General features: G+C 41.6%; 2 protein-coding genes, 2 non-coding genes and 1 pseudogene across 5 annotated transcripts; all 5 read right to left on the minus strand.

Annotated features, from left to right (window-relative positions):
- Positions 1-9,227: 9,227 nt before the first annotated feature.
- On the minus strand, positions 9,228-9,416 carry LOC119626117 (U2 spliceosomal RNA). Its single transcript, XR_005242298.2, has one exon. It is a non-coding gene; the product is annotated as a U2 spliceosomal RNA (small nuclear RNA).
- Positions 9,417-35,785: 26,369 nt separating this feature from the next.
- On the minus strand, positions 35,786-35,889 carry LOC119623194 (small nucleolar RNA U13). Its single transcript, XR_005239586.1, has one exon. It is a non-coding gene; the product is annotated as a small nucleolar RNA U13 (small nucleolar RNA).
- A 14,720-nt stretch (positions 35,890-50,609) lies between these two features.
- PPP4R2 (protein phosphatase 4 regulatory subunit 2) lies at positions 50,610-121,293 on the minus strand. 2 transcript variants are annotated; one of them, XM_073009926.1, is made up of 9 exons: positions 121,034-121,293; positions 119,944-120,025; positions 70,495-70,665; positions 58,651-58,744; positions 56,728-56,765; positions 54,037-54,111; positions 53,638-53,781; positions 52,672-52,961; positions 50,610-52,416 (listed from the first exon to the last, which is right to left on the minus strand). In XM_073009926.1, the coding sequence occupies exons 1-9, from the start codon at positions 121,065-121,067 to the stop codon at positions 52,091-52,093; spliced, it is 1,254 nt and encodes a 417-aa protein (XP_072866027.1). In that variant the 5' UTR covers positions 121,068-121,293; the 3' UTR covers positions 50,610-52,090. The 2 variants fall into 2 exon arrangements, with proteins under 2 accessions (XP_072866027.1, XP_072866028.1); XM_073009927.1 differs by lacking the exon at positions 70,495-70,665.
- EBLN2 (endogenous Bornavirus like nucleoprotein 2) lies at positions 54,433-56,135 on the minus strand. The gene has a single exon (XM_037995850.2). It carries the CDS (start codon positions 55,694-55,696, stop codon positions 54,881-54,883), a length of 816 nt encoding a protein of 271 aa, XP_037851778.2. The 5' UTR covers positions 55,697-56,135; the 3' UTR covers positions 54,433-54,880.
- Positions 90,594-90,659, minus strand: LOC119626039 (U7 small nuclear RNA; annotated as a pseudogene).
- Positions 121,294-121,896: the final 603 nt, after the last annotated feature.

Consider the following 121,896-nt stretch of genomic DNA (forward strand, 5'->3'; position numbering starts at 1 on the left):
AGGGAATGGGATATTCTGATTGGCCCACCTGGGTAAGAGACCAACCCTTCCAACCATGACTCTGGTTAGAGAGATATGGTTCTGTTATTTAGATCAAATGGCCAGGCCAGGTGCAGTGACTTACGCCTATAATCCCAGGACTTTGGGAGGCCGAGGCAGGCAATCACTTGAGGTCAGGAGTTCCAAACCAGTCTGGTCAACATGGAGAAACCTCATTTCTACTAAAAATACAAAAATTAGCTGAGCGTGGTGGTGTGTGCCTATAATTCCAGCTACGCAAGAGGCTGAGACATGAGAATCCCTTGATCCCAGGGGGCGGAGGTTGCAGTGGGCCGAGATTGCACCACTGCCCTCCTACAGTCCAGCCTGGGTAACAGTGTGAGACTCCGTCTCAAAAAAAACCAACAAAAACCAAACCAAACAAAACAAAAAGGCTAAAGTGTGGCAGGAGGAGGAGAGGAAGACACTGGCATGAGTTGATCACTGAAGGTGTGTAGACATCCCTAGGATGCATTTCTTAATATATAAGAACTATTAGGAATGAATTTTTAAAATGATGGTCAAAGGAAGAATGTGTCTGGCACTTGCATTGTTTCAAATAGCATGCCATTTACTTTTTAATGTTTCTTGTGGTCTTGTAGGGCATTCTTTCCCCTACTTTGCAAGCAAGCAAATTAAATCCAAGATAAATTAGGTAACTTACCCAAAGTTCCCAAATGTTACCCAAAGTTCCCAAATGGACAAGTGGCTTCACTTCTACTCAGGATAATGTTAAACTCTTCAATTGTGCCACCATTCCATGCTGTTTTGTTTTTCCCCTGGAAAGACAAAGGTTTACAAACAGCAGTAGAATTCATCAAGGCCTCTGCTAAGCCCCTCCACCCAGACATCCGGCCCCTCATGTAGAGGAGATCTCCATAGACCTGGATGGCAGTTACCTTGCTAGTCAGCTCTGACTAATTTAAATTGGCCTAAAACAATAAAGAAAGAAGATGCGTGAAGCTGCCTCTGGGTTGAAAGATTTAAAAAAAAAAGATGCTGTGATAAATTGACAATGTCTCTGTCATGGGCAAAAGAAAGATAATTTAATTTTACCCCCAAATTACTAGACAAGAGAGTATCACCCTGATTATTTTGACCTCTAGATGATTTTTTTTTAAATTTTCTATTGCTATCCAACTTTCCTTTCAACATACTTTGGAATAACATTACTTTCTTTCCTAGCATCCTTCTTCCTGTACCCCCGAGTTCCTGAAATGTTGCCATGGTTAAAACATCATTTATTAACATCCCCTGTTACTACACTTTGCTCTTCCATCTCAGGGCCTTGTGGCCACTCTGTTTCTCTTATGCAAGAGGGGATCTTACATTATTCTGTGCACATCTAGCTCCTGCATAGCTCAAAGCATGGATCTGCAGCCTGCAGCCTCTTTCTTATTTATCAAGGCTTTCCAGGAAGAGCAGGGTCTTCACCATCTTCACCAGCACAGCTTCCTCATAACCCATGCAATATATATAATCATACATAAGTAATGCATATACAAAGAGATTCTTTTGCCATTGAAAAATGCACAACTGTGCAGATCCTAGATGCACGCACACACACGGCATGATTTCTCTCTTCCTGAACCCTACAAAGAAGTGCTATAAACTCCAACTTTTTTTAGGATGTGTGTGTATGGAGAGAGAGAGAAAGTTTCCAAAGTTATAAATTCTACTCTAATCCATTAGTGAGAAATGGGTGAAAAAAAACAGTTATACAGCCATATAATGGGATAACTCACAGCCACAGTCATTAAACAAAGCAAGCAGTGGATCTACAAGTCCCAGTATGGAAAAGTCTCCACCATAGGTCATTAAGCAAGCAAAGCAAATCGGCCTGTGGAAAATTTTCAAAAGGTAACAAGGGTGTTCAAAGATAATGGGCAGTCACAGATACCAATATCCACCAACAGGGAGCAAAGTAAAGATGTATGAACAGTCCCATTTCTGATAAGAAAATAATATATTAGCATGTACGTTACAAATAAATGTGAAGGCCAGGTATGGTGGCTCACACCTCTAATCCCAGCACTTTGGGAGGCCAAGGCGAGAGGATGTTTGAACTCAGGAGCTCAAGACCAGCTTGGGTAACATGGTGAAACCCTGTCTCTACAAAAAAATAATAGTAATAATGACAATAATTTTTTTTTTTAGACACGGTCTCACTCTGTCACCCAGGCTGGAGTACAGTGGCACAATCTCAGCTCACTGCAACCTCTGCCTCCCAGGTTCAAGCAATTCTCCTGCCTCAGCCTCCTGAGTAGCTGGGATTACAGGCGACTGCCACCCTGCCCGGCTAATTTTTGCATTTTTAGGAGAGATGGGGTTTCACCTTGTTGGCCAGGCTGGTCTCGAACTCCTAACCTCGTGATCCGCCTGCCTCAGCCTCCCAAAGTGCTGAGATTACAGGCATGAACCACTGCACTCAGCCATTATAATAATTTTTTTTAAATTAGCTGGGCATGGTGGTGCACACCTGTAGTCCCAGATAGGAGTCTGAGGTTGGAGGATTATTGAACCCAGGAAGCAGAGGTTACAGTGAGCCAAGATTGTGCCACTGCAGCCTGGGTGACAGAGTGAGATCCTGTCTCAATCAATCAATCAACCAATCAATCAATCAATATGTGAAAGACTACACGCCACCATAAAAAGTCATAATCCATGGGAAGTGAGATCACGAGAGATGTTTACTTTTAAGGTTACACATTTCTATAATGATTGAATTTTTATTAATAGAAATGGGTTAAACATTTTTTAAATTTACTTCGTAGAAATGTAGGTGTCATTTAGATTTAAAATTCCACCTGAGGCCTCCCTCAGAAAGAAAGAAGGGAAGAAGGGAAAGAAGAGAGGGAAGGAGGGAGGGGTGGGGAAAGGAGACAGGGAGGAAGAGAGAAGGACTAAACTAAGCTCCTCCTTTAATGTAGAATCGTAACCACTTTGAGCCCTAGGATTATTTTCAACTACGTGCATAAACCAAAACTCTCAAAAGCTAACTTTTAAAGTTGGAGATGAAATGCAGCAATGTGCTGAAATATAAAAGGCCCTATATCCAGACACAGCCTCTCTCCCTAAGTGCCTGGGGGAATTAGATTCCTCCTATGGCCTCTCCTTCCCACCTCCCTCCTATGGCCTCTCCTTCCCACCTCTCTGAGGTTCCTGAGCCCCGCCTGTGTGTCAAGACACATTTTTCAGTGTCCCGGCGCAGCCCTGTGGCCTAGCAGAGCCCACACAGCTTCAGTATTTCCATTCCCCACCTCCCCGCCAGGATGACAGCGAATTCTCTCCCTACAGCCCTGATATTTCCAACTGTTGTGTCTTGAAAGAGACACTCAGACTATTTGGCCCAACCATCATGACTCAATGGAAACGGGCTTCTTTGATGTCTTTTCTCTCCAGATTACTTCTCCTCTGATCACTCCTCATGCCACCAGACCCCTTCAGCCCTTGGGCGACAATCAGGCCTCACCTTGAGCCCCTCGGGGAGCCATCCTGGCGCAATCTCCTCATGGCCATTTGTCACATCTTCAGACAGGGCAGAAAGTTGTTCTTCCATCAAGCAGACTCTTCATTCCCCTCCACAAATTAACTCTCCACTCCTCTCATCCAGGTTCCCGCTGTGTTATTGTTGTGACACGCTCCAGCCTTCCAGCCGAGGTGACTTTTCATGGTTTTCCTAGAAACCTTGGTTTGCTACCATGTATGCCTTGATTAAAAATGTTCTGTCAGGTGAAACATACTATTCAGGGGAGGGTTATTTGTTAATTAGTAAAACAAATCAGGTCAAATGTTTCTCATAAAGATTTTGCACATCTGCAACTCTGAAATGGCTTACATTTAGCTTCTTAAGTGATTTTTTTTTATAAACAATAAACACAAAAGGAAATCTACTGTTTTTAGGCAAGTTCTAGAAGTAGTAACAGAGACCTTATTTGTTCCTGTATCAATATTTTTTCACACAATCATGCATCAAAAAAATCATTATTTTTAAACTGTTGCTTTTGTTTTTGTTAGAATTTAAAAGTAGGGGCGGCAGGGCGTAGTGGCTCACACCTGTAATCCTAGCACTTTCAGAGGCCAAAGCGGGTGGATCACTCGAGGTCAGGAGTTCAAGAGCAGCCTGGACAACATGGTGAAACCCCAACTCTACTAAAAATACAAAAAGTAGTCAGGCATGACTCGGAGACAAAGAATTGCTTCAACCCAGGAGGCGGAGCTTGCAGTGAGCTGAGATTGCACCACTGCACTCTAGCCTGGGTGACAGAGCAAGACTCTGTCTCAAAAAAAAAAAAAAAAAGGAGGGTCTACCTAGGTGAGAGAGGCCGTTTGGCCCATCCTATTATTTGGGAAGGTTTTTTGCTTTGGACCATCCACCCAACATTTCATAAAATTCACATGCTTTTTGGATAAAAGGTCTTCAAACACACGGATTACTCCATTTATACAACACCTCTTTACCTGTTCCTAAAATTATATGGGCAAGTTGCTCACCTCTCTCATGGGCCCTGGCTGAGAGCAGGAGCCTCCTGTCTTTATTCACTGTAGCTCTCTTAGCATGGTGCCTGGCAGGCAGGAGCGGCTCAATGTGTGCTGCCTTAGTGAACTGCCATGTGTTATGTTCTATTTTTATTTTATTCTTTTTTAATTTCTTATTTTTAGAGACAGAGTCTCACTTTGTCACCCAGACTGGAGTGCAGTGATGCAATCATGGCTCACTGCAAGCTCGACCTCCTAGGCTCAAATGATTCTTCTGCCTCAGCCTCCTGAGTAGCTAGGACTACAGGGATGAGTTACCACACCTAGCTAATTTTTTTAGTTTTTATGGACACGGGGTCCCACTATGTTGCCCAGGCTGGTCTTGAACCCCTGGACTCAAGTGATCCTCCTTCCTTCGCCTCCCAAAGTACTGGGATTACAGGTATGAGCCACCTCACCCAGCCATATCTTTATTTCTTGATTGGTCTTCAATCAGGCCATGGCTCCCCCCAGCCTTGAGGAACTGGAACGGACAGACTGTGTCTCACTTATCTTTTTATTCCTAGAAACTGGCACAGAAGCCCTTAACACTGTAAAATTTTTCCCAGCCTCCAGCTATATGCCAGGCATTGTGGAAGATACAAGGAGAAGAAAGATAGGATTGCTGCCTGTGATAACCTGCCTTTTATTTATAGGAACACTGATAAAAATTACTCAAATGTGAATGTTTAATATTGAACTGTGTTAATGCCACATATACATTACTCATTTCATTCTCCCAACAGCCCCTTGATAGAGGGTTTCTTCCCCACCCCCACCCTACCCCGCAATTTTACAATCAAGGAAACTGCAGCTCTGAGCAATTAAGGAATTTGCCTTGGTTCTAACTTGCTCTCAGCTAGAGAGGGCAGAGCAAGGATGCGCACCCAACACAATTAGGAATATTGAGCAAGACCGGGCAGTGTGTGGTTTCACACCCAGGATGATGGGAGGGCCAAAAAGGACACACCATAATCAAACAGCAGTGAGGGCCACTGTTCTAACAAAACTCCTGGGGTTGCAAGTGACAGAAATGGAAATTCAACTCAATGTGGCTTTAAAAAGAGAGAAAGGAAATTCATTGGCTCAGTATATGGAAAAGCCCAGGCATCTGAACGTGGCTGGACCCCAGATGCTCAAACAATGTCAGGAAGGCTCATCTCTAAGCCTGGGTTCCGCTTTCCTCTGGGTTCCTTGCCAGGCAGGCGTCTGTTCCGATGATGGCACAGATGTCACCAGCTCCAGGAGCACATCTTGCAACTTAGCATCCCCGGCCAAAAAAGAGGGCACCATTCCCGAGAACTCCAGCAAAGTCCTGATTTTGACTCTTATCCCTAAGCACACTGCTGTGTGTCTGACTGGCCTGGGTCATTTTCCCACCCCAGTAGGTGAGAATGAAGTTGTGGATCAATCTCCCCAAGCGGACATGGGCCTCAAGAGGAAAAGGACGAACCCCAAGGCACTGGCCACCAACAGGCAAAGACAACAGGCTTCAACTCTGGCCACTATATTTGTTTAGCTTCTCTCCCAGCCTGATACAATAAAATAACATTTTAAAATTAAATGTAAAGTTAGTAAAAATAATTGTTATAAATTAAATAGTAAAAATTATTTACATTTAAAATATGTAAACAAAGAATATAAAGGAAAAGTTTAAATAGATGAATGAAATGATTTTTTGAAACTACGAGCAGCTTTATGAAGGCTGGCTGTGAGCTGTAGACTAGAAAGGGAGAAAAAGTTACCTGTAAATTTTTCTTTGTCCACAAAAATAAAGGCAGAAGTCTGAGTGGGCACCAGCAAACGCTACAGAGGCACTTCTTATTCCAGTGGCTGGGAAGTGGTGAATTACTCAAGAATCTGTCCAGATGAGATATAAAAACAAAAATATATATATATACACAATATTTTTGAAAATAAATATTTTATTGTAGAGTGATTTTAGATTTACAGAAAAGTTTCAGTGATAGGACAGAGGGTCTCCTTATACCCCTCACTTGGTTTCCCCCCCTTTTTTTTTTTTCAATTTGATACAGGATCTCCCTCTGCCACCCAGGCTGGAGTACAGTGGTGCAATCATAGCTCACTGCAACCTCAACCTCCTAGGCTCAAGTGATCCTCCCACCTCAGCCTCCTGAGTAACTGGGACTACAGGTGCTCACCACCATCCCGGGCTAATTTTTTTGAATCTTTTTATAGAGATGGGATTTCGCCCATGTTGCCCAGGTTGGTCTCCAACTCTTGAGCTTAAGTGATCCACCCACCTTGGCCTCCCAAAATGCCAGGATTGCAAGTGTGAGCCACTGCCCCAGGCCAGTTTCCCCTTTTATTAACATCTTATCATGATTTGTCAAAACTAAACTGACATTAGTACATTTCACCAGTTTTTTCATTCATATCCTTTTGTTTGTTCCAGGACCCAGTCTAGGCTACCACATTGCATTGAGTTGTCATGTCCCCACAATCTCCCATGTACTGTGAGATTTTCTCAGGGTTTCTTCATTTTTTATGACCCTGACAGTCTTAAGGAGTGCTGGTCAGGTATCCTGTAGAATATCTCCCATTGTGTGTTTGACTGATGCTCTTCTCATCTTATACTGGGGCTACATACATAACATTTTGTTTTAACTTCAAACATATAGATTATCATCACTAGCCAGTATTTTGATGAATGATGAATACCTTTGGGGATGCGTTCCCTAATTGGAGTTGCACATCTTCCTTGCATAAACCACAGCCATAATGCACCATCTCTGAATTCTGGATTCAAGTTTGGATTATAGGCACGCACCACCACACCTGGATAATTTTTTTTTTTTTTTTTTTTTTTTGTATTTTTAGTAGAGATGGAGTTTCACCATGTTGGCCAGGATGGTCTTGAACTCCTGACCCCAAGTGATCTGCCCTCCTCAGCCTCCCAAAGTGTTGGGATTACAGGCGTGAGCCACTGTGCCTAGCCCCAAGAAACATTTTGAGGGGAGTTAGGAAGTGAGATGGGGAAGGAAGGAGTCCGTCTAGATGGCATTATCAGGCCAGCTACCACTGTGGGCACCAGGAGCTTAACCCTGCTGGGCAGCTCTGGGAAGCAGTGCAGAGCACACCCCAGAGCCATCCCACCAAGGGCAAGGGGCTGGGGGCTTATACACTGGTTCCTGCCAGATGTGGGAGGCAGATCTAGGGGTGGAAGGGGGTGGTGCTAATTCTCTAGCATTTTGGGTCAGAGTAAGGTGTGTTGGTTTACCTGAGTCAGAAAGCCCTCAGGTAAAAGGATGCCAGTGCTGGCCGTTGCAGTCAGGCCTGTGTGCACTGCAGTGCAAGGCAGAGAGGATGTGGGCTGGGTATGGGCAGTGTCCACTGTATTCTTTTCACCTGGACAGTCTGTTCTGTCCAGCACTCAGCACTCCTCTCTCCCCACCTTCTTGAATCATTCAGGCCCATCTAAGCTTACTCCCTCCTTTACTCATATCCCTGATGAGCAGGTAGTGCTGTCAGGACAGCGTAGATCTCACTTCTTATCTGTATTTCTCACAGAGCCTAGCATGGTTTGATGGGTAGAAGCTCTCTCTGTTGACCCCTACCTAGCTTACTTCCTGATTAGCTGCTGATGTAGAGTCCCTCAGCGAAGCCCCTGCCTGAGGCTCCTCGCTCACCCAGTGCACAGGCACCTCCTATACTTCCCTGCTGCTGACTCGATGCTCCCCTTGAGTGTCCTGCGTTTGTGCCTAAACCTGCTTATGTCAGCTGTGATATAATTTAGAATAAATCAACTAAATTAAGTGCATTGAATAATAAATGAATTAAATTGAACATTATGTCATCTAATTAGACACAAGTGCAAATATGGTCTCTTTTTTTGACACATGGACACGTATGTTTATTGCAGCACTATTTACAATAACAAAGACTTGGAACCAACTCAAATGTCCATCAGTGATAGGCTGGATAAAGAAAATGTGGAACATATACACCATGGAATTACTATGCAGCCATAAAAAAGAATGAGTTCATGTCCTTTGCAGGAACATGGATGAAACTGGAAGCCATCATTCTCAGCAAACCAACCCAGGAACAGAAAACCAAACACTGCATGTTCTCACTCATAAGTGGGAGTTGAATAATGAGAACACATGCACACAGGAAGGGGAACACCACACGCCGGGGCCTGACAGGGGTGTGGGGAGCAAGGGTAGAGAGAGCATCAGAACAAATACCTAATGCATGTGGGGCTTAAAACCTAGATGACTGCTTGATAGATGCAGCAAACCACCATGGCACATGCATACCTATGTAAGAAACCTGCACGTTCTGCACCTGTGTACAGAACTTAAAAAAAAAAAAAAGAGGAAGAAGTTCAAGTCCAGGCTGGGCAACACTGGTGGACCCCTTTCCTTTAAAAGGTCACCACCACCTGACTACCAAGCTGAGATCTAAGGACCTCCAGGAAACATTGAACACGCTCTCTCTGCCTGCAGATACAGAAACGGGAAGTCTCATCTTGGGTCCTAGTCTTCCCAAAGCGCTATAGTCACAGCGAAAATGGAAGTGCTGAAAAGCCCACCGTGTGTCTGCAGACCAGGAACCTTAAGGTAGCTGAAGGAGAAAACTGGCGTATCACAGATACCAGGTGTGCGAGCTACTCTGCAGTGCTCTTCCCTTACTAATTTTGCAAAGACATATGTATCGCTCAAGCAAGTGCACCGTTTCTGTCAATACGTGGAGTGGACAGAACAAGCTCCTATTTCATCTCCCTACTCCAAAAACCCATCTAACATATTGTCCTCAGATAAAGAATGAATCAGATGTTAAACTGATAAAACCTGATACTACACTTAATCTTAACTAAAACGCCGAAAAGCAATAGTGTTGTTCTCGGCCCCCTCCGTTACCGTCCCACTCCCATCCACATTCAAGGTGCGGTGAGAGCCCCAGCCTCGCTCCTTGCCTCATTCCCTTTGTCTCGTCCACACCACTATTGATGCCATTACACACTCGGGCTGAGTTCTTACTCTTCACGTGTAAAAGGGAAATCTTACACTCGTACTTGTTCCGGTGTTCCCGGGCTTTCATTTCAAATTTGCATGCCCCGCGCTTTCCCAGAGGGCGTGGCCTCCAGGGTTGATTCCGCCCCCGGGGCCGCCACCTGTTGGGGAGCCGGAGCTCCACTGGGGGCGACCTCCTTGTTTGTATGATCCGAGAGAAAAGACAGAACTGAAACAGACTGAGGGCTAAAGCGAGAGGGGTCTGTGGAAGAGACCTGTCGGCGGAGAGCGGTCCACGCAAACATGATCATTTTTAAGAAAACTAAGATAAGTGCTTTGGAAAGATAATTTGCTAACAAAATTTGCTGTTAAATGGCTTTGAAGTGCTTTTAGGTTCATTCTCCTTTGGCAGACACTGTTGCCTGGGTAACTCCACACCTTTTTCCCACCCTTTTCTTCCTGATCTGCTTCTGCTATAGATGCTGGAAAACTAAGTGCATGAATTCCCAAGCTGTCTTCGTTACTGAATATGTCTATGACCCACTTCTGACTAAAGAGTAGCTAAAAATCTGACAGGGAAGAGGGCAGTCTGATAAAAACTGCTTTCCTGATATAGTGGACAGATGTACTTCAGCTTTTTCCTGCCTTGAATATAGATGTAATACCCAGAGGTGCAGCAACCATTTTGTGATCATGAGGCTGCAAGCCAACACTGAAGACTAATAGAATGGAAAGAGCACAATGCTTGGGTCTTTTGTGGAATCACGGAGTCACAGCACTGATGTTGGAATGTCTCCCTTTAGACTATTTGATGTCCTCGGCCGGACGCGGTGGCTCACACCTGTAATGTTCCTAACTCCCCTAAAGATGTTTCTTGGGGCTGGGTGAAGTGGCTCACGCCTGTAATCCCAACACTTTGGGAGGCTGAGGAGGGCAGATCACTTGGGATCAGGAGTTCAAGACCATCCTGGCCAACATGGCGAAACCCCATTTCTACTAAAAATACAAAAATCAGTCGGGTGTCATGGAGGGCGCCTGTAATCCCAGCTACTCGGGAGGCTGAGGCAGGAGAATTGCTTGATACCGGAAGGCGGAGGCTGCAGTGAGCTAAGATCGTGCCTCTGCACTCCAGCCTGCATGACAGAGCACACACTGTTTAAAAAAAAAAGGTTTACTGGGATTACCTCCCAAATAAACTATTTAGAGGCAAATCTGCATCACAGGATCTATTTATGAGAAATACTAAGTTAAGACAAAGCATATTAACAATAGTCACTTCCATTGATTGAGGCTTTAAATATGGGCCTTGAACTTGAACTTGAGAAATGGTGTGCCAGGCAGCTCACATGCATTATCTCACTCACCTTTATAACAATTCCACAAGGGAGCAGCTATGTTATTATCGTCAGGCAAAAAGTTGATGTTGGCTGGGTGCAGTGGCTCATGCCTGTAATTCTAGCACTTTGGGAGGATGAGGCAGATGGATCACTTGAGCTGAGGAGTTTGAGACCAGCCTGGGCAACATGGCAAAAAACCGTCTCTACAAAAAAGTATAAAAACTAGCCAGAAGTGGTGGTATATGTCTATGGTCCCAGCTACTTGGGAGGCTGAAATAGGAAGATCACTTGAATCTGGAAAGCAGAGGTTGTCGTGAGCCATAATCACATTACTGCGCTTCAGCCTGGGTAACAGAACAAGAACAACAACAACGAAGTTGAGGATCAGAGAGGTTAAGTAATTTGTTCAACTACACACAGCTAAAAAATGGCAGACATCAACGGAGGAATGGATAGGATAAACAAATCGTTTATCCACAGACACACACACGCACATTCACACACACACAGGAATATTATTCAAGTCTTAAAGGAATGAAGTACTGATACATGCTACAAAATGGCTGAACCTCAAGAACATCATGCTAAGTGAAAAACCCAACACAAGAGGCCACATGTTGTACAATTACATTTATATGAAATATCAGATGAATCGATGGACACAGAACGGAAACAGGCAGTTGCCAGGGGCTGGGGGAGGGAGGGAATGGGGAGAACGTGCTTGATGAATGAGTTCACTTTGGGGTGATGGAAATGTTTTGGAACTGAGTAGAGGTTGTGCTTACAAACCATTGTGAGTACACTCAACGCCACTGAATTGTTCACTTTAAAACGGTTAATTTTATGATATGTGAACTTCCTGCTCAATCATTTTTTTATGGCAGAGCTGGGAGTTTAAGCTAGGTGACTCTAACCAACAAACTCTGATGTCAGTGATCCCCAAAGTGCAATCCCAGACAGCAGTGCAGCATCACTTGGGAAGCTGCTAGAAATTCTCATTATTAGGTCTCACCTCAGATCTACAGAATCAGCAGCTCTGGAGGTGGGGCTTAGCCATCAGTGTTTTCACAGACCCCCCCCAAGCGACTCAGATGAGCTGAAGTCTGAGGAGAACCGCCCAGAAATCAACATGAGTCTTATTCTCCATCACACTCAGCCAATCTCAACCCATACATTTCATGTGGAAATAAAGTATTTGTGGTTTCCTTGATATTAGGACTTCAAGGGCTCATGTGGGTGTGAGTTTGTGTGTGTTGAACTCATCACACGGCACCCAAGTTTAGCAGCTAAGGTGGGATCAGGATGCCCTTTCTTTCAAGGTGTATGGACGCCCCCCAAAGCACAGTGCAGAGAGCTGGGCTGGATCACCTTGGCAGGCGAGAGGCCTTGGCAGGCCTGATGCATCCATCTTCACCTGACTGTCAGGAGGCTTGGGTGGGGCGGGGCGCCTGTTCACTAGACCAGCTGAGCCCAAACCGGCAAATGTTTCCCCATGATAAAACAGGAGGAGATTCAGGGGCCATGCCAAAAATAAATCTCCTAAATATCCCCAGGCTCCACTGCCTTCCAAATCTGTCCCTTCTTCAGTACCCAGTGAATTTACTAACAAAAGCAGTTAGAGAATTGAAATTATGTTCATTTTTATACTGGGTTTAGAGCTTTAGTTCCATTCCAGGGACAAAACTCTTGAAAGTAGTGGCTCATTTTAAAAACAAATTCCAATGACATAGCCAAAATACCCCAACGTAGCACATGGGATTCCCTTTTCAGTCCCTTTCAGGAACTAATGGAGCATTAGTTCCTGAAGATGTTACTAGGAATGTCTGGAAAAAGGGCCTGGCGGACAATTGAACTTGAGAAATGGTGTTTTCTCAGCCCATCTTTTGGAGAGTCACAGTGCACATTCGCGTATTAAAGGCTCTGAGAGATCCTGCAGCACAAAACCCTGCTTCACTGTGTCCAACTCAGGCTGTCACAAACTCCAAACTTATTTAAGAGGCAGCAGAGCCCAGCAGTTAAATGCAAGCCCTGGAACCAGCATCTGGGTTCATAACCTGACTCAGCCACTGGCTGTGTGACTGCAGGGAAGTTAGTCGCCCTCTCTGTACTTCAGTTTCCTCATTGATAGATGAGATGAAAACTGACCAAGTTCAGAGGGACCGTATGAGGACCAGCTGAGTTAACGCAGATACAGCAAATACAAGGCCTTACACCACTTAGCACATGTTCCATCCATGTTAGATGTGTGTTACATTTTTAAAAATCACTTAATTGGGGTGGGGCGCGGTGGCTCATGCCTGTAATCCCAGCACTTTGGCCTATAATCCCAGCACTCTGGGAGACCGAGGCAGGCGGATCATGAAGTCAGGAGTTCGAGACCAGCCTGGCTAACATAGTGAAACCCCGTCGCTACTAAAAATACAAAAGTTAGCCAGGTGTGGTGGTGGGTGCCTGTAGTCCCAGCTACTCGGGAGGCTGAGGCAGGAGAACCGCTTGAACCCGGGAGGCGGAGGTTGCAGTGAGCCGAGATTGCACCACTGCACTCCAGCTCGGGCGACAGAGTGAGACTTCGCCTCAAAAAAAAAAAAAAAAAAAAAAATTACTTATCGGTTTAATACAACATCTTGCCGAGCCTAGTCCACTGAGCACATTTTTGATAATGTAAGAAATACGACCTTACCTTTGTCTGAAACACAAAGAAAAGAACAATGGGCTGTTCCTATTAAAAGGAAAAAGTTTAGAACCAACTGTTCCTTTTAAAGCCTAACTAGATACTGACTGAGCAGCAAGTGTGGATTCATCATTCTGCTGGGAGCCCTCTACCTATATGCCTGCTCTTCCATTTTTCCCTAGATTTCCCCTGGATATAGATTCCTTTTGGAATGGTCTCCAAATATGTAGACAGAAACAACAGAGATGGGGCCGGGCACAGTGGCTCATGCCTGTAATCCCAGCACTTTAGGAGGCCGAGGCGGGCACATCACTTGAGGTCAGGAGTTCGAGACTAGCTTGGTCAACATGGCAAAATCCCATCTCTACTAAAAATACAAAAATTAGCTGGGTGTGGTGGTGTGCACCTGTAATCCCAGCTATTGGGGAAGCTGAGGCAGCAGAATTGCTTAAACCTGGGAGGCAAAGGTTGCAGTGAGCCAAGATTTCACTACTGCACTCCAGCCTGGGTGACAGACCAAGACTCTGTCTCCAAAAATAAAATAAAATAGGCCAGGCATGGTGGCTCACACCTGTAATCCCAGCACTTTGAAAGGCCAAGGCAGGTGAATCACCTGAGGTTGGGAGTTTAAGACCAGCCTGGCCAACATGGTGAAACCCCATCGCTACTAAAAATACAAAAAAATTAGCTGGGCATAGTGGCGAGGGCCTGTAATCCCAGCTACTCGGGAGGCTGAGGCAGGAGCATCACTTGAACCTGGGAGGTGGAGGTTGCAGTGAGCCAAGATCACACCAGTGCACTTCAGCCTGGGTGACAGAGCAAGACTCCATCTCAAATAAACAAATAAATAATAAAATAAAATAAACAGGGGAAAAGACGTGTCAGTGGTTTTTCCCAATTCTGCCATCTAAGAAAAACGAGTAATTAGCTGGGCGTGGTGGCAGGTGCCTATAGTCCCAGCTACTCAGGAGGCTGAGGCAGGAGAATGGCATAAACCTGGAGGCGGAGCTTTCAGTGAGCTGAGATCCGGCCACTGCACTCCAGCCTGGGCTACAGAGGAAGACTCCGTCTCAAAAAAAAAAAAAAGAAAAGAAAAGAAAGAAAAATGAGTAATGCTGACTAGGATCTTAAGAGATTCATCAATGTCTTTGAATGAATTCAAAACATACTTATTGAACTTTTATTATGTGCTAGGCACCATCCTAGGACTGGGATTATGGTAGGGAGCAAAACAGATGATGCCCCGGCTTACATGGAACTGTCAAAATGATTGACTCTGGGCTCTGCATTAGCCAGACAGAGATAGGCGGATGGTTGTGTGAATATTCATTATTAAATGCTTATTATGCACTGGTCTTGTGTTAAGCATTTTATGGGTATTATCTTATTGAGTCTTCACAATAACCCTAGGCAGGCTTGACTATCTCCACCTGATATGAATTGAGATTCAGAGAGTTAAAGCCTTTTGCCCAAAGTCACACAGCTGGTGGAGAGCAGTGCTGGAACAGGATTGATTGAGATAGTTTGACTCCAGAGCCACATTCCACCACACCACAGCTTTCAAGAAAAAAGAAGATACGGAAATGTCTTGCCTTCACTTCTTTCCTTTTTCTGCTTTAGTGTCTTGATTCCAAAAAAAAAAAAAAAAGATATAATAGGGATAATTTAACATCCTCTGGATTATTTTACATTCTTGCAATGATCCTGCATTGCTGGAAAAAAAAATATTTTTGGTTTTTTCCTCAAAGGAGGAATAAAGCTAGTTGTAAAAATGCAGCCCAGGCCAGGTGCAGTGGCACACGCCTATAATCCCAGCACTTTGGCGGCTGGATCACTTGAGGTCAGGAGTTCAGGACCACCCTGGCCAACATGGTGAAACCCCATCACTCCTACAGTTACAAAAATTAGCCGGGCATGGTGGCAGGCACCTGTAATCCCAGCTACTCGGGAGGCTGAAGTGGGAGGATTTGCTTGAGCTCGGGAGGCTGAGGCTGCAGTGAGCTGAGACTGTGTCATTACACTCCAGCCTGGGCAACAGAGAGTCCATATCACAAAAAAAAACAAAATGCAGGCCATCTAGAACGGCATTCGTGTCATTCACTCAGTAAAGCTCTGGACTGCTGTTTGGTGGCACCTAGAGCAGATACAGAGGAGGCACACTGGCATCGTCCCTGCCTTCTTGGAACTGAGAATTGAGCAGGGGAGAAGGACTGGGCATTTCCTCTCAATGGGGTCAGGGACCTCCAGGAGAGACATTTGGGGCTGGCAGAGTCTGGCCTTGGGGAGTCAGGGCAGGTTCTCTAAAGAAGTGAAGACTGAGCTGATACAAGGAGAGGCAGCCAGGTGCGGTGGCTCACGCCTATAATCCCAGCACTATGGGAGGCTGAGGCAGGCGGATCACAAGGTCAGGAGTTCAGACCAGCCTGGCCAACATGGTGAAACCCTGTCTCTACTAAAAATACAAAAATTTAGCCAAGCATGGTGGCAGATGCCCACAGTCCCAGCTACTCAGGAGGCTGAAGCAGAAGAATCGCTTGAACCTGGGAGGTGGAGGTTGCAGTGAGCCGAGATTGTGCCACTGTACTCCAACCTGGATGATAGAGTGAGACTCTGTCTCAAAAAAAAAAAAAAAAAAAAAGAGAGAGGCAGCAAAGGGAAAGTGGGCTGTCAGGAAAGAGGCTTCCCAGTGGAGGAAAGAGCCTGCAAAGGTCCTGAGACTGCCAGGACCTGGAGGAAGGGAGAGATGGCTTGTGGGCCCAGAGAGAGAGGGAGCAGCTCAGGCTGGCAAGGCAGGCATGGGTCAGACAACATGAGTCCTCATGAGCATATCTTGTGTGGTCCATGAGGCTTCATCCTTAGAACAATGGGCCCCGCTGAAGAGTTACAAGCAAGAGAATGAATCTCTTAGAATCACCCGAATGCCACCATGCAGAATAACTGTACATGCCCTGCTGTGTGTCCTTTGCAACTTGGGTCCAGGCACTCGCATTCACAAGCATAGAGCTATTGCTTTTTTGAATGCAGACTCACACGACACCATCTTTTTTCCAAACTGCTTTTTCCTCTTAGCCATACATGGTGGACATCACTCGCATTCACAAGCATAGAGCTATTGCTTTTTTGAATGCAGACTCACACGACACCATCTTTTTTCCAAACTGCTTTTTCCTCTTAGCCATACATGGTGGACATCACTTCAGGTCAATGAATGTGGCCTGTGTCATTACTTTAATGACTGCTTATTGTTCCATGACATTAAGGGATCAAAATTTGGCTCTCCAGCCTCCGTCAGTGGACATCGGGGTTGTCTTGTTCTCCCTCCCTTTGTGGACACCACGACGGTGCCATCCTCACGCATACACCACTGCAGTTTTTCCTCAACCTCAGTGTGGCTGAATTCCCTTTTCCTCAACAATGTGGTCATCCCAAGGCGTGGCCTGCCCTTGATCTGAAGGTTTAGATCTGAGTGCCAGTGGGGCTAAACAAGACGTATGGCTTTATTTGGCAGGGGTGAAGATAGCAGTTTCTACCCTGGTCCAAAGCAGATGGAGGGACCCGGAGAGAGATTAGAATAAAGAGGGAATTGGCAGCTGGGTCTTCCTTTGGGAGTGAGGGAGGCCAGCGAGGATGAATTAAATGTTTAAAAAAAAAAAAGGTGAAATGAGCTGGAATCCAGCCATGGGCTCGTCTTGCATCTGACAGCAGCACATATGTCCACGGAAGCTGGACTCTGTCACGTACACTTTTCAGGGGAGCCTGTGTTAGAGTGGAGAGGGGCACAGAGTCTATGAGGCCCAGCCCATCTCACCCATCCTCATCCACCGCGCCCCAGCCTCAGCAGCCCTCCAATCTCTTATCCTGCCTTGCCCAGCCTGCCCCACCTTGCTTGGACTGGGCCCTCCACCTGGAATGCTCCTTCCACATCTTTCCATGGATGGCAACTTCTCATCCTCAGATCTCATTCATCTGTCCCATCTCCATGACGCCTTCACCAAATATCCTATTTAAAGCAGTCCTTCTGGCCAGGCATGGTGGCTCACACCTATAATCCCAACACTTTGAGAAGTGGAGGCAGATCATTTGAGGTCAGAGGTTTGAGACCAGCCTGGCAACATGGTGAAACCCCGTCTCTACTAAAAAATACAAAAATTCACCAGGTGTGGTGGCAGGTGCCTGTTATCCCAGCTACTTGGGAGGCTGAGACACAAGAATCACTTGAACCCAGGAGGCGGAGGTTGCAGTGAGCCAAGATGGCTCCTTTGCACTCCAGCCTGGGAGACAGAGCGAGACTCCATCCCCCCCCCCCCCAAAAAAAAAAAAAAGCCGTCCTTCCCAGCAGTACTCCCACACTGTCTGTCAAATCTCCCTCTTTATTCTCCTTAGGGAACCTATCAAAATCATCTTGGTTTTTACTTCACCTGCTCTGAGTCCACCATCCCTTCCTAGGATGAAGACTCTGTGAGGACTGGGGTCTGTCTTTCTTATTTCTTATTCCCCATTGCCCAGCACACTGCCTGGGACAAGGAGCCCACAATGTATGTCTGATTAATGAAAGAATGAAAGGTGTCACACAGACCTGGGTTCACATTCCAGCTCTGCCATTATATGACCTTGGGTAAATATTTAACGACTTTAAGCTAGCTCCTTATTTTTAAAATGAGTATGATCAAAGCTCCCACCTCACTAGATGGTCATGAAGATTAAGCAAGATGACGCCTGTCATGCCCCAATCCCAGTGCCAGCTGCAGGAAGTGTTTTGTGCAGAACAGGGAACAGAGGTCTTTCCAGAGGAAACCTGGCCTTTTCATGCACCAGTGCCACATTCAGTTCTTCCCTGGGCTTCCGAATCCATAATTCTACCCAGAACAGGTACAGCACAGGTCTCTGTATGGCTGCTGTAGACAGTTGAAGATAATTATCAAACAGGTTCTGGGGACCAAAATATTATTGTCACTTCTTTCCAACCCTGCTCAAAGATCAGTTTTTAACAATTAACAGGGCCTCTGAGGCAGGCTCTGACTTACTCATTAAGGTAGGAAGCCAGCCTCTCTCCACTGTCCACTTACAGATTTAAACGCCAATTATTACAGCCAACTAGGGCACACCCATGAGCTGACCAGCAGGATTAATTTTCACAGAATTTAACCATTGTTAGATGTGTCTATCCTCGAATTCTCAAATTCCCTGCGAGAAACCTTTGGATTTCTTTCATTAGCTGCTGCTGCACATGCAGAGAAGACAACTCCTACATGAATGGGGTTGGTATCAAACAGGCTTTCCTCTTCCAGAATAGCCAGGAGCCAGGTTGTTCTCAAAGCATCGTGCTCCCTCTGCTGGACATTGCCTAAACTGCAACTCCAGTATCCACATCAGCTGCCTCTTGAGTGTCTGTTACTAGGAACAATGGGGACACAAGACAGACGACCTTTTACTCCACTGAATGAAAGATAATCCCCTGTCACATATGACTTTTATTAAGTTATACATGGGAGGTGGGAGTGTAGACTCTTAAGATAATGGTAATTAAGGCTTTTGCCAAAATGAGGCCACACCTCGAAATCCTTTGCTGCAGATTTCAAAGCAAACTGGCACCTTGAGGGGACGGGGCGGTGGGGGAGTGTCTGGGCTTGTTTATGCTGAGCAAGAAAGGGCTTCCTGTTGCTAAGAAGGCCGGATCTGAAACTCCCAGAGCCTCCGTGGGCTGCCAACATTTCTTACACAACCCCCTTTGATGGCCTTGGCGCAAATTAATGAAACTGCACAGAGGTGATTTCCCTGGAAATCCACCGGGCTGAGAATTGAGGGAAGTTGAGGCTTGAGGCAGAAAGCTGGGGCTGGGGTGCCGCCAAGCCTGGGACAGAGGGCGGCAGGGGGACGCTTCCCCAGGCTGCAGAAGTGGGTCCCCGGTCACTCGAATACAGGGGTGGGAGGGTAGGCCAATGAGGCCCAAAATCAGACCCCTAGCGAGACCCCATCAAGCTCACTCCTTTCAACCATACCTTTAGTTGTAGACATTTCCTACTAGAAACAGTGTCTTCCCATCATTCTTGATAAAAGCGGATTTTCTGCAGCTAAATTGAAAAGTCCCTGACTTTCCTTCTTGTCCTCTTCTGAACAGCTCTTTCCAACTCCCGTCCCTCCTTCCCTATGGAGATGACCCCTTGTTCACCATAAATGGCCACAACCCAGACACAAGGCTGAAGCCCATCCACGGGAGGCCAGTTGAGAGAGTGACGGCATTCCACACCACGGAGTGGGCCCAGGATGGGAAAGAAGGTGTGTAAGCCTCGACCCTGGGCCTGGAGGGAGGGCCAGGTATACCGAGTGAGAAAAAAAAACACACAGAACAGTTGTACAGTTCCATGCCAGACACCCTGTAAGTGGCCAGCAAGGTTTCTAACTTATCTGTATGAACAAGAGGACACACCCCAAATAGTCAGCACTTGCTACTTCAAGGGAGCCAGGTTGTTTGAGAGGGAGGGGAGACTGGCATGTCCTTTCTACACCTGGGTGTCATGAGTCTGGTAAGAAGAGGATCCAGCTTTTGCCAGGTGGATCCCAGATGTGCCTCCGTGGCGCCTTTCCCCACTCCCACCTTGATTTCCCCTTTGAGCCGTGTTGTCAGCTTTCACTGGAACGTGGCTCATGGCTCACGGCATATTTTTAGCACTCATACATCAGTCCTATTTGCCCTAGGTTTTGAACTTTGTAAGGCACGGACATGTCTTTGTAGCCCCTATATCTAGGCCAGCCTGGCCTACGATAGGTGCTCAATAAATTATTTCAAACTCTCTGGAATGAGAAGAAACATTTAGTAAATGTTTCCTAACAACTGGGAGAAGTGAATGACTTAGAAGCACACCACAAATGGAACTCCAATTGAATTAAAGAACTAAACAGAGAGAACCAAATACTCAGGGCGTCGCTGTGGTTCTTAAATTTCAGCAGGCAGCAGCATCACCAAGAGGGCTTGTTAACTTCTGAATGCATAGGTCTGTGGTGGGATCTGAGGTTTGCTCATTCCAGTAGCTTCTCAGGTGATGTTGATGCTCCTGGGCCAGGGATCATCTGCTGAGAACCGCTGTCCTGTAGTCTTAGGATAAATTACTCCATTTTAAGCAAAGGGAGAAATTACAAACAGAAAAGGGAGATTGGATCAACAGTTCTGGGACTTGGTTGCCCATCAGAATTAGACCCACCCAGCGTGTTGAAATGTAGATTCCAAGGAGGTCACCCTCCAAAGCTGATGGTGGAGCCCAGGAATCTGTGTTTTTAAAACAAATTCCCCCAAGTGAGTCTAAGGCACAGCCAGGTTTGGGAACTACTGATTCACCTACACATATTTCAAACTTCAGAGAACGGAAGATACCACCAGAATGGAAGATAAAGAGAAAAACAAGGGTGGCTTTGCATGGAATCGAGTAGAAGGCTGAGCAGCTCACTCCTTCATATCCTTCCAATCTCTGCTCAAATGTCACCCTTGGAGAGGCCTTCCCGGTCACCTCATATCTAATTGCAGCCCGACCCAGCACTTCCTGTCTTCTCTACCCTGCTCTAGTTTTTGTCTCCATAATAGTAATTGCCACCTAACATTAGGTATTTACCCACTTTGCTGCTTGTCTTCTGTCTCCCTCTAGAATGAAGACGACAGGAGGTGGAGAACTTGATCGCTTAGGCTCATTGCTATTCCTTGGGTGCTTGGACCATACCAAACCTCAAGAACAATTTGTGGAGTGACAGAATGAACTATGATATCAGTAATTTTGGGTTCATTGAGACTTGTTTTATGGCTTGGTAATGGTCCAGTTTTATAACTCTTTTCGGAATATCAATAAGGATGTGTCTTTGCTAACTGTTGAGTACAGAATTCCACAAATGCCCCTGAAGTCAAGCTTATTGCTGATGCTATTGAAACTTTCTACATTCCTATTACATTTTTGTCTACTTGTTTGTAGCAAAATCTCCCACTATAATAGTAGACATTGTGTGACTAATAGTAGACAAATGTGTGACAATTAGGCACATTACCTACATTATCTCTCTTATCATAGTAATCATTCCAGTTACTATCACTATGTAGTAAATGACCCCAAATTTCATGGCCAAAAAAAACCCCACCATTTTCTTATGCTCACAGAGTCTATGAGTCTGGAATTCTTGTCCATCAGAGTAGGGACAGCTCATCTCTGTTCCACAGTACCTGGGGCCTCAGCCTGGCAATGCCAAGGCTGGGGCAACTGAGGGCTAGGGACCAGGATTGCCTGCAGGTGTCTTCATTCACAGGTGTGATGTTGATGCTGCCTGTCAGCTGGGCACTGCAGTGGGGATGTCACTCCCTGAGGTCTCTTGACATGTGCTGACTTGGGCTTCCTCACAACATGGCAGGTGGGGTCCAGAAGTGAGCATCCCAGGAGAAAGCACATGGCCTTTTTATGATCTAGCCTCAGAAGTCACTTAGCATCCCTCTGCCATACCACAGCCAAGACCACATTCAAGGGGAGGGGACGTGAACCCCGCCTCTTGATGGCAGGACTGTCAAGGTCACATTACATAAAGAACATGTGGGAGGGGAGATAGTACTGCAGCCATCACTGGAAAATACAATCTGCCCCAGCACCCCTCTGAAACCGATTTTATTGTTCTCAATTTTAAATGTATTAGAACTAAGACATAGAAAGGTTAAGTAACTTGCCCAAGAGCACTCAGCGAGTTACTGGCAAAGTGAAGACTTAATCCTATGTCTCCCAGACTCTAAATTACATGACTGATTGATAGATAATCTATATGTATATGCTGTGTGTGTGTGTGTGTGTGTGTACAATTCATTTCTACTCAAGCTTATTTTTAAAAACAATTCAAAGTGGCTAAATGCAAAAAAAAAAAATCATAATGTTTCATATTCAGAAAGTAATTCCCATAACTTATTCATCCACTACTAGTATTTTTGGATTCTCAGTAAGGGACATTCTTACTTGACGTTTCCCAAGCATAAGGCCGGTTTTTATTTCTGCATAATGCAGTTATGAGAAACAAGGCGAACTAACAAGCAAGAATCAATCAACTTTCCAGGACCTTGGGAGGACACAGAGCTCCCCTCTGCTGTCTGCCCAGCTGAAAGAGCTTCTCTCAGACTTTCAGCATGGAGACAGCCCAGAGGTCATGGGACTTGGATCCCAGGAGGACAGGATGAGCCTGCCTTCCTCCTTCTCTTCCCCTCCACCTGAAGAGCAGAAATAATTACCTTTACCCTTCCCTACTTCACAGGAACATGCCAACCACGTGAGATCCAAGTCAGTGGAGTCCAAGCACAGAGCATTTTCTTTTTTTTTTTTTTTTTTCGGAGTCTCACTCTGTCGCCCAGGCTGGAGTGCAGTGGCGCGATCTTGGCTCACTGCAACCTCTGCTGCCCAGGTTCAAGCAATTCTCCCGCCTCAGCCTCTTGAGTAGTTGGGATTACAGGTGCCTGTCACTGCACCAGGCTAATTTTTGTAGTTTTTAGTAGAGACAGGGTTTCACCATCTAGGCCAGGCTGGTCTTGAACTCCTGACCTTGTGATCCACCCACCTCGGCCTCCCAAAGTGCTGGGATTACAGGCGTGAGCCACTGCACCCGGCCCTGCACAGAGTATTTTCAAGACTTCCCTGAATTACCGGATAGAAAAGTGAACGGGAACCTAGAGACCTCGGGTTGTTGTGGACATCAGAATCCTGGGAACCCTTTTTTGAAATACAAATTCCCAGGATCCCCAACCAGAGCTTCAGAATCCTCAGGCTGGGGCCTGGCACGTGTTAAAAGCTCCCCACGTGACTCTGTTCACCACCCTGAATGTAAACCAGGAATCCAGTATGACGCCCAATATGCAGCTGGTAAACAGAGAACCAGGGGTGCAAGTGGCCCCCGTATAGTAACCCAGAAGGTCAGTGCCAGGCTGGGACCCCAGCCCCAGCAGCCTCCCTAAGATTTCCTTAAAGTACATTTTCTCTGCTCCAACATGTGCCATGAGCTTGTTGGTTTATCAGGCTGAGCTGCTTATGATAAATAAATGGCAACAACAAATTTCCAGACCAAAGTCACAAAGGCCACCAGACCTTGGTGCAGGACAAGCTGTTCCAATCATACATGTTGCCTATTTTCATCCTCACTACAGGCCAAGAGGCAAAATTACAGTCATGCCCATTTCACAGATTGGGACACAGAGACCTTGAGAAGACATCTGTTTTAGCTGGGCTCAAATAGAACTAAGTCACCACAGCACTGCTGCCTTCACTTCCCTAATAGCTAAGCTCACCTCCCAGGCACCGGTTTAAGCCTTTTACAAAGTCTAGGGTACTTGGGTCAGATCTATGTCGTACTAAATATACCCTTATTATTCCTATTTAACTGATGATCCACTGACACAAACATATATTGAGGTCTATTTTGCAGCAGGTGCTTTGTCAGGTGCTATTCATTCTTTGTGGTATTTAATTATTTCAGCAGAAGGCCCATTGCTCTACTCATTTTAGAGATCAGGAAACCAAGGTTTGGAGAAGTGAGTAATTTGACCCAATTTGCACAGCTGCTAAATGGCACAGGCGCCTATGCTTTGATGCTCTCGTTAAAGTATATGGACAGGCTGGGTGCAGGGTGCAGTGGCTCACACCTGTAATCCCAGAACTTTGGGAGGCTGATGTGGGTGGATCACTTGAGGCCAGGAGTTTGAGATCAGCCTGGCCAACATGGTAAAACCCCATCTCTACTAAAAAGTCCAAAAAAATAATAATAATTAGTTGGTCATGGTGGCTTATGCCTGTAATCCCAGCCACCCGGGAGGCTGAGGCACAAGAATCAATTGAACCCAGGAGGCAGAGGTTGCCATGAGCCAAGATCACGGGCTCTGGCCTGGGTGACAGAGTGAGACTGTGTCCAAAAAAACCCAGTATATGGACAGTGTACTGCCTTCATCTGGAGAATATAAGCTCCCTATGGGCAACTTACATTCTATATGTAACTTACATACTAATAGATAACTTACAAGCTACTTATCATTAGTAACTTATAAATAATATAAGTGTGGTTTTGCACACCATTTTTCCTCAATGCCAGGTACGTGCACAGCGGCGGGCACACGCTGTAGGTCTTCCAATAATCCAGTTCAATGCAATTAAATTCAACTCAACATGACAAAGACTGAAACGTTCAGCCTCTCCTGGAAACAAATAGTACCTGCAATCCACACCTCACCTTTGTAGCTCCCGGCACTGGGCCCGGCACCCAACAGGGACGCGGCAGACTGCACAGAATGGTGAATACCGCTTCCCAGGGGAGCTGTTTCCTCCTAAGCTTCCTTGGAGAGGATCTACAAAGAGGCCTTTTGGTTCGCGGCTGCGCAGCAAGCCGCCAGCAGGCCTTTGGCGAAAGCTGAGCAGAAAGCAGGCAGGTGGTTGTGCAATGGTGGAGGTGGGGGCTGCTCCCCCTGGATCACCCTCCAGCACTACCAGTTCCCTCTCCAGAGCCAGCAACCCCGGGGGCGTCCAGCAGCCCCTCACTCCTGCCAAGCCAAGCAGGAAGCATGGCTTCTGCTTACTCCCAGTCCCGTCCCCTGAAGGGACTTGGTCTAAACCGGTGAGGTGTTTTCCACCGAAACTCTTCAATCAGCTATTGTCATTTGCTGGCCTCTTCCCTGTTTGACAGTGAAGCTTTACCTTTGGAAAGGTTTTGTTCTGTCCCTTGGGGAGACCCAAGCTGGTCCTGAGATAGTGAGCGCAGCGTAGCATTTCCGAGGGTGTGCTCTGCTAAACAGGATATCTACTAAAAACACAAAAATTAGCCGGGCGTGGTGGCACCCGCCTGTAATCCCAGCTTCCTGGGAGGCTGAGGCAGGAGAATCGCTTGAACCTGGGAGGCAGAGGTCATGCCGCATATCTGAATCGACACCCGGCGATGGCAGACAGCCAGCTGCCCTCTATTCCGCTCAGAGCCTGGATGCAGCCTCAGAATCCTTCTCAACACATGTTCCGCTGTTCAGCGCCAGCCACCTGCCATTCCTGCTCTGTGCAGTTACTGAGTCTCATGGATTTAACTCTCTTTTCCAGCAGCTTACTCAAAAGGTATGGTAGGTCCGGGCACAGTGGCTCATGCCTGTAATTCCAGCACTTTGGGAGGCCGAGGCTGGGGGAGCACTTGGGGTCAGGAGTTCAAAACCAGTCTGGCCAACATGGCGAAACCACGTTTCTACTAAAAATACAAAAATTAGCTGGGCATGATGGTGGGTGCTGTAATCCCAGCTACTCGGGGGCTGAGGCAGGAGAATCCCCACAGGCAAGCAGAGGTTGCAGTGAGCCAAGATCTGGGTAACAGAAACACTGTCTCAAAAAAAAAGAAAAGGCAGGCATGGTGGTGGCAGGAAGCACAGGAAATGCCTCATGGGTGTCTGGAAGGAAGCAGTGCACACCTGAGTGGAGAGGAGGGTGACAAGGAGGGGAAGACAGGGAGTGCGCCCCAGCAGCAGGAACCTTGCAGCAGGGAATGAGATTTCACCCTGAGAGAGAATGATTGCCCTGGGTCCTTGTTAATTGAAATACCGAAATTCCCCAGCAGCTGGAAAACAAAGTCTTCTAAGAGACTCACGTGGACCTCATTGGGTCGTATCTGCGAGCACAGCGACAGGTGTGGCCACCATCAGCACACTCTCACCTGATAATTGCACAGCCCATTAATGGTCCACACAAGCACAAACTCAAACTCACATGGTCCATTCAGTCATAGACTAAACATCAAATATGTAAGCCTGGCCGGGCATGGTGGCTCACACCTGTAATCCCAGCACTTTGGGAGTGAGGCAGGCGGATCACTTGAGTCCAGGAGTTCGAGACCAGCTCGGCCAACATGGCAAAACACCGTCTCTACTAAAACTACAAAAATTAGCTGAGCGTGGTGGTGCACGCCTTAATCCCAGCTACTTGGGAGGCTGAGGTAGGAGAATTGCTTAAACCTGGGAGGCGGAGGCAGGAGAATTGCTTGAACCTGGGAAATGGAGGTTGCAGTGAACTGAGATTATGCCACTACACTGCAGCCTGGGCAACCTAGTAGAGACTCTGTCTCAAAAAAAAAAAAAAAACTACAAAAAAACTTAAGCCTATGCTATGGGTTCTCTCTCATCCAGTCTCGATGTCATAAAGTATGGGACAAAAAAATAATATTGTAGCATATTGAAAATTTATCATAAATGTAAACAACAGGAACTGACTAGAACTCTGTCAGAGGAGACAAACACATATTTCCTTGACCAACAAAACAGAAAAGGTTAGCAAAGTTTTGATTAAACCAAATTATTTTCCAAATTCCAGGAATTCTTACAGAAATATAAAACTGTGAGTATAAGAGCATTTTTATTTTATTATTCTTTAATTTTAAGCCCATTAATATTTTAGAGTAGAATTCGGAAAGCACCCCTCAATAACAAGGAAAACTTGTGCAACTGAGTTAATTCAAGTCCTGCTTTTGTGTTCATCACTGAAGAATTCTGTGGCACACTGAAAATTTTGCTTTTATAAGCTTTTTTTATAGGGGGGGGATGGAGTCTCGCTTTGTCGCCCAGGCTGGAGTGCAGTGGCACAATCTCAGCTGACTGCAAACTCCACCTCCCGGGTTCACGCCATTCTCCTGCCTCAGCCTCCTGAGTAGCTAGGACTACAGGCGCCCACCACCATGCCCGGCTAATTTTTTTTGTATTTTTAGTAGAGACGGGGTTTCACCATGTTAGCCAGGATGGTCTCAATCTCCTGACCTCGTGATCCACCTCGTCCTCCCAAAGTGCTGGGATTACAGGTGTGAGCCACCGTGCCCGGCCTATAAGCTTTTTAAAGGAGAGAGAAAGAGAGAGACGGTTGACTCCAGCTCCGTCACCCAGGGTGGAATGCAGTGTCATGATCATGTCTCACTGCAGCCTCCACCTCCTGGACCCAAATGATCCTCCCACCTCGACCTCCTGAATAGCTAGGACCACACACAGGCTTGCACCACCATATCTACCTAATTAAAAACAAAAATTGTAGAGATGGGGGTCTCTTGCTGTGTTGCTCAGGCTAGCCTTGAACTCCTGGCCTCAAGCAATCCTCCCTCCTTGGCCTCCCAAAGTGCTGGGATTCCATCGTGAGCCACCACGCCTGGTCTCAAAACTATGTTTTCTTCTATGTTTTTCATTTTATGATAATATCCTGGCATGTTCCCAATTCACCTAGAGAATGGCTCCCCAAAAAAATTATTAATTACTTATGTTTTGTCTATTTTCTGAAGAAAGTGAGGGGTGAATATCTTTCCTGATATAAACCTTTGGAAACATAACTTTCAGGATCCTGCAGGCCCTTTAAATTATAATCCTGTGTTCAAGGCTTGTCTTCTCCAAAAGCAGATGGAAGGCAGAGGTTGCAGTGAGCCAAGGTTATGCCATTGTACTCCAGCATATATATATATATAAAAATATATATAAAATATATAAATATATATAATATATATAAATATATATAATATAAATATATATAAAATATATATATATTTTTTTAAAAAAGCAAGTAACATATACTCATGGAACCAGGATTCCTATTTCTAGGAACTCATCTTACATACACACTTGTCCACTTGTGAAATGATACATATACAAGATTAAAAGACTCTTTGTATTAGCAAAAAATAAAAATAAAAATTGACAAGAACCTAAAATTTCATCTGGAAGGGATAAATTAATTATGGATTAAATCTGTACTGTTAGGAGTTAAACAGGTACGTGATATGCTGAAGCTGTAAGAAAGAATAAAGAGGGTCCGTATTAACTGTTGTGTAATCATCTTCAAAATACATTGTTAGACGTAAGGGGTAAAAAAAGGGTCTGGGCACAGGGGCTCACACCTGTAATCCCAGCACTTTGGGAGGCCGAGGCGGGCAGATCACTTGAGGTCAGGAGTTCAAGACCAGTCCAGCCAACCTGGTGAAACCTCGTCTCTACCAAAAATACAAAAATTAGCTGGGCATGGTGGCACAAGCCTGTAATCCCAGCTACTCGAGAGGCTGAGGCAGGAGAGTTGCCTGAACCCGGGAAGTGGAGGTTGCAGCGAGCGGAGATCGCGCCACTGCTCTCCAGCCTGAGTGACAGAGCAAGAGCCCATCTCAAAAAAAAAAAAAAAAAGACACAGCTCAGAATAATGCTATTGGATGCTTCCGCTGTGTAAACAAGAAGGAGATAAGAGGTAGGTCCAAGTATTTGATTACATTTGCATACAATATATCTAGAAGGACCTGTATGAGCTGGGAACCCTGGACACCCTCACAGAGGAGAACTGGGTGGGCAAGGGATGGGATCTTTTTGGTGTCTTTAACATTTTGAATCATATGATTGCATTCGCCTTTCAATATAAACATTAAGGTCAATTTTTTTTTTTTTCTTTTTTCTTTTTGGACAGAGTCTCACTCTGTTGCCCAGGCTGGAGTGCAGTGGCGCGATCTCGGCTCACTGCAAGCTCCACCTCCTGGGTTCATGCCATTCTCCTGCCTCAGCCTCCCGACTAACTGGGACTACAGGCACCTGCCACCACACCCGGCTAATTTTTTGTATTTTTAGTAAAGACGGGGTTTCACCATGTTAGCCAGGGCAGTCTCGATCTCCTGACCTTGTGATCCACCCACCTCAGCCTCCTAAAGTGCCGGGATTACAGGCGTGAGCCACCGCGCCCTGCCAAGGTCAATTTTTTTAATTGAATAGGCAAAAGAAATCCAGGATCACTCCGTGTCCGGGATTGGCCAATATTTTCCCAAGGGACCAGAGAGTAAATATTTAGGCTTTTCAGACTAGTAAGAGCTCAATCACCACACCCTCAGCAATGTCTTTGAAATTCAAAAGCAGCCATGGACAGTAAATAAAGCAATGGGTGTGACCACGTGCCAACAAAACTTTACTGAAGATGCTGAAACTTTAATTTCATGTAAATTTCACATGTCATGAAGCATTCTTCACTTGATTTTTCCCCCAGTGGTTTAAAAATGCATACCCATTCTTAGCTCACAGGGTTGTAATCGGTGAACTCCTGGTCTACAGTGATGGCCTCCACATTTCTGCAGTGATCTCACTATAGCTTAGGGGTATGTCCAGCTCGGGGCACCTGTGTTAAGAGGACTATTAACCAGCGAACTGGGATGCCATCAGTCTGTTGGCAGGATGGGAGGAATGTTGAAAAACTTGGGGCCATAGATCCTGAGGAAAGAAGATTTGGGATTAGAGGGCAAGAGGAAAGTGGAATGAAAGCTGTCATCAAATAGGTGATGGGCTGCAGGAGGGGGATCCGGGTCTCAGATGCAGTGTGACCGGGTAGGACAAGGTAGCTTTGGGGCTTCACTCATAGGAGAAATATTAACCATGCCTAGAGCTTCCTTGGAGAAGGAAGCCCTGGAGCAGCAGCCGAACTGCACTTAGGGCACCAGTGGATCAGTGGACGGGATGCCTTCGGTGTCCCCGCTCCATCCCTGTCCTCACCACCTCAGGGTACACGTACCCTCCACAGCCAGAACCTGCATTTGAGACTCTGTCTCAAAAAATAATAAAATAAAATAAAATAATATAATATAATAATTTATTTTGTGTGTGTGTGTGTGTGTGTGTGTGTGTGAATACAGAGATGGGGTCTCACTATGTTGCCCACGCTGGTCTGAAACTCCTGGGCTCAAGCAATTCTCCCGTCTTGGCCTCCCAAAGTCCTGGGATTATAGGCATGAGCAACTGCACCTGGCCAATAGTGTATTATATATCTCAAAATAGCTGGAAGAAATTTGGAATGTTCCCAACACAGAGAAATGACAAATGTTCAAGGTGACTGATATGCTAATTACCCTGATTTGATCATTACACATTGTGTACATGTATCAAAATATCACACTTACACCATAAGTATGTGCAAACATGTAGACATAAAAATTAAAATTACTTGGGTGCATCTGTAGTCCCAGGTACTTGGGAGGCTGAGTCTGTAGTCCCAGGTAGAGACTGAGGCAGGAGGACTACTTGAGCCCAGGAGTTCAAGAGCAGCGGAACAACATAGACTCTGCCTCAATTTCCAAAAAAGAAAAATTGCCAGGCACGGTAACTCATGCCTGTAATCCTAGCACTTTGCAAGGCCAAGGCGGGTAGATCATTTGAGGTCAGGAGTTCGAGACCAGCCTGACCAAGATGGCAAAACCCCATCTCTACTAAAAATACAACAACAAAAAAAAAATTAGCTAGAAGTAGTTGCACACACCTGTAGTCCCAGCTGCTCTGGAGGGTGAGGCAAGAGAATCACTCGAATCCAAGAGGCAGAGGTTTCAGGTTCTGAGAATGCACCACTGCACTCCAGCCTGAGCAACAGAGAGCAATTCTGTCCCAAAATAAATAAATAAATAAATGTTAGAAATAATTTCTTTTAATGTAGCCATAATTGAACCACTTCTTTCATTGAGACCTTCTCTCTTTTCTCTCCCTCTCCTCTTCCTCCTCATGGCTCTTAATTTCTATCTATCGCCATCTCAGGACATTGTTTGATTTTCTCCACGGTGCATTTTGCTTTCTGAAAGTATCTTGTTTGTTCAATTCCTTGTGTGTTGATTTTCTATCTCCCCTTCCTCTAAAATGTAAGCTCCCTGAAGACAGGGACATTGTCTGGTTCACACCTGCCTAGATGAATACAAGTGAAGGCATTGCAGAGCTTGCCTTCTTCAAACATGGGCAGCTAACAGCTTCCAGCACCATAAATTTCCATTTTCTTTCTTTTGCCTTTTCTTTAATGCTCTGCCTCCATGTCTAAGCTGATTTTCTTCTGGGTCTCTGTTCTGATTCTCACACACCTGAGTGTGACTTACCCTGCTTCCCTTGCAGATGTCATTGTTCGTCCCTCAAAATGTTTGTGGCACATTTCACGGTAAGGCTCTGAGACAGCGCTCCAAATTGTGTCTACATATCTTCTGTTGTGGTTACTTTGAAGTTTGTTGAATTATATTGTTTTGACAGAACTGTCACGTCTCAAAACGTGTTGCTGACTAAAAACATATGCAGGACCTTTTTTCCTTCTTTTTCTTTCTCTCCTTTTTTTTTAAAAAAAAAGAAAAACTCTACCATCATCTTGCAACTAAACGTATGGCCACAGGAGGGCACCATGAGGCCGCACTTCTGCTCTATGCAAAGTGGGTGGAAAATTGAGAGACCTGATGGGGACAGTACAAAACTCTGGGACTTTTATTCTTAATCTCTTTCTTCATTCCAAGATCTACCGCCCAGTGGTAACACACCCTTTGGGGAGCAGGCTGAGAAAATCAAATACTGGTACAACATTAACAAATAATAATAATTAATAATAAGCTGTGAATGTCTTCCAGTTCGTAGAAACTGTAAAAGCACATTTACTCAGATATACTTTGTTCTAAGTTATTTTTATCAGGGTTGAGTAAAAGCATATGGATCAACAGTTGTGAGCAAAAATGTAAGAAATCTGAAACTCCTGTAATGTCAGGAAAATGTCCTCTATTGAAGTAAAAAAAAAAAAAAAAAATTCGCAAAATGACAGGATTGGGATGCAAACCTGACTGTGTATACCGTGTCTGTGTTCTGCTATTACACTCCATGTTCAGCACAGCCCAATATGGGAGTCACTAGTCACATGTGCACATATTTAAATTTTAAATTAATTAAAATTAAATAAAATTAGGCCAGGCAGGGTTGCTCACCCCTGTAATCACAGCACTTTGGGATGCCAAGGCAGGTGGATCGCCTGAGGTCAGGAGTTCAAGACCAGCCTGATCAACCTGGTGAAACCCTGTCTCTACTAAATACAAAAAATTAGTTGGGCTTGGTGGCGTATGCCTGTAATCCCAGCTACTTGGGAGGCTGAGGCAGGAGGATCACTTGAACCTGGGAGGCGGAGGCTACAGTGAGCCGAGATTGCGCCATTGCACTCCAGCCTGGGCAACAAGATCGGAACTCCATCTCAAATAAATTAATTAATAAAATTACAAATTCAGTTCTTCAGTTGCACTAGTCACAGGTTCAAGAGGTCAACAGCCAAATGATGCCTGTGGCTTCTATTGTACAGTACAGATATAAAACATTTCCATCATCATGGAGAATTCTACTGAACGACGGTGGCACAGATAAAGCCTTGCAGTTTGTGGTCCTAACTGTGACACTTTACTGCCTCATGGATTCTAGCAGTCTATCTACTTCGCCAATCTATTGTCATAGTTTCCCTTGAATTCAGAACAAAGTTTAAAAATACTTCATTCTTCTACTAAACCAGAAGTGTACTTAGTACCTACATTTTACCCACCTATTCAGTATAACATACCAAAGGTAGCAAAGCAAATAGAAAATATTCTCCCTGCTATTAAACATTTAAAATCTAGGCTGGGCACGGTAGCCCATATCTGTAATCCCAGCACTTTAGGAGGCCGAGGTGGGTGGGTCATTTGAGGTCAGGAGTTCGAGACCAACCTGGCCAAAATGGTGAAACCCTATCTCTACTAAAAATACAACATTAGCTGGGCATGGTGGTGCACACCTATAATCCCAGCTACTCGGGAGACTGAGGCAGGAGAATCCCTTGAACCCGGGAGGCAGAGGTTGCAGTGATCCGAGATAGCGCCACTGTACTCCAGCCTGGGTGACAGAGCGAGACACCATCTCAAAAGGAAAAAAAAAAAAAAAAATAGAATCTACTTAAATAATGTGAGTGAATTATCTGATGCCTACCACAATTGGGCAATACTGTATTCCAGTGGAACAAATGCACAAGATCCTGGAAAGGTATTACATTATAGGCAAATTTAACTAATAAAACATTATTTTCCAAATATTTTCTTGCACTCTTGTGGCTTACAACATTACATTTCTTCCACAGACTCACTGACTCACATAGTGGTTCAATCTACTTCATCTGATCAAAGCCTGTGTAAGTCATCTGCAATTCACCTGAAGCAGTGTATTGTTTGCTATATTACAGGACCTTTTCACTTGATGTGAAATGAAATCAGAGAACCCAAAGACATCTTGACTCTGACATGCTCTGTAACAGTGGCCCTTCTGGGACAACGATTTTGCATCAGAGTAAGCCCAAAATTAAACTTAGGTAGGCATCATGGTAGAGCAATATGCACAGGTGTGAGGCAGAGGGCAGAGAACTTGAGTGTGAGCAAGTCAGACCTTGAAAAAAAAGTCATTCACCGCTGTCAATTTATTTTTTTATTTTATTTTATTTTATTTATTTTTTGAGACAGAGTCTCATTCTGTTGCCCAGGCTGGAGTGCAATGGCACGATCTCGGCTCACTGCAACCTCCACCTCCCAGGTTCAAGTGATTCTCCTGCCTCAGCATCCCAAGTAGCTGGGACTACAGGCATGTGCCACCACGTCCAGCTAATTTTTGTCTTTTTAGTAGAGATGGGGTTTCGCCAGGTTGCCCAGGATGGTCTAGAACTCCTGGTCTCAAGTGATCCGGTCACCTCGGCCTCCCAAAGTGCTGAGATTACAGGCGTGAGCCACCACCCCCAGGCTCTCCATCCATTTTATCAATGACAACCTCAAAGAGAACACTTGACCTTCAGTAATACTGTAAATAAGATGGTTTGATGGATTTGGAAGAAGTGGGGAGAGGAGAATAGAAAACGGCTTTCAAGACCAGGTACAGTGGCTCACACCTGTAATCCCAGCACTTTGGGAGGCCAAGGCAGATGGATCACCTGAGGTCAGGAGTTCGAGAACAGTCTGGCCAACATGGTGAAAACCATCTCTACTAAAAATACAAAAAATTAGCCAGGTGTGGTGGCACGCACCTGTAATCCCAGTTACTTGGGAGGCTAAGGCAGGAGAATCGCTTGAACCCAGGAGACAGAGGTTGCAGTGAACCGATATGGCACCATTGCACTCCAGCCTGGGTGACAGAGTGAGACTCTGCTTCAAAAAAAAAAGGAAGAAAAAGGCTTTCAATATGCACATATTGACAGTTTTCACATAAAAGGGGATGAAAAACAGAAAGTTAAATAAATAAGTTGCACATAAACTTTGTAAATTGCCCTTACACAGGGTTGAGGCAAAGGGGAGACTGAGACTTTGGCATCAGATAATTCTACTCAACAGTTAACTGCCTGTGTGTCAGAGAGATTAATTTCCCTCTCTGAGCCACCATCTTGTTTACCTCTACAATGGAGATAATAACAGTCCCTATTTCTGGGAGTGTAAGGATTAGGAAATTAAATCTTTTTTTTTTTTTTTTTGAGACAGGGTCTCACTCTGTCACCCAGGCTGGAGTGCAGTGGTGCCATCTCGGCTCACTGCAGCCTCTGGCTCCTGGTTCAAGCGATTCTCCTGCCTCATCCTCCCAAGTAGCTGGGATTACAGGTGCCTGCCACCACACCTGGCTAATTTTTGTATTTTTACTAAAGATGGGATTTCACCGTGTTAGCAAGGCTGGTCTTGAACTCCTGGCCTCAAGTGATCTGCCTGCCTAGGCCTCCCAAAGTGCTGGGATTACAGGCGTAAGCCACTGTGCCAGGCCAGGAAATTAAATCTAAATCACCTGGTGCATAAAATGCCAAAATCGCTACACCAATGACCATTTATTTCACATCCCCAGCTGTGTGACTTGAGAAGCCCACTCTCTGGTGTCAATTTTAAAAGAAATGTCTCTGTTATTAAGGATTACTAATTGGGTCCCCTTTGAAGTTCCTCAAAAGATACCAGCAAAGCTTTCAATAGCTTTTAACTCAAATAAATTTATGAAAATGATTATAACACCTCCATCATTGCCATTTGCCTCAGACATTGCTACCATAGGGACCAAGATGTCATCAAGGACCTGCTTTTAGACTTTGTTGACATCAATGTCAGATCAATGGCTGAAATAAAAGCATCTTCAAAATACTTCACAAAGCAATTGAATGATATGAGTTGCACAGAACATCCAAGCCTGCTTGGAGTGCCATGTTTAGTCAAGGAGAGGGTGGAAGAGGGAGACTCAAGACCCACCGCCTGCTTTCAAAAAGTCTTTCTCCATAATTAATACAGGAGTTTTAAAAAGATAACAAACAGATACCTCAAGCATTCACTGGAAGAATCACATCCACAAATTCTAATTTTGGGTTTGTATCAACCACAAGAGTCTGTGTCCAACACGTGTAAAAGGCTTTTTGGCAAATTCATCACTTTATATACCAGTTTGATTTGGGATACCTTTTTCGTTTTTTCTTTTTTCACATCAAATGGGAAATGTGCCAACATCGTAACAAAGTCTGAGGAAGGCACATCTCACACATGAGCGTGAAAACCCAATCATCACGCTTATGAACTACCAAAGAATCCCAGGTTTTATTAACGAGCACATTTCTGGGTTTTGCTCTGCCAAGCTTCATGCTTTCATCCTCAGGCTAGTCTCCTCAGAGATAGGAAGCAGCTGTTCACTTCAAGACCGCAGTCTGAGTTCTGTGTAGGAAGAAGAGGTCAGGGAAGGCAAAAGGTAAAGGGGCCAAGGATGCAGAACTTTCTCCCAGGAAGAAAACATCACTCCAGACTTCTGCTTTCATCTCGTCGGCCAGGGCTGTATCACAGGGCTATGCCTAGGAAGCTGGGTGGCCAGCAGGTCGCCTTACCACCCTTTATAGAAAAGGTAGGCAGTGGCCGGGCGTGGTGTCTCACGCCTGTAATCCCAGCACTTTGGGAGGCTGAGGCAGGCGGATCACTTGAGACCAGCCTGGCCAACATGACCAAATTGCATCTTTACCAAAAATACAAAAATTAGCTGGGCTTGGTGGTACACGTCTGTAATCCCAGCTACCAGGAGGCTGGGGTGGGAGAATCATTTGAGCCCAGGAGGCGGAGGTTGCAGTGAGTCAAGATGGCACTGCTGCACTCCAGCCTGGGCAACAGAGTGACACCCTGTTAGAAAGAAAAAAAAAACTAGGCAAGCGGAGAGTGACAGATAATGGCTTTGGGATATCAATCAATGGTCTATCAAGGGACCCAGCCAAGAGTTTTCAGTGTTATCTTTTGCCAATTCAAGACACTAAAACACTACCAGCAACTCTCACCTACTACCCCTATCACTTCCTAAAAGAAAGGGTATTTGAACACTGCCAAGGCCGGGCAGAGATGCCATAATCACAACACTTCGGGAGGCCGAGGCAGGCAGATCTCTTGAGGCTAGGAGTTCAAGATCAGTCTGGCCAACATAGCAAAACCCCGTCTCTACTAAAAAAAAAAAAAAAAAAGAAAAAAAAAATTTGCCAGATGTGGTGGTGGGTGCCTGTGGTCCCAGCTACTCAGGAGGCTGAGGTGGGAGGATCACTTGAACCTGGGAGAAGGAGGTTGCAGTGAGCCGATATTGCACCACTGCATTCCATCCTGGGCAACAGAGGGACCTTGTTTCAAAAAAAAAAAAAAAAAAAAAAACCTGCCAAAAGAGGAAAGACAATCTCAGAATAATGATCTGCCCATACACTGCACCATCACTTTCGTTTTGTGCAAAATTCCCCCCATTGCTCCTAGTTTCTGAGACGTTTTCAGTGAAACGTCAGTCCTGGGAGTGGTGCTGAGGGATGGTGGTCCTGCATTCACAGCGAGATGCGTAAACCACAACACTGAAGGGCCTACGGCTTTCGGAGACAGAAACTGGAAAAATAATGTTTTTCGGATCTCTTCATACAAACGACCGTGGAAGTAAGTCTTATTACAAACTTAGATGAGTTGTCATAAATGGAATGAGAAGTAGAAGGTGGAGGGGAGGGGAAATGTCTTCAGGAAGGATACGTGAGGAGCAGCTGTCAGCCACAGGAAGGCCTTCACAACGGCAGCAGCAGGTTGGGCAGGTCTTGACAGAAAGTGCAGACAGCTGCCACTCAAGGCATCTGGTTCATGCAAACTCCGACACAAACTGTGGTGGGATGGTAGCTTCAAGGGGACGTAATGTCATTTCTCCTCAGTGAGTGTCACATGGCTAGGGAGTTTGACTCTTTCCCTCCTTTTCCCAAAGAAGATTTTGTACCTCTCACAGACAAACCGGCCCATTTAAAGGAAGAATGCAAATTTTGCCTGGAAGAGCAGACTTGAAATTGGTCATTAATGGTTTAAAGGTTATTTCTCCACTGAGAACATTCTAGGCATTTTGATTATTGGCAGCAGCCCTTCAAGACAGTTTTTCTGCTAATTTTCCCTCAACCTCTTCAGTTGCGTTCTGAATTTTCAAAAGTAGGACCAAGCTAGTTATGAGTGACTGTAAATTTGGAGGACGGAAATACACATGAAAATAACCACTACTGGTCAGGCACACTGGCTCACACACACCTGTAATCCCAGCACTTTGGGAGGCTGAGGTGGGCAGATCACGAGGTCAGGAGATCGAGACCATCCTGGCCAACATGGTGAAACCCCATCTTTACTAAAAATACAAAAATTATCTGGGCATGGTGGCGCCTGTAATCCCAGCTACTCAGGAGGCTGAGGCAGAAGAATCGCTTGAACCAGGGAGTCAGAGGTTGCAGTGAGCCGAAATCGCGCCACTACACTCCAGCTTGGTGACAGAGCAAGACTCCGTCTCAAAAATAATCAAACAAACAAACAAATCCACTACTTAGAACAGAGGTCACCGGGTGCGGTGGCTCACACCTGTAATCCCAGCACTTTGGAAGGCCGAGGTGGGCAGATCCCTTGAGCCTAGGAGTTCAAGACCAGTCTGGGCAACATGGCGAAACCCCATCTCTACTAAAAATATAAAAAATTAGCCAGGAGTGGTGGTGCATGCCTGTAGTCTCAGCTACTCGTGAGGCTGAGGTGGCAGGATTGCTTGAGTCCAGGAGTGGGAGGTTGTAGTGAGCTGAGATCATACCACTGCACTCCAGCCTGGGCAACAGAGATGCCATCTCAAAAAATAAAAAAGAAAAAAGAACAGAGGTCAGTAAACTTTTCCATCAAGGCACAAATAATAAATATTCCAGGCTCTGTGGGCCACATGGTCGCAGCTCTACTGCAGTCCTAGCAAGAAAGGAGCCACAGACAATACGTAAAGAAATGGCAGTGGCTACGTTCCAGTAAAACTTCATCATGGATACTGACATTTGAATTCCAAGTAATTTTTACACAAGTCACAAAATACTACTTTTCTTTGTGTTTTTTCCAATCATTAAAATATAAAAACTATTCTTACTTCACAGGCCATAAGAAAACAGGCAGTGGTCCCACAGGCTGTAGTTTGCTGATGATCCCTGAACTAGAAAATAAAACAGATAAAGCACTCAGGAACAAATTTAACAAGAAATATGCAAAGCTCCATGAGGAAATTTAAAAGTTTTTGAAGTCACAAAAGTTAACTTGAATAAAAAGATATACCATGTTTTTGGTTAGAGAGATTCAACATCATGAAGATGCAAATTCTTCCACAACTAATTTTAAAATGTTTTACGAGGCCGGAAATGGTGGCTCACGCATGTAATCCCAGCACTTCGGGAGGCCGAGGCAGGTGGATCACCTGAGTTCAGGAGTTTGCGATCAGCCACCAACAGGGCAAAATCCTATCTCTACTAAAAATATAAAAAATTAGCCAGGTATGGTGGCGGGTACCTGTAATCCCAGCTACTCAGGAGGCAGAGGCAGGAGAATTGCTGGAACCTGGGAGGCGGAGGTTGCAGTGAGCCAAGATCGCACCACTGCACTCCAGTACGGGCGACACAGTGAGACTCTGTCATAAATAAATAAATAAATAAATAAATAAATAAATAAATAAATAAAGTATTATGATCCAAATTAAAGTAGCAAGAGATCATTTTTTTCTGGAATCACACAGCTGACTCTGAAGTTGATATGAAAAGATAAATAAACAAGATTAGGTCTGGAAAACTCAGAAAAAGAAGAACAAAAAGGAAACAGTTGTACTAGAATGTAAAACACTATGCACATCAGCAACTAAGCCAGTGTGGTATCGGCGCATGAATGGACAGACAGAACACATCCAGAAATATTAATACATCCAAAATGAACCCAGGACTTACTGTGTGATGAAGGCAGCATATCAAATCAAGGTGCTAAAGATGAGTTTTTAATAAATGGTATTGGGCCATGAAGACAAACAGATCCAAACCTCATACTATGCATCAGGATAAAAAGCACTCCAAGTAAACCAGGTATTAAATGTAAGAAATGAAACCATATAAGTTAAAATGGGAGGAGCCAGATGGTGCACAGTGGCTCATGCCAGTAATCCCAGCACTTTAGGAGGCTGAGGTGGGAGGATCACTTGAGCACCAGAAGTCAAGACTACAGTGAGCTGTGATCACACAATTGTCCTCCAGGCTGGGTGACAGAGTGAGACCCTGTCTCAAAATAAAATAAAACGGGGAAAGCCATTCTAAAAATAATTTAAAATCCAGAACCGTTAAAAAGAAAAAACTCACGAATTCAAATATATAAAAATAATTTGCTTAGGATTTTTTTTTGTTATGCAAAGATCAAAGGAAAAAGACAAACTGGAAAAACAACAGGATTGTAACACATCACAAAGATTAATTTCCATAACCTATAAAAGAAATTCTAAAGAAAATTCTGAAATGTTCTAGAAATTCTAAAGAAAGAAGACCAACAACCCAATTTGGAAAATGGGCAAAGGGCATGAACTGAGAGGTCACGGAAAAATACCAATCGCCCTTCCACCTGGGGAAACCCACACTGATGGTGAGGCCATGAGAAACAGGCACCCCCATACACAGCTGGTGGGAGAACAGAACAGCATAAACCCCAAGGAAGGGGAACTGATGGGAACTACCCAAATTACTGAAGCAGTTACCTTTGACAGGACCCACTTCTGGGAATCCTGATTAGAAACAAGTGGAGTGTACATCCACTCTAGAGACTACAGGAAAGAAAGAACAAGAGTGATCTCTACAGGGAGTATGGTGTGAGCAGCAGGATGTATTAACTGGAAAAAGGCTGGGTGTGGTGGCTTAGGCCTGTAATCCCAGCGCTTTGGGAGGCTGAGGTGGGTGGATCACCTGAGGTCAGGAGTTCGAGACTAGCCTGGCCAACATGGTACCCTGTCTCTACTAAAAATACAAAAAAAATGAGCCAGGCATAGTGGCACGCACCTGTAATCCCAGCTACTCGGGAGGCTGAGGCACAAGGATCGCTTGAACCCAGGAGGCGGAGGTTGCAGTGAGCTGAGATCACGCCACTGCACTCCAGCCTGGGTGACAGAGTGAGACAATGTCTCACGGAAAAAAAAAAAAGTGAAAAAAGCAAGGTGTATGCTACTTTTGTGTAAGGAAAAGAAATAAGACAGATAGCCAGACAGATAGATAGATGATAGATAGATAGATAGATAGATAGATAGATAGATAGATAGATAGACAGACAGACAGACTAGACATTTTCGTTTTACTGTTTTGGGTGTTTTAGAGACCAGGATTTTTGCTGTGTCACCCAGGCTGGAGTGCAGTGGCTAGTCACAGGCAAGATTGTCACACATCACAGCTTCCAACTCCTGGGCTCCAGTGATCCTCCCACCTCAGTTTCCCGAGTAGCTGGGACTACAGGTGCACACCACCATGCCCAGGTCATTTTTATTTTTTGCAGAGATGGGGTCTTGCTATGTTGCCCAGGCTGGCCCTCAAGTGATCCTCCTGCCCCAGCCTCCCAAAGTGCTAGGATTACAGGTATGAGCCACAAAACTCAGCTCTAAGATAATATGTTTTCATTCTTTTTTTTTTTTTGAGACAGGATCTTGCCCAGCCACCCAATGGCACGATCATGGCTCACTGCAACCTCAATCTCCTGGGCTCAAGCGATTCTCCTACCTTGGCCTCCCAAAGTGCTGGAATTACAGGCATGAGCCACAGCACCCAGCCACTATATATTTTAATTTGCTTACATTTGCATCAGGAAATACTAAAAGAAAAAGCAAGAAACTAATAAAAATGGTTACCTATAGATTGGGAGTAAGGGGCATAAGGACGAGGGTGAGAAGGAGAATTTTGTGTCATTTTGACATTTTAACCATTTAAAATTGTCTAATTTTCTTTTAATGACTTCACTTATTTAACAAACTTTAATTGAGCTATGCCCCAGGCTTTCATGAATACCTGGTTGTGGATGAGGAGTGGAGGCAGGCAGATAATGTAGGCCGGGTGCAGTGGCTCACACCCATATTCCCAGCATGTTGGGAGGCCGAGACGGGCGGATTATTTGAGGGCAGGAGCTTGAAACCAGCCTGGCCAACATGGTGAAACCCCATCTCTACTAATAATACAAAAAAAAAAAAAAATTAGCCGGGCCTGGTGGTGGGTGCCTGTAATCCCAGCTACTTGGAGGCTGAGGCAGAAGAATTGCTTGAGCCCAGGAGGCAGAGGTTGAAGTGAGCAGAGCTCGCACCATTGCACTCCAGCCTGGGCAACAGCAAGACTCTGTCTCCAAAAAAAAAAAAGAAAAGAGAATGTGACAGTATGCTCATAAATATGTATACTTCTACATATTAAAAATATATCTCTGAATATCTGCTTTGGTGCAATGGAAAATAATTCAGTTACATGACTAAGAAACCAAATCTAGTTAGTAATTGAAAGTGCATGCGTATGAGAAAGAGAGATGGAAGAATTAGAGACCCTATTCGAGGTGCAAGTGAGTTCTCAGAGATGGCAGTCGCTGCCTTCAAGGGAACCGAGCCCCTCTGTAGGGGACAACCACTGCAGTCAACATAAAGTGTTATTTCAGAGACCCCATGTTTGAAATAGAACTACCTTCTCCCACAACCCTTCCTTCTTCCTTGCTTTATTTAGAATCATTGAACTTATCACCATCTTACATATATTTTTACTTAGCTTGTTTATCTGTCTTCTTTAACTACCCCAGGGCCATACTCGTAAGAAGTCCCTTAATAAACATCTGTGGATGAACAAATGAGCAGATCGCTGCCTGGATTGATTGATGGCTCTTTCCGAGATGTTTGACTCCAGAACGCTGGTTTTGTTGTCTCAGAAATCTCGATGCGTGAATCCCTGTGGCTGCTGCCGTTGCAAGAACGTATGCGAAGTTGGTCATCGCTGTTGATCCAATCGAGCTTATGTGCGTTGCTGACATAGCATACATATTGAAATTAACCACCACTGGAAATGTCTTTAGGAGGACTATACTGACTCCACAGTTAGACAAAAAGTTAGCATGTCCTTCCAAAAGTCAAGGAAACAGAGCTGCAAGGAGTAACTTTGACATTAGGAGAGCATGTATTTGTCATTGTGAGGATGACTGAAATTCCGTATTTTCTTGCCAAGCCAAAACCAAGAGCTTTGCAGAGCTTAAGAGGGGAAAATGCCCACAAATTTCCTTGGAAGAAATGAAAATGTCAAGCCAGGAGAGGCCGTTGTCACCGGACCATGCATTGTGCAGGCACGTGTCCTGTTTCAGTGGGCGGCTTATTTCCTTACTTTACATAAAATAATGGTGTATGTTACCATCTTAGATGACTGGGAATATAGCATGTGGTTTGCCTGACAGATAAGGTTCCATTCTCACCTCCAACCACATCCCTAGGTGCAAGGCTGTCTATTTCACATTACCTAATAACTCGACAAAGAACACTTAAAAGTTTAATGACTTGTTCAATTGTTTTTTTCTTTTGAGAGGGTGCTGATTTCAAATGTCTCCATCTCAAACTGCTTGAACCGAGCCAGTAATAGTCACAAGTCAAAATACTATGAGATCACTTAGAGGGGGACTGTATACTAGTCTGGAGTTGGCAGACTAGTATACAGGGAATTGCTGGCATTTTGGAATATTCATTACTTTTAGTTATGGGAAGAAAAACTGAAAATTTTGGTTTATCTATACACTGAAAGACTATGAAGCTGTTAAGGTGACTAGGGCACTTTCTAGGTAGTGATTTGGAATATCACAAAACTCTAGTAAATGGGGAAGGAAAAAAAAGACCAGGCGCATCTACCTCAATGGGTTCAGTGTGCACTCACTATGAAAAGGGGAGTGGGGTAGGCTGTGCACGTTGGCTCACACCTGTAATCTCAGCACTTTGGGAGGCCACGGTGGGTGGATTACCTGAGGTCAGGAGTTCGAGACCAGCCTGACCAACATGGTGAAACCTGTCTCTACTAAAAAGACAAAAATTAGCCAGGTGTGGTAGTGGGCGTCTGTAGTCACAGCTACTTGGGAGGCTGAGCAGGAGAATCGCTTGGACCTGGGAGGTGGAGGTTGTGATGAGCCAAGATCGTGCACTCTGGCCTGGGCAACAAGAACGAAACTCCATCTCAAAAAAAAAAAGAAAAGAAAAAGAAAAAGAAAAGAAAAGGGGAGTGGGGGAGAGGTAGTGATGGCAACCTTGTGTTTGCCAGGGTACACAGTTATTTCTGGAAAGATACAGCACATTTTTTTTTTCTTTCTTTTTTTGGTGAGACGAGTCTTGCTGTCACCCAGGTTGGAGGATACAGGACATTTCTGCAAAATGTTTTTTTTTTTCTTTTGAGACAGGGTCTCACTCTGTCAGCCAGACTGAAGTACAGGGGCATGATCTCAGCTCACTGCAACCTCTGCCTCCTGGGTTCAAGCGATTCTTTGTGCCTCAGCCTCCTGAGTAGCTGGGATTACAGGCACACACCACCATTCCTGGTTCATTTTCTTTGTATTTTTAGTAGAGACAGGGTTTCACCATGTTGGCCAGGCTGGTCTCAAACTCCTGACCTCAAATGATCCACCCACTTTGGTCTCTCAAAGTGCTGTGATTACAGGAATTAGCCACCACTCCCAGCCTGCAAAATGCTGTTTTTTGAACTCATTTGTAGGTAGGGCTTACTATCCACCAGTTAGTAATTGAAAGTGCATAAGTATGTTTCTTTCTAGTAGTTAATGGTTAATCCTTTTCTAATGGTTAATCCTCTTAACAGCCCTGTGAGGTAAGGGCCTCATCGCCCTTATTCTACAGATGCACAGAGATCACACAGCCAGAAAATGGCAGAGCTGGGATTAAAAGCCAAGGAATCTAGCTCCTTGTCCTGGAGCATTCTGCTCCGCTGTTAAGACTGGCCTGGGACATAGGGGAGAGGGGTGTAACCAAGGGATCTGGAAGCAAGGGTAGGAGGATGGAAATAGTATATACTATTTTGTTCTATTTGAATTTTTGTCAGGTGTAAACATTACCTTTTTTAAAAATAATTTTTAAATTAATGGAAAAACATCGGTGATCCATTTAGAAGGATCAGGTGAAAACAGATGGTGAAATACATGGAGCGTGAAACTAAGAGCTTGGGTTTGTTGTGAACGATGAGGAAGCTTTTTGGTGTTCTGAATGTGGGCAACTGGAAGCTGGAACTGGAAGTGGCTCTGAGAATCTTCAGCCACCAGGAATGGCTTCCTCTCTGCTGTCCACCTCCTCAGGGTCACCCTCCCCCTAATTCTACAAGCCCTCCAAGACTAGCCAGCACCTAAGCATAATGGATAACAACCATTGGGCTTTGGGGTCAGAGCCACTGATTCTCATTCTGACCCTCCACTTTTAAAGGGTCCCTGGGCAAGTTGCCTTTCTTCACCTTAAATATCTCATCCATAAAATGGGCATAAGATTAAGCACCTCACAGGTTGATAGTATGGTTAAATTAGGTAATACATGATATGTGCTAAGGATAAAGTCATGCATAAAGTAAGTGGTCAGTTAGTGCTCGCTATTATTATCCTAGCATTGACCAGGATTGAAATCTCAACTTTGATTCCAAAAAAACTGCTGTCTTCCCCAGGGACAGCCAGTGTCTTCCTTCCTCCCTTCATGTTTCTCCTTTCTCCCTTAAAAGAAACATCAGGTGCTGGACCAGATCTAGTTTATACCCATAGTCACTTAATGTTTCCAACAATCCTACCAGGTAGATTTAATTATACCCATTTTCCAGATGAGAAAACTAAGGGTCAAAGAAATATTGTAACTTACACAAGATGCCTCAGCTAGGAATGGTGAAGTTGTGACTTAACCCATATCATGCAACTCCCATGCCACTCTCCTTTGCCCATTACACCATGCTACCTGATGGTCCTGCTCACCTAAGGCCAAGCAGAACCTGCCTCAGCTGAGAAGCCTTCCCAGACTGCCACAGCTGCACTAATACGACTCTTCTGCGCATCTATGCAAGTCACACACCAATTTTAGTTAAAATCTGGCATTATTTTCTTCAGGGTGACTGAATTCCTCAAATATGAAATTGAACTAAATCTACTCTTTAGCCCCTGAATACACAACTCATAGAAGTTGCTACCTAACAAGATGCTTTTCTGCATCTGTATGTTGTGTGTACCACTTCTTACCTCCCTTTGTTGGGATTAAGTGAAAGCTGATAGTCATCATTTCATGAAATTCCAACTGAATACTCAAACACCTGGAATTCTTTCTGTGCTCTGTTGTTTTTTAGAGGGAACTTATGAAATATACTGGAAAATTTTCCCTACCTCCTATACCTGGATACACTTCTAATATTCAATACAAAACCATCATGATAATGATCCCAAGACACTGCAAATTCTATTGCATTTTGAATCACCCAATATTGAGATACATTTATTTATGCTAAATCCCTGACTTTAAAATAACTGACATATTTGGCAAGCTGCTCGATCTTAACACACTTCCACCTTCAGAGTCTTTACGTGCACTGCCAGAGCTGTGGGACAGGCATTTTTTGACAAACCCACAGTGGAAACTAACCCACATATTTCAATAGAAATGTTACAATTGTTACATTTAACCATAGTAATACACTCACATGAAGGACTAAACAGCTTCTTATATAATAGCCTGAAAGTTAGCCACATTTTAAATAATTTAGATGAGAAACTGTATTCTGAGTTCCAATCAAGTAGCAATGTTTTCAGGTTGAAAGTGGGAAATTGCATGCATTCCTAAATACACATGGGAATTGTTAGTCACCAACTAAGCTTACCCTTCCATTCTGTAGCATTGCATGCAATGCAAAAAAAAAAAAAGAAAAAAGAAAAAAGAAACCAGTATGATCCAAAATGCAGAATACTGAACCCATATTTCTCTCTCAAATTCTCAGCGACTATAGGCAGCATCAAAAGCCTCACAAGCCTATTCAACTGCAAACATTTCTTGCTGCAAGTATTACTGAATATCAAGTTCCATTACACCATGTCTAAAGCAGGACTTGGGTAATTTAATGATACGTCCCCCTGTGGCAGCACCTATCCCCTATTAATATGTGGGTGTATTGTGCTTTCTATAGGTAAGGGGTAGCTGGTCTCATTCACAGAAATTTCCTTTGTTAAGATGCTCACTTTCTGGTGATACCATCCAACTACCCACTGATTTCCTGGCAAGGGCATTCAACAGAATGTACTGCTCCCAATCCCACAAACCTAGTAGCAAAGTTGCACGGGTGACCTTAGCACCCTTGAAGTGGGCAAAGTAGACACAGGATCGGTAAAACATAGGAATCTAAAGTGGGCTGTGGACTTACCACTTGCTTTCGATTTTGTTATCACTTGTCAAGCATGGGGCTAGCCTGTGAGGTTACAAAGATGAGTAAAACAGTCGGGTTGGCAGACTAGTATACAGGGAATTGGCTGGCATTTTGGAATATTCATTACTTTTAGTTATGGTAAGAAAAACTCTGCAAATGTACAAATAAAACCTAGACCACAAACTCTACTGCTAAATTTTAAACTTAAAACGTTCTGAAGAATAAAAGGGAATTGCATACTTTTCATTTTAAACAGGGAAGAGTTCACACAGCTTATTCCTAGCCAGTGGAAAAATCAGTCTTCCCATCATTAGCCCTGAACTATGTACTAGTTATACTATTCAGTAAATAAAATTGAGTTGGGGTAAGAGATCAAATATGAGAAGCTGAAAACTAAAAAATTCTTAAGGTTAGAAACACACTGACAAGTACTCTCCTTAGTTCAGAGCCACATATCTTACCCTCTACTGTAGCTACTGCGCGATAATATGCCTAAGAGGGCCGGCCGTGGTGGCTCACGCCTGTAATCCCCGCACTGTGGGAGGCTGAGGCGGGCAGATCACCTGAGGTCAGGAGTTCAAGACCACCCTGGCCAACATGGTGAAACCTCATCTCTACAGAAAAAAAAAAAATTATATATATATACACACACACACACACACACAAATGAGGCGGGCATGGTGGTGCACGCCTGTAGTCCTAGCTACTCAGGAGGCTGAGACAGAATTGTCTGAACCCGGGAGGCGGTGGTTCCAGTGAGCTGAGACCGAGACTGTGCCACTGCACTCTAGCCTGGGCAACAGAGGAAGATTCCATTCCCCCCATCCCCCCCCCCAAAAAAAAACAAAAACCAGAAAAGGAGACCCAGAGTTGAAAACAGAACCCTCCTCTCCACTTCAGGTAATTCTACACTTCTTGCCATGTAGTTGCCTGAAGGTGGGATTTCGAAAATGATTTTTTTTTTTTTTCGATTTGTTGCCCAGGATGGAGTGCAGTGGTGCGATCTCAGCTCACTGCAACCTCTGCCTCCCAGGTTCAAGCAATTCTCCTGCCTCAGCCTCCTGAGTAGCTGGGATTACAGGTGCCCACCACCACACGCAGCTAATTTTTGTATTTTTAGTAGAGACAGGGTTTCATCATGTTGGCCTGGCTGGTCTCGAACTTCTGGCCTCAAGAGATCTACCTGCCTTGGCCTAAAGTGCTGGGATTACAGGCGTGAGCCACTGCTCCCAGCCTTTAAAATGCTTAGCACAAATATTGTAAATATATACGTGCAAGCTAGTGCCAAATTACGGCAATGGAGAAACTTTATTATAAAGTCTGGATTTTGTTGACAATTAGCATGACTTGCCTGGCAAAGAGCCACAACTGTCAAGTCAGATGCACCCTCTGCTGTAACACCTTGTCACCACATAAGAAACAGGGTTGTAACAAAGTCATGCATTAAGTTTCCTCAGTTGAGGATCTGAGGTGGGTGGTGGCACAGGGTAGGGTGGGGTGGGGTGCAGTGAGGTGGGTGGGGGCGGCAGCAGGGTAAATAAACCATTACGGCACATAAAATAATTACACACATAAAAATATTCTAATTTATATTTTATTGCATTATGAAAATACATTTGGCAAAGTAATCTAGGCTCCAAGTTGAAATAAAAGAAAATTCTGAAGAGTGTACTGATTTTTAAAATGTGAAATAGATGTATTCTAACCAATACATACTAGCACTCTTATTAGGCCAAAACCCAGTAAACCTAATTTTTATAATTCCATATGAAATTACAAGGCGTTTTGCATTCATTCATTTTATGATTAGCACAAATCTTGAGAACTGACCCTCATTTTATCAAAACCAATGTTAAATTCCTGTTCAGAAGACAATTTGAAACACTACCGAAAATTTTCAATTCCTTTGGTTTTATAAGTTGCATTTTCATCCTTACCATGTTACATTTTTTCATAATCAAACATTGTAGCAGCTTTAGATTCTGCCCAAGTACCTTTAAGTAAACTAGTATATTACATTTACATTATTTGAAAAATCGCTGATTTTACAAATGCAAAAATGCATAAATACATGCCTATCTACACCGGCAAAACAAAATACTCTGAATCTCAATGCTTTAACAGGCCACACTTTCTGGCCGAGGATTTCTGGGATGCCTTTCCAAGCCACAAGGCCTGGCTGGCAATTCCACTGCTCCAAAACACACTTCTGAAAGGTGTAGTTACAATAAACCCTAAGCAGGTTAAATTTATCTAATAATCAACATTTAAAATATGACATTTTCACTACTTTTGCTACATTTTTCAGAACTGAAAATATATATTTTTCAAAAATGTACAAGGATATTTTCACTTTTTAAAAGGGAAAAGTGCTAAAAACATAATACATCTCTCTCTCTCTCTCTCTTTCCTCATCAAAATCTTCAAATTTTTTTTACATGTTGGGTTATAGTCTAGAGAACAGGTAAGTAATCTGCTCAAGGTCAGAAACAAAGTATCTTTAATCACTGAGGTCTCCATTCTTCATTTAGATCTTTTAACAGGACTTTGCTTGATGTATGTTAAGAAACATGCGTAAAATCAGACTTTTAAAAATTCATAAGTGAATCAGTTATTATTAGAATTGACATTTTCATTAAGCAAAGTCTGTGTTAAGTGCACCTATAAATACTTGTGGAAATTTACTTCCAAATGGCCATCATTATCTAAAACCAGCTGAACAAGCTTTCCCAATTTAACTACAGAAGTATTCCACCTACCCTAAAGATATTCCATGAGCATTCTACAATTATCTGTATAAACAGCAACAAGTTTGATCTATGATCAACATATGAATATCTAATAAATATTAAAACTATTAAACTATAGATTAAAATGCAGATCTCTCATAGAGTTAAGTGATGTCATTTTGGTACATTCACCATTATTGTACTTTATTTAATAAAGAAATACATTTGCCCTTGCAAATACAGCAATTGCAAGTTTACAAATAAAACCACAGACCTCAAAGTCATAATGCTAAATCTTCAACTTGTAACCAACAAAAGTAAATCAATTTGTTTACAAATGGTCCATGGCACTACAATTAAAATAAAAAATATCAAAGGTCACAGGATCTTAGGTAGGCTTACTGACAATTTCATAAATATTCAAAAGAAAATCTCAAAATTTCTAAACTTAAATTTGCTTCATTTCAACATTTTTGAAAAATTTCTTAAAAATTTACAATGTTTAATTTTTCTCCCCTCTTGGATATAGTAAATCAATATTCAGATTTTAACTATTAGACATAGTCATAAATATATCATCTAGCTGTTGTGAACTTGACAGTCAAGTCAGTCAGTAGTATACTATCCTACAAACATAAATGGATCCAAATAGTTTTGGTATTTATAGTCATGACGATTTAAGTAGTCAAAACGCAAAACTTGTGGTTGCCCCCCAAATCACCCAAAAGCATATGATACAGTGTCAGAAACTGTTTGCATCAGTTTTAGAAGCCCATCTGTGTATTTCAGGTATCTGAAACTTAAAAAAAAGGGATTCTTCCATATTTTGATAAAAATGTACTCGAATATTTCATAACATTAATATTTATTGCTTTATATGAATACTGTATTGAAAGCCCAAGCATTCAGTTTACACACAGAAATTATACAATTATATACCGCTTCACAAAGGCAGTGAACACATTACATTCTACAAAATCTACTTTACAGAAATTTAAAAACTCTAAATATCAAAAGGTACAGTTGAAGAAACAGGTATAAATTTGGCAGCCAGTAATTTTGACAGGGAAGTTGCAGTTTGCATGACTTTAAATATGTAAATTTGAAAATATTGAATTTAGAGTAATCATTGTGCTTTGTGTTGATCTGAAAAATATAACACTGGCTGTCGAAGAAGCATGTTCAAAAATATTTAATTCACTCCAAAATGTCATACAAATTACGGTGGTTTCTATGCACCCCTAAAGCTTCAGTCATTTAGCTCAGGTACATACTAAAGTAATATATTAATTCTTCCAGTACAGTGGTGTTTCATACCATTGACATTTGCATACTCTAGAATAATTTAGAAAGACACGTGTAATATTCACAATGTTCAGAAAAGCAAGCAAAAGGTCAAGGAACCTGCTTGGTTCTTCTGAGATGGTCTCATATCAGCTTCATAAACATTCATTCTACAAAATAGTAAGCTAACATTTGAACACAATTTCCAAGATAAAGCATATTTTCTCATAAATAATGAAGTCTTTTTCTCAGGCACCTCAGAAGTATACAAAAGAATTTGAGTTTGAACAGATCTCTTGGAATGTGTTTAACCTGGTATTTCAACAGACTTAAGATTTCCAGGGTTTCACAAGGGCCAGATTTTATTTCAATTACTCAGAAGAGAAAGAAATTGTCTTCTGAAAGAGGTGAACTCAATCATTACCAATAGAAAAAGTATCCACTGTATTCATCTCTTATAGAAACAGAAAAATATAACATTTCCCCCCTTAGAATAATATATATATATATGTATGTATATATGACTTAAAGTTCCATAGTACGTAGCCAAACAATAAAATCTGGAAACCAGCATGAAACCCTATAATTCACATGTTAAAATGTTGAAACTATGACCAAAATATGAAAACTGCTAGAGCTATCAGAAAGAGACAAGACAAAAAGCTTCTTGCATATGTATAAACTAAAAGTGATAATCTCAAAAAAACTTTTCAAAATTATAATTACCTTCCAGTTTAAAAACTTTAATCCTAAATTAAAAAAAAAAAAAAAAAAATTCTATACACAAACCACTGATTTGCCCAGACCAAAAAAAAGAAAGAAAAAAGAAAGAAAGAAAAGTCAGCGGTAAGGTAAGCAGGACCCAGAGGAGCTGATATTCACAGTTCTTACATGTACAACTCTTTCAGGAATTATCCATAAAGTACTTTATTTTACAACCTGCTTCTCTTGTAAAACTAAAGGTCCACTTTATTACATAAAAGTTTTATACAGTGTTAAAACCAGAACTGTATGTAAAATACTGCATCTAAATGTTTCTAAATAGTTAGTCTTGTTCCATTGGTTCATCAGTGACTTCTGTGGCTTCATCATCATTTTCCATGGATGATTCTGAAAGAATCTCTCCAGTTTTACTGGAATTGGATCCTACTAATTCTTCTGTTTCACGGCAGTCAGAAGAACCACTACTTACAGGGACTTCGTTTTCACCACCTTCAGAATGTAGTAAATCTTTCTCAGCTTGAGACACATCAGATTCCTCCATTTGATTATTTTCCTCAGAAGTCTCTTCATTCACAGTTAAGGCATCATCAGATTCTTTTTCTTGATTTTTTCTTTCTGGGATCATTTCTCTTGATGTCATAAAAGACTCTAAAAATAAGCAAATGTTGTTGTAGTTAAATTTTATTTTCAAAATACCTCCACAGTTAAGTTTCATGAATTCTGATATTCTATTGTTCAAATCACATCCCCTGAAATTCAGCAGCAACTACATACAGGTGGGAGAAAAGCCCAACATCAGCATTATAAGGAGTTCCATTATGTAAAATTCTTTCACGAAAAAAATGAAGTACAAGAATTTGAGGATCTCCTTACTCCACCCTTTTACAGATGGTCTCTAAATACCTTCTTCTTCCTCTTCATCCTCTTCTTCATCCTCTTCTGTACAGTGCTGCCGAGTACAACGGCTTTCTTTGTCTTTATCCTGAGATGAAGATGATGCTTCTGTTTCTTCTACCATAACTGAAGAAATTTCACTGGAAGTTGTCTGACTGGCTGTTTCTCTGACTTCACTTTCTTTGTCAAACCTGAGTCTTTTTACCTCATGCCCCTCAGCTTCCACAGCATCTTCATCTGGATGTTTATTTTTCAAAGGGCTCACTGAGGAAACTTCTGATTCAGATGTCGAAGAGTCACTGTAAATGTTTTTTTAAAGTGTCATTAGTAAGATTATTTTCCCCATCTTCTACATCCCCATTTTTAAGGTTAAATAATGTTTTAAATTGTATTTTAGTGTCAAAGTTAAATTATAACACCTGAGCAAAGAAAAACACAAGAGAATAATTTCAAGGTAACCTAAACTGTTTGATGAATAATTCCCAAGAGGACTCAGAAAAGCTGTATGACCTTTCTGTGCAATTCTCCAGTAAGTTAAATATTCTCCTACAATAAACCCACAAGTCTTCCATACAGACATACTCTCTAAGTCTTCTCCCTCAATTAGTCTTCCTTCCCTTAAAATGATACAGAAAATTTGAAGATAAAAATAAAAGGTGTCCTTTTATGAACTACAGTGAGAAACGATTCACAAAACCAACTTATTTATAAAGATCTTTTCTCTTTTCAAGTAACTTTCAGAAATAACAAAATGGATCATATCTACTTTACTTTTAGACCCTACATAAACAGTCTCCACAAAGTAGCAATTTTAAAGTCTTGTCTGTGTCCACCTTCAACATTTGCTACACCTGCAAACAGAAGCCAGTGCTCCTATAAACTGCACGAAAACCTTGTTCTGTCCCTCAGAACTTATAAATAGTGATAAGTCCTGATGAAATGTTAACTTTTAATAAATATAAAACACATACAAACCTGTGATTTTTCTCTTCATTTTGCTGCAAATTTGCCTCTTTGCTGTCTGTGCTCTCAGGCAACCCATTTGTTGTCATGGGGGCTGACAAAGAAACCTTTGGTCGATTAAGTGGCCTAGGTGTCCCAGGCCCATTTATATTAGACCTATAATAAGATAAATGAACATCATTTCTTATTTTTATAAAAAGTCATCCCTCTTAAGGTATGCTGATGTGAATATATCACAGAAGTATTTGCTGCAACTTTGTTTTCAGGCCCATGCCTTACCAAATTAACTAATTCTATGTAGTTCATCCTATAGTATCCATAAAATGCCCAATTTTTAGAAAGTACACTAAGCCTGCTACTCAAAATCAGGACAATGCAAACTCTGTAGGTATCAAAAATCTAGAATCTCACCTCTCAGTATAGCTTGGTGAATTTCCAGGAAACATAACACCATTCATTCGATTTAAACTATTGGAATTGTTTTTCCTATAAGAAAAGAAAATATACTTGTGGATGACTTGATTTTTTTTTATTTTATTTTAGATGGAGTCTGGCTTTGTCACCCAAGCTGGAGTGCAGTGGTGCAATCTCAGCTCACTGCAACCTCCACTTCCCAGATTCAAGCGTTTCTTGTGCCTCAGCCTCCCAAGCAGCTGGGATTATAGGCGTGCGCTGCCACACCCGGCTAATTTTTGTATGTTCAGCAGAGACGGGGTTTTTTGCCATGTTGGCCAGGCTAGCCTCGAACTCATGACCTCAAGTGATCAGCCCACCTCGGTCTTCCAAAGTTTTGGGATTACAGGCATAAACAACCACACCCCCTTTTTTTTTTTTTTTTTAAATAACGAGAATTAGTTCATGTTAAGAGTGCAAGGATCCATGATTCCACCCAATGCTCCCCGCTCAAGATCTTACGGGGTAGACGCCATTTGAAGCAAAGGGAGTGTGATGGTTGATCCTGGTATAACATCAGGAGCTTTAAATCCCGAAAATGTGGGGTTGCTCCTCTTGGGCCAGCAGTTTGCCGTTGCTGCTAAGTTTGGAAACATTTGTGGTGATAGCTGCCTAATAATGGGGTGGCAAAGTACACCCCCAAACTCAAAATATTTCCCCAATGTCTTTTTAACCATTGTTTTTTTCTCCTCAAAGACTGGGATCTCAGACACAATGGCAGGTAGAGCAATGGAGCCATCCATGCACTGATCTAGAAACATTCTCACAGCATAATAGGTTGTCATCTGTGCTTTCTTGGCAACTAACTTGACTTGCGTAGCTTGCGCAGAGGGGATTCAAACTCTCCAAAAAGGAATGTGAACATTAATTCTCCGACCCACGGTCTTGAGCTGATCCAGTCTATGGCTGATTCTGCATTGTAGCTTAGCAGATCAGCACTCTCACCATGTGAAAGTCTTCCAATAGATGCCATCATTGCCTTGAATCGTCTCTGAACTTGGAGACTGCTGGCGCAAATCTTATCACTTGATCCAGCGGCAACACCTATCAAAAGGTCACAGCAGTGGCGGAGAACTGATGACTTCTCAAGGGCAATAAAGTTAGGCATATCTCTGAATCCGCTAGCACAAGGAGTATCCATTTCCTTGTTCTTGTTCTCAACCACAATATTAGACCTCTTGCTCACACCAACACTCAGTAATGTCTCGTGTAACCCATCAAATATAAAACACAAGAATACTAAACTGGGGGTCACGGGGTGGAAATGAGATTTATGTGCCGGGTCTAGCATAGACTTGGCTGCTTTTTTAATGTCCTTAACATCCCCAATGCTGGGTTGGGGTTCCAATGCATCCAGTGGATACTGTCTGTTTTTCCCGGATAGCTCAAAACTTCCTTGAAGGTCAGGGAGCCCACTCCTGTCCACTGCGTCATCTGTTGGGCTGCTGGTCTGAGAGTCCTTTCTTAGATGAGACATTGTGGGTGATTGATTCCGACTTAATTCTTTAATTTTGGTAAGAATCATGGGTCTAAAAGATCTTTCGTAAGATCTGTCACAGACCCAAACAAAAAGACTGTGAGAATTAACACAGGCATACAATTTAAGAAAAGAATCCATTCATTATTAGTCACTATGACTTGACTCTGCACTTCTTTACCATTTTTCCAAAATACCTCACACTCATTAGCAAAACAAAACATATTCTGGTTCATAAAGGAAATTTTTATCTCATATATATATATTTTTTAATAGTTTTTCTGTCAAGAAATATAGTATGGGATTATTTTAGTATCTTATTTAGCACCGTAAGTATATTCTTGAGAACATTCTAAAAACAAATTGGGCTGGGTGTGGTGGTTCACACCGGTAATCTCAGCACTTTGGGAGGCTAAGGTGGGAGGATCATGTAAGCCCCCAAGAGTTTAAGGCTGCAGTGAGCTATGATCACTCATCACTGCACTCCAGCCTGGGTAACTCAGTAGTCTATGAAAGCAGAGTCAGATTAACCTTAAACCAATGGTTCTCAGCAGGGGACAACCCCCCCTCTCTGCCTTTCACATCTCCAGGGGACATTTGGCAATGTCTAAAGATATTTGGAGGGGATCACTACTGGCATAAATGGGTAGAGGTCAAGGACACTGCTAAACCTCTTATAATCCCCAGGACACCCACTCACAATAGAATTATCTGGCACAAAATGTCCATAGTTCCAAGGTTGAGAAATTGTGTCCAAATTTAATTCTTACTTTGCCATACATAAATCTTGACAACTGGAAATATTTTCCATCATAAAGAGAAAAGCCATCAAGTAACTATTCCAAACATGGGAATTATGCCCTAGAGATACCCTGGAAAGGCATCTAGAATGGCATCTCAGGGACATGGGTGCCACCACAGTATGTAAATCCGACAATATTAAAATTACAGTAAATCACCAATCATTTTAATCCAAATCTCTTTACCAGAAAAAACATACAGATGATGTTATCAGTAAGATTCTACTTTGGGGACTGAATGGTAGGTTCACAAGTATGTTATCACACTTAATTACATATAAAATTCAGTCTGTTTTAAGAATAATGTATTAGAAGCAATAAAATGATTAAATATAGTAAATAATATACTAGAAATAGAAAAAATATACTTACTCTGAAGAAGGATAAACACAGCTAACAACCATCACATTCTGCAATAACAAAAATCAGTGATTTAGTATGAAGAAAAGTACTACAACATAAAGTTTAATCATTTGTTTCTAAAATCACTCTGGTGGGTTAAATTTCCATTGATTCTAATTTTGCTAATGAAGGAAAATAAATGGTTAAAAATGAAAACTGATAAAACAAAAACTAAAATAATTACAAAGGAACAAAAGAGAATATCCTACTCAGCCACTGATTTTTTTTCCTACTTATTTTTTGTCCTAGTTATTCTAGACCCCTAACATCATATACTATATGCAGTAGAGGAACTAAGCTCAGATGGAATCAACAAAGATGTTGAGAGATTGAAGTACTTAGGACACATGTAATTGATTTTCCTTACAAAGCAACACCCAATCCACAGCCTGTTATGTTGCATCATATATCCCACAGAAAGACTCAAACCTTTTTTGTAATATATTTATATGATCTTCCCGGTAAAAATAACTTTACTAATATTCAGTGTTCGCTGCAAGTTTATTATGAGTCACAGTAAGTGTTCTGCATTTAATCCCCTTCATAGCCCTATTATTAACCACATTTTACAGAGGAGAAAACTAACTGGCCCAAGGTCACACAACTATGAAGCACTGCAACCCTGATTTAAAGGCAGGGCACCTGATATGACTACTGTAACATATTGCTTCTTTATCCAAAGATCTCAAAAATGTAATTATTACAACTCCTGGAGCTGAAAAATAAGTACTGATGAGCCATCTCAGTTTCCTGGCCTTTGGGGTATTATTCAATTGAGTGTACAGAGGATCAACAAAATATATTAATCCAGTATGGCCTCAAGAACTATTGTAAATCACTATGTAATGGTTTTTGATTCCTGTTCCCAGGGTAAAATAAAGTGAATTTGAACCAGATCCTTAAATGAACACTGAAGTGTTTTTGGACCAATCATCAACTGAATATTAGAACCCATTAGTCCAATCTTGGTTCTCATAGGGCTCCTTCATTTTTCACTCAAGACAAGTCAACATCTTACTTTTCATTCCCTTAAATACCTTGAGTCTTTGTTCTTCACACCATTTCCTTTTTTTTTTTTTTCTGAGACAAGAGTCTCGCTTTGTTGCCCAGGCTGGAGTGCAATGGTGCCATCTCAGCTCACTGCAACCTGTGTCTCCTAGGTTCAAGCAATTCTCCTACCTCAGCCTCCTGAGTAGCTAGGTTTACAAGTGTGCACCACCACGCCCGGTTAGTTTTTGTATTTTTTGCAGAGACAGGGTTTCACCATGTTGGCCAGGCTGGTCTCGAACTCCTGACCTCGTGATTCACCCACCTCAGCCTCCCAAAATGCTGGGATTACAGGCATGAGCCACTGTACCGGGCCCACACCATTTCTTTTATTCAGAATACCCTTCCCCTTATTCTAACACTCCCTCAACCCCCTCCACACACAAACACTAATGTTTAGCTCTAAATCTGACCTGCATGTTTCTACTCAATACCTCATTTACATGCTTGGCACCAATAAGTTTCCCAAGTTATGTACCTCTGAACTCCAGAACTGGGAAAATGAATTCCACGGGTAAGTTTATAAAACGCTCTATAAAGTTAAAATAGCAATTATAACTTCTCAGAACCTTTAATAAGTTGATGTACACTATGAATTTCCAAGAAATAATAAGCTGCTTTCCCCCAAACTTCAATGATCAACACACAAACCCTCCTCTACCCGCTCCTATTAAATTTCTCCGTAAAACATAGAATGCAATTTGGAAAACAATTTGGGAAACTCAAGGTAGGCTAGAAAACATATTTCAAGAAGTGGTACCTGAAACAGATCTTACTCAATGTTCTTTTCTGAAATAAAAGCTATTACACCACAGCATAATATAATTCCAATAATAAAATAAATACCTTTTCTACTCCTCTGAGAAATTTGTCTGTTCCTGTATAGTTTCTCCTTGGATCCGTTAACAATTCACATAGTCGCTGAATAGTAAAAGGGATACTGCAAAAAAAATATAATTTTACAGTGTGAGATCACTGATAATCAAGAGAACTAGGAACATTATTTCTTTTGCTAGGTAAAGCTGTATCTAGTCACCCATGTGTTAAGCTACAAAAGAAAATGCTGTAATAGGGAAATAAACGGATGAGTCTTTTAAAAGTCGACAATAAAATAAGCATACCTTTCTATTTAACAAAAAACCAACTCTCCCTTCCTTTAAAAAGCAATAAAGGCAGGTGGGGAGAGGTGAATGGTTAATGGGTACAAAAATATAGTTAGGCCGGGCGCGGTGGCTCAAGCCTGTAATCCCAGCACTTTGGGAGGCCGAGACGGGCGGATCATGAGGTCAGGAGATCGAGACCATCCTGGCTAACACGGTGAAACCCGTCTCTACTAAAAAATACAAAAAACTAGCCGGGCGAGGTGGCGGGCGTCTGTAGTCCCAGCTACTTGGGAGGCTGAGGCAGGAGAATGGCGTGAACCCGGGAGGTGGAGCTTGCAGTGAGCTGAGATCCGGCCACTGCACTCCAGCCTGGGCGACAGAGCGAGACTCCATCTCCAAAAAATAAATAAATAAATAAATAAATATATACAGTTAGAATGAATAAGATCTAGTATTTAATAGTACAACAGGTTGACAACAATAATTTATTGTACATTTTAAAATAACTAAGAGTATAAGTGAACTGTTTGTAACACAAAGCACACATAAATCCTTGAGGTGATGGACACCCCATTTACCCTGATGTGATTATTATGCATTGTATGCCTGTATCCAAATATCTCATGTACCCCATAAACATATAAACCTACTATTTACCCACAGAATTTTTTTTTAAAGCAACTTAGAACACCCAAAATTAACAGAAAGCTTCAAAAGTGAGGAAAAAACTTTTATGTAATATTCTAAATCCTGATAATTTGATTTTTAAGTTTACAACAGAAGTAACACAAATAATAATCAAGCTGGGGTTTATTTAATATAGAAATTTTTCCTCAAGTATTCTTCTGCACTGAAAGGTTTCTTTAAAATGTTCACACAAAACCACAAATAAAGTATTTTAAATGCGGTTCTGCTCCATTATTACAGTTTCATATATAATCTACACGTTTAATCCAACTTAAAATATACACAACAATATTTAACTTTACCGAATACTTTCACTATACTTCAATTTTTGCTTGATCGTAGTAAATACAAAACTGATATAAGTTGGAACTAAAATCATTTTATAAATATTTTTAAGTTTTGAGCTCATGTAGCTATTAGCATTCATAAGTATTACAAACTGAACAGAACAGCAGTTATGAGCACGAGGTACAACAAATGCAGCTAAGAAGTACAAACATAAATCTTCAGACTTCAGAGTCTGCCATACCAATCTATTTATTCTCTTTAATGAAAAGAATTACAAAGCCTCAAATTAATAGTTAACATTCACAAAAGTCTTCACTTTTTATAGGCAGTGTGACACAGAATTTTCTTCCACCACAAGGTATATCAGCTAGTGAGTTATAATTCCAGAACTCAAATCCAGTCTAACTTCAAATCTCATGTCCTTTCCACTGTACCACACATACTTTACAAAATTATAGTTGTTTATTTTCTAACTGGATAAACTACATTTGGTTCTCATATTCTTTGTGTCAATGCTATTCTTACGTTCAAAGTATAATATGTGCAAAAAATTCTGAAGATGCTTAAAGTACATGTTATTGATAGGAGAACAAATGTTTTTAGATAAATTTGAGAGTCCAAGAATCAATCTTTTGTCTCAAACCTAAAATCGAATCCAAACCTAAAAGTGAGAAAACTGTTTTACCAAAAGACAAGGCACAGAATAAAAGATTCAATGTTTGCCTGAAAACACAAACATTCAGAAGCAACTAGAAATTGCTCTGGGTTTCTGAGGAAGAATACTTTTTTGCTTTTGAAAATCTACTCAGAGTGAAGTATAATGTCAAAACGAAGAATCCCTTTAAATGGGGAAGTACAAAGCACACCAACAGCATTATTAATTATGAAACAATAAGCTTACACATCTTCTTTCATTCCTATAAAGACAACACATAATTGGAAATCCATAGCTAATACACAAAACTAACTCCACTTTAAAAATGTTTAAGCATTTTCCGCATGTATAACAAACAGTGTCAGTTTCTCAACTGTCTGTCCATGAAACCCAGTATCATCGTGGACTTCGGAATGTTAGTGGTATAACTCACCTTAGCTCCTCTTCTAGTTCACTGCTCTTCAAACCTTACACACACACCACACCTAAGCTATTTTCCTCATTAATCACCCCATAGTGACACTGTAATTAAAAGTTTATTATTCAAAATATACAAAATCGCACCAACAGTTTGGGTATTCAACAAGTGTTTGGGTATTCAAATAGTACTTAACTAAAAAATACTGTCTAGTCGTTATGCTTTTTCTTCCAACTAAAATTCTTTCCCACATTAAAACCTAATGTTTTCTCACTAATTAAAATTACTTTTAACAGATGAGTATTTTAAAACTTATTGTTTAACAACATTTACACTGAATGTTTTGGCTAATTTTCTTTAGAAATCTAAGGTAAATTGTAGCCAATTATTAGTATTTTATGTGTTGGTTAATATTAATACTGCTTTGGGAGGGGGGTATGTGTTTACATAGCAATGCTAGCAATAACAGTCTATGATAAAACGAGTTTAAGTTCTTAGACAATTTCAGAAACTTTTTTCAAATGACTGTTATTTCAAAAAGTAAAGGAAGCTTTTAAAAGTCATTTTATCAAGTATCCAATAGATGGCACTGAAATGTCACACAACACTTCCTTTTCTCACATGACAGTCTAAAACCCAACCAAACACTTCCTGCAAATCAACGTATCTACTGGAAATATTAGCATGATAAATGAATGTAACAACAGCATTGAAAGGTCTTTTACATACACACTGTACTTTTAAACTTATTCCATAAATATAAGAGCCTATTATAAACTAGAAATACCAACCTTGCTCAACAGCACAGTGGAAAGACATGTAAACAATTACAATTACAGTAATAAATAACAAAGTTGTATAAGAAGTGCCATGGAGACAGAATAAACTGTACGCCAAGCTTAGTAGGCATGACACGGGGAAAACAATTTGAGGTAGGCCTCTAGGCACAAGAATAAACCAGATAAACCAGTACAAAATGAATGCATTTGGTACGAGTATATGAAAGCTCTGCTCTCTGATACTCATCCATTAGACATAGCATACAAAATAGTTTATTCTAACTTCTGAAAATAGCAAGACTTTTTCCACACCTACTAAGAAAAGCAAATATACGGAGAGGAGTGTTAAACACACATGCCACTCATTCTCAATGAAAAGTCTGAACTGAAATCCTTAAATTTGGTGGGGAGTGGTGACCAGATGTTCATTAGCAAAGGTATACTGTAAAACAAAAAGCTTTGGGCCAGGCACAGTGAGGCAGGCGGATCCCCTGAGGTCAGGAGTTCAAAACCAGCCTGGCCTCTAGTCCCAGCTACTCGGGAGGCTGAGGCAAAAGAATTGCTTGAACCCGGGCAGTGGAGGCTGCAGGTTGCAGTGAGCCAAGATCGAGTCACTGCACTCCAGCCTGGGTGATAAGACAGATTGTCTCAAATTGGAAAAAAAAAAAAAAAAAAAAAAAAAGGCAGCATCTGGCTTTACTCTGCAGATATATCATCTGATTTATTCATGGTAAAATGGAAAACTAAGAAGATATAAGGAACTGAAAAAAGGACATGACTAGATAGCAGCTCAAATTTTTAAAAACTGTGCCTACAACATCCAGTAACATTTTTTTAAACCCTCACACACATATTAAGGATCCACCTTTGCTAAATATATACATATTTTAACACACACACCACACACACACACACACACACACACACACACACATATTACCCCACTAGGAGACCTTACTCAAACCGAATTTACCTAAGTCTTCATGGGTCTTATGAGTCTTGTCTGAAAACAAGGGTTCTAAACAAGTACACTTTAAAGATTACCATGACGACTAAATATGACATAATGTACATGGCGTATTAAATCATCTAACAGTGCCTAAAATATTTTAGAAAGTTCAATAAATCTTAGTTCTTATTGTCATCATTCCGTCTACTCTTTGACAGAGATTGTGGGAAGGCACAAATGGTCCAAAGACCAACAAAACCAAAAGTACAGCTCTGCCTTTAAAAATATTCCCCTTAATTCCAAGGAAAACAACTAACCCTAATTAATAGGATCGTACATTTTACCTTATATATCTTAATTTGAATGCAAGCTGTCCCAATTTATTTATTTATTTTTAAGCAGAAGTCTTGTACACCTAAAAGCTACGGAAATTCAAATACCAAGAAAGTTGCTGAATATCAGGGAAAGACATCTGAACATAAAGTAGCAATTCAATGCTATTTTTTTAAAAAAATAAAATTTAAGTCGTAAGGCTAAACACTAAAGAAATAATGTCCTAAGTATGTATTTTAACCTAAATTTCTATAAAAGTACTAAGTTGAAAAGAAGGCACTCAAAAAATAAGTGCACACTTCATTCAGACTCTAAGAAAATCAGTTAACTATCTTAACTTTATATTATATAAGCAATTTTTCAACATGAAAAAGACAAAGGAAGGTAACATGTAGCACAGAGGCTATTGGAGTAAAAAGCTAAAGAAATGACCATAAAAATCCAACATCCCAAAAACAGTCATTCACTTTCGTTTTACCCATGTATATGTAGATTTTACTGTCTTTTCTGACTAAATGACATTAGTGATGTCTTAGTTAACATAAATACTGATTTAAACTTAACCAACTTCATGGAAACTAATAATATCTCTATTATCAAAGACTGAATAAGTTAATAATTTTGTTTACACCTACAAAGTCTTACAAAAGTCAGAAATACCATTAGAATAATGTGATATTAGCTTTACTTGAAGCAATATGCTCTTTCTGTACTCAGGCTTTAATATTTACATAAACATACACATTCATAAATATTTATATTTACGAATTTTGGGTTAACGAGTGCTGCAGACACTAGTTTACTTACATCATTGGGGTTCCTTATCATTATTAAAAGAGGCGAAATTAGCCGGGGGCAGTGGCTCACGCCTGTAATCCCAGCACTCTGGGGGGCCAAGGCGGGTGCATTACCTGAGGTCAGAAGTTTGAGACCAGCCTGGCCAACATGGTGAAACCCTGTCTCTATTAAAAATACAAAAATTAGCCAGGCGTGGCTGACGCACACCTGTAATCCCAGCTATTCAGGTGCCTGCAGCAGGAGAATTGCTTAAACCCAGGCAACAGAGCAACACTCTGTCCCCACCAAAAAAAAATTCATACACATATAATTTTAAGCCTCAAATCAAATGACAGATTTCACTTATTTTTTGAGATGGTGTCTCGCTCTGTCACCCATGCCGGAGTGCAGCGGCACAATCTCGGCTCACTGCAACCTCTGCCTCCTTAGTTTAAGCGATTCTCTTGCCTCAGCCTCCTGAGTAGCTGGGACTACAGGCACTTGCCACCACGCCCGACTAATTTTTTGTATTTTTAGTAGAGATGGGGTTTCACCGTGTTAGCAAGGATGGTCTCGATCTCCTGACCTTGTGATCTGCCTGCCTCAGCCTCCCAAAATGCTGAGATTACAGGCATGAGCCACCACGCCTGGCTAATTTTGCCTCTTTTAATAATAATAAGGAACCCCAATGATGTAAGTAAACTAAAGTCTGCACCACTCCTTAACCAAAAATTCATCTATAGCAATTGTCAAAACTTTTAACAAAGTTAATCATCTCTTGGAGTTCCTATAGTATGAATTGTTATTTTATTTGCATTAAATATAACTAGCAAGAAAATGTTAATTAACTTCTGTTATTTTCAATTTTTAAGTTTATTAAAGAGAGTATCACATCAAGCCATATTACCACTAGACAAGACCAGGTGGGGAACAGTAAGGGGGGTGGTTACAAAATAATGCCAATTCTCAAGTAATTATCCTAAGAGAAAGAAAGGGGGTAAAGAAAAAACAAGTAGGGGTGGGTGGGTGTGGGTTTGTGTGAGAGAGACAGAAATTTGCCACAAATAAGTACATTTTAACTAATATACTCAACACTGACACAAATAATTAACAGCACAAACACCTATTTTCCCCAGTCAATTAGGGAGCACAAAAATCAGGAAGCAATAAAGTGGATCAACAGTGTCAGACAAAAAAGTAATAAATGGCTAAAGAACCATTCTCTCAGTCCCCAAATTATCTGGAGCTAACCGTAAAGCAAACCACACACAAACTGAAAATCAAACGGCAGTTATGTTTTATTCTACAATCCAGATTTTGGAGTACAAAAGTCTCATATATAACTTTAAAAGATCACGAGCAATACTCTCAGCTGTGACTGACTGTACTTGCCTAACAGATGATATAAAGGTTATTAGGTATCAAAAAGGTTTCCACTTTCCAGACCTCCTCATAAATATATAAGAACGCTATTTTAGTCTACTATTCACAGAGTGAGGAGGTTGCCTACTTCAGAGAGGTCTTAGAGATAACAGCATTGACAAGAAAGGGTCAAGACTTGAGAGATTAATTTACTTTTATATTCATTATTCTTTCATTTTGAAAAATTCAGAGAACATAAAATGGTATCTTTTAAAACTTCCAGGAATGTAACTTACACGCTCTCTATTCCTCAAAATGCCTCTTCGTGTATATGCCATTATAGGAATAAACCATTACCTATTAGCAATTCCTAAATTATATTCATGGTCTCTGTAATAGGAAGAGGATTTTCATAAATGGCCCTGGTTTGAGTAAACCCATATACTGTTTTTTATTATAATCCCAATCAGAGGGCATAAAATGGTCTTTTAATTGACCATTTCATTAAAATTTTTACTTTCGTTCATTTTAATTTTTGGTGTTTCTCAAACTGTAACTTCAGTTTTGGAGAGTAGCTATAATCCATCTTTTATGAAATTTTAAAGTTCCAAAGTAATTTTAAAAGACAAGAAAATGACCAAAAAAAGAAAAAAAGAAAAAAAGAAATTAAGCATTCCACTGTGATTCTTCTATGCCTCAATACACAAAATATAGATATAAATACACTTTTATTCTTTTTTTTTTTCTGGTGCCCAGTTATTCAATATTTATTCTTTTCTTTACTCATTCATTCATCCATCCATCCATGCATCTAGTCAATCCATACTTGTCTGTTTGAGAACCTACTATATTCAGGCACTCACTCACAAGGCCTAGAAGAGCTGTTACCCCAGCTCTCCAGAAGCTTATAGTTCAGGATATCAAGTAAACAAATGCATGGACAATTTCCACTTCAAAGAGGGAAAAACTTGTACTCTGGCCGGACGCAATGGCTCACGGCACGCCTGTAATCCCAGCACTTTGGGAGGCCAAGGCAGGCGGATCTCAAGGTCAGGAGATCCAGACCATCCTGGCTAACACGGTGAAACCCTGTCTCTACTAAAAATACAAACAAATCAGCCGGGCGTGGTGGCAAGCGCCTATAGTCCCAGCCACTCTGGAGGCTGAGGCAGGAGAATGGCATGAACCTGGGAGGCAGAAGTTGCAGAGAGCTGAGATTGTGCCACTGCACTCCAGCCTGGGTGACAGAGGCAAAAAACAAACAAAAACAAACAAACAAAAAAAAACCCCACTTGTACTGTGATAATACACTAAAATAATTTAGAAAATGGATAATCTTTCTTATAGCAAAATACTAGGAAGCATTTAATATAAAACTTTCACAAATTAAAAGCAAAAATAACAAAAACTTACCAATAAGAAAATTAGCAAAAGAAAGCCAAAAGAGGATATAAAGGGCAATTCACAGAAAGACTGTAAGTACATAAAAAGATGTTCCATTTCACTTGCAACCAAAGAAACACAAATACAGACACATATACAGTACTGAAGAATTACAGTATCTGCACTTACTACAAATGAAAGCATCAACAACCACATTTTGCTAAGTCAATTTTGCAGTATTGATAAACTGAAAATTAAGTGTTCATAAGCTAAACTAGCAATTACATGTCTACAAATTTAAAAAACCAACAATGTGGCCGGGTGTGGTGGCTCACGCTTGTAATCCCAGCACTTTGGGAGGCCAAGGTGGGAGGATCACCTGAGGTCAGGAATTCGAGATCAGCCGGACCAACATGGAGAAACTCACCTGAGGTCAGGAATTCGAGATCAGCCGCACCAACATGGAGAAACCCCATCTCTACTAAAAACACAAAAATTAGCTGGGCGTGGTGGCACATGCCTGTAATCCCAGCTACTCGGGAGGCTGAGACAGAAGAATTTCTTGAATCCGGGAGGGGGAGGTTGCGGTGAGCCAAGATCGCTCCATTGCAGCCTGGGCAACAAAAGCGAAACTCCACCTCAAAAAAAAGAGGCAACAATCTATACATATATTCAAAACATGACATTCATCAACAAAACATATGTGGAAGGATGCTCACTACAAGCACTGCTCGTTAACAGCCAAAAAAATAAATGCCTACCATCAATCAGGACAGGCAAATAAAAACTTATAATCCACTCACATAATAGAAAGCAATGCAGCCATTTCAAATAAATAAAAAGATAGCTTTAAATGTACTAATATAGACACGTTGAAGCTTCTCTGAAAGGAAAATACAACTAGCATATAGCATGATTCTACTTTCATTCTTTATGTACTTCTGTAACAGTGGGGATCTTTTTAAAAGTATGAACATACACCACTTTTGTAATTTAAAGATAATCTATTACAAATGGGGGGGAGGAATGTATAAGAATGGACAAACCCTCAAACTGCTGGAAAACCAACAAAATGTTACTTCTTAGTAAATATTTTTAAAAACTTTATATATATAAAACACAAAAATTGAAAATTTTAGACATGTTTCAACATACCCATATATTAAAATACAGACAAAAAAAGTAAATTAAAAATAGAAAAATCTTAATGTATCACTGATTAAATAAGACTTAGATTCTGCCTGCTCAGAAAAAGTGATTCATAAACTGCCATTCTGAAAAATCAGATTTAAAAAATAGAAGTTCAGGCCAGGTGCAGTGGCTCATGCTTGTAATCCCAGCACTTTGGGACATTGAGGCAGGTAGATCACTTGAGGTCAGGAGTTCCAGACCAGCCTGGCCAACATGGTAAAACCCTGTCTCTACTAAAAATAAATAAATAAATAAATAAATAAATAAATAAATAAAATTAAAATTAAAAAATGGCTGGGTAATGCCAGCTACTTGACAGGCTGAGGCTGGAGAATAGCTTGAACTTGGGAGGTGGAAGTTGCGGTGAGCCCAGATGGCGCCAGTGCATTCCAGCCTGGGTGACAAAGACTCCATCTCTAACATAACATAACATAACATAACATAACATAACATAACATAACACATAAACATAACATAAAAAAATAAAATAAAATAAAAAATAAAATAAAAACGGTTCAAAAATAAAAAGTTTTAAAAGAAGAATGCTCAAGCATTTAATGACTGTTCAAATCATTTTCTGAAGCAGGTGAATTACCTCTTTTACAGATTAAGAAATTCAAATATTTAGATTTATGTAATAAATACGTAATACACAATTACATTTATATTTTTATTATAATATGTATACATAATTATATAATACATGTATTTGTTTCTAGCCCAACTTAATGTGAAAGAACTGAAAATGGTATTTGCTATTACTAAGTCAGAATCACAAGTAAATCTGCTTACTAAGCAGCGGCATAATTTGACCTGTTTCACCTTAACTTTCATTTTTGAATGACGGCCATAATTTATTGAAATAAAAGATGAGTCACTATATCTAAGTACTATTTATATATATGTACAATTTATAAATAACCCCGAGAAGTATTCTTATCTTGAATATGTATTCATTTAGTTCAACAGTAAATCTTATGCAACATGCTTCTAAAACGTATCATGTGGCTATTTCTTGGATAAGTGCCTCTGAAATGTTTTTTTTTTTCCTTTTTCTGAAAAATTTTAAAATTAAGATCGATATGGAAATATACACATATGGTTAAATACTTTCAACAGTCCAACAGGGTGCACAGTGAAAACAGGTCTCTCCTTCCCATCCCAGGCCCCCAGGGGTAACTATAACTGATGAACCTCAAAGCCAAAAGCTGTGATTTCTTCCCCCAAAATATTTTTGTAACAGACCCAAAGTCAAGGTATAAGAGTTTGACATTTCAAGCAAAATTCTTAAACCTAAAAACAGTGGAATATGATGTAAAGCAAACCATTAACTGGATTACACTATCTTATTTTGAAATCCCATGCAATTAAATACCTAAAGAATCAAGCCATTTATGCCATCTAAAAATACAATTGAAATCCTTCAAATAATATCTAATTCTAACTAAGAATTCATGGTTAGAAAAACTACAATTCATTATATTTAGCATTGTTGTTGTTCCACAGCCCAAATTAACGCCAAACTGAATATTGAACAATTCAACTTCACAAACACTTCTTCCCTTCAATAGAAGGGAAACCTTAAAAATACAAAGTCCTGACTGGGCGCGGAGGCTCACACCTATAATCCCAACACTTTGGAAGGCTGAGGTGGGCGGATCACGAAGTTAGGAGTTCGAGACCAGCCTGGCCAGCATAGTGAAACCCCATCTCTACTAAAAATTAAAAAAATTAGCCGGGCTTGGTAGTGCGTGCCTGTAGTCCTAGCCTAGCTACTCGGGGGGGCTGAGGTAGAACTGCCTGAATCCAGTAGGTGGAGGTTGCAGTGGGCTGAGATCACGCCACTGCACTCCACCCGGGGCGACAGCGAGACTCCGTCTCCAAACAAAACAAAACAAAAAACAAAACCAAAAAAAAGTCCTAAAAACAAAGAATTTAAAATGACAGAATATGAGACACAGTAACATTTCTTTAAAAATGAGTACTGCTGGGCTCGGTGGCTCACGCCTGTAAACCCAGCACTTTGGGAGGCCGAGGTGGGCGGAACATGAGGTCAGGAAATCGAGACCATCCTGGCTAACATGGTGAAACCCCATTTCTACTAAAAATACAAAAAATTAGCCGGGTGTGGTGGCAGTTACTCGGAAAGCTGAGGCAGGAAAACTGCTTGAACCCAGGAGACAGAGGTTGCAGTGAGGCAACATCACGCCACTGCATTCCAGTCTAGGCAACAGAGCGAGACATTGTCTCAAAAACAAAACAAAACAAAGGGAGTTTTACTTTTGTACAGAATATCTTTTTGGTGTTTTTAATGTTTTACAAGGGCCCAAAAATGGTTACTTGTAACTAACAAGCAAGAGGTTACTTGGGAGAGAAATGAGGATCCAAAAGTCTAAACAAAAACTCACTAAAATACTTTCATAAATTAGTACTTCATTTTAAAAGAAATGTGATTTCTCAATGATACAAAGGTTCTGTATAAAGTATGACAACATAACACCAAATATAAAACAGGAAAGGAAAACCATTAAAATGTTTCCTGATAAATGAATGTTTCCATTGATACCTATAAAAAGGTGGTTCAAGTTTTTTAAAAGGCTGTATTTTAAATAGTTGTAAGCTAAAACTCATCAAGTACATGTCACTAGAAACAAATAATTTATTCTAATGGATAATCAATCATCAACCAGACACATCAAAACTAAAAGAAAAATCTATAATCTTCTGCTAAAAATTAAATCTTTAAAACAGTATTAAGTGCATACCCATTAAATCCAGTGACAATTTTCAGTATTCTTTCCTTCATTTCATCAAAGGGAATATATTCGACATTAGGGTTGGGAGGACCTCTTGGCTCAGGAGCTGAAGTTCTGAAATCATCCATCACTTTCTCCAGTTTGAAAATAAAATAGCCTTTAAATTGGGACCACTGAATCCTATAAGCAAAAAATTAAAAAATATATAATACCATGTAGCTTTACAATTCTTGAACACAAAACACAAATACAGAATATACTATGACACTAACACTAACAGAATATGTGAATAATTAGTAATGAGAATACCGTCATTCAGGAGCATGCATCATCATGCCTCATTTATCTCACAAGCTCCATCCTGATGCTACCCAACTCCCAACCCAAACAAAACCCAGATCTCTGATTTAAATCTTTTAAATGAACTACCTCTGCCTCAAAGTCTATGGTGTGTTAGGTCGTATTCTTAGTATGTTTAAAATAGTATTTTGACTCTTTCCCTCATAACAAACCTAACCAGGGGGGCATTAGTTACTATCCTATTAAGTCAGAATGAATCCATGCCTTAATCATACAAGTTACAATGTTTGCATGGATTAATGAAATTTGTCTATTATCTGCTAAATAACAAAATAAACTTTACTTTCTCCTTTTTCTTTCCCTTTCAGTTAGTATCTTCAGGCTCTTCTGTCACTTAAGAGACAAAAGTCATGTACCTATGATTAAGGCACATAATCACAGGTTCCATCCAACCAGTGACTTGTACAATAAAAATACACACTTTGCTTATGTACTTTTCATATCTATTAATTTATCAAATTAACACAAACACATTTTTATCCCTCTTTCCTCACATTTTACCACTAATATAGAAGGAAATTTTGTGAGGATACCTGCCTAAATACTGTAAATTCCAGGAGACACAGGAGTCAGGAATGTTAACCATTTCCTCAGGCAGACAGTACTACCATTAGTGACAGCAGATCAATCTCTTTACATAAGTTGACTACTTAAAACAAATTTACACAAATTAACGGGAGCCAATCTGTAACCACCTTCCATCCCATCCAGCAACCCTATAAACTAGGGTAGCAGCTTTAAACTGTGGTCCAAGAGGTCAAAGCTATTGTCAAAAGAATAAGGGCTGACTAGTTCACTGTTAATATTTGCACTGATGGTATAAAAGCAAGGTGGATAAAACTGATATCCATGTAGCAAGAGTTCAAGACAGTAGCACCAAACTGTATTACTAGCTGTAGTAGAAGCCATCATTTTCACAAACTCATAATTTAAAAAATCTGTTTCACTTAAAGTGTAAAAGATATAAAAATTACTAATTTCATTAAATCCCAACCCCTGAATACATCTTTTAAATATTCTGTGTAACAAAAATGAGAAATATACATTAAAAAATTATGCTGCATATCAAAGAGGTATGGCATTCTCAAAGAACAATACCTTTAGACTGTTGCCAGCTGAACTAGCTATTTTTCATAAAACAGCATTTTTACCTGAAAGGTCTGCCACACAAATAAAGCTTATTTAGATTAGCAGACTGGGTGTGATGGCTGACACCTGTAATCTCAGCAGGCGGATCACTTGAGGTCAGGAGTTCGAGATCAGCCTGGCCAACAGGGTGAAACCCTGTCTTTACTAAAAATACAAAAATCAGCCAGGTATGGTGGTGCATGCCTGTAATCCCAGCTACACAGGAGGCTGAGGCAAGGAGAATCGCTTGAACTGAGGAGGTGGAGGTTGTAGTGAGCTGAGGATCGCACTACTGCACTCCAGCCTGGGCAATGAGCAAGACTCCATTTCAAAAAAAAAAAAAAATTAGGAGAATGTGGTAGGCATTTTCTCAAAAATAAAGTGAACCTGTCACTGCAAGATAAATAACTGATAATATTTGTTACTAATGACAAAAATTTGAACTTCTAAGCAAAAAACTGAAAGTCTGGAAAATTTTTATTCTTCACTGAGAGCTCGAAAACTTCCTGATATATTCCCAAAATATTCTGAAGGCAACCAGTGTCCACGTAAAAATATTATATGGGGCCAGGTGTGGTGGCTCATGCCTGTCACCCCAGCACTTTAGGAAGCTGAGACAGAAAGATCACTTGGGCCCAGGAACTGGAAGCCAGCCTGGGCAAACAGCAATATCCTATCTCTACAAAACAATTAATTACTAATTAATTTAAATTAGGCATGGTGATATGTACCTCTAGTCCCAGCTACTCAGGAGGCTGAGGCAACAGGATTGCTTGAGCCCAGGAGGTGAAGGCTGCAGTAAGCCAAGATCACACCACTGCACTCCAGCCTGAGCGACAGACCAAGACCCTGTCTCTTAAATAAAGATACTGTGTGATACCAAAAGCACAAGCAACAAAATAAACTGAATTACATCTGTGCATCAGCCAGGCGCAGTGGCTCACGCTTGTAATCCCAGCACTTTGGGAGGCCGAGGCGGGTGGATCACGAGGTCAGGAGATCGAGACCACCCTGGCTAACATGGTGAAACCCTGTCTCTACTAAATATACCAAAAATTAGCCAGGCGTGGTGGCGGGCACCTGTAGTCCCAGCTACTCAGGAGGCTGAGGCAGAAGAATGGCGTGAACCCGGGAGGCGGAGCTTGCAGTGAGCTGAGATCACGCAACTGCACTCCAGACTGGGTGACAGAACGAGACTCTGTCTCAAAAAAAAAAAAATAATAATAATAATTGTGCATCAAAGGATACTATCGACAGAGTAAAAAGTCAAATCGTGAAATGGGAGAAAATATTTGCAAATGTTTTATCTCACAAGGGGTTAATATCCAGAATATATAAAGAACTCCTACAACTCAACAAAAAAGAAAACCCAATTTAAAAATGGGCAAAGTACTTAAATACGTACTTCTCCAAAGAAGATATACAAATGGTCAGCAAACACACAAGATGCTGCTTAACACCATTAATCTTGGGGAAATGTAAATCCAAATCACAATGAGATACCACTTTATACCCATTAGGGTTGGCTATTATCCAAAAAACAAGTGAACAAGTATTGGCTGGCCAAGGATGTAGAGAAACTGAAACTTTTTTTTTTTTTTTGAGACAAGAGTCTCACTCTGTTGCCAGGGCTGGAGTGTAGTGGTGCAATCTCAGCTCACTGCAACCTCTGCCTCCGGGGTTCAAGTAATTCTCCTGCTTTAGCCTCCCAAATAGCTAGGAATACAAGCGCCTGCCACTACATCCAGCTAATTTTTTTTTTTTTTTTTTTTTTTGAGACGGAGTCTCGCTCTGTCGCCCAGGCTGGAGTCCAGTGGCCCAGGCTGGAGTCCAGTGGCGCAATCTCAGCTCACTGCAAGCTCCGCCTCCCGGGTTTACGCCATTCTCCTGCCGCAGCCTCCCGAGTAGCTGGGACCACAGGCGCCCACCACCTCGCCCGGCTAGTTGTTTTTTTTTGGGGTTTTTTTTTTTGTATTTTTTAGTAGAGACGGGGTTTCACTGTGTTAGCCGGGATGGTCTCAATCTTCTGATCTCGTGATCCGCCCGTCTCGGCCTCCCAAAGTGCTGGGATTACAGGCTTGAGCCACCACGCCCGGCCATTTTTTTGTATTTTTAGTAGAGACAAGGTTTCACCGTGTTGGCCACACTGGTCTCGAACTCCTGACCTCGTGATCAGCCCGCCTCGGCCTCCCGAAGGGAGGCCTGGCCAAGAAACTGAAACTCTTGTGCATGGCTGGTGGGAACGAGGCAGTCACTGTGGAAAGCAGTTTGGTTCCTCAAAAAAAAAAAAAAAAAAAAAAAAAGAAACCACCCTATGATTCAGGAATCCCATTTCTCAGTAGATCCCCAAAACCCAACAACCCAAATGTGCTATCAGCACATGAATGGATAAGCAAAATGTGAGATACACACACACACACACACACACACACACACACACACACACAGAGTCTTTAATCTGAAATAAATTCCAACGTGGTACGACATGGATGAAGCTTGATGGCATTATGCAAAGTGAAATAAGCCAGACACAAAAAGAACGACTATTGTATGATTCTACTTATATGAGGTATCAAGAAGAGTCAAATTTAGAGACAGTCGTCTGACACTGTGGGGAGGAAGGTGCAGGGATTTACTCTTTAATGTGTACAATGTTTCAGTTTGGGTAGATGAAAAGTTCTGCAGATGGATGATCTTGATGGTAATGTAACATTGTGAGTGTACTTAATGCCAATAAACTGTACACTTAAAATTGTTAAAACGGTAAGGTTTACATTACATATATTTCAATAGGTATTTCACCACAAAGAAGATACACAAATGGCCAATAAGCATATGAAAAGATGCTCAGCATTATTATCTATTACAGAAATGCAAATCAAAACCACAAGGAGACACCCATTTCACACCCACTAGGGTGGCTATAATCAAAAAGATGAATAATAAACAAGTGCTGGGTTGATGTGGGGAAACTGGTAATGTCATACATTACTGGTGGCAATGTAAAATGGTGTAGCTGCTTTGGAAAGTACTTGGCAGTTCCTCAGGAAGGTAAATGCAGACTTGTAATCCAACAATTCCATTCTATTAAATGAGTCAATAATGTATTTTACCGCTACTACTATTTAAAATGGTGAGGATGAAAAGCTATTTGCATGATTACTTTTTTCCTTTCCCTATCCTATTTTAGAAAGGGGAATTTGAGGTTTAACAAGCAGGATCTGCACATCACAGAATTTTTGACATGCCTAATAAGAATCCTTCTTAATGTACAATTGCTTTTGGATCCTAAAATTTATCTTTAAACTTTATAAGACTCTCCACATGCACTTCATAAACATACCAGGGAAAGTTATACTAAAATACGATTATACTTTTCATTTCTTTAATAATTTTTTGTACTTTTAATAATCACCCACTAATTCATAGTATTTTATGAGTTCAGATTTACATATGCATAGGGTCTTGTGGTGTGTTTTAATCTCATCCTTCCATTAACCATCTGACATGACATCTTTGAGGTCCAAAAAAAGCACATTAATGGTAACAGCCAGACAAGAGGTATGGGACCCCAGGTAATGGAAATTCTGAAGACATTAAAAAACTCTTGGATACTAACTCATGAGACAGAAATTAAGCCCCATAAATTGACATGAATTAGGAACACACTGTAGTCTTAACTTTCAAATAAATCAAGCAGTTACTCTAAATTAGATCAATACGATGCAATTCAAGTGATACTATTCCATATATATATGGGGAGGGCATTCATAAAATGTGAAAGATACAGCTTTTTGATGGAGGACAGCTATTTGATAAAACAAAAACAGAAAATGCTTCCCTAAAAGTTATATAATTCAGGGGCCAGGCGCGGTGGCTCAAGCATGTAATCCCAGCACTTTGGGAGGCTGAGGCGGGCTTACCATGAGGTCAAGAGATCCAGACCATCCTGGGCAACATGGTGAAACCCGTCTCTACTAAAACTACAAAAATTAGCTGGGCATGGTAGCGCACACCTGTAGTCCGAGCTACTCGGGAGGCTGAGGCAGGAGAATTGCTTGAACCCGGGAGGCAGAGGTTGCAGTGAGCCAAGATTGTGCCACTGCACTCCAGCCTGGGCGACAGCGAGACTCCATCTCCAAAAACAAGAAGTTATATTCAGGCACAAAAAATAGGCCATGAGCAAATCAACTAAAAACTTGGCAACAATAACAATCTCTTAGGAACATACATTCACTGGATGAGTAGAAATGAGAACAACAACAAAAAAACCCTTAGTTTTCAATACGAAAATCAAATTATTCTAAAAAGATGCTCATGAAACACAAACACATTTTCAACTTCAGAACAAATTTCTCCACATAAAATCCCCTCCAATACATACTCAAAATTTAAATCTACTTTGCTGAAATTAACTCAATAATTTACTGAAATTAATCACCCATTAACTTTAAGTAGCTTCATCTCCCTTCACTTTCTTTTTCTGCTCCCCTTCCATTTTCCCATTTTTGCAGTTTGACCTGTAGGAAAGTACAATTCATATCTCTAATAAATACATCCTAGTGCTAGATTCTACACTGACCTTTTCTCTCCATAGGAGCTCGTAAGTTCATATTCAAACATGTTTCTCTCACAATTCTCTAAAGGTTAAACGTATTTTCCAGAGGCTTAAGGACAGAAAGTCCACCTTTTCTTTTCCCAAGTGGTGCTACAACAATTTAGTGGCCAGCGGCCAACCACCTTAAGTACTGCTTCCTACCATTCCCAATTCTATTAAGATTACTCTCTACTCAGCCTATCTGCATTGCACACAAAGTGTGAGGAACACTAAGAACAACAAAGCACAGGAGAGTCCTACTACTATTAGCTACTCCAAAGGATAGCAAATACTGAACCATTTATAAACATCAAACAGGAATTTGAGAACAATGAATAAATAAAATCTAACGGATCTGATCATTCATTCAAGGTGACAGGCTTAAAACACACTTAATATTTAAAAGGGAGATATTTCAATCAGAAGACTTAAAATGTCAGATAACTCAGTCTTAATTATATAACTGAGGCAAACAAAATAAGTGTATTTAATCTGAATACTGAATTAAATAAGTGAAAGATTTTCAAAAGTAAGAAAACACTGAGTTGCTTACACAAAATTATGACTTTTTAAGGACTAATTTAAAAACACAAATTACTACCTCTATAAATGGGGCACGAAACAAGAGATTCTTTTACATTATCATTCAACATCATATTACGTCTTGTTGATTAACTGAACATTAAAACGGATCAGTGGAACAGAAGAGAGCGAAGAAGCAGACCCACACATAAATGAAAATCTGATACATGGTAAAGGACAGATTAGTCAGTCAATTAAAAAATACTGAGACTATTCCAAAAAGTTAATAGGATTTAAAAACTAAATAATGTGTTTTTTCTGATTACATCAATAGTACAGCCGTTGTAAGAAATTATAATACAGAAAGACACAAAAGTAAAATGTATCCATAATCTGCAGTCAACCATCATCACTAAAGTAACATTTGAATATATTTTTCAAATTTGACATTCTAGTTTAATATTCCTTTTTCCGGCCAGGCACGGTGGCTCAAGCCTGTTAACCCCAGCACTTTGGGAGGCCGAGACGGGTGGATCACGAGGTCAGGAGATCGAGACCATCCTGGCGAACATGGTGAAACCCCGTCTCTACTAAAAAATACAAAAAACAAGCCGGGCGGGGTGGCGGGTGCCTGTAGTCCCAGCTACTCGGGAGGCTGAGGCAGGAGAATGGCGTGAACCCGGGAGGCGGAGCTTGCAGTGAGCTGAGATCCGGCCACTGCACTCCAGCCTGGGCGACAGAGCGAGACTCCGTCTCAAAAACAAAAACAAAAACAAAAAAACTCCTTTTTCCCCTCTCCTCACTCACTATGGGTATTTGCATGGGACAAAGAGTCTTTGAAAGCAAGATTTTTAACTGCAACACATATTTGTGCCATAATTTATTAATCACTGTTTAAAAAAAGATTTAGGGCTGGGTGCAGTGGCTCACGCCTGTAAACCAGCACTCTCGGGCGGCTGAAGCAGGCAAATCACCTGAGATCAGGAGTTGGAGACCAGCCTGGCCAACACGGCAAAATCCCATCTCTACTAAAAATACAAAAATTAGCCAGGCGTGGTGGTGAGCGCTTGTAATTCCAGCTACTTGAGAGGTTGAGGCAGAAGAATCGCTTGAACTCATTGCAGAGGTTGCAGTGAGCCAAGGTTATGCCACTGCACTGCACTCCAGCCTGACAGAGCAAGACTGTCTCAAAAAAAAAAAAAAAAAAAAAATTTGGTCACATCTACTTCATTACAATTAATTATGCAGTTATGTGATTAACAGCCTAATAATAAACTTTGTAGGCATCTATTTATCACCTGAGGATAGATTTCTGTAAGTGAAATTATTGAGTCCAAAGTATGAAGTACATATATCAAGACTTTTGATTCGACCTTCAAAAACTCCCGACACAATGTACCACACTTTATAGTGTCATCAGTAATATAAATCAACATGTTTCATTTGAGTATGACAATCTTTCAAAAACTCTGTCAATATGCTAGTAGAGAAACAGTTTAATTAATATTTCCTTCATTGCTAGTGAAACTGAATATTTTTACCTGATTTTGGCCACAAGATGCTTGTTTTTTGTGTTAATAGGTCCTTTGCAATCCCTCCTCCTAGGGCTTCTTCAATTTTGGCACTACCGACATTTTCTTTTCTTTTTTCTCTTTGGAGACAGTGTTTCACTCTTGTCGCCCAGGCTGGAGTACAATGGCGTGATCTCGGCTCACTGCAACCTCCGCCTCCCAGGTTCCAGCAATTCTCCTGCCTCAGCCTCCTGAGTAGCTGGGATTACCCACCACCATGCCTGGCTAATTTTTGTATTTTTAGTAGAGATGGTATTTCGCCATGTCGGCCAGGCTGGTCTCAAACTCCTGACGACTTCAGGTGATCCACAGCCTTGGCCTCCTAAAGTGCTGGGATTATAGGTGTGAGCCACCAGGACCGGCCACTGCTGACATTTTCAAGTTGGATGTAATTCTTTGTCATAGAAGGATGTCCTTTGTATTGTAGGATATGAAGCTACATTCCTGGCCTCTACCTACTAGAAACCTATAGCACACCACCCACTCCAACTGTGACAACCGTAAATGTCTCCCAACATTATCAAATGTTCCCTGGGAGACAAAAATTGTCCCCAGTTAAGAACCATAGGCACCTTCCCCACCTCTCTAAAATTATTTGTCTTTTGCTTATTTTTGTGTTATGGAAAAAGTAAATTATGTGATACAAGTATGAACATAATTTTTGGATTCTCATTTTGCACTGACTGCTTCAAAGATAAAAAGTATTGTTTTTGGCCAGGCACAGTGGCTTACACCTGTAATCCCTGCACTTTGGGAGGCCCAGGCGGGTGGATCACCTGAGGTCAGGAGTGAGACCGGCCTGGCAAACACGGTGAAAACCCATCTCTACTAAAAACACAAAAATGAGCTGGTGTGGTGGTGCATGCCTATAATTCCAGCTACTCAGGAGGCTGAGGCAGGAGAATCACTTGAACCTGGGAGGCCGAGGTTGCAGTGAGCCAAGACGGTGCCACTGCACTCCAGCCTGGGCAACAACAAAAAAAAAAACCTCAGTCTCATCAAAAAAAGTATTGTTTTTGATATAAATGAAATGACACTAAAATATTTCTCATGTTTCTTATTTTGAAATTATCTTTGAAGTGTTACATATTTTCTCACTCAGAAACTTCTGAGTGATGGCATGATACCTGCTTCGAAGCAATAAAGTTTTGATAAAAACTCTGAAGGGAAAGTTGCCACTGAAAGTGAATTTTTCCAATTAGACTGCTAAATGGTCCAATCAGATGAAAAAGAAAGCTTCAGAAGGTAACACAAACTTTCAGACAATAGCTCAGTGTAAACTTGGGTTTCTTACTTGGCATCTTACATATTCATGATAAGGATTCTAAAAATGCCTAAAGATTCAAATTACTATCTACTCACTCACCTCTCCGTACCAATTAAAACAAGAAGTCCAACCAACAGTATGTTCTGGTTAGCCTGACTCGTGCTTAATTTTTAGCCTTTTGAGCCCTTATTGAGAATGCCCCTGGCTGGGCGGATCATGACGTCAGGATTTCGAAACCAATCTGGCCAGAATGGTGAAACCCTGTCTCTATTAAAAATACAAAAATTAGCCGGGCATGGTGGCGCACACCTGTAGTCCCAGCTACTCGAGAGGCTGAGGCAGGAGAATTGCTTGAACCTGGGAGGTGAAGATTGCTGTAAGCAAGATCAGGCCACTGCACTCCAGCCTGGGTGACACTGCACTCCACTGGGTGAGAGAGGGAGAGACTCCACCTCAAAAAAAAAAAAAAAAAAAAAAAGAGAGAGAGAAAGAAAGAGAAAAAGAAAAATGTCCCTAGAATCTGTTACTATACCAACACGGACTCCTCCCTTCTACATAAGTGCTGTAGCAAAGACGACTCTTCTAACAGCATGGCTCACAATGACCATAGCCAACAAAGAGATGTTGACTTTTTAAACTTGTACTAGCTTAATGGCTGAAGTGGATCTACCTTCCTCCCTGCAACCAGGGAGTCACTTTTCTCACCACTTTTGCTACAACTTTTTACCACCTCCTCTAAAATCTAGTTGATACCAATCCCAATCTGCCATCAACAGGGACTGATCTATCCCTTCACCCCCACATGTGCCAGACAGCACCAGGTAGGTAGGACCTGGGCCCTTTTATTCATTCTACCAACTCAGCCCTAACATCAAGGTCAACAGCAGTTAGCAAGTCCTGAAGAAATATGCGACAATCCTTGACTAACAAAATTACTTTGTTCCTGCCAGCAAGTGCGCTTAAATAATAAAACAAAATTCATTTGGAAAACCAGACTTACAGATATTAAGCTCACGCCTGTAATTCCAGCATTTTGGGAGGCCGAGGCAGGTGGATCACGAGGTCAGGAGAACGAGATCATCCCGGCTAACACAGTGAAACCCCATCTCTACTAAAAATAAAAAAAAATTAGCCGGGTGTGGCGGCATGCGCCTGTAGTCCCAGCTGGTGGGGAGGCTGAGGCAGGAGAATGGAGTGAACCCGCCAGGCAGAGCTTGCAGTAAGCCAGGATCGTGTCACTGCACTCCAGCCTGGGTGACAGAGCAAGACTCCGTCTCAACAGAAAAAAATAAAAAATAAAAAAAAAATAAGACATCATAAACACTTAATTGCAGAGATTTCAGTGATAGTACAACAGAACCTAGAGATCACAATGTAGGTTTAGGCTCACCAAGGAAGGGCTTCAGGACAAAGTTGGAACTTTAAGCTGAACCTTACAGAAAAAGGAATTGGAAATACATTGACTAAAGTAAAGCAAGGAACAGGTGTTTAATATAAACAATAAATGAGTTTCTCAAACTCTGCACTATGGACATCTTGAGCCAAAGGGTTTTAGCTTGCGATGAGCTGCTGTCTGTGTGCACTGTAGGATATTTGCATCCCTGACCTCTATCCAGTAGCAATCCTCACTCCAAGTGGTAAAAAAAAAATCTCTAAGCCATTGCCAAATGAACCATGGGAGGGAAGTGGTCCCTGGTGGAGGACACTACAACACACAATCCCTTTTGTTAACATCTTATTGCTTACTGCTTACCTTAAAATAAAAAGACTGGGGAAATCAAGACTGGGGACTGCCAAGATCAAAGTCACAAAATTTGAGGAATAAAATTTGTGGCACGTGTATATACATCTTTTTAAAGAAACAGAGATAAAGAAATCTAAATAATCTAAACCTAATATACAGATGGTTCATTTAAAAATAAATACTCATTAGCATTAAAATCTATCTCATGAATCACTTTCAGTTGTACAAGATAACAGACTATGAAGATCTAATCTAGAATTTTTTTCTTGGGTATAGTCACCTGTGCATTAAGTGGAGGGGGAAAAAAATCCCCCTTTCATCCAACCCAAAGACCAATTCATGTGATATACAGCAAAGACAATAATCATTCCATTTTTAAATTTAGGGAGACTGAAAGGCATATGTAAGTGATTAAAGTTTAAAATCTGTTACTGAAATACAAAAATGAGTTGGCACAGCCACAAGTGGTGAGAGATTACTATATATTTTAATACAAAGGTTTTATCCTGAAGAATCTTGAGTTTGAAAGTAAAACAAAAGTATCTTAACAATGTCTGCTATGTTGGCTTTTAATATTTTGGTATTCGTTTATTTTGGGTAATTTTATATACAGATTACTTTCACTGCTATTTTAAAGTATACCCCAGAGTTATGTGCTACTTTAAAATTACCAATCAAGTAAGTAATAATTATCTGGAATGCATTTTTTCTGTATCTCATACTTTCAAAAAAAGAAGAAAAAAATCATTAAAAGCAAAGTATCTATCAAAAGAACAATTTGTACTTTGGTTTAAAGACTGAATACATGGAAAATGAACATGTCAACACTATTAAATGAATTAACCCTTCCTGGGAATCTCCATCTACATATGACAAAACTAAAAAGATAAACTGGAAATTTGTACTGATACATAATTATACATATTTATGGGATACACGTGATACTTTTGATACATGCATGCAATGTGTATTGGTCAAATCGGTATTTGGGATATCTATTTCAAACATTTATCATTTGTGTTGGGAACATTTCAGATCTTCTCTAGCTATTTTGAAATATACAATAAATTATTAACTATAGTCATCCTACTGTGCTATCAAATACTAAAACGTACTTTTTTTATCTGACTGTACTTTTGTACCTATTACCCAACTTCTATTCACCAATGGCCCCCCACCCTTCTCAGCCTCTGATAACCCTCATTCTACTCTCTACCTCCGTTAAGTTCAACTTTTTAGCTCCAACATAACGCATGAGAGCATGTGATATTTGTCTTTCTGTGCCTGTCTTATTTCACTTAATCTAATGATCTCCAGTTCCATCCACATTGGTGCAAAGGATGGGACTTCATTCATTCTTTTTATATCTGAATTGGATTGTATTCCATGGTGTGTGTGTGTGTGTGTGTATGTGTATATATATGTGTATTACAGATGTATATATGTGTACACATATATATATACCCCCCACATTTTCTTTATCCATGCATCCATTTACAGATACTTAGGTTGATTCTCTACCTTGACTACTGTAAACAGTGCTGCAATAAATATGCAAGTATCAGCCAGGCGTGGTGGCTCACACCTGTAATCCCAGCACTTTGGGAGGCCGAGGCGGGCGGATAAGGAGTTCAAGACCAGCCTGGCCAACATGGAGAAACCCCGTCTCTACTAAAAACACAAAAATTAGCCAGGCGTGGTGGTGTGTGCCTGTAGTCCCAGCTACTGGGGAGGTTGAGGCAGGAGAATCACTTGAACTTGGGAGGCAGAGGTTGCAGTGAGCCGAGATTGCACCACTGCACTCCAGCCTGGGAAACAAGCAAGACTCCATCTCAAAAATGGAAGAAAAAAAAAAAAGAAAGTGCAGGTATCTCTTTGACATACTGATTTCTTTTCTTGTGGACATTTATCCAGCAGTGGGGATGGCTAGGTCAGACGGCAGACCTATTTTTAGGTTTCTGAGGAACCTCTACACTGTTTCGCATAGTGGCTGTACCAATCTACATTTCCACCAGCAGTGTACTAGTGTTTCCCTTTTTCTGCACCCTTGCCAGAATCTGCTATTTCTCTTTCTTTTTTAGACATGGTCTTACTCTGTCACCCAGGCTGGAGTGTAGTGGTGCAATCTCACCTCACTGCCACCTCTGCCTCCTGGGCTCAAGTGATGCTCCCACCTCAGCTTCCCAAGCAGCTGGAACTACAGGTGTGTGCCACCATGCCTGGCTTGTCTTTTTGTTAACAGTCATTTAACTGGGGTGTATAACATCTCATTGTGGTTGTGATTTACATTTTCCTGATGATTAGCCAGGTTGAAAGTATTTCATATACCTGTATATCTTCTGAAAAATGTTCAGATAATTTGCCCATTTTAACTGGATTATTTGGTGTTTTTTGCTTTTGAGTTGAGTTCCCTATATATTCTAGTTATTAATCCCTTGTCAGAAAGATAGTTTGCAAATATTTTTTCCCATTCCATTTTCTTCACTCTGCTGACTTTTCCCTTGTTGCGCCGAAGCTTTTTAGCTTGATGTAATCCCATTAGTCTATTTTTGCTTTCGTTGTCTGTGCTTTTGAGGTCTCGCCCACCCTTGCCCAGACCAATGATCTGAATTGTTGGAAATGCTTTTTTAAGAACAAAACTAGGTCCAGGCACACTGGCCAATGCCTGTAACCCCAACACTTTGGAAGGCTGAGGCAGAAGACTGCTTGAGCCCAGGAGTTTGAGACCAGCCTGGGCAACATAGCAAGATCCCATCTCTACAAAAAAATTTAAAAATTATCCAGGCATGGTGGCACGTACCTGTAATCCTAGCTACCCGGGAGGCTGAGGTAGGAGGATTGCTTGAACCTAGAAGTTCAAGGCTGCAGTGAGCTATGACTGTGCCACTGCATTGCAGCCTGGGCGAAAGAGGAACGCTCTCTAAAAAACAAAACAAAACTGCAGCTTGCTGTAGTCTCATCCCTCCAAAAGAAGTTATTCAAAAAGCACTACTCATAGTTATCAAATGGAGCTAGGATTCTTGAAGACTAACAAATTGCAGGAAAATATGGGTCCACTAACTGGCAGGAATCTCCACATCCTGAGTAATAACACTCAGCAAGTTTTCTGAGTTACCTGGAAAATTCTACACAAGAAAACTACAGATTCGGAGGGAAGAGGAGGAGTTAAAATAAAACAAAACTACTGATTTAATGATGGCACTATTTAACATTCTTTTTAAAAGGTGCATTGTTTAAAGACATTTATAAGGAGAGAAGTAATCAGAAAATTGTAAGAGTAGTACAAGAAGGTCCAAAGTCTAAATGACCAGTTTAAAAAGAAAAAAATTCACACACACAAAGTGGAGAAGAAGCCAGTAATTATTTTAAATCAAAAATATTTTTTAAAAATTGAAAATAACAAGCATTGATGAGGATCTGGAGAAACTGGGACCACTGGGCACTGCTGATAGGAACGTAAAATGGCGCGGCCATAGTGGAAAACAGTTCCTCGAAAAGTTCAACACAGAACTACCGTATGATCCAGCAATTCTACTTCTAGGTGTATACCCAAAAGAAGTGAAAGCAGAGACTTAGACACTCGCACACCAACATTCACGGCAGTGTTATTCACAATGGCTAAAAGGTAAAAACAACCCTGAACCCTGAAAGCATTACGTAAAGTAAAATAAGCCAGACACAAAATATTTTATAATGTCACTTAAGTGAGGTACGTAAAATCCACCAAACTCAAAGACACAAAAGCTAGACAGGGATTGGGAGGAAGGAAGAACGGTCATTATCATTTAATGGGTACAGAATTTATATTTGGGACAATAAAAAGGTTCTGGAAATGAGCAGTGATGATGGCTCTACAACATTGTGAAAGTACTTAATGCCACCGAACTGTACATTTAGCAATGGTTAAAAAGTGGTAAATTTCATTTTTTGCATGTTTTGCCTCAACCAACCAATCCATAAATAGTTCCCAGAATTAAAAAATACTAGTTTTCAAATTAAGAGAACTCACAGGAGTTGCTGAAGAGTGACCAACACAAGGGTTGACAAAGAGAATCACAGCAAAGCACACTGTAGTAAAAACTGTGTAATTCTGGAATCAAAGAGAAGATTCTATAAAACTCCAGGGACACAAACCAGGTCACATACAAAGAGGGCTCCAGTTTTATCAACCGGTGTCAAAGAAAGCAATGAAAAAATTCCTTCAAAATTCAGAGAGACAATAATTTTCAACCTAGAATAACCAGACTATCAAATAAGTAGGTAGAATAAACACATTTTCAGACACTGAAAGTACAAAAACAAAAAAAAACCAAAAAACAAAAAAAAAGTGTTATTGTGCCTTCTCTCATTCCACCAAAACAATGATGTAAACCAAGAAAGAGCATGACATGGTATCTAGAAAACTGAGACTCCAACACAAAAAGTTAATTACAGGATGATAAAAATGGGTCTCCCATCATAAGATGGTAGGATTTCCATCTTCATCATAACATGGTAGGATTAAGGCAGGTCTAGCGAGCAACCAGTCCAGAATGGAGCAGTTAAGAAGGCTCTACAAGAGATTTTTTTTTAAACATGAAATTGATATGTAAACAACTAAAATCTGAGTTGAATTAGTCATAAGCATACAGAAAATTAAATGAAAAAAATAGCATTAACAGAGACAATGTATATATTGAATGCTAATGTGACAAATTTCAATGTAATTATATTGGAAAACATGAGCAGTTCAAGTGGGAAGTATGTGTCTATGCTTGGAGAAGCAGCACGTAAAAGAAACTAAATCTTAACTTTCATTAGTAAGAAATCAGATATTTCTTACTGTCTGAATAAGTAAGGAAAAAAGGAAAAAGTAACTAGACTGTAAAAGTAAGGAAAAAAGTAACTAGTAAAAAGACTGTACCTTAAAAATAGGAAGGTAGGCCAGGCGCGGTGGCTCATGCCTGTAATCCTAGCACTTTGGGAGGCCAAGGTGGGCAGATCACAAGGTCAAGAAATCAACACCATCCTGGCCAAAATGGTAAAACCCCGCCTCTACTAAAAATACAAAAATTAGCTGGGCATGGTGGTGTGTGCCTGTAATCCCAGCTACTCGGGAGGCTGAGGCAGGAGAATCGCTTGAACCAGGGAGTTGGAGGTTACAATGAGTCGAGATCGTGCTACTGCACCTCAGACTGGCAGTAGAGCAAGACTCTGTCTCCAGAAAAAAAAGAAAAGAAAAGAAATCAAAAGAAAAGAAAAAAGAGAAGAAAAGAGGAAGGTAAACACCAAAAGCAACTACTAAATGATTTTAAAGCAGTTTTACTTGCAGCTCAAAAAATAAAAAACAAAAAAAATTTAAAGTGGTTGTCTCTCAGGAGTAAGAGATAAAATAAAGTACACAGAGACTTTTTTGCGACCTTTGTCATATTAATGAATTCACTAAAGCGTGTGCATATAACTTTAATAAAAGTAAAAACTAAATAATAAAAAATATCAATTTAAAAAGAGTCAGGTGGAGGTCTGGAGTCTGGAAGCCTGACCAGGTATTTCAACCACTTTCTCATTTGTAGGGCCTAAGGCAGATAACCCTAGCCTCTCTGTTTCCCCCATCTGTGAAACAGGGATAATAGTATTTACTTTTGTTGCTGTAAGGATTAACACTAGTGTAAGCAAAGTGCTTAGTAAAGTGGCTGACACCTCGTAAGCACCCAATGGTTGCTTTTCCTCAAGAAACTCAGGATGGGAAGAACATCTGAGTAATACAGTAGATATATGCAGACGGCTTTGGGGATGAGTGTAGTGTACTGAGATGGCATTAGTAAGGAAGACTGGAACAGCGAGAAAGACCTGTGTTAGACCATAATAAGATGCTTGGGCTTATATTGGCATTCTCTCTGGCCTAGAAATACTTCTAAAGGCACTTTATCCTCTTTAATCAGAGAGGACAAAATCTCTACCCAACGTTGCTTCTCCACCCATTCACAAAACTGCTTGTTTTAAAAAATAAATGAAATAATTCTTTCTTTCATTTTTCCTGTTTTTATTGAGACACAGTTTCACTCTGTTGCCCAGGATAGAGTGCCATGGCACAATCTCAGCTCACTACAGTCTCCACCTCCTGGTTCAAGTGATTATCCTGCCTCAGCCTCCCGAGTAGCAGGGATTACAGGTGAGTATCATCATGTCCAGCTAATTTTGTTGTATTATTAGCAGAGACCATGTTGGCCAGGCTGGTCTCGAACTCCTGGCCTCAGGTGATCCACCCGTCTTGGCCTCCCAAAGTGCTGGGATTACAGGCGTGAATCACTGCACTCAGCCATAAAAATAAATGAAACATTTCAACTAACAAAAAAGTACAGAGAAGAGTTGTATCACTTAGCTTTGTCAAACCTTAGCTAGTTACATTTTTGTAGTTCTTGATGAGCTAAAAGACATTTACATATGTTAGACTTACTCCAAAAATTCTTTGACTCCACCAGGATTTCCTATCCATTGATTCTATTACCTTTTTACTGTCCCTCACCCCTCTGACAACCTCTCTCCCTTCATTACCCAGCTTCAATTATAATAATTATAATCAGGCCCGGTGCTGTGGCTCACACATGTAACCCCAGCATTTCAGGTAGATCACCTGAGGTCAGGAGTTCGAGAACTGCCTGCTCAACACGGTGAAACCCCATCTCTACTAAAAATACAAAAATTAGCCAGGTATGGTGGTGCGTGCTTGTAATCCCAGCTACTCAGGAGGCTGAGGCAGGATAACTGCTTGAACCCGGGAGGCGGAGGTTGCAGTGAGCCGAGATCATACCATTGCACTCCAGCCTGGGCAACAGAGCGAGACTCTGTCTCAAAACACACACACAAAAAAAAAAAAAAAAGAAAAAGAAATTATAATCACTCCCTCATATATAGTTCGTTCTCTAGCCCTTCTCTGGCTTCACTGTAAAAAAAAAAAAAAAAAAAAAAACGCAATCCCCACCAAATCTTTGCCTACACAAACATAGGAAAGAAAGCAAAGACAAAGAAAAATCCACGACCATGCTGGCTGATCTTGAGTACACTATAAATGCTACCAGACATTATCCCCAGTCTATTTCATTCTCTGACTCTCCCAGTAACTATTTCATATCTTCTCACCTCAACCCTACATTGAGTTTTCCCTCCCTCACACTCAATGACCTTGCTTCCTGTTGCACTTATAAAACTGAAATAAGGAATTTCCAGAGTCCCACCAGTTACCTACTGTCATGTACATGTACACACCCTGAATTCCCACCTGTTATCACAGATGGAGCTATCCATGCTCTAGTCTATTTATATACTAGATTTGCCATTTGATCACCTACTCAAGAGCACCACTTGAGCAATTCTCCCCTAGAAGTAAGCTTCTAGTTTACTTTACCTCAAATATATTTTCAGCACAGCCATTCATTGGACAATTCTTTTAACACTTAAGCCTGACAGTGTCACTACTCTGCTCAAAACTCTGCAATCCTAGCCAGGTGCAGTGGCTCACGCATGTAATCCCAACACTTTGGGAGGACAATGTGGGAGGACGGACTGTATCTAGGAGTTCAAGACCAGCCTGGGCAACAAGATCCTGTCTCTACAAAAAAATTAAAAATTTGCCAGGCATGGTGGCGCAAGCCTGCAGTCTCAGCTACTCGGGAGACTGAGGGAGGAGTACTGCTTGAGCCCAGGAGTTCGAGGCTGCAGTGAGCCATGATCACATTACTGCACTCAGCCTGCATGACAGAGTGAGACTCTGCCTCAACAACAACAACAACAACAACAAAAAACTGCAACAGCTCTGGATTTCACTCAAAGCCCAAAGCCTTTACAGTGCTCCACATTGCCCTACGTTATATTTTCCCCATTTCCTTTACCTCCTCCTCTCCTTCATCAGTCTACTTTAGCCACAGTAGCCTCCTTGTTAGTCTGTGAAAGGGCTAAACACACTAGTCCTACTTAAGGCTTTTGCAATGAAAGATTCTTCTACCTTGGCCAGGTGCAGTGGCTCACGCCTGTAATCCTAGCACTTTGGGAGGCTGAGGCGGGTGGATCACGAGGTCGGGAGATCGAAACCCTCCTGGCCAACATGGTGAAACTCTGTCTCTACTAAAAATACACAAAGTAGCTGGGTGTGATGGCGCGCATCTGTAGTCCCAGCTACTCAGGAGGCTGAGGCAGGGGAATTGTTTGAAACCAGGAGGCACGGATTGCAGTGAGCCAAGACTGCAGCTCTGCACTCAAGCCTGGTGAGAGAGCCAGACACCATCTCAAAAAAAAAAAAGTCTTCTACCTGGATTTATCTTCTATATACTGCATGGCTGACTCCCTTACTTCTTGGGCCTCAATCAAATGTCACCTTCTAAATGAGACCTCCTCTGACCATTTTATTTAAAATTCCAACTACCTAGCCAGGCATGGTGGCTCACACCTGTAATCTCAGCCTTTGGGAGGCTGAGGTGGGAGGGTCACTTGAGCCCACAAGTTTGCAATCAGCCTGGGAAACACAGTAAAACCCTGTCTCTCTCTTTTTTTTTTTTTAGATTGAGTCTTGCTCTGACACCCCGGCTGGAGTGTGGTGGCACGATCTCAGCTCACTGCAACCTCTGACTCCCGGGTTCAAGCTATTCTGCCTCAACTTCCTGAGCAGCTAGGATGACAGGCGTGCGCACCACCATGCCTGGCTAATTTTTGTATTTTTAATAGAGATGGGGTTTCACCGTGTTGAGCAAGCTGGTCTCAAACTCCTGACCTCAGGTGATCCACCTGCCTCAGCCTCCCAAAGTGCTGGGATTACAGGCGTGACCCACTAGTGCCCAGCCCACCCCGTCTCTTTTAAAAAAAAAAAAAAAAAAAAAAAAAAATCCAACTACCTATTCACACTTAAAAAAAAAAAAAAGTAACATGGGAATTTGAGGGGAGCGGCGGGGAGGCTTTCTGGTAAAGACCTCCCAGAAAGTCTACTAGACAAATTCTAAAACAGCTGTAACATTCTCCACTCTTAACTCTCATTTCCCTTACTCTTTTTCTTATTTTTGCATTGCCATTACTATCCAGTAACATAATATATAACTTATTTAATCATCTGTCTGCCCACATATTTATTCTCTCTCTCTCTCACACACACACACACACACACACACATATATAAAAAACAAATGCAAAGTCTGTCAAGTAGAAGGCACTGAATAATTATGTGGTGATTGAATAAATGAATATCCTGAAGCCCACTCTGTGGGAATAATGTTTACAAACCATCTACAGTAGAAAAAAGAAATCAGGCAGAAAAAATGCCACCTTCCAAGCAGATCTGGGAATTATGTGTAGAATTGTTTTGGCAATCAATAAGAGAATAGCTGGGAGGAGTGACTCACGCCTGTAATCCCAGCACTTTGGGAGGCCAAGGCGGGCGGATCATGAGGTCAGGAGATCGAGATGATCCTGGCCAGCATAGTGAAACCCCATCTCTACTAAAATACAAAAAATAAGCCAGGCAACGGTGGCGCGCACCTGTGGTCCCAGCTACTCGGGAGGCTGAGGCAGGGGAATAGCTTGAACCTGGGAGACAGACGTTCAGTGAGCTGAGATCACACCACTGCACACCAGCCTGGCAACAGAGCAAGACTCCGTCTCAAAAACAAACAAAAAAATAGGGGAACAGATTCATATTTGAACTGCAATACGTAATAAAAATAGCAAGCACATACATAACCACAAATGCCAAGTACTGTTCTATGCACTTTGGACATACTAACTCAACCTTCAGAAGCACATGTATGAATTAGGTGGTACTACTCTCCCCATTTTATTAACAATAAGCAACTTTGAAACAGGTTAAGTAAGGTTAAATAAGCTGCCCATAATTGCACAGTTAATAAGTAACAGGGTTAGGATTTCAATCCAGGCATTATGGCTTCAGAATCCATACTCTAAATACATCATGACATCTAGTTATAGGAATATTATAGTAGAGGAGTGTCCAATGTTTTGGCTTCCCTGGGTCACACTGGAAGAGAAATTGTCTTGCACTACACATAAAATACACTAACACTAATGATAGCTGATGTGCTATTTTTTTAAAAATCGCAAAAGTCTCATAATGTTTCAAGAAAGTTAATTAATTTGTGTTGGGTAACATTCAAAGCTGCCCCAGGCTGCACGCAGCCTGCAGGCTGTATAAGCTAGGTATAGGCCAAAGAAAAGTTAATGCAAACACGTAACCCTAAGCTATTATGTGGTAAGAAAAGATATATAAAGAATTTAGTTGTCCTAAGGGAGTTCACACTCTAAACAAAAAACACTGGCACAGCAAATTTTATATATGATGAGTCACATCTAATTCAGGGTCAACGGAGGTTTTCTAGAAGAGATGACCCCTAGCATGTATCTTTTAAAATGAGCACAAAGTTGCCGGGTGCGGTGGCTCACGCCTGTAATCCCAGCACTTTGGGAGGCTGAGGCAGGCAGATCGTGAGGTTGGGAGATCGAAGCCATCCTGGTTAACACGGACAAATCCCGTCTCTACTAAAAATACAAAAAATTAGCTGGGCCTGGTGGCGGGCACCTGTAGTCCCAGCTACTCGGGAGGCTGAGGCAGAATGGCGTGAACCCGGGAGGCAGAGCTTGCAGTGAGCCGAGATCGTGCCACTGCACTCCAGCCTGGGTAACAGAGCGAGACTCTGTCTCAACAAATACATACATACATACATACATACATACATACATACATAAAGCACAAAGTCAAGAGCAACACAGAAGAAGAGAGAAAAAATGTGCACAAAGAAAAAGTAAGGTCTGTGTTCCAGCAAAGGGAATGAACGTTATGTACAAAGTCACTGGGATGACGGAGTATGAATTTATACCACAGAACTGAGTAATTTAGGAGAAAAGAAAAACACAGGGAACAAATAGAAAACTACCAAATTAAGTAGAGTCACAATTATTTATGCCTTAAATCTCATAAGAAACTTAAGTTTTAACTTGAGCAAGGGAGAAGGTGCATAAAGATTTCACTTACGGGAGTAACACACTTACATTGTAGCATGACCACCATTAATAGCATGTATTAGACAAGACTAGAAAGGGCAAGCAAAATCAAGTTAGAAAAACCTATACAAAACCCAGGCAAGGTGAGGATGAACAGATACTATCTACAGATCCATAACCCAATGTTGTCTGTGAACCTTCATGTTCATTCCCACATAATGCTGCACCATTGCAAATTCTCATCTCCTCTAGCTTAAATATCATAATAGTCTCCTGAGTGATTTTCCTAATTCCTTTGAATTAGACTCAATTTCTCCAGGGCAAAGCTCTGATTTATCTTTTCTCTGCTCAAAAGTCTTCGTTAATTTCTAATGTCTTTCTAAAGCCAAAATTCTATGCATTAGCAAGACCCTTCCTAATTTATCCTAATTCTTCCTCCACAGCTCTGAACTTTACTATTCCTTTGCTCACTGTTCCCTCTGCCCAGACTAAGTTGAAATGCCTCCTTGCACCATGATGCACTGCTAAATATTCCTTGCCAGAAATAAACTTTTTAAGTTACTGCTCCCAAAGCACTTTAACTTCCTTAAAGCAACTATTATATTCTTCCCCAGACCACAATCCCCAGTTCTATGTCTTTTTTTCCTTATAAGATCAGGTTCCATGATACTAGGCTAACAGAAGCTACAGCATCAAGAAATATAAGCATTTCAACAATTCAAAGATCTTAGTAAGAACAATGAACGTCTCACAATAATAGAACAAAGGTCAGTGCTAAGTTTATCTAGACCTTTAAAGGTCAGAAGGTGATTCCCACTGACACAGTAAGTTGCCATTATAACCTTCACAACAGTTTAAAGACAATAATTTTAACACATTTTATCAGTATGATGAATTACAGGTACTGTATACACATATATGCTGATTACAGCACACACTAATGAGTTAGCTCCCCAGCTCTTGGTTCCCATTTTCTTTAAAAGGTACTGAATACACATGGATGGGCCTCCAGTAGCCAGCTCTGTTTCTCTCATCATCCCACCTGACCAGGGCTAGGCCAATCAGTTATTTTCCTCCAAAAATGTAAAATATGGAAGATACCAAGACTGGAACTCAGTCCTTCGCCAGAACCTGAATAACAAGTCTTAACAACTTCCGCTGCTGAGGTCCCTGGGCTCCATCCTCATACCTTTTCGCTTGGTAGCATAGCTCAACCCTTGTTTCTAAGTGCTACTTCAATATCCTTCTAATAAATCTTTCTTTCCCTTCTTTTCTAGTTTTCTTTTGGGCTTACGTGAACCACAATCAGTTGTGCTGCTTGGAAGAAAAAATTTTAAAATGAATTTGACGCATTCAAAAAGCCAAGTATTATTTTGGGACTAAATCTTAAATGCTTTAGCTTAAAAGCAGAAATCTGAGCTGTGAAGAAAGGAAAGGAAGAAGAGGGAGAGAGGGAGGGAGGGAAGGAGGGAGGAAGGGAGGAAGGGAAGGAGGGAGGAAGGGAAGAAGGGAAGGAGGGAGGGAGGGAGGGAGGGAAGAAGAGAGGGAGGAAGGGAGGAAGGGAGGAAGGGAGGAAGGGAGGGAGGGAGGGAGGGAGGGAGGGAGGAAGGAAGGAAGGAAGGAAGGAAGGAAGGAAGGAAGGAAGGAAGGAAGGAAGGAGAGAGAAAGGAGACTCCTTTGGGCTTTCAAATTATAATTTAGAAGTTTATTTCCTATTTAATATTTAAAGTGCTGTGAGACTACTAAATTAATTCAAATCTGGGTGGACATTCCCAAAAGAACCATTTAAAACACTCAGTCCAGCAGACAACCCAGTGCCTTAAGGTTCACCAAAGTATTCAGAGAATTTAGGTTTAGTGTGATTCTCTGCAGGTAATCCTACAGAATGTAAAAGATCCTCTATGTTGTTACACACACTGGCAATCCTCCTAAGACAGATCACTACCAATAAAGTAACTTTATTGCTATTTTCCTTTCTTCCTAGAAATTTATCCCTTGATTTTAGTTTGATAAATTTTCTTTTCTACCCTTGACTATAAATTGATGAATTTTACATTTTTCCAATGTAAGTATCCTAGATATTCAAAATATATAAATGCTCCTGCATCAGACCCAAACACTGATTTTCCTACATAGAAATTAGATCTGAATTTACTATGTATATATTTATGTATTTGTTTCTAGTCTGAAAAAGGCTGTTCATTTCAGCCAATCATATCTATAAAAACTATTTTATTTTTAATATACGCTTTTTACCTTTTAAAATTATTAAAAAGGTAAATGCTTAGTGAAAATACAAATTAAGAAAAATTAAGGTACTAATGATGAAACTTTGTAATTCAGAAACAAAAACATTCAAACTGAAAACCAAAAAGCAAAGGTAATCCAAATTATTCTTTTAAGTGGCTTCTGGTGTTTCTCTTCCAAGCATATTATACCTAAAAAATCTAAATTCCTTAACATACAAAGATTTGCTCAAGTGTACTTTCATTTTTCATGGTGACTTTTTAAAAAGCAACTTACTAAATGATCCACTTCCATTTTTTATTTTACTGAGTGCACACAAATATTAAGTATATTCCAAATTAATATGCTGTATTACTCGGGATAGAAATGAAGGGACTGTCATGTCTTCCTTTGATGAACTACTGCACTATTTAAATTGTTTTAAACAAAGTTTCCTACTTTTGTAATAAAAAAAAGTATTTTAAATATCCAGCCATGTTTTTTTTTAACAGTCTATGCCTCATCTCAATACCAAATTCAGTGATTTTTTAAAAGGGCACATTAAAGAAACCTTATTCCAGCTGGGCACTGTGGCTCATGCCTGTAATCCCAGCAATTCTATGAGGCCAAGGCGGGTGGATCACCTGTGGCCAGGAGTTCAAGACCAGCCTGACCAACATGGAGAAACCGTATCTCTACTAAAAATACAAAATAAAATTAGCCAGGCGTGATGGCGCATGCCCGTAATCTCAGCTACTCGGGAGGCTGAGGCAGGAGAATCGTTTGACCCCAGGAGGCAAAGGTTGCAGTGAGCTGAGATCGCGCCATTGCACTCCAGCCAGGGCAGTAAGAGCGAAAACTCCGTCTCACAAAAAAAAAAGAAAAGAAACCTCATTCCATAATGATTCCATAAAGTAAAGTTTTTGTATTATTCCATTAACAATTTTAAAAAGGCAAAATCTCTTAAACAGTCACAAATTAAGGATGCAATTTTATCCACAAATCCTCATAATGACCTGAACTTCTGAGCAAACAATACCAACTAAATATAAAAGCAACATACTAAGATGTTTCTTAAAACTTTTTCTTACCTGAAACACATCATTATTTAAATCAGCCTACTTACACGGAATACTCAGAAGTCTTTCCTTCAAGAGTGAATGTCTCTTCCAAGTTGCTTGTACTGACTATCCACTATCCTAAGCCTTCCAAGAGTTATTAATATCGCATCCTTTAAATCTAAGTCAGCATCAACTGTTAAGACTGCATTGTTTTAAAAAAGAAAGAAATGCTGCAAGCTGCAATTCTAGGTCACTGTTGATGTTTCAAAGGCTTTCCAATTTCAGAGATATTAAAATGTGGAGAAAAACATGATGATGATAAATATTTATTGAAGTTCTTAAAATTGGTAGCAAAGATACTATAGGATTAAACTTCATTTTACTAAAGTTTGTAATTATGTCAAAATCTTTGGAGTTTACATATATAGCAGAAAAAATTCTGAAGGCGAAAATTTAAATTTCTTTTTTTTTTTTTTTTTTTGAGACGGAGTCTTGCTCTGTCGCCCAGGCTGGAGTGCAGTGGCCGGATCTCAGCTCACTGTAAGCTCCGCCTCCCGGGTTTACGCCATTCTCCTGCCTCAGCCTCCCGAGTAGCTGGGACTACAGGCGCCTGCCACCTCGCCCGGCTAGTTTTTTTTTTTTGTATTTTTTAGTAGAGACGGGGTTTCACCGTGTTAGCCAGGATGGTCTCGATCTCCTGACCTCGTGATCCGTCCGTCTCGGCCTCCCAAAGTGCTGGGATTACAGGCTTGAGCCACCGCGCCCGGCCGAAAATTTAAATTTCAATTTTACTCCCATCTAATCTAACCAAGCTCTCTCACATTGTGAACTAAGCACTTCACACATTATGAGGCTACTATCACTTGACACTGTAACTTTCACCTCACAATCAAAACTTTCCAATGCATAACAAAAGTAATAATTGTTTGTTGACCTTCTATACCTCATCAGTCTTAGGCCCCTAACCTAAGCTTATTTAAAAATCAGTTGAAAGAAATTACTCTCTTAAAAGGCTACCATTTATAAAAGATTTCTTCCAAGGCTAATTTTTAAAATGAAGTTAAGTATTTGGTACAGGCCAATGCTGATAAAAGCAATAAACAAAATACTAAAAGAAACAGGCCGGGCGCAGTGGCTCATGCCTGTAATCCCAGCACTTCGGGAGGCCGAGGCAGGTGGATAGCCTAAGGTCAGGAGTTCAAGACCAGCCTGGCCAACATGGTGAAACTCCATCCCCACCAAAAATACAAAAATTAGCCGGGCATGGTGACAGATGCCTTTAGACCTAGCTACTTGGGAAGCTGAGGCAGGAGAAGAGAATCACTTGAACCTGGGAAGTGGAGGCTGCAGTGAGCCAAGATTGCGCCACTGCACTCCAACCCGAAAAACAGAGTGAGACTGTCTCAAAAAATATATACACACATATATATACAAACATAATACTTTACTGTTAAAATAACTTTTAAAATTACTACCAGATACTGTGGTTTGCTCACCACAGCATCCTCAGTACCTAGTGCAGTACCTGGAACAGAATATATACTCAATAAATACTTGCTGACTTCAGTGATACCTTAATAAACATGAGAAGGAATGTGCGCAAACAATACAAAATCAGGAATTACACAAATACTGTGATAAACAGAGCTTTCTCTTTGAGAAAATTCACACCAATATTTTTTTCCTAATTTATGTTGAAAGTATCTAACTTGTCGCTTGGTATACATTTAATAAATTCCAGGCTGGGCGTGATGGCTTATGTTTGCAATCCTAGCACCTTGGAGGCAGAGGCAGGAGGAAGGCTTGAGCCCAGGTATTTGAGACCAGCCTGGGCAAAAGGGCAAAACTCTATCTCCACAAAAAAACATATAAAAATTAGCCAGGCATGGTGGTGCAAATCCGTAGGCCCAGTTACTCAGGAGGCTGACGTGGGAGGATCACCTGAGCCAGGGAGATTGAGGCTACAGTGAGGAGTGATCTTGCCACTGCACCCCAGCCTGGGTGAAACAGTAAGATCCTGTTCCCAAAAAAAAAAAAAAAAAAAAAAAGTTTAATAAAATAAAATGAAACCCAGCCCCTTCTCCTTCCCACTCTTTTCAAGTAAGCTATGAGTTCACTTAAAACATTTACTACGCACAACTTAGTTAACAAAATTTTCAAAAACATATCAGAATAAAGCAACCCATACCTGAATTTAACCAGTAAACATTAAGCAAGATAAGACTAATGCACAAATCTTTGACAAGTGTTATATACTGAATGTGTGCCCCTACCCGCCCTCCCTACACCACTAAAATTCATGTGTTGAAACCCTAACCCCTAATATGATACTATTTGGAGCCCAGGCCTTTTGGAGGAGCCCTCATAATCAGATTAGCACCCTTATAAGAAGAGACCTGAGAACTTACACTCTCTCCACCAAGTGAGGACACATCAATTATGCCAGAAACACCAGGCATGGTAGCTCACACCTGTAATAACTGGCCACTTTAGGAGGCCAAAGTGGGAGGGACTGTTTTCAGCACAAGAGCTCAAGACCAGCCTGGGCAACAAAGCAACACCCTGTCTCTACAAAAAAAGTATTTTCACTTTTCTTTTCTTTCTTTCCTTTTTTTTTTTTTTTTTAAAGAGACAGGGTTGGCCGGGCGCGGTGGCTCAAGCCTGTAATCCCAGCACTTTGGGAGGCCGAGACGGGCGGATCACGAGGTCAGGAGATCAAGACCATCCTGGCTAACACGGTGAAATCCTGTCTCTACTAAAAAATACAAAAAACTAGCTAGGCGAGGTGGCGGGTGCCTGTAGTCCCAGCCACTCAGGAGGCTGAGGCAGGAGAATGGCATGAACCCGGGAGGTGGAGCTTGCAGTGAGCTGAGATCCGGCCACTGCACTCCAGCCTGGGTAACAGAGCAAGACTCCGTCTCAAAAAAAAAAAAAAAAAGACAGGGTCTCACTCTGTGGCCCAGGCTGGAGTGCAGTGGTGCCATCTTGGCTCACTGCATCCCTGACCTCCCAGGCTCAAGTGATCCTACCTCAGCCTCCTGAGTAGCTGAGACTTCAGGCACATACCACCACACTCAGCTACTTTTTGCATTTCTTTGTAGTGACACGGTTTCAGAACGTTATGTTGCCCAGGCTGGTCTCAAAACTCTGGGTTCAAGCAATCCGCCTGACTCGGCCTCCCAAAGTGTTGGGATTACAGGCATTAGCCACCCACCACACCCGGCCAAAATAATTTTTTAAAAATGTAAGCCAGGTGTGGGGACGTGTGCCTGTAGTCTTAGCTACTCAGGAGGCTGAGGACAGGACTGCTTGAGCCTAGGACATAGAGGCTACAGTGAGCTATGGTCCCACCACTACACTCCAACCTGGGTGATGGAATAAGACCCTGTCTCAAAAACAAACAAAACAAAAAAGCAGGGCCAGGAAGAAAGCTTTACCACATAACCTGACTATGCTGGCACACTTATTTTAGACTGCTAGCCTCCAAAACCATGAGGAAATACAATTCTATTAAGTCACCCAGTCAATGGTATTTTGTTGCAGCATCCCAAGCTAAAACAGTAAATCTGTATTTTGAAGGAATAGTGACGTATGATGCAGAAGGAAATAATGATAAAACCACCAAATTATGCCCTGTAGAAGAAGCCTACACCTTGGCAAAATAATATTTATAACCAAATACCCCTAATATCGAGTGGAAAATACGACAAAATTTTAAATGGCAAGGCTATTACATTCTAGGAAAATCTGGGAAGCTCTTAGACAAGAGCCAAGTGGACAAAGAACAGACAGAATCTGGACATATGGAAATTGGGAGAGAAGAGAGAAAGCAAGTTTACTTCACTCAGAATACCCTTTCACCCACTCACACTCATGACTCCAATCCCAATAATAATTTCTATTATTTTCTAGAGTTAGAAACAATAGCTCCTAGGGGCTGGGCATGGTGGCTCACATCTGTAATCCCAGCACTTTGGGAAGTCAAGGGGAGCGGATCATCTGAGGTCAGGAGTTTGAGACCAGCCTAGCCAACATGGCAAAACTCCGTCTCTACTAAAAATACAAAAATTAGCCAGGTGTGGTGGCACACGCCTATAATCCCAGCTACCAGGGAGGCTGAGGCAGGGGAATCGCTTGAATCCAGGAGGGGGAGGTTGCAGTGACCCAAGATCACACCACTGCACTCCAGCCTGGGCAACAGAGTGAGACTCTGTCCTCTCCCGCAAAAAAGAAATAATAGTTCCTTTGTAGATGAAGACAGGGTTTTATTTTTCATCTCCAGTGATGTATCTTTTAACGACAGGGGTATGTTCCAAGAAATGTGTCATCAGGTGATTCCAATGTATGAACATCACAGAGTGCACTTATACAAATCCACATGGTATAGCCTACGATACACCTAGGCTATATGGTATATAGCTTACTGCTCCTAGGCCATAAACCCGTGATGGTAAGTATTCACACATCTGAACATATGTAAAATAGAAAAAGTACAGTAAAAATCCAGTATTATAGTATTATAGGACCACCATCATATAAGTGGTTCACCGACGACTAAAATGTCATTATATGGTACAAACCTCTATTCATTTATCTAACCCAGCTCTTACTGTGTGACACACTCTGAGTAAGGGCAGTTCGCCCCCTCAAAACTTACAGAACCACAAGTAGAAACAGATTAGTCAGCAAACAGCTGTAACAGAAAATGCAACTGATACATGTCAGAAATATGGCAGTTTCGATTGAGAAAAGGAGATCCAAGAAAACTTTTCAGTAAATAATATATATTTGAATGGAGCCATCTGAACAGTCTTAAAAGACAAGTTGAAGGTATCCATAAGGAAGAACATATGAGGCAATTAACAACAAGGTGCTATGAGAATTTAACACCAGCACAATAGAGCACTGCATATTCCGTGAACTTCAAGTAATGTGGAAAAGTTACGAATGGTGGCAAGAGAAGACTGGAAAGGTAAAAAGAACCCAGGTGAAGAAAAAATTTTAAAGACCAAGACGCTACATGGGAGGCTGGGATGGGAGAACTGCTTGAGCCCGGGAGGTTAAGGCTGCCATGAGCCGTGGACACACCACTGCACTCCAGCCTGGGCAACAGAGCAAGACCGTGTTTCAGATAAATAATAAAATAAAATAAACACTACAACAGCATAGTCATCCCTTGGAATACTTCAGGAACTGGTTCCAAGACTCGTTGTGTATACCAAAATCTGCACATACTTAAATCCTGCTGTCAACCTTGTAGAACCCACGAATACAAAAACAGCAGTCCATTGTGTAGGCGGGTTTCACACATCCTACAAATACTGTACTTTCAATCTACGTTTAAGGTGACCCCCACAGTTGAAACCTGTGTTGCTTAAGAGTCAAGTGTATCTGCCTGCCTAAAAGTATAAGAAAGATAGGATAAAAATATAAGAAAGATATTAACTAGCAATGATGTACAAAGGAGACATCAAAGGAAACAAAATAGAGTGACCATACCTCCTAGTTTCCCCAAAACCATCCTAGTCTGTATCTGCACGCCCAGTGTCCCAGTCAGTTTACCACCTCTACCATACATTAACAAAATACTGTTAATAGTTGCATTAAAACATGCTGGTATGAGCCTGGCCAACACGGTGAAACCTCGTCTCTACTAAAAATACAAAAATAGCCGGATGTGGTGGTGGTCACCTGTAATCCCAGCTACACAAGGGTGATGCAGGGAGAACTGCTAGAACCCAGGAGGCGGAGGTTACAGTAAGCCAAGATTGCGCCCCTGCACTCCAGCCTGGGCGACAGAGCAAGACTCCATCTCAAAAAAAACAAAAAACAAAAAACACCAACCAACCAAACAAAAACAACGCTGATATGGATTTAGGAGACTTCTCCACCTTATACTTTCAGCTTCTTCCAAAGTTCTTCCAACTTAGTCAAGTTTCCAAAATGCATATATATGATGCATATATAAAGAACAGAGTCTTCATTTTAACATACACTTAATTCTGAAAGATGACAGAAATAACCAATCTCACTTTATCTCACTCTTTCTAGACTCAATGTATCTAACTCTTCCCTTTCAAGGGCAGTATGCAGGGTAACCACCAGTGCCTAGGGTAGCTAGCTCCTTTGGGTGCTAAATGGGGGTGAGGGAAGTGGTCAGCACTGCTGTCACTGAAGACACTGGTTGGTGTATCAGCAGTGGCCTTTGACCTGGTCTGTAAAACACACACAGCTGCCAGGCTAACAACAGGCAGAGTTTACGGGAAACTAAAGGTTAGGTTAGTTTCCTCATAGTTACCTCTATGGTTACCTGTGGTTAATGAAGCCATGAGGTTACTAACCCATCAAGAAAGTGAGGAATTAAAGGCTCTCTCCCCACAGGTATAAAGAATGACCTGGCTGGGCACAGTGGCTGCTGTCTGTAATCCCAGCACTTTGGGAGGCCGAGGCAGGTGGATCACGAGGTGAGGAGATCGAGACCATCCTGGCTAACACAGTGAAACCCCGTCTCTACTAAAAATATAAAAAAATTAGCCAGGCGTGGTGGCTGGTGCCTGTAGTCCCAGCTACTCGAGAGGCTGAGGCAGGAGAATGGTGTGATCCCAGGAGGCGGAATATGCAGTGAGTTGAGATTGCACCACTGCACTCCAGCCTGGGCGACAGAGCGAGACTCCACATCAAAAAAAAAAAAAAAAAGCTGAGCATGGTGGCACACGCCTGTAGCGCCAGCTACTTGGGAGATTGAGGCACATGAATTGCTTGAACCCGGGAGGCAGAGGTTGCAGTGAGCTGAGATCGTGCCACTGCACTCCAGCCTGGGTGACAGAGCGAGACTCTCAGAAAAAAAAAAAAGACAATAGGCTGGGTGGAGTGGCTCACGCCTGTAATCCCCACTTTGGGAGGCCAACGCAGGCAAATCACTTGAGGCCAGGAGTTTAAGACCACCATGGCCAACATGGTGAAACCCTGTCTCTACTAAAAATACAAAAATTAGCTGGGCATGGTGGCGCACACCTCTAATCCCAGCTACTCGGAAGTCTGAGGCAGGAGAACTGCTTGAATCAGGGAAGCAGAGGTTGCAGTTAGCTGAGATCAAGTCACTGCACTGCAGCCTGGGCAACAGAGAGGGACTCTGTCTCAAAAAAAGCAGAGGGCAATCTTAAATCTTGTAGGTACTATTTTCATTCCTTCTGTTTTATAGGACTTTATGACATTTCTGAGATCTCAGAGTGCTCTCAGTATTTATTTTCTTCCTGTATCCTAAATGGCTTGCTTTGGCATGTTTATTAATAAACAGGCCAGGAGTATATTTTGCGGAAAAAAAGTTACAGCTGGGTGAGGCAGCTTACATCTGTAATTCCAGCAGTTTGGGAGGCTGAGGCAGGTGGATCACTTGAGGCCAAGGTTTCGAGGCCAGCCTGGGCAACACGGCAAGACCCCATCTCATTAAAATAAATAAAGAAATAAATGAATGAATAAATAAATAAACAAGGATTCCAACTAATACATAACAAAGTAATGCTAGATTTAGAATATTATCACTTTCAAATCTCCAATGAAAGAAAAGATACAGGCAATTTTTTTAATCTAGCCAAAAAATCTGAAAAAGGAAGAACGGTATCAATGAGGAATCAGAAGTTAGCACAAAATAAAACAATGCAAATTAAATAAAGCATTTTCACGTGCTAGATTTTCAGATTTAAAAGCCTAATAATGGGCTCTGCACAATGGCTCACACCTGTAATTCCAGCACTTTGGGAGGCCAAGGTGGGAGAATTGCTTGAGTTCAGCAATTCTCAATTGAGACCAGCCTGGGCAACATAGCAAGACCCCACCTCTACAAAAAATTAATAAGTTAGCTGAGTGTGGTGGTGCATACCTGTGGTCCTAGCTACTGGGGAAGCTCAGGTGGGAGAACCACTTGAGCCTGGGAGTTTGAGGTTGCAGTAAGCTATGATCATGCCACTGTACTCCAGGCTGGGCCAGAGTGAGACCCTGTCTCAAAAATATATATAAAAATAAAAATAATTTTAAAAGTTGAGTAACGCTTGGTGCTGACATGGATATAGAGATAACTTTCATACACTGCTAGTTAGCAGAAGCACATACTAAACAAGTTTTTTGGAAGGCCAGCTAGCACTATCTGTCAAACACAGTAATGTACATAATCATGAACCCATAAATCCCATTCTTACATCTGTGCCAGGATGTTAACTTAAGCACTGTTTGAATTGGTTGGTAACTGTAAACAGCCCAAAAAACCATCAAAGAAGACAGGTTAAACAAAGAACACCCAAAACAATAAAATATTATGCAGCCCATGAAGACAATGAGGTAAATTTTTGTGTTTTGGTAAGGTATCTAAATGCAAGCCTGGGTGCAGTGGTTCACGCCTGTAATCCCAGCATTTTGGGAGGCTGAGGCAGGTAGATCACTTGTGATCAAGAGTTCGAGACCAGCCTGGCCAACATGGCAAAACCCTGTCTCTACTAAAAAAACAAAAAAATTAGCTGGGCATGGTGGCACGTGCCTGTAATCCCAGCTACTCAGGAGGCTGAGGCAGAAAAACTGCCTGAAACCGGGAGGTGGAGGTTGCAGTGAGCTGAGGTTGTGCCACTGCACTCCGGCCTAGGCAACAGAGCAAGACTCTGTCTCAAAAAAACAAAAAGAAGAGAAAAAGAAAAAGAAAAAAAGTATCTAAATAAAGAAAATAACAAAAGGTAAACGGCAGAAGTTTCATGCCATTTTTAACAAGAGGATTAACACACATACACTTATGTGTACAGAAAATTCTATTAAGAATATATAAGAAACAGAATAGTTTCATTTTTCTTTTTTCTTGTATTTTTGTAAAATGAGACAGAAACATCTAAAGCAGTATTAATTTCAATCCTCTTTACACTTGGGTTTTCCACATTTATAGGCACAAGAATTACTTAATTCGTGTGATCCATTACACTCAAAATGCAGTTATTCTCACCAAATTCCTCCTTAACCAAAGTGAAGATGTAAATAGAAAAAGCATGTATCAAGATATTCTCCATATTTTAAATCCAAGTTTTTAAAACTACTTTTAAAATCTTACCTGTTCATCTAACCATCTAATATTTTGTCAGAAATAATTTTTAAGTAACCACATGCTGGCTATGGCACTGATTTTAGCCATATCCTACCAAAAGCAACATAACAAAACCAAAGACCACACACAATATTTACAAGAAAACTGGATGACAACTTAACAAGGTATCATCCCCAAAAACTCTCTAATATGAACAAGCAGGGCAAGACTAGAGAAGTATCAATACCTACACAAGAGGAAAAGAAACACGACTAGACCCTACAAACATTAAAATCTCAAATTCACTAGCATTCACTGGTAAGGGTGGTTAAAGAACGAACAAACAAAAAACAAGCCTACATTCTACCTACATTTAAGACTGCTCCTTACAGCAAGAAACGCCGTAGTATGCAAAAGCCCTAGAAAAGGTGGACCAGTCTCCAGTTAACAAATCACTCTGAGACAAAAATGGCCACCACCTCAAAAGCCACCCTGGAAGTCACCATAGACAATAGTATCCCTAATAAAACAAAATTCCTTCGATATTTGATAAAAATATCAAATTCCCTTTAGTTGCACAATTTTAAATAGAAATATAGTGTGCCCTCTGTATCTACAAGCTCCACATTCACAAATCCAACCAACTTCAGATTGAAAATATTTGAGAAAAATTGTACTGAAATGTGGAGACATTTCTCATCATTACTTCCTAAACAACAAGATATAAAAACTATTTACATATCATTTACATTGTATTAGGCATTATAATTAATCTAGAGATGCACCAAGGATGTGCAAAGGTTACATGCAATTATTATGCCATTTTACATCAGGCACTGATCATCCACAGATTTTATGTCCAAAGGAGGTCCTGGAACCAATCCCCCACAGATGAGACAGCCGTACTTTGCTATTAGTTGACAGAAAGCTATCTCACCCTCCCCCTTCCTCCCAGATATACACAAAATTGCAAAAATTACAAATGTTCTTTAAGACCTTGCACTTTCCTTAAATTTCAAATACTTCTACAGCATATATTTTTCTCCAGTTTCATCACCTACAAATGGGAATATCAGAACTACTTCGCAATATTGATGTGGTAAGATTTTTACTTAAATGAGAATAACAAATCCAAGATGCATATATTAACTAGAAAGCTGAGAGTCACTTCAAGCTAAAACACATATATCAGTCTCATCACTTGTATGTTTCAAACTTATGTCTCTACAAAATTACAATTACTTAAAAGTTTTTTCTTCCTTGAGGTGACTGGAAAACAGTCAAAATTACAAATGTTAAGGGTACATCAGTCGTCTATCTTACTGACCCTTCCACACTCAACCTTCTCATAATTGCCCCAAAATCCCCCACAGTACATGAAGTCAAGCTTAGGTAAGCCACTTGAAAATCTCAGAAATTACAGAAATAATGATTATAAGAGTCCTACCAGCCAGGCGCGGTGGCTCACGCCTGTAATCCCAGCACTTTGGGAGGCCGAGGCGGGCAGATCACAAGGTCAGGAGATCGAGACCATCCTGGCTAACTCGGTGAAACACCGTCTCTACTAAAAATATAAAAAAAATTAGCCAGGCGTGGTGGCAGGCGCCTGTAGTCTCAGCTACTCGGAAGGCTGAGGCAGGAGAATGGCATGAACCCAGGAGGCGGAGCTTGCAGTGAGCTGAGATCACGCCACTGCACTCTAGCCTGGGCGACAGAGCGAGACTCTGTCTCAAAAAAAAAGAAAAGAGTCCTACCAAAAGCAAAAAGCTCCAAATTCTTTTTTTTTTTTTTTTCGAGACAGAGTCTCACCCTTTTGCCCAAGCTGGAGTGCAGTGGTGCCATCTCAGCTCACTGCAACCTCTGCCTCCCGGGTTCCAGCAATACTCCTGCCTCAGCCTCCTGAGTAGCTGGGACTACAGGCACCTGCCACCATGCCCAGCTAATTTTTTCTATTTTCAGTAGAGGCAGGGTTTCACCATGTTGGCCAGGCTAGTCTTGAACTCCTGACCTCAAAAGATCCACCCACCTCGGCCTCCCAAAGTGCTGCAATTACAGACATGAGCCACTGCGCCTGGCCTAAAAGTTCCAAATTCTAACAGTGGTTTTGAAAAGATGCTGGCACTGTTACAGTAGAGGAGGAGGACGTAAGACAACTGAAAAAGGGGCAAGTAGTATGTATTAATAAAATGCAAACTACAAGAGGATTTAAAGCCAGTTCCATTACTCATCAGCCGTATAACCTTGGACAAATTATTTAAGCCTTCTAAGACTCAACAGCCTCATTCTTAAAAAAGAGAAAAGACCTACTTCAGATAGTTGCTGTAAAGACTAAATCAGGTTATGTATATGAAATATTTGATAATGTCTGACACAAAATAAACGTTCATTAAATATTTGCATTTAGGAATAAAAGAAAGGCTGGGCACGGTAGCTCACGCTTGTAATCCCAGCACTTTGGGAGGCCGAGGCAGCTGAGGTCAGGAGTTCAAGACCAGCCTGGCCAACATGGTGAAACCCCGTCTCTACTAAAAATACAAAAATTAGCCAGGTATGGTGGCGGGCACCTGTAATCCCAGCTACTTAGGAGGCTGAGGCAAGAGAATCGCTCGAAACTGGGCGGCAGAGGCTGCAGTGAGCTGAGATTGTGCCATTGCACACCAGCCTGGGAGACAGAATGAGACTCTGTCTTTAAAAAAAAAAAAAAAAAAAGAGAGAGAGAGACAGAGACACACAAGTAAATTATAATGAAAGTAGAGTTTTAACCATGACTGTCTTCTAAGCAACGGTCAAACAGATTATAAGCATACAGACAAGAGAGATACTATGACACGTACGGCTCCAAACAGCTCTTCACACTACAGAGCCTCTCAATAAAGCTTTTTATGTTTCTAGAAGGGCATGGTGGCGCATGCCTCTGGTCCCAGCTACTGGGGGCAGGGGCTGAGGCAGGAGGATCATTTAAGCCCAGGAGGTCGAGGCTGCAGTGGGCCATGATTGCATCACTGTACTCCAGTCTGGATGACAGAGCAAGACCTTGTCTCAAAAAAAACAAAACAAAACAAAACAGTTTTTTATTTTTTTGCATTAAGTGGTAAGTGATAACAAAAAAGTCCTTCTTCCCCACCACATGTATGCCACATTTTTTTAAAAAACCACTAAGGGCATTATTACTATTATTTTATATTATTACTAATGTGAGACTTAAATTAGCTATTATTCACTTTATAGTCAATGGTGTGAATTCTCAAAAATATTTAATATACAGGTAACAGGTTACCCAAGGTATCTGACAGGGATGGAATGTACAAGTGGTTAGAAGTAGATTCTACACACATGTATTACAAGCAATGCAAAACCTGGGCAGCCTGACACATCAACAGGACTGCTACTGGGTGAAACCAGAGAGAAGACAGGCAACCGAACACATCAGAGAGCTGGCGAAAATGAAGATCTAAAATACATTTCTCAACATACAATGTTTTTCATAGGCACAAGTAATTAAACGGCAAACACTCTCCTCAATTATCTACACTGTTAACGTTTTAGTCAGTGATTCAGTTTTTTGCCATGGATCCTGAATAATAAACTTCTACACCAAAAAGGGAAAAGACCTTCAGTCTACAAGCAGAGAGAAAGCATGGTGTTCTGTGGACTATAAATTCCTTATCTTCTTACTAATGAGATCTGAAGCTTACTAATGATGTTTTGAAGCAACATGAAGTTTTTGACAGGTGTCCAGTAATGCCATATACAGTAATAGTCCATAAACATTATGAACCCATACATTCACTGGCAGACACAAAGTGGATCTGTAGATATAGATACACATGTGCACAAAGGCAACACTAACATAGGTATTTTCAGAACCTCTTTATGACTATAAGGAGTTTAGTAGTAGGGGTGACTGCTGTTTCTCATGCAATATAGACAACTGCTTCTCAACTTTTTAATGTCTCCAAACCATTCACTAATTATTAATTACTCCCTAACAGTTAACATCTCACATTATTATCAGACACTTTAACACTAAGCACTATCACCATGCCCCTTTCCCCACTCCTCATCGCTACTGCTACAATACCACCCCCAAATAGTGCTGCAGCACAGAGATTCCTCTAAGCTTTCAAGCTGGAAGGAACCTTGGAGATTATCTATTACAAGCCTCTCATTTAGTATCTGAGGAAACTGTGACCAATAGTAATTTAAGTGACGAAAATCATTAAAAGTAGAATAATTAGTTACAGTAACTCCCACTTAAGGGACACTCACTATGTGCCTGTCGCTGCATTAAGCACCTTATAAATATAAACTCATTTAATCCCCATAACAACACTTTAAATAGACCTACTTTATTACCTGTATTTACACACCTGGAAATTAAGGGAGAGAAGTCAGCCTTGGTCATATAGTAACTACATGATAAAATTCAGAATTCAAACCTAAATCTGTTTTGTGCTCTCTTGACTGTCCAATCAGAGTTCATTCCACAAGATTAAGTACTTTAGACTTGTTTCTTGAGCCATATTCATTCTAGTTATGCCCAGCATACAGATAATTTTTACTCTCCCCCAAGTTTTCATATCTAGAGCTATATACTTTATTATTTAAGTCCTCTCAACAGTTGAAACAACTAAAGGTACAAACCCCATTTTTTTAAGTGAGGAAACAAGCTCACAAATAATTTGTCCAAAGTCTCATCAAGAAGTAGCAAAGCTAAGTTTGGAACCCAAGCAATGCTCTCTCTAAGACATGACATCACTCCACCATCACCACACGCTAACTCACATGCAATTAGGAAAGTAGCCAACAACTAGTAAAAACTAAACTGACCATGGAAAACATGAGTTTATTTGGGCACCCAAAAGAATGAAGATAAGAAAAATTAACTCTACTCAGAAAGTTGGCGTGCTTAACTTCCAGTGTACCATTCAGGTTTACACGATGTGATGAAAAAGAAACTATAATTTTATTCATGTTCAAAGCTTAATAACTTCACTCACTGGAATATCTAGAAGCAAAAGGGCATCCATTCAACTTTTACTGAAAATATATTGTGCTTCCTCTGAGTACCATTGTGATGATATAACGTGAGAGGACTTTACGTGACACATAGACAATTCATATTTTAGTAATTTTAGTATTTATAGATTGTAAAGTGACTCAGAAAACATAACTACTACACTAAGCCAATGGCTTCAGATCTTATTTCCCACAACAACATTAAGGGTAAAAAATTAACACAGTGGTTATGGGGGAGGGGCGCGGGGGACGGTGGCTGAGGGTTTGACCTTTATCTGTAATTTTCTTTCCACTTAAAAACAAATTTGAGGGAAAAAAAACTCAGCTGACCTGAAGAAAAGCATTAAAGAAGTAAATGTACAGATGTTACAAGAATGTGGAAAAATTCATGAAGGTAGTATTTGGCTGACATTTTAGAAACAATTTTCAAAGTGTTCAAGAAATATTATGTTAGACAAAACACCACAAAATTCCCTCTAAAGAAATCCCACAGAGGCCGGGTGCAGTGGCTCACATCTGTTATCCCAGCACTTCGGGAGGCCAAGGCGGGTGGATCACTTGAGGTCAGGAGTTTGAGACCAGCCTGGTCAACATGGTGAAACCCCAACTCCACTAAAAATGTAAAAATTAACTGTGTGTGGTGGTGCGCACCTGTAGTTTCAGCTACTCAGGAGGCTGAGGCAGGAAAATCGTTTGAACCCGGGAGCCAGAGGTTCAAATGAGCCAAGATACCACTGCACTCCAGCCTGGGTGACAGAGTGAGACTGTCTCACAAAAAAAAATAAAAAAAGAAAGAAAGAAAAAAGAAACCCCACAAAAGGATCTAGCAGCCTCATGGACTTAAGGAGAACTTCTTTATAATAATGCAGGTCTTAGTTGTTGTTAACTACTTTTAAACAACCTTTTATTTTCTTACTGTTATATCAAAATACCTGAACACAAGGAACTTCAAACTGTAGAGAGAGGGGAAAAAAGCAGCATCAAAATATGCATTATCAACAACCCAACAACGAGTATTATCTATCAAGCATTTACTCTGCGTACCAAGCACTGTGCTGAGCTTCCTATGTATCGCCTGCCCACACTTCAAGGTACTATTATTATCCCATTTTATAAATAATGGAAGTGACTTAACAGGGATGTAAAAGTCTTCCTAAAAAGCAGAATTCTAAGAAGATGGCAGTGGTGCTACAGTTTTTCATCTCCCTAAAACCTTATGGCCGACCAAACTAGAGAGCAGAACCAAAAACCAGTGGACCATATTTACAACAAAACTGACACAGTATTTCCACAGACCCCAAAAAGTAAGCGGATGAGGAAAAACTGACAGTCACATGACCTGAACATTACTGGGATCTGTGACACAGAGAAGTCAAGGTGTATCTCAAAGGCCTAGGAACAGGACAATCATAAAATAGCCAACAGGTATTCACTAGAAATCACTGCACACCAATTTGAGAACAGCAGCTGATACTGAGATGGATTCTGCCAACTCTAGCAGTGAGTGAATAGACTGTCGTGAGTTTGAAAAGATGAAGCAGGTCTTGCTTACTTGAGCTCTTGAAAGTGACCCAACAGTGCTCCAATCTAGAGGTAAGCCCCACAATGAGAAAGGGCCAAGAGAAATGAAGACAAGGTTCAAAAAAAAAAGCAGGAGTGGCAAACACCAGCCTGGAATTTCAGAATGCAAACTGCCATGTTCTTAAAACACTTCACAAAAGCAATGAGAGTGCTCCATGTAGTTAGAAAAGCTACTCTGGGCTGAGTGTGGCGGCTCACGCCTATAATCCCAGCACTTTGGGAGGCCGAGGCAGGTGGATTACGAGGTCAGGAGTCAGCCTGGCCCATCTGGTGAAACCCAGTCTCTACTAAAAATACAAAAACTAGCTAGGCGTGGTGGCGTGCGCCTGTGTTCCCAGCTACCCGGGAGGCTGAGGCAGAAGAACAGCTTGAACCTGGAGGCGGAGGGTGCAGTGAGCCGAGATCACACCACTGCATTCCAGCCTGGGCAACAGGACGAGACTCCATCTCAAAAAGAAAAAAAAAATTGTGGCATATTCATACGATGCATCTACTCAGAAATAAAAAGAAATGCAAACTATGTTGAATAGAAGCAGCCAAAGAATACATACTGTATGGTTCCATTTACATAAAATTCTAGAACTCACAAACTAATCTACATTGACAAAAAGTTGCTTGGAGAGAAGGAAGCCCACACAGGGAGGGAAAATCACAATGGGACATGAGGAAACTTCTGGGAGTAATGAATGAACATGTTCACAATCTTGATTGTCGCTGATGGTTTCCTGAGGGTAGATATTAAAATTTAGCAACCTGTACATTTTGAATAAATACAGTGTATTGTACGTCAATTATATCTCAGTAACACTGCTTTTTTTTCTTTTTTGAAACGGAGTTTCGCTCTTGTTGCCCAGGCTGGAGTGCAATGGCGAGATCTCAGCTCACTGCAACCTCCGCCTCCCAGGATCAAGCAATTCTCCTGAGTAGCTGGGATTACAAGCAAGCACCACACCCAGTTAATTTTGTATTTTTGGTAGGGATGGGGTTTCTCCATGTTGGTCAGGCTGGTCTTGAACTCCCGACCTCAGGTGATTCACTGGTCTCAGCCTCCCAAAGCGCTGAGATTACAAGTGTGAGCCACCGCACGCAGCCAATAACACTGCTTTTTTTAAAAAGGATTCTTCCTTTTTAAAAAGAATTCAAGACAAAATGACAAGTACTGAAGATATGCAAAGATGCAGCAATATAGTCTCCCTCCCCTCCCCAACAAAAAAACCAAAGACAACAATTCAATCACTTTCTTGAAATACCTTAATTTTTAAAAAATTTAAAAATTCATATTGAAAGACTACACCACCAGTGTGTAGATAAGAGGATTAAAAAAAAAAGACCACAACATATACCTGAGTACAATGACTCCAAAATATTCAACATTGATTTTCAAAATGTTTTTAAAGATCTAGTCTAGAAACATCACTGTATTTTGGCCTGGCGCAGTGGCTCACGCCTGTAATCCCAACACTTTGGGACGCCAAGGTGGGGAGATCACTAGGTCAAGAGTTCGAGACCAGCCTGGCCAATATGGTGAAACCCCATCTCCACTAAAATCACAAAAATTAGCCAGGTATAGTGGTGGACACCTGTAATCCCAGCTACTCAGGAGGCTGAGGCTGGAGAATTGCTTGAACCCGGGAGGCGGAGGATGCAGTGAGCCGAGATAGCGCCACTGCACTCCAGTTTGGGCAACAGAGCGAGACTCAACTCAAAAAAAAAAACACAAACACACACACACAAAACCACACTGTATTTTAAAGAAAATAAATCATTTAGGAAGGTAGGCAAAAAGAGTGGTCAGTTTAATAAGGTAAAAAAAAACATCAGATGTTAACAGCTGGCCAGGCATGGTGACACCTCTGTAATCCCTGTACTTTAAAAGGCCAACAAAGTGGGCAGATCACTTCAGCTGGGGAGTTCAAGCTCAGGAGAACAGCCTAAAAGCATGGTGAAACCCCATCTCTACAGAAAACACAAAAATTAGCCAGGCATGGTGGCATGTGCCTGTAGTCCCAGCTACTCGGAAGGCTGAGGTGGGACACAGTTTACAGTGAACCAAGATTCTGCACTCCAACCAGGACGAAAGAGCAAGACACTGTCTCAAAAATAAATAGATTTTAACAGTTTTATTGGGGGAAACAACAGAATTAACAAACTTAAGATACTCAAGGATAGAAAATGTGAACCAAAGATTTTATTTCCAGCCAAAGTGACCTTCAAGATTAAAGGGCACAGGCCAGCCACGATGGCTCACGCCTGTTATTCCAGCTCTTAGGGAGGCAGAGGTGGGAGGACAGCTTGAGCTCAGGAGTTTGAGACCTGCCTGGGCAATAGAGCGAGACCCTGTGCTCCACAAAAAAGAAAAAAAAAAGAAAGAAAAAGAAAAAAAAATGAATAAAAGGCACAGACAACATACAAGACATATACATAAGAACTCCCGGCCAGGAGCGGTGGCTCGTGCCTGTAATCCCAGCACTTTGGGAGGCCGAGACGGGCAGATCACTTCAAGTCAGAAGATCGAGGCCAACCTGGCCAACATGATGAAACCCCCATCTCTACAAAAAATACAAACGTTAGGCCAGGTGCAGTGGTTCACGCCTGTAATCCCAGCACTTTGGGAGGCCAAGGCAGGCACATCACCTGAGGTCAGTAGTTCGAGACCAGCCCAGCCAACATGGCGAAACCCCGTCTCAACTGAAAATACAAAAAAATTAGCTGTGCGTGGTGGCATGCAACTGTAATCCCAGCTACTCAGGAGGCTGTGGCAGAAAAATCGCTTGAACCCAGGAGGTGGAGGTTGCAGTGAGTTGAGATCGCGCCACTGCACTCCAGTCTGGGAAACAGAGCAAGCCTCTGTCTCAAAAAAAAAAAAAAAAAAAAAAAATAGAGCTCCAGAAATATTGTTTCAATTAGCCTCTTTTCAATAATCTATTAGAGAATAAGCTTCATTCAGACAACCAAACTGACTAGAGACACAGACAATACAATGACATAAGGACTGATTGTATGCATGAGATATATACCTATTGTAAAACTAAGATTGACAGTTAAAAGAGAAAGTCAGCCGGGGGCAGTGGCTATGCCCATAATCCCAGCACCTGGGGGCGGGGATCACTTGACGCCAGGAGTTCCAGAATAGCCTGGTCAACATGGCAAAACCCCGCCTCTACTAAAAACACAAAAATTAGCCAGGCAATGGTGGCATGTGCCAGTAACCCCAGCTACTCGGGAGGCTGAGGCACAAGAATCGCTTGAACCCAGGAGGCAGAGGTTGCAGTGAGCTGTAATCGCACCACTGTACTCCAGCCTGGGCAATACAGTGAGACACTGTCTCAAAAAAAACAAAAGGGAAAGTTATATAACAGCAATATGCTCAGACAATGTAAACAGAAAAACTTTTAAATGAGGGATAGAAATAGAGAATATGTAAAAAAAAAAAAAAAAAAAAAATTTAACATTCCTAGTAATTATATTCGTGGCAGTAATATTTGTATTATTATTTTAGACTTTCTGATGTGTAATGTTGGTTACAGTCAGTAATTACAAGACATCATGATTCTATCAACCCCTGCCTGCGTTCTTGAGAGAACAAGGATTTTTGGTATGTAAAAAGTTAATTAAAAACTCTGGGCTGGGCGAAGTGGTTCACACCTGTAATCCTAGCACTTTGGGAGGTCAAGGTGGACGGTCATGAGGTCAGGAGATCGAGATCATCCTGGCTAACACAGTGAAACCCCATCTCTACTAAAAATACAAAAAAAATTAGCCAAGCGTGGTGGCGCATGCCTGTAATCCCAGCTACTCAGGAGGCTGAGGCAGGAAAATCGCTTGAACCCAGGAGGCGGAGGTTGCAGTGAGCCAAGATTGTGCCACTGCACTCTAGCCTGCGTGACAGAGCGAGACTCCGTCACAAAAAAAAAAAAAAAAAAGGCCCTACGCACTCCCATGTTTACCACAGCACTATTCACAACAGCCAAAACATGAAACCAGTTCAGTGCAATGGCTCATGCCTTGTAATCTTAGCACTTTGGGAGGATTGCTTGAGGCCAGGAGTTGGAGATCAGCCTAGGCAACATAGCAAGACTTTGTCTCTACAAAAAAATTACAAATTAGCCAGGCATGGTGGCATGTACCCTATCTGTAAGTCCTAGCTATTCAGGAAGCTGGTGCAAGAGGATCCCTTGAGCCTGAGTGTTTGAGGTTGCAGTGAGCTATGACTGAGTTGCTGCACTAAAGCCTGGGCGACAGCAAAACTTTGCCTCAAAAATACATTTTTTTAAAAAAACGAACCAACCTGAGTTCCCATCAACAGGTAAGAAAATATGGTATATTATTCAGCAATAAAAAAGAATTAGATCCTGTCATTTGCAGCATCATGGATACAACTGTAGGCCACTATGTTAACTGAAGTTAAGTCAAGCACAGAAAGACAAACATCACATTTTCACTTATGAGGGAGCTAAAACAGTGGATCTCAGGAAGGTAAGAGTCTAAAGACCGGTGATTACTAGAGAGTGAGCAAGGAATAGGAGAGATAAAAGGAGGAAAAAAGAATATACATGTATTTACTACCACCGAACTGTACACTTAAAATGGTAAAGATGGGGCTGGGCATGGTGGCTCACACCTGTAATACCAACACTTTGGGAGGCCGAGGGGGTGGATCACGAGGTCAAGAGATCGAGACCATCCTGGCCAACATGGTGAAACCCTGTCTCTACTAAGAACACAAAAATTAGCTGGGCATGCCTGTAGTCCCAGCTACTCGGGAGGTTGAGGCAGGAGAATTGCTTGAACTCGGGAGGCGGGGGTTGAAGTGAGCTGAGATCGTGCCACTACACTCTAGTGTGGCGACAGAGTAAGACTCCATCTCAAAAAAAAAAAAAAGAAAACAAAAATGGTAAAGATGGTGAATTCTATAAGTGTGTGAGTGTGCATGTGTGTGTCTGAGACAGGGTCTTACTGTGTTGCCCAGACTGAAGTGCAGTGGCACAATCATGGCTCACTGCAGCCTCAACCTCCCAGGCTCAGGTGATCCTCCTACCTCCTCCTCCCAAGTAGCTGGGAGTAGCTGGGACTACAGGCGCATGCCACCACATTTGGCTAATTTTTTGTAGAGACGGTTTTCACCATGTTGCCCAGGCTGGTCTTGAACTCCTGGGCTCAAGTGACCCTGGGTCACCTGCCTTGGCCTCTCAAAGTTCTGAGACTCCAGGCATGAATCACTGCACCTGGCCAGCAAATTATATATTTTACCTAAACAATAACAACAACAAAAAAATCGTTTTTAAACGCTGTATTCCTGATTCTGAAATACAAGTCCTAGTATTTTATCTAGCTGAGTAATAATAAACATCTCTACCATCAGGATTGTAGTCTTGAAACACCATTTCCCACTAAAAGGCAGGTCTTCTTGAGAAATGTCTAATTCACATCTGGGGCAGGAAATGAGCCTGGAACATATTCTTATACCAGAGAATAAGGATACTATCAAAGACTACTAAAGTCATGTCAAAAGGACTCTGGAGCCAACTGGAAAAGGCTACCACTGGCCAAATGGGAGACAACTTGACCATCAAAAAGGATAGTAATTGCAACTCAAACCCATCAAATACATTTTAATCCATGACTGAAATGCATGAAATGTTTATATTCATGATTGAAACACACCATATCTTCCTGTTTATTCAGCGCATACTATATATTTAGCATGATGTCAGGAACTACGTTACCTTCAGAAGAGTGTTGCTCCAGAAAATGTCCCATTTTCAGGTGAAAATAATCTTTGCAACATAAAAACAATTTTTTGAAGTGGCCAGAAACAATTCATTTCGGGATTAATTATTTTAGTTATATACATATATAGTTTCCCTCTTCACATCAATTTAGTATGTCTTGGCATCTTTCCTAACTTCATACATCAGATGTTTACAGGTAATTTTAAGACTAAGAAGTAAAATTGTTCAAATTTTTCCTACAACCTCCTCCATTGTAAAAACCTACACTTACAATTCTAAAACCTCTCTAAAGCTAAAAACAAGCGTCAAAACAATTGTTTTTTGAAAAGAAAAATAAATAGCCTGGGGGGTCACTGATTTTGATCCATAAACAGTTTCACATACTACTTCTGTTAATGCTTTCTTGCTATAATGCATCAGTGAAAACAAAAACAACTATGAAATTTTTTTTTGACACAGGGTCTCACTCTGTCACTCAGGCTGCAGTACAGTGGCCCCAACTATCATGGCTCACTGCAGCCTCAACTTCCCAGGTTCCAGCAATCCTCCTACCTCAGCCTCTGGAGAAGCTGGGACTACAGGCATGTACCAACACACCCAGGTAACTTTTAAATTTTTTGTCCTGAGCTCAAGTGATCCTCCGTTTCCCAAAGTGCTGAGATACAGGTATGAGCCGCCACATCCGGTGCAAATGCTTATCTTAAGCAATCCACCCATCCTAAAACATCAGAAAAGTCTAAATTGCTGTTCTTTAAATTTTAATTATCTTGTTACTCACATACTAGACAAAGCTTAGTTTAGTCATAAATGGGTGACAGAAATTCTGCAAATATATCAAAGATATGCCATATTGATAAAAAGAAATCAAAGCTTAAAGCTAAATGCATAAACACTGGCTATTTACATAATAAATTTAAAAATATTTTCCATATTCCATTTAATATAAGAATCTAAGTACACCAATCATTTCAGTACAAAACATGCTTAGTGAGTATATAAACACCTAATATGGGGTGGGGGATTGGGAATTTTAAGTCCTCTTCTACCAGGATAAAATAACTGTCCAAAAAAAATCAGATAACTTCCCCAGGCACTTGGTGTTCCAGTAAGACAGGATATTAAAAAGCTATCTTTTAGAAGTTTTCAACTATTTACACATTTATAGGCAATGTATTTTATCAAAAAGGGAAAGCAGTGTGTACAAACCTGATAAACTGAATAAGAGGTTTTAAGTACTCATCTCCAAATAGTTTGATATAATCTTGTATATCAAAAAACAGCCAAAAGTAAAACGCTATTTGGTTTGACATTGTTGACAGGGCTAAGTCTGTGCCAACTAGCAATTCAAGAGGAATATAGTGGCAGTCTTAAGTATTTATGTTTCCGGGATTAATTTATTTTTGAAAGATGGCGTATGGTCATTTTTAGGCTTATCGGTATAAGCATAAATTAACAGTTTTACATTGTTTTAAATCAAGATGTTCCGTATGAGACTATAATTCGAAGGTAAAAATGACTTCCGCCCCAGAAGCTCCCATTTTTTAATGTAATAAATAGAAATACAAGATTGAACACATCACAGTGACGTTCTCAAAATGACTGGTATATTTTAATAGAATACTAACGAGATTCAGCTTGCAGACATGACCATTAAATCAAGCACTGAGGCAGCAAAGGTTTTTTCCTTTCTAAAATTAGGCTAGTTGTTAAAAGGCTAGACTACAATCATAAGCAAATCTTGTGAGAAATGAACACTTGCTAATAATAAAGCCAGAGAAATTATACAATACTTGCTGAAAGCTACACTCATACTAGGCAGATAACCCACATATTAACATCGAACCCACAGAAACCTACCCCTTTCCTGCTGCCCCAGCCCCCACCCAAAGACTACAAAAAGAAGTCCTCAAAGATGCACTGTCCTCTACAAATAAACTTAGCCAGAGTGCGACTACCACACAAACTGCAAAACAATGACCTGGAATGTTCCTTCTGAACACAGCCCTAACTTTATAGTGTAAGTTTCAGATTCAGAACATTTGGAAACGAGCTTAATAAAATGCTGAGCATATGTAACAAATCAGCTATCCTAAAAGTCTACAGGTCAGTCAAAACTGTAGCATTTGGAATTTGTCAGATAATCAGAGTCCTCAAGACGATAAATAGAAGTGACACTTCAAACACCTACATACGCAAATACGACCGAAAAAAACTGGACACACAATATGAGAAAATACCACCAAGACTCTGAAACAGAATCAAAGCTACAAAATTCTAGAAATAAGCCTATTTGTTATGGCCAAAAAGGGTCATAATGGAACAGGCATTCTTCCTTTCTCTGGCTCGTTAAGACTAATACGTTCTCTAAGCGTGCCAAAGCCTAGCTACAAAGACAATTTTAACATATACAAGTTTTTAAAATCCCTTACAGACCAATATAGAGCAAATAAGTGTACACGTTCTTTAAATGTAAATTTATATATAAATTATTTAAATGACCAGGACTTCTACAATTTAGAATGAATTATTTATCCCAAAATACACTTTTTTCCCTTTCCTGAGCAATTCTGAATAATGCACTGGTCTATAACGACAAATGTATGCTTTCAACTCACATTGTTTCTCCAGTCTTGGCTACATGACAAAGAAACTGATCCAGGACAGGACAAACTTCCTTTTTCCCCCTCTTCTCAAAATCTAGATAAAGGAAGAAAAAAAAAGTTATCAGTTTTCTCAAAAGCCCTCTAAAAACAAACTTTCCTCCCAGTCCTTTCCCTTAATAAGAATTAAACAAAAATTTTTTAAAAAGCCTCTCAACCAAATAACCACCTCAACCCTCCAAGTTCTACTTCTAACATATCACCCTCTTTTACAGATAACAAGAATCCTCCTAAAGGGGGCACTCAACTTCACAAACCATTTTTAACGCAGTGCTTCTCGAAGTGTGGTCCGGGGGAACACCAGTATTACATTAAGCCGAGAATCCAGCGAAAATAAAAATCCCCAGGCCCCGACTCCCACCAATTGTTTATCTAAGTCCATAAATCTGCCTTTTTAAGAAACACCAACTACCCCAAGTAGCTGTCCCCAAATGATTCTGTATGTCAAAGAATAATTCTCAAAACGCTGAAATCTCTCTCTTCGAAGTTTGAAAGCCACTGTTCTCAAGCCTGTTGCGTGGAAGGTGTGCAATCAAGTACAGTGAAGGCAACCACCTTGAAATTAGGGCGCGGAAGGATGACTTCAAAAGCCCTGAAAAAGGCATCCTGAGACAACTTAAAAGTTGCGATGCCACCCCCCCCAATCTCCCGCCCCCACCAACCTTTTACTTTTTCTCCCACCCCAACGCCTGGCGTGCGGGTGGCCTGGCAGAGAAAGGAGGATGCCTGGGAGGGAGGAGTCTGCGATTCCGCGACTCGACCCTCGAACGGGTGGTAGAAACACTGGGGCCCCCGCAAGAGATTCCCCGGCTCCCCTCCCCCAGCCCAGACGCCGGCGGCCGACACAAAGCCAGAGCGGGGCGGGAGGGAGCTGCCCACAGGGCTCCCCGCCCCTGGGGAGGTGGAGGGGGATGGGAGCCCGTGAAGCGCTCTCCCCACGCCGCGCCCGGCCCCAGCCCCGGCCCTCGGAACCATCCGCCCTGAAAGGAGAGACGAGCGAGCCGGAGAAGGTGACGGGGAATGGAGAGGGGGCAGCTACCCCCACCTTTCAGCGCCTCCTGGAGCCTCTCGACGTCCATGGCTTCCCGGAGTCCCTCACAGCCTCCGCCTCCCTCCGCGGGTCTCTCGGGGACCGGAACGCCTCCCCCCACCCCCCCGACGCCCTCCCCCTCCCTCGCACACACTCCGGCACGCAGGCGACCGGGGGGGGGAACGAAGGGAGCCGGGGGAAGCGTGCGAGAGAGCGAGACCGACAGAGCGAGCACCTCCCCAAGCCGCTACCACCAACCCTCCAACATGGCGCCCGGCACGTCACCGCGCGCACGCTCCCTGCCGCCGTCCTCGCTCCCGCCGCGCGCCCCGGCCCGGAACCCAAGAGCGCGTGCGCGGCGGAGGCGTGACGCTGGGGCCCAGCGCTGCAGTCACTCGCCGCTGCGTCCCGGCGGCTGCCGGATCCACGGCCCCGGCCCAGCCTCCGCGGAGCTGAAGGCTGAACGGTCGGGCGACAGGTTTGCAGGCGGACTCCTAGGCTTTGAACCCCTGCCATTTTTTGCTCTCTGTGTGAACTTAAGCTATTTACTTCGTCTCTCTGAGCCTCATTTTCCCCATCTGTACAGTGAGAGCACTGGTACCGATGCCCTATGCAGTTGCTGTGAGAATTCAGTGTGTACACTTCACGTTCAGAATGCGCCTAAAAAACGTTCAGCGAGGCCAGGCAGGGGGCTCACGTCGGTGAGCCCAACACTTAAGGAGGGAGGCCGAGGCGAGAGGATCGCTTTAGCCCAGAAGATCGAGACCAGCCTGGGCAACAAAGTGAGCCCGCCCCCGCGCCCTTCTCTATATAAAAATAAATACAGGCCAGGCGCGGTGACTCAAGCCTGTAATCACAGCACTTTGGAAGGCTGGGCC

This window comes from Chlorocebus sabaeus, chromosome 22 (genome assembly GCF_047675955.1).
Source record: "Chlorocebus sabaeus isolate Y175 chromosome 22, mChlSab1.0.hap1, whole genome shotgun sequence".
In the NCBI taxonomy this organism is placed as follows: domain Eukaryota; kingdom Metazoa; phylum Chordata; class Mammalia; order Primates; family Cercopithecidae; genus Chlorocebus; species Chlorocebus sabaeus.

What these genes read in the sequence shown, in the direction of transcription:
- EBLN2 (XM_037995850.2), bottom strand. Translation starts at nt 55,696, where the DNA reads ATGGATTCTTTTCTTAAATTGTATGCCTGTGTTAATTCTCACAGTCTT.
- PPP4R2 (XM_073009926.1), bottom strand. Translation starts at nt 121,067, where the DNA reads ATGGACGTCGAGAGGCTCCAGGAGGCGCTGAAAG. An exon ending in TTCTCAGAGGAGTAGAAAAG is followed by an intron (nt 56,766 to 58,650) that starts GTATTTATTTTA and finishes TTGTTATTGCAG; the next exon opens with AATGTGATGGTTGTTAGCTG. An exon ending in AATGAAGAGAAAAATCACAG is followed by an intron (nt 52,962 to 53,637) that starts GTTTGTATGTGT and finishes AAACATTTACAG; the next exon opens with TGACTCTTCGACATCTGAAT.